Source organism: Haliotis rufescens, unplaced genomic scaffold (assembly GCF_023055435.1).
Source record: "Haliotis rufescens isolate VD_foot unplaced genomic scaffold, xgHalRufe1.0.p SCAF_14, whole genome shotgun sequence".
NCBI classification, from domain to species: domain Eukaryota; kingdom Metazoa; phylum Mollusca; class Gastropoda; order Lepetellida; family Haliotidae; genus Haliotis; species Haliotis rufescens.
The window spans coordinates 14,879,220-15,023,398 of NW_025963824.1; the positions used below are offsets into that span (position 1 = coordinate 14,879,220).

Sequence of the window (144,179 nt, forward strand, 5' to 3'; positions counted from 1 at the left end):
GTGACACTGGCGTGTATCTGTGGATGAGATATACCCTCTGATGGTACTGTGACAATGATGTGTAGATCTGTGGCTGAGATGTACTCTCTGATGGTACTGTGACACTGACGTGTATATCTCTGGCTGAAATGTACCTCCTGATGGTATCGTGAGCCCGAATCATGTCATGTATCTCCTACTAAGTTGTACCCTGTGACCCTGTGTAACTGTGACTATGATGTACCTGTGATGGTCGTGTGATAATGATCCGTGTGTCTACTATTAAGATGAACTATGTAATGGGCTGTGACACTGATGTGTGTATCTGTGGCTAAGATGTATCCGATGAGTGCTCCTGATATTTAAATGAGAGCAGTTTCGCATCAGTAAAACGCCACCACGGCCCATCTTTATGTCAGAGGTCAGCAACACGACATGAACGACAGTGATCCACTCAGGCAGTATTCGAAGCCATTGCGGTATGGTTTAGGGGGAACTGGCATCGCCCTTGAAGTCGTTAGCGTTATATGTAACAGCATCATCATCACAGCATTTGCTCGTGTGAAGGATTTACGAAAGACATGTAATGTGTTGATAATTAACATTGTACTAGGGGATTTGTTCACTTGTTTTGCTTGTGCTTTTGAGATTGTGTATTTATTTTGCACTGAAATGCATAACAACACAGGTTTCAATACGGCGAGAAGAGGGGTTGTATTGATGTCCACCTACCTCAACTTCCTCAACACTTCTGCAGTGGCATGTGAACGTTTCATTGCAATTCAGTTTCCCTATCGATACACTGCCCATGTTAATTACTCGCGATGTGTTGCAGTCGCAATTGGAATATGGATCTTCTCTGGGTTTGTGTCGGCCATACGAAAGTATATTAGCCCCCAGTATGTAGAAACACCGCTGACAGTAATCCTGCTGGTGCTGGTTGTGGTGATCTACGCCTGGATCTATATCGTCGCAAGAGGACACATTAAGCGTGACTTAGAACACGGCGTGAGGGTGAGACACAGCAAGGCAATGGCAGCTGTATGGACGGCTTCAGTGACCGGGCTGTGCTGGAGTCCAATTGTATGTTTGAGAATCGTGAAGTTGATGATTCAGATAGAAGCTCCCCTGGCCCTAATCACGGGTGCATGTCTACTACTTGGAACGTGTTTCAACCTTCTCATTTACACCTACAGAATGGAAGATTTCAGGAAGGGGATTAAACACATACTATGTAGGAAAAGTATTACTCCGGCAATAGACACACCATTGGCCATCATAAGATAAATATCCTATATTGGACAGACACTGCTGTGATTATATTCAAGTGTTTCCCCAACTGTAGGGATATTGGACAGACATTGCTGTGATTATATTCAAGTGATTCCCTAACTGTAGGGATATTGGACATACATTTCTGTGTTTATATTCAAGTGTTTTCCAAACTGTAGGGGGTATTGCACAGACATTGCTGTGGTTATATTCAAGTGTTTCCCCAACTGTAGGCATATTGGACAGACATTGGTGTGATTATGTTCAAGTGTTTCCTCAACTGTAGGGATATTGGACAGACATTGTTGTGATTGTATTCAAGTGTTTCCCCAACTGTAGGGATATTTGACAGATATTGCTCTGAGTATATTCAAGTGTTTCCTCAACTGTAGAGATAGTGGACAGACATTGCTGTGATTATATTCAAGTGTTTCCTCAACTTTAGGGATATTGGACAGACATTGGTGTGGTTATATTCAAGTGTTTCCCCAACTGTAGGGATATTGGACAGACATTGCTGTGATTATATTCAAGTGATTCCCTAACTGTAGGGATATTGGACATACATTTCTGTGTTTATATTCAAGTGTTTTCCAAACTGTAGGGGGTATTGCACAGACATTGCTGTGGTTATATTCAAGTGTTTCCCCAACTGTAGGCATATTGGACAGACATTGGTGTGATTATGTTCAAGTGTTTCCTCAACTGTAGGGATATTGGACAGACATTGTTGTGATTGTATTCAAGTGTTTCCCCAACTGTAGGGATATTTGACAGATATTGCTCTGAGTATATTCAAGTGTTTCCTCAACTGTAGAGATAGTGGACAGACATTGCTGTGATTATATTCAAGTGTTTCCTCAACTTTAGGGATATTGGACAGACATTGGTGTGATTATATTCAAGTGTTTCCTCAACTGTAGGGATATTGGACAGACATTGGTGTGATTATGTTCAAGTGTTTCCCTAACAGGAGGAATAATGAAGAGACATTTGTGTGATTATATTCAAGTGTTTCCTTAACAGGAGGAATATTGAAGAGACATTGCTGTGATTATATTCAAGTGTTTTCCCAACTGTTGGGATATTGGACAGACATTTGTGTGATTATATTCAAGTGTTTCCCTAACTGTAGGCATATTGGACAGACATTGGTGTGATTATGTTTAAGTGTTTCCTCAACTGAAGGGATATTGGACAGACATTGGTATGGTTATGTTTAAGTGTTTCCTCAACTGTAGGGATATTGGACAGACATTGCTGTGATTATATTCAAGTGTTTCCCTAACTGTAGGCATATTGGACAGACATTGGTGTGATTATGTTTAAGTGTTTCCTCAACTGAAGGGATATTGGACAGACATTGGTGTGGTTATATTCAAGTGTTTCCCCAACTGTAGGCATATTGGACAGACATTGGTGTGATTATGTTTAAGTGTTTCCTCAACTGAAGGGATATTGGACAGACATTGGTATGGTTATGTTCAAGTGTTTCCCCAACTGTAGGCATATTGGACAGACATTGGTGTGATTATGTTTAAGTGTTTCCTCAACTGAAGGGATATTGGACAGACATTGGTGTGGTTATATTCAAGTGTTTCCCCAACTGTAGGGAAATTGGACAGACTTTGGTGTGATTATGTTTAAGTGTTTCCTCAACCGTAGGAATATTGAAGAGACATTGCTGTGATTATATTCAAGTGTTTCCCCAACTGTAGGGATATTGGACAGACATTGGTGTGGTTATATTCAAGTGTTTCCCCAAAAGGAGGCATATTGGACAGACATTGGTGTGATTATGTTCAAGTGTTTCCCTAACAGGAGGAATAATGAAGAGACATTTGTGTGATTATATTCAAGTGTTTCCTTAACAGGAGGAATATTGAAGAGACATTGTTGTGATTATATTCAAGTGTTTCCTCAACTGTAGGGATATTGGACAGACATTGGTGTGGTTATATTCAAGTGTTTCCTTAACTGTAGGGATATTGGACAGACAGTGGTGTGGCTATGTTCAAGTGTTTCCCCAACTGTAGGCATATTGGACAGACATTGGTGTAATTATGTTTAAGTGTTTCCTCAACTCTAGGGATATTGGACAGACATTTGTGTGATTATATTCAAGTGTTTCCTTAACAGGAGGAATATTGAAGAGACATTGCTGTGATTATATTCAAGTGTTTCCTTAACTGTAGGGATATTGGACAGACAGTGGTGTGGCTATGTTCAAGTGTTTCCCCAACTGTAGGGATATTGGACAGACATTGGTGTGATTATGTTCAAGTGTTTCCCCAACTGTAGGGATATTGGACAGACATTGGTGTGATTATGTTCAAGTGTTTCCTCAACTGAAGGGATATTGGACAGACATTGGTGTGGTTATATTCAAGTGTTTCCTCAACTGTAGAGATATTGGACAGACATTTGTGTGATTATATTCAAGTGTTTCCTTAACAGGAGGAATATTGAAGAGACATTGCTGTGATTATGTTCAAGTGTTTCCCAACTGTAGGGATATTGGACAGACATTTGTGTGATTATATTCAAGTGTTTCCTTAACAGGAGGAATATTGAAGAGACATTGCTGTGGCTATGTTCAAGTGTTTCCCCAACTGTAGGGATATTGGACAGACATTGGTGTGGTTATATTCAAGTGTTTCCCCAACTGTTGGGATGTTGGACAGACATTGGTGTGATTATGTTCAAGTGTTTCCCAACTGTACGGATATTGGACAGACATTGGTGTGGTTATATTCAAGTGTTTCCCCAACTGTAGGGATATTGGACAGACATTGGTGTGATTATGTTCAAGTGTTTCCCAACTGTAGGGATATTGGACAGACATTGGTGTGATTATGTTCAAATGTTTCCCCAACTGTAGGGATATTGGACAGACTTTGGTGTGGTTATGTTCAAGTATTTCTCCAACTGTAGGGATATTGGACAGACATTGGTGTGGTTATATTCAAGTGTTTCCCCAACTGTTGGGATGTTGGACAGACATTGGTGTGATTATATTCAAGTGTTTCCCAACTGTACGGATATTGGACAGACATTGGTGTGGTTATGTTCAAGTGTTTCCCCAACTGTACGGATATTGGACAGACATTGGTGTGGTTATGTTCAAGTGTTTCCTCAACTGTAGGGATGTTGGACAGACATTGGTGTGATTATGTTCAAATGTTTCCCCAACTGTAGGGATATTGGACAGACTTTGGTGTGGTTATATTCAAGTGTTTCCCCAACTGTTGGGATGTTGGACAGACATTGGTGTGGTTATGTTCAAGTGTTTCCCCAACTGTTGGGATGTTGGACAGACATTGGTGTGATTATATTCAAGTGTTTCCCAACTGTACGGATATTGGACAGACATTGGTGTGGTTATGTTCAAGTGTTTCCCAACTGTTGGGATATTGGACAGACATTGGTGTGGTTATGTTCAAGTGTTTCCTCAACTGTAGAGATGTTGGACAGACATTGGTGTGATTATGTTCAAGTGTTTCCCAACTGTACGGATATTGGACAGACATTGGTGTGGTTATATTCAAGTGTTTCCCCAACTGTAGAGATGTTGGACAGACATTGGTGTGATTATGTTCAAGTGTTTTCACAACTGTAGGGATATTGGACAGACATTGCTGTGATCATATTCAAGTGTTTCCCCAAAAGGAGGCATATTGGACAGACATTGCTGTGATTATATTCAAGTGTTTCCCCAACTGTAGGGATATTGGACAGACATTGCTGTGATTATATTCAAGTCTGTCCCCAACTGTACGGATATTTGACAGACATTGGTGTGGTTATATTCAAGTGTTTCCCCAACTGCAGGGATACTATACAGACATTGATGTGATTATATTCAACTGTTTCCCCAACTGTAGGGATATTGGACAGACATTGCTGTGATTATATTCAAGTGTTTTCCCAACTGTAAGGATATTGGACAGACATTGTTGTGATTATATTCAAGTGTTTCCCCAACTGTAGGGATATTGGACAGACATTGTTGTGATTATATTCAAGTGTTTCCCCAACAGGAGGCATATTCCTGCATCAGCTTACTGAATTGTTTGTGTAACACAACCTTTAATTTACCTTCATGATAATAACTGCACGAAAATCGCCTGTATCGAAAGCTGATGAAAAAGGAGGAAACCATGTAGAATTAACAATGATATATTTACTGACATTAAGACGAATAGTTGATCCATTTATGAACGGATATATGTGTGATGTGTTTGGTATGTTATTCTGTATATTAAACGCACGTGTTACTTGGTAGCTTTTGGTTAAAAGTTTTTCTTGATCATGTGAACATATTTACTTGCCTTTGCCTGTGTTTGTGACGGGTGTCACCGGTAGGGCAAGATACTCTCACCTTTTCGCGAACACCTGGTATCATCACTATTTGATAGTGATTCATAAACACATGCTCATGATGTAGTCGGAATCATACAATCGACTCTGCTTTATGCAGAGATTTATATTGGATATGGAAAGGGTTTAGAACACGTAATCCATCTAAGACAACGCTTATGCTGCATACTGTCAACATTATTACAAAAGGGAATGTTGAAGAAACGGCGACACGTAAATATTACTGTCCGTTTTAGATCACATACACTCTCCAAAAAAAGAAACGCACAGGTAGATTATTAGTAATTTGTTTGTACCTAATACAGTCGATATATTTTTATTTGATATCACAGATGCAAATATGACATTTTGGAGCTCGATAGTTGTCGTTGTACAAAGGCATTGGGAATGTCTGCGGCGTGTTCTGGCCTTGACGTACACGTCGATCGAGTTTATCCAAGAGGTGTGCGATTGAGTTGAGATCTGGAGATCTCGACGGCCAGGGCAAGCCATTGATGTTGGCATTTTGGAGGTATAATTTGCTGTCAAATTCCTCTGAACAACAACCAAGTCAGATCTCGCGGTGTAGGATAGAGCCCCCCTTATCATGACACTACCGCTACCGAGATTGTCGAATTCACGTACTCAATGTGGGGCAAAACGCTTATTTCGACGAGGATAAACACATTGTCTTCCATCTCGTCGGTGAAGAAATTGTGATTCATCGCTAAACCACTCTCGTCTCCAGTTTCTCAAATTCCAAGGCTGTAAGGTATGGCACCAACGCAAGCGTCGCTGTCGATGGATCTGATGCAAAACAGGGATGATAGCTGGTCTTCTGGGTCAGATTCCACCTTCACGAATATGATTCCTGACAGTCTGGTCCCATATCCTCCTCAAACCAGGGATGCGTCCTGCAGTCTCAATATATCTGCGGCATTGCGATGACGTAGGTGGAACAGTCGAATGTAGCGATCCTGTGCAAGGGTGTTAACTCTAAGTCGGCCGGTTCTCGGGCGGTCTGCAGTGGAATTGAACTGTGTGTATCGGTCACAAAGACGGCAAATGGTGCTGTGGTGGACGTTGAAGTTGCGTGCAACAGAAGACTGCGATTCCCCTTTTTCGATACGTCCTATCGCGATGTTCCGAGTCATTTTACAAAATGAGTTACGAATGCCATAACTTGCACGTGCATTTTGCTTTACTGTTTTCCTCCATGACATTTTTGAACAAATGCGGTTTAAGACATTGCAAGTCGGAACCCAAATATATTTCATTATTGTTTGGTCCCAGTATTTGTAACAGTCATGACAGATATAATTACGGGAAGAGTTATGTTTTCTCGAGATGATGTAATCAGTCATGCGTGACGAAATCTCACGTGCCATGCATGGTATGCCCGTGCAGCATGCTATCCTCGAGTATCTCTAAAGGCAGTAATTCCAAACGTTAAAATTGCTCTCTTAAGCTCGGTTTTAAACAGTTATTCCGTGACATTGTGTGACCATGGCACGAAGGCGATTATCAAACGCCAGAAGATGGCAAATAATCGGCATGCATAACGCAGGAATGTCTTGCAATGCCATTGGTATGAATGTGGGGTATCATCACACTGTCGTAAGCCGTTTAGTCGAGAAACATGCTCAGACAGGTGATGTACAGGACCGTCACAGATCCGGAAGACCTCCTGTGACGGCACATCGCGAAGACAGGGACCTTCTTCGTCCAATACGAACCCTTTTTAACAAGTACTCGTCTGAAACAGCTGTGGTTGCCAAATCGTCGTTTCAGCACCAGAACCGTCAGGAACCGGCTTAAGCAGCAGGAGTGAGAGCTAGTTCATACAGCGTCCCTTGTTGCTAGATCCCCACAAAGCTTCTCGTTAAGCATGGTGTTTTGCGCGACAGGACTGGAATCTGAGAACCTGGAGACGGATCCATTGGTCAGACGAAAGTCGCTTTCTTCGCCACGTCACTGATGGAAGAACGAGAGTTTGGAGGCACCGGAACACGGCCAACAATCCCAGGAATATTAAACCGACTGTTGCATACGGCGGGTGCTCGGTAATGGTTTGTCGGTGTATCTCTCATGATAGCAGGTTGGATTTGGTCACACTAAGGGGCAACTTAACAGGGGCTCAGTACATCCAGGACGTTTTGAGACCAACCTCTTGCTACTCGACCACAGTACACGGATGATAATGCCAGACCTCATCGTACGCATGCAGTCGTGGATTACGAGGGCCAATACAATAACGACTCTACCCTGGCCAGCAATGAGTCCAGATTTGAACCCCCTTGAACATGTTTGGGATATTCTGGGGCGGCACATACAGGCACGAGATCCTCCTGTACAAGATTTACGCCAATTGGAAGCAGCATTGAATCAGGAGTGGTTGTTGTTGACCCATCAACAGATCCAACGTCTGACTGGAGGCATGAGACGTAGGTTGGAATGTGTCATCCGGTTATACCCGCTACTGATCTGTTTCACGTGGCATGTCAAGTAGAGACTTTAAGGAACATTTTCACTTGAAACATTAAACGTAACTCGTTTAATTAATCCGGCAGCTCAATACTTTTTGAGGTATCGTCTAAGCGCCAAAACAGTACCTGTGGTACCATTTTTGTCAGTAAACTTCAATCACAACTTACCAATATCTTGTTTATTTGATGTCAAATGTTTGTTCTATCCGATGACATTGGTAACGCCCAGCTCCTGTGGTCTGTCATCCAATGCCATGATTTTGGCCATTCGTCATGGTTCAGAAAGAGGGGTGTGCATAACTCTTCTTTTTCTTTGTGTATATATCCAATTTCTATACCAGATTATGTATGCAGTCAGGTACAATGAAGTACATACTACTTTTTGAAGAGTGTATAACCAACAAATACGTAAAGAAAAATCTGTAAAGTGCAATTGAATACCTTGCCCGCCATACAACTTATCTTTGTAGGTGGTGACCGTTGGTACATATTGCCAGAGACCATATACCGATAATTCGTCTCTGATATTGCTTGCAATTATAGAAGCAGGGAGGCTAATTGTATGCTAAATAATCAAATGACATTGTAACAAAATACTACATAGCATCCCGCGCGGTTAAGGTATAGTTTTAAATCAGCAAAGAGTAGTTACAAGGCGTAATGTCAATCGATTCTTGAACATTCCCCTTGCAGATACTGGGTGTACCACAGGCTATGTGCATACATGGCCTCGTGGAATGTGTACTTTCGTGCTGAAATTTGCCGTTCTATACATGCGAGCCTTTCGCTGGCACTTCACATCATCGTAACACATACCATCTGCATCTGTCCACCACTGTTTCTGATTAAATAATGCAATGGCAACGACGATAACTCAGCTAAAATCACTGGAAAACGTACAGATTTAGAAAAGGTTAAAGAATAAAAAAATACATATACGTTGAAAACAAATATTTGGAATTTCATACAATCTAGTGAATGATAAATCATTATCTTCTAAATATAATGAATAAATACGCTACGAAATATTGCACTTTTATTATAAGGGTTACGCTATTTTTCGGGGCATTATCATTTGCAGAAGCCCGAGGTCTTCCATTACTGCCCGACGAAGGAGGGCGTTGGAAAGCCCGAGGGATTCTTCAAATGATAATGCCCTGAAAAATAGCGTTACCGTTATTATTGCTAAAATGGATGGAATTTGTTATCAAATGAAAGAAACAACAATATCGGTTTTGAAACATTTACTGCAATCAACACGAATGTCATTGACCCACTTTTACAAATATGGAAACGTCAAAGAACAAACCAGATGACGTCACTATTGAACGTGACGTCACCTATCCCTATCCTATGAAGTCACCTTACAACGGGCGAGATAAAGACCCGTCGTCAAGCAATATGAGGGCATTATCAAGTTAGAGTGGCCCGCTCATTTTTGATAACATGCGGGCGGTTTAATGATAATTTATATCCATTTTAGCTATGATGTAATGTATTTACACTTGCAGCCTTGTACAACTTAATATACAGTGCGTCAGGTCATTAGAGTTCATTGCCACGACGCCAACATAGTAAACATGTTTGTCGAAGAAGAGTAACGATAACGATAATTAACACGTATATATAATTCTAGAGGCCAGATCCAAATGAATGGTTATTGTATTGCATCAGCCGCTCTTCTTAAGACAACACGTGTGACTGAGATGAAATGGAAATAAAACAAAGCATATCAAGAGCGCCACCCCCACCACCCTCACACGTAACACAAATAATGTAAGTCTCAACCTCACACTAATGAAACGACATGTGGGCGATGAGGTCAGGGAGCACTCCCAAAGTCTCTGTCTGTGACATAATTCCAACCCAAGACTGACATCCGGTCTCTGAAATGAATACATCTTACAGAAAAAAACAGTTCTAAAAGAATCCTTATCAAAATATAATAAAGGAGCACAGAGACATTTCTCATTTTCAGATACTGCAGTTTCCTAGACTTGCGAAACATTTTAGACTTGCCTGAGATTTATTGGATATATTCATATCAGGGTCTACAGGACAGACTATTCCCTTATTCCTAGGGTACCATATCTGTAGCAGGGACGGTGTGGGGGGGTGGGGGGGTGGGGGGGGGGGGGGGGGGGGGTGGGGGGGGTGTGGGTTGGGGGCGGGGTGATGCTTTAGGGTGGTATTGGTGGATGGGATGTAGTTTTCGATTTTTCTGAAAATAAGAACGAATCGTTCATGAATATGTGATGAATTAACTGGAATAGAAACTCATCGAAATCCACCTTTATAAATATGTGCAAAAAAACACAAAGCCATAAAATCACATTTTACCATAAGGGTAACAAAACGCTTGTTCATCTCACATCATGATGATCCATTCAAATTATTCCGTCAACTGCTTAAATGTTTTTCATACATTTATACATATGCGAGGGATCGACGTACGTTCTGTTATAACTACGAAGTGACACCATCAAGTCAGCAGTATGGCTTGGTTTTGTTTGGTTTTGGTTTGTTGTTTTACGACACACTCAGCAATATTCCAGCTATATGACGGCGGTCTGTAAATAATCAAGTCTCAACAAGACAATCCAGTGATTTACATCATGAACATCGATCCACGCAATTGGGATCGATGACATGCATCAACCAAGTCAGCGAGCCTGACCACCCGATCCCGTTAGTCGCCTTTTACGACAAGCATTGTCGCCTTTTACGGCAATCATGGGTTGCTGAAGACCTATTCTAGCCCGGATCTTCACGGGTCCGGCAGGTTGGGGTATATACAAGCAATACTATTTACATGTAGATATATACAAGGACCACTATGTGCCAGGTCAGCACATAATGAGGTAGTGGTGGTGTTGGTGCCCCTGGAGAACCTTGCCTAACCCAAGCCGGGTCAAGGATGAGAGCTCTTCACTTCTTGTTGTTGTTTTATGTGCAAAGGGAGGTCGCCTTCCGGTTGATCTGTCCTTCTTTGGTATTCATGGGAAGACATACTATCTATTGGGATTTTAGAATGGACTTGAATTTCGTGTTTCCATCTGCCGAGTATTTTGGCGTACCACTTTGTTAGCCAATGTTGGGGTATGAAGGCGCCACTCTTCACCTCTGTACCGCAGCTTATAAATATGAACAGCAATAATTGAGAAGTGACATAGTTGCATGTTTCTCGGACAATCCGGGACAAGCTGAATAGCGACTGGTAACCATTGTATCGTGAAGATAACGTGTTCAAGGATTTTATGTGCGTTTTACTAAGCCGTTCATCTCACGATGGCAATTTGCAGCGCTTTCAGCAAAGGTTCAGCAATATTTCGACAGAGCACAACAGGTATGTTTATTTGTGTTTTGTTTGTTGTTAAACGCCGCACCCAGCAATATTTCAGCTATTTGACCGCGGTCTGTAAATAACCGAGTCTCAAACAGACAATCCAGTGATAAACACCATGAGCTTTAATCCTCACAGTTGGGATACAATGACACGCATCAACCAAGTCTAGGAGTCAGACAACCCGATCCCGTTAGTCGCTTCTTACGAAAAGCCTAGTCGCCCATTACGGCAAATATGGGTTTCTGAAAACCTATTCTCTACCCGGATCTTCACAGGTCCACAGCAGCAGTGAAAACGATCCATATTTCCTATGTGTGAATTGTTTCGGAGTTCAACTTCCCTACCGTTTTTTTTCAAATTACAAAGAGATCACTTGAACTATGGAATCAAATCCGGTCGGTTGGAGAGTGGATCTACATTTGAAAAGAGTCACAGCATTTGTTAATCCGGATGGGGATTTTTGTCATAATAACCTGTTCCCGGAAATAAAATATATTTTGTCTTATGCGTATATCTGAAATAATCGATCACTGGCCATCCCCGCGAATATTAAATGCTTGTCCCTGAAAGCGACTAAAGCGACTGGTGGCCTTGACTGATAACGTGTCATTGTACACCGATGGCGTTGGGCGTTGGGTTATGTCCATCAAAGCATTGATTATTTACAGCCCGCCGTGGTAGTGGTGGAATATGGCTGACTGACATATTCTTTCCTTCCCTGCGGACATGTCTCGTGTAGCATAAGGGTGCAAAACAGACTGACTGATTTAGAAGGGGAGAAAGAAAGAGAGAGAGTGAGAGAGAGATAAGACGTCTATAAAGAGAGAAGGGGAAAAAGGAGAGAGAGAGGGGAGAGAGAGAGTGAGAGAGAGATAAGACGTCTATAAAGAGAGAAGGGGAAACAGGAGAGAGAGGGGAGAGAGAGTGAGAGAGATAATGAGAGAGAGATAAGACGTCTATAAAGAGAGAAGGGGAAACAGGAGAGAGAGGGGAGAGAGAGAGAGTGAGAGATATATAAGACGTCTATAAAGAGAGAAGGGAAACAGGAGAGAGAGAGGGGAGAGAGAGAGTGAGACAGAGATAAGACGAATATAAAGAGAGAAGGAGAAACAGGAGAGAGAGAGGGGAGAGAGAGAGTGAGAGAGAGATAGGACGTCTATAAAGAGAGAAGGGGAAACAGGAGGGAGAGAGGGGAGATAGAGAGAGAGAGTGAGAGAGAGATAAGACGACTATAAAGAGAGAAGGGGAAACAGGAGAGAGAGGGGAGAAAGAGAGAGTGAGAGATAAGACGTCTATAAAGAGAGAAGGGGAAACAGGAGAGAGAGAGGGGAGATAGAGAGAGAGAGAGTGAGAGAGAGATAAGACGATTATAAAGAGAGAAGGGGAAACAGCAGAGAGAGGGGAGAAAGAGAGAGTGAGAGATAAGACGTCTAAAAAGAGAGAAGGGGAAACAGGAGAGAGAGGGGAGAGAGAGAGAGTGAGAGAGAGATAAGACGTCTATAAAGAGAGAAGGGGAAACAGGAGAGAGAGGGGAGAAAGAGAGAGTGAGAGATAAGACGTCTATAAAGAGAGAAGGGGAAACAGGAGAGAGAGGGGGGAGAGAGAGAGAGTGAGAGAGAGATAAGACGACTATAAAGAGAGAAGGGGAAACAGGAGAGAGAGGGGGGGAGAGAGAAAAAAAAGACGTCAATAAAGAGAGAAGTGGAAGGGGGAGAGAGAGGGGCGAGAGAGAGAGGGGAGAGAGAGAAGGGAGAGAGAGAAAGAGGTATTTAAAGAGAGAAGGGGAAGGTGTGAGAGAGTGGAGAGAGAGACGGGCGAAGAGAGGGAGAGAAAGACGTCTATAAAGAGAGAAGGTGAAGTGGTGAGAAAGAGAAAAGAGACCAAGAGAAAGAGAGAAGACAGACAAGAGAGGGAAAAAGAAAAGCGACAAAGAGGGAAGTGAGAGAGATGCAGACAGAGACAGCGAAAGAGACGGATAGAGAGAGCGAGAGAGAGACACACACAGAGAGAGAGAGAGAGAGAGAGAGAGAGAGAGAGAGAGAGAGAGAGAGACGGGGTAGGAAGAGAAAGAGTCTGTGGAACATGTATCTGGTGTTCTTCAGGTATTGTTCACGTGGTGTTGTTGTCAAGGCAACGAAACACAATTCAGTGTTCAATGATTTATTCAACTCGATACAAAAAGGTAGAAAAGTAGAAAATAATCACATTTATACCAAGCATTCACTATAGTTACAAACTATTTACAATATTTGTCCACACTTTACATCATCACATCTATTCGATCCAATTTCGAAATCTACTTATCTTAAATTAAACCTAGAAATTGTAAATGATGACATTATCAGTTTAAGTGACATATTCATCCGTTTTGCTATTGGACAAAACAATACTTTGTGAAAGTGTAAACAATATTTTTACAAGTCCGATATATACAAAAGTTGAGATTTCTTGATATAAATACGACTGATAATACTTCGTGCTAACGAAATACATGTATTTACAATATACAAAAAGATGCACAAGTAATAATCATATTGACCAAGGCAATGCTTAACATCTATTGAGTAGTATAATTTGAGAGCTATATTTTCCTCTTCGCTTTCACCATTCATTCATTCTCGACCCATGAAGATCTGGGCTAGAATAGGTCTTCAGCAACCCATGCTTGCCGTAAAAGGCGACTTTTCTTGTCATAAGAGGCGACTAACGGATCGGGTGGTCAGGCTCGCTGACATGGCTGATGCATGTCATCGTACCCCAATGGCGTTGATGCTCATGATGTCCATCACTGTAATGTCTATTCCAAACTCGATTATTTACAGACCGCCATCAAATTGTTGGTCAAGCAGACGCTTCAGTTTACATTGTGTTGGTCAAGCAGATGCTTCAGTTCACCTTGTGTTGGTCCAGCAGGTGCTTCAGTTCACCTTGTGTTGGTCCAGCGTGTGCTTCAGTTCACCTTGTGTTGGTCAAGCAGGTGCTTCTGTTCACCTTCTGTTGGTCAAGCAGGTGCTTCTGTTCATCTTGTGTTGGTCAAGCAGGTGCTTCAGTTCACCTTGTTTTGGTCAAGCAGGTGCTTCAGTTCACCATGTGTTGGTCAAGCAGGTGCTTCAGTTCACATTGTGTTGGTCCAGCAGATGCTTCAGTTCACATTGTGTTGGTCAAGCAGATGCTTCAGTTCACCATGTGTTGGTCAAGCGGGTGCTTCAGTTCACCTTGTTTTGGTCACGCAGGTGCTTGAGTTCACTTTGTGTTGATCAAGTAGGTGTTTCAGTTCACCTTGTGTTGGTCAAGCAGATGCTTCAGTTCACCTTGTGTTGGTCAAGCAGGTGCTTCAGTTCACCTTGTGTTGGTCAAGCAGGTGCTTCATTTCACATTGTGTTGGTCAAGCAGGTGCTTCAGTTCACCCTGTGTTGGTAAAGCAGGTGCTTCAGTTCACCTTTTGTTGGTCAAGCAGGTGCTTCAGTTCATCTTGTGATGGTCACGCAGGTGCTTCAGTTCACATTGTGTTGGTCAAGCAGGTGCTTCAGTTCACCTTGTGTTGGTCAAGCAGGTGCTTCAGTTCACCTTGTGTTGGTCACGCAGGTGCTTCAGTTCACATTGTGTTGGTTACGCAGGTTCTTAGGTTCACTGTGTATGTCTGATGCCTAAACCTAACTTTTCAGAGATCTTCATACGCCAGTATGTTGGACAGAGGAAAACTACCCTCGTCACCATTCCACCCTCCCCCACTCCCGATGAATGATTAACGTCCCTGAGTTAAAAAAGGATTAATGAATCAAAACGCCTCACAATTTGAATTACAAGCTTCCAGAAATATTAAAATGTCAATCCACTACATTCAGGATACGCATTTCACACGTGAAGGACCGCCTCCGTGGTCGAATGGTAGAGCCTCCGCCCAGGGGTGGAAGGTTCGGGGTTCGATCCCCGGTCGCGTCTTACCACAAGGCGTTAAAAGGTGTCACTTGTTGTCTGGTGCTCGGCATTAAGGGCCTAAAACAAGAATCAGAATATTGTGTCTGAGTGGGGTATTCATGTTAAACTGCGGCATGGTATCTCAGTGGGCTAGCACTATTAATTGGCATCAGTCCAAACTAGTACAAGCACTCAAACACACACACACACACACACACACACACACACACGTGCATGCACATTGCTATATACATGCAATAATCTTGGACGCGACGTTAAACCCAAATTCACCTCACATCACACGTGAAGAAGAACATAAAATACAACAGTGGGTATCCACACATTGTAGGATTAGTTGAAAGGACATATTGTCCTCAAACAAATAAAACACCAACACCACCCTAACATACAAAGATTTAATAGACGGTCACCGAGACTTACACTGCAGTCTATATTTGCAGGGAGTGGAACATGATCAACTTTATGTACACAACTATAACGATACAAAGAATGCAATATTGGAGCATCTAGGAGACATTCTATATTTGCAGGGAGTGGAACATGATCAACTTGATGTACACAACTATAACGATACAAAGAATGCAATATTTGAGCATCTAGGAGACATTCTATATATGAAGGGAGTGGGACATGATCAACTTGATGCACACAACTATAACGATACAAAGAATGCAATATTGGAGCATCTAGGAGACATTCTGTATATGAAGGGAGTGGAACATGATCAACTTAATGTACACAACTATAACGATACAAAGAATGCAATATTGGAGCATCCAGGAGACATTCTTCAATTCCGTCCATAGATAACCCTGAATCCGTCCACTTGTGATAATACGGGGTAGAATTGGTCGACAGCAACTCATGTTTGAAGTGTGAGGTGACAATGCTTGTCGTAAGAGGCGATCGGGTGGTCAGGCTCGTTGTGTGTGGATCGCTGGCATGCTGTCAATCACTGGATTGTCTAGTCCAGGCTCGATTATTTACAGAGCACCGTCATGTAGCTGGAGTATTGCTGAGTGCGGCGTTAAACAACAAACAAACAAACAACAATGAAAGGAAGCAATCCCAATACTAGCCAGGTTAGAAGACTACATAGTGATGTTGGACATTCAATGCTTTACTTCAGGATAAACAATATGGAGACCTAAATAAAACAGTAAATATAGGTTAGTACATTAGGACTTGTTGTTTAATTGTTTCAGGAGTCCGAGGCACTATGAAATGGTTAGCAAGCGAGCGAGTATTACTTTATGCCGCTTTTAGCAATATTCCAGCAATATCACGGCCGGGGACACCAAAAATGGACGTCGTACATTGTACCCATGTCGGGAATCGAAACGGCGTGACGAGGGAACGGTTTAACCACTAGGCTACCCGACCGAGGCCGAAATGGTTCGTAAAAGGCTTTAGGATCTTACTATCCATTAAAACGATTAGACACCATGGTCCGAGTGCTCAAGCCAATATAAACCATGGCTAACAGTCAGAGAAACTCAGCACTTAACCATCAATAAAACAAAATAAAAGAAGATAAAATGAAAGAGACCGTTTCAAGTATATTGACAATATTGAGATCTCAGACATATTTTAAAAACAATTAAAAGAAATTACAAAACCGCGAACAAGATGAAAACAGTTGGAATGCTTATAATATCAAACACAGAAATTCGCACATTTTTAAAGGAGATTAATACATGCTTATATCGTTATCCTAGGGACATAAACGAAAACGATGTTTTATCCCGATAATGAGGGATTTAAATCTCAAAAACCTCCGGTGGTCAGTTTTTTATGTCACCCACAAACCAAAATGAAAAAAAACAACAACTTTTAGCAACACCTTCATGTTTCTTACACATATTCCGTGAAACGGACGTAAAATATCTCTAGCTTGCGTTCAGGCACATGACTTGGTCTCCCGAGCCTTCGTTTCCGTCATAAGGCTACAGATGTGAAGGTTGCATGTTCGATCCACTAAAATAAAAAAAATAAAAACATCGGTTTTTCCAGAGTTAAAATTTATAACATCCGTGATTTATGTTTATAATCACCGGAATTGCACAAGTTTGGGATTGATGAGGCACTAAGATGATAGTAGGATAGTAGGAAGTCACTGGAGCTTTATAAAATTAAATAATTTATCATTATCTTTGCACAAATCATAAAACAAAAGAGACAATTATTTCACCTTTGTTCAAATATTTGCACAAGTCAACGTTTTATCAAACCCAAGACAGTTGATGGAACTTTCATCTTAATTAAATTTCTCATTGTCTCAGCAACCTATATATCAGCCAAAAGTTGCAACGATCAAAGCAAATTCATGGCAAATGTAGGTGTTATGTTTGTAACTAAACTTGTTAGTATCACAACAATATCTGTCCAATATCCCTACAGTTGGGGAAACACTTGAATATAATCACACCAATGTCTGTCCAATATCCCTACAGTTAGGGAAACACTTGAATATAATCACACCAATGTCTGTCCAATATCCCTACAGTTTGGAAAACACTTGAATATAATCACAACAATGTCTGTCCAATATCCCTACATTTGGGAAAACACTTGAATACAATCACAGCAATGTCTGTCCAATATCCCTACAGTTGGGGAAACACTTGAATATAATCACAGCAATGTCTGTCCAATATCCCTACAGTTGGGAAAACACTTGAATACAATCACAGCAATGTCTGTCCGATATCCCTACAGTTGGGAAACACTTGAATATAATCACAGCAATGTCTGTCCAATATCCCTACAGTTGGGAAAACACTTGAATATAATCACAGCATGGTTGTCCAATATCCGTACAGTTGGGAAAGAACTTGAATATAATCACAGCAATGTCTGTCCAATTTCCCTACAGTTGGGAAACACTTGAATATAATCACAGCAATGTCTGTCCAATATCCCTACAGTTGGGAAAACACTTGAATATAATCACAGCATGGTTGTCCAATATCCGTACAGTTGGGAAAGAACTTGAATATAATCACAGCAATGTCTGTCCAATATCCCTACAGTTGGGAAACACTTGAATATAATCACAGCAATGTCTGTCCAATATCCCTACAGTTGGGAAAACACTTGAATATAATCACAGCAATGTCTGTCCAATATCCCTACAGTTGGGAAACACTTGAATATAATCACAGCAATGTATGTCCAATATCCCTACAGTTGGGAAAACACTTGAATACAATCACAACAATGTCTGTCCAATATCCCTACAGTTGGGGAAACACTTGAATATAATCACAGCAATGTCTGTCCAATATCCCTACAGTTGGGAAAACACTTGAATACAATCACAGCAATGTCTGTCCAATATCCCTACAGTTGGGAAACACTTGAATATAATCACAGCAATGTCTGTCCAATATCCCTACAGTTGGGAAAACACTTGAATATAATCACAGCATGGTTGTCCAATATCCGTACAGTTGGGAAAGAACTTGAATATAATCACAGCAATGTCTGTCCAATATCCCTACAGTTGGGAAACACTTGAATATAATCACAGCAGTGTCTGTCCAATATCCCTACAGTTGGGAACACACTTGAATATAATCACAGCATGGTTGTCCAATATCCGTACAGTTGGGAAAGAACTTGAATATAATCACAGCAATGTCTGTCCAATATCCCTACAGTTGGGAAAACACTTGAATATAATCACAGCATGGTTGTCCAATATCCCTACAGTTGGGAAAGAACTTGAATATAATCACAGCATGGTTGTCCAATGTCACTCCAGTATGGAAAGAACTTGAATATAATCACACCAATGTCTGTCCAATATCCCTACAGTTGGGAAAACACTTGAATACAATCACCCCAATGTCTTTCCAATGTCACTCCAGTTTGGGGACCACTTGAATACAATATTCGTGTAATACTTGCATACAATCAAAGACATTTGTCTTTTTGTAGGGTATTTATTTGATGATGGCCAATGTCGTGTAGTATGCGTTTAACCCTTTCCTGAAATCTTTCACTCTGTAGGTGTAAATGAGACGGGTGAAACAAGCCCCAGGTAGTAGAGACACATCTGTGACTAGGCTCAGAGGAACTCCTATTTCAAACATAAACTTCATACTCATTGAACAAACAACTTGTCACTGAAGCCGTTAATATCGCTGCCATTGCCTTGCTGTGCCTCACCCTCACATCGTGCTCTAAGTCACGCGCAATGTGTCTTCTGGTGACGCCATTAATCCGCCCATACATCACCAGCAGCAGCAGCAGCAGCAGCAGGGATCACCTAAACCACACTGCTTGTATCTGAATACAAGTTGTAATACGGTCGTTATCATAGAGTTTAAAGTCATCCATATGGCATTCTTCAAGAGACATTCTACACCACTATATGTACAGAAAGTATGTATACATAAATCTCCTTTAAAAATGTGCGAATTGCTGTGTTTGATATTATAAGCATTCCAACTGTTTTCATCTACAGAAATGGCCTCTAGGTGTAGGTAACACTTTAATCTGCCACGACTACATGACCAGGGCTACAGTGACATCAAAGTTCCTATAAATATGGAAATTATTCTAAATGTACAATAAGCTTCCTTACACAATGCTCTTGCACGTGTGGACATTATTATCAAATCAGTGCTATTGTTTATACATATTTACAGATCTGAACACAGCACTACCATAAAACACAATAAATTACTAAACATCCTAAAACTATCATACATGTCAACACACTTACCACTCTGTCCAGGAGAATCAGACATTGGTTAAATCTCACACACATCCTAACCAATACCGTATTCAACGTACACCTGTTTATATAATGTTATTTATGAAAAGATAGATTTATATATGTTTATGTATTTAATTGGAAACATACCTTGACTTTATAAAAATCTGTAACAGGTGCCCACGTGCTGTGGTCTGTCAGTGACTTGTCTTTGTAGTGACTGAGGTGCAAGTGAGGGTTAAAAGCATGCACAGCTGACCCTAATGAAAACAATAGGGTCAACCACTCAACCAGAACATTTACCCTGGCTGACACAAAGAAGCTGATAGTTATGCTTGGGTCAGTCACTCCCCTAAGTTAAAAGGTGTTGTATTAAATCTTCATTGAAATCCCTAAAACCCATACTGCAAACTAATACTAAATACTAATACTAAATACTAATACTAAATACTAATATTAAATACTAATACTAAATACTAATATTAATAATAAATACTAATACTACATACTGATATTAATAATAGTATTAATGCTAATACTAACTACACTATGTATTATATACACTATATACTACTGGTATATTACTGGTTTGTTGACAGTTAAACAAAACCTGTAACTGCCACACAATGATAGATGGAAAAATGAGTAGAACTGTGACGTAGGTACCAGTTTGAAAAGGGGCAAAATCCCCAATTCGAGAGAGCGGCTGGGGAGACTTCATCTTGACTGGTGCTCCGCTCTCGTCCAAAAAGCCTCCAAATCGAGAGAGCGGCTGGGGAGACTACATCAGGAGTGGTGCTGCGCTCTCGGCTTGTTGTCACGATCTTTCGAACCAGACACCAAACTCAGGAAGCGGCATTTTGACTGGGATTGAAGCTTTGCGGACGAAGTCGCGTATTTAAGTGACAAATAGAGTGGGTTGACCGGCAACACAAAGTGGGAATAAAAGCTGTTAAACGAAGATCACTCTTTGTGCTTGTTGGAGGAACTACGGTAAAAGGTCCAAGGCCCTCGGGTTCTGACATTGTACCTCTCGAATATCCCAGACTGTCAGCACCAAGAACGAGGGGATTGCCGTAGTTCAGGTGAAGAGGTACACGAATTGCTACCTTTAATTAATAATAATTACCATCAATTAACATCTTAAAATTACCTTGGATACAAGCACCAAACCCAGACTCGCGGCTACTCTGGGAAAGTGAGATTTTGATGCTGATTGGAACAGATTTCAGTTAATATCAGGGCTTGTGAAAATCCGTCTATTCAAACTGAACATAGATAAAAACGTAGGACTTGTGAAATAAAACAATAAAGGGTCCCTGAAAGGAGAAAGAAGGTCTCGGTTATTGCTCCTTGAAAAGCTGATATATTTGTTAAAGGTAGCTTACCATTGTTGATGAGCTGTGGTACCAACTGAAATCCAGGGCTGACATCTGACATCTATCCATGTGAAATTCGCTCTTCAACATGACTTAAGTCTACATGATGAATATTATGAGCTTATTAAACGTCGTTTGACATCCTTTGTGTGATCGGGATTAAAACTGTGAGTGGGTGTGTGAGTGAGTTTGGTATTGATTCTACGGCCTGTTACCACTTGCTGTTGGCGCTTGCATAGCCCATTGTACAGCCTGTTTTATTGTAAACCTAAACCTATGTGTCTAAATATAATTTAATGATTATTCATTGACCCTGTATGGTCAAAGACTAATTTCACAATTTAATCCTTTACGTTCCGATTTTGTGTTTAAAGTTAGAATTTACCATGATATCAGTCAGTTTGTGATTAAATATGTTCCAACTCTCAAATGAAACAACAAATTGAAATTATAGCCGAAAAAGGGTAGAAATGTTACTGGCTTTTCAACGCTGGCTTTTTCCAGGTACTCCACAGATCGATTTCATAACAACCAGCCATCGTGCGAGTGTCATTAAGAATCAATGAAGCGTACGGTGTGTCAGCCCCGCACTGACCGGCCTCAAGGTGGCAGTTCGTTTGTATGGAGTTTGTTCCGACCTGCCTGTGAAAAATGTGAAACCCGTTCTGATGCGGCTGCTGCTGATGATGATGACGATGATGGTGATGATAGGAATATATCCCCGAACTGGTCTTGTATTGTGTAGGTGGTGTTGGCTTATCGATCTCCGCACATCTCGAGACTAATTAATGTGAGTGAGAAACCTGAACTGTAATAGTAATTATTTCACATTGTTACTTCCTTCCACTGACACACCCTCCCCTTATATGGATGAAATAATCACATTTACATGCACTGTATATATTGTTTTGGCTCATTGCGTATTAGCGTGTGTGGGCTCAACATGTTCTAGAGGAACAACTTTTGTAGTTTCTTTACAACGAATGTATTCAAGTTCTATCCAAAAACACACCCTCAACCTCCCCAAACACCCCCACCCCAGCCCAGCCCACCCCAATTTCGTGATCAACGGGTGAGTGGACCATGATTTATATCTGGTAATTAAAATACCATAAACGAACAGAACATATGGATGAAATAATCACATTTATAGACATTGTATATATATTGTTTTGGCGCATTGGTAATGTCATGTTGACAGTCCCACTTCAAAATATACACCTCGAGATATACATTTCGTAAAACCAGACACAAATCTGCATTCTTCTACTGGCATTTAATAATTAACTTTTACTTTGTGTGAGTTTATTGGAATATGAACCTTTATAGAGTGAGGGACAATTCTATATATTTATATCGCTATTTCTTACTTCAAAGGATGTAGATCTATATCTATAGACAACTTTATTTAGTACGGGTGATTTCATGTTTACACTGACAGCCATACAACAACCAGCTATATCCCGGAATAAAATAGTTCGTCAAAAGGAGAGGTGGCATGAGCGCATGTGTGCTCAACATGTTCTAGAAGAACAACTTTTTTAGTTTCTTTATAACGAATGTATTCAAATAATACCCTGAATAAATTAGAGAGGTCTGTTAAGAACTACCTAAGTAAGTCAGTCACAATGACAGCGCGTTGCAATACATTTACATCAAGTCCGAGACGTCAAAATAGCCGACACGATACACGTGACGTAAGAGACTTTACGAAGTTGATAATGAATCTGAGGCTATAACAAGCGTCAATAAGAAAGGTGATTGTAAAGATGTGCCTAATTGAAAATAAGTGTTTACGTCATTTTAAGTATACAGTCTCGTGAAAAACGTATGAACGTCAAATATGTGCCGGTCATGTGACCGATCCCTCGCCCAATGGAAAAGCCGTATATCGTGTAAACTTAACATAAAAAATGGTTTAAAGTTAAATAGCTGAACAACCGATGCTATTCGCCCAAGTGGCGCGGTAAGAAGGTGACACTGTTAGTATGGGGCGCTGTTAGGTTTTCACGCTGTTAGTATGTGACACTTTTAGTAAGTGGCGCGGTAAGAAGGTGACACTGTTAGTATGGGGCGCTGTTAGGTTGTCACGTTGTAAAGTATGTGACACTTTTAGTAAGTGACACGGTAAGTATGTGACACTCTTAGTATGGGACGCTGTTAGGTTGTCACGCTGTTAGTATGTGACACGTTTAGTAAGTGACACGGTAAGTATGTGACACTGTTAGTACGGGACACTGTTAGGTTGTCACGCTGTTAGTATGTGACACGTTTCGTAAGTGACACGGTAAGTATGTGACACTGTTAGTACGGGACACTGTTAGGTTGTCACGCAGTTAGTATGTGACACGTTTAGTAAGTGACACGGTCAGTATGTGACACTGTTAGTACGGGACACTGTTAGGTTGTCACGCTGTTAGTATGTGACACGTTTCGTAAGTGACACGGTTAGTATGTGACGCTTTTAGTAAGTGGCCCTGTTTGTATGTAACACTATCAGGATGTAACATAGTATGTGACACTTTTTGTATTTGATCATGTTAGTGTGTGACGCTGCTAGTATGTGACGCTGTTAGGATGTGACACTGTGGGTGTGGTCATATGGACGAATGGCGTCAGCCCACCTACAGGATTTCAGGTGGTACCATTGCCTCGCCAACAACTGTACGCGCCCTGTAACAAATTGTTTACTTATTAAGGGACAATAACTGAGAGACCCTTCCTAGTTTAAATTTCATAATCTACTCTATGTAGCATCACAAAAAAGTAATAGATAAGATGTCATTTATGTCTATTTTAAAACACGTTTTTTCACAAGCCCTGATATGACCTGAAATATTTTCACAGAATAGTTAAATCTATAACCGAGATTCTAGGTTTGCTGCTTGGAGCAGTTCATCTTCGGCTGATGAAGACGGGAATAATGGTATGTATGTCTCTGGATAAACCTTCTTCAAACAAGTGCTTTGATACTCGATACGAATCAAAATTGAGCTGTAGACCATAACTTGAGCTCAATCTCATCACAGAAAACGTTGTGGCTTGTCCACCAATAACAGTACTTAGTCACCACAGCAATATTCCCTTCGTTAACCTTCTTGGTGAAAATGTCCTTTTTCAACTGTAAATTAAGATGTCAAACACTGATTACACACAATCAAATTTATAACCATCATCACCCTCATCATCTCAGCTCTACTATCGTGTAACTCATATGCTATACAGTGCTACGGATTGCGAAATATGGCGAGATTAGTAAAGTTGTTACCCCTGCTTCTCGACCTTGTTCTGCGTCATGCAAATGACGGCGATTTCTATTATAATATCAGACAGCCAATTTGAAAAAGAAATCTATCAGATTGGCCAGAATTTTACTGTTCCCCACTGTATAGTTACTGGCGTGAGACTACAAACGTTTAGTCCGCAACGGAAGTTTTTTGTTCAAATATTGCATATTATTGATCAATGTCGACATTTTGTGGTCACTTCATTTGTCGATGAATGTTGGCGAAAGGTTGTTCTTATGTGACCTACTCTGCCCTCACATCTTTGTTTGGCAGTTGCGAGAAGTAAGATCTGATTTACATGAGTGAGTGAGTGACTGAGTATGGTTTTACGTGGCTTTTAGCAATATTCCAGCAATATCACGGCGGGGTATACCAGAAATGGGCTTCAAATATTGTACCCATGTCGGGAATCGAACCAAGGTCTTCTGCGTGACGAGCCAACGATTTACTTTAGATTGATGGCCCTTTATGTCGAGCAATATACGAGCAGCTCGTGTGGATCGTGTCTAAGTTTCACTACTTCCGCTATACAATCAATCGTTTTGCACTTATGGATGGTAGTGTGCTTTATAAACACATGCTTATGATATATGATATGTGTATATACCACCTGAACCATGTCACCACAGGCCTGGTGACTTGGTTGATGAGGGGCAACAAGGATCATTGTTCATTATATGAATCACTGGTTTATCTACTCTGGAAATGATTATGTACAAGCCAGCGTAGAAAAGATGCAATGTGCGGCTTCAAACAACGAACACACAATCCTCTGTATTTTTTATAGAAACATATTCTTCTCTTGCTCGTTTTCATATATAGGTTTTATTTGATTTTTTATATATATAAAAGAAGATGCTGAAAATACCTTTGTACGGGTATTTTCTTTTCAATGTGATTTGAACATTTACTTTTGTTTAAAAAAATGCACAGAACTCTTTGTCTGGAAGCGTGAAATAATTTATTCATTGATTGTATATTTCTAGAATTTGACACATCCCACCGTCTTAACATGTGTCCAACGTGCCCTCGACACCCGATAGGTCCCTTTGCGGTATTTTTGTCATTGAAGTTTATGCTTATAGATTTAGGAGAGAAACAATATTTTCCAGGGGAATTTGGAACCAAACGAGCAGCGTAACCTCGACACAGAAAACACAGTATGTCTATGTTAAAAGTACTGAGGATATATAGTGAAGTGACATGGGCTTAATAGAAAGTTTGGAGTGGTTTGTCGATCTTCATTTAGGGATGACCGATAGAAGTCTTTTGCAAATGCATGACGCTCTACATGCTTAAACAAGGTTTACATTTTAATTCGCTCTCAGATTACGGGCATTGTATGTGCATTAGATGTGCCCAGCACAGCTACATCGTAGGCCAGTTTGACGAGGTTCAAAGCCCACCACTCAACTCTGAGGATTTGCAATTTTTACATCAAAACGCACGGTTATTCATATATCGGCATATTCGAAATGAATCAGCTTTCTCTACCTCAATGTCTGATTGCTGGTAAAGAAGTTCTAAGCCTTACTAGCTCTCAACTTTGTGCCATAAAAAAGTAAACTAGTCAATGTAGTACAGTGATTGAGTAGTTCATTGCAAGTGTATTTGAGGCTGTTTGAATATTAGTGACAGCCATTTGAACGTGATATGTGTCCAAATGGACAGTTATCAATTTTTTGCTTTTAGAGAAAAGTACTCTCCAAGAAATTCATGACAGCATGTCACAAGGGTATGGGGATCACTGCCCTAGCTATTCCACTGTTAAACGCTGGACAGTTGAATGATAGGAGAACAAGCCTTGATGATGACCCCAGGTTTGGACGTCCTTCAACTTCCATCAATGAAGATTCAATCAAGGAGAAAGACGTATTTACATTGCCGAACTTGAGGAAAACATAGGTCTAAACCATAGTTCCATTGAAACTATACACATGCACAAAAGTTAAGCGCCACCATATTCATAGTCTCTTGATTTCACGTGTGGGTTGAAGCTGTGGTCAATGTCCGTGGATCATACACACGTTACTGACGTTTCTGTCTTGCAGTAGACTCTGCACTCCCTAGGGTGTCTATGTGACACCTGATATGGTCTGCTGGTATCATCACAGTTACATGACAAAAAGAGTTTTTCAATGTTTTCTAATCCTTCAATTTCTGGTCTTTGGTAAAATTCCATTCTGCTTATATTCCTTGGAACACAAGATAAACTTGCCTTGGGACAACTTTTGCATCACATTAGGCTTATAACAGTTATAATAGTCATCATTAAGTGCCAAAGGTAACAGCTCACAAATATAGTGGGTGGCGCTTAACTTTTGTGCATGTGTACATTATTCATGAACATTTACAGATCGATAAGATACCGCTCGGGAAAAAGAGCGGACATTGCCAGAGATCATTAAGAGCTAATTGAGGAGGATTTCATTAAATTCAAAATTATTAATGGGTGATGACACATGAGTCTGCCATTTAAAAGTCAAAACGCTAATCCATGGGATGGCACCATTCCACTTCTCCGGCGCCAAAGAAATTCAAGTCTTCAAGATTCACCATTGTTTTGTTTCAGGTCTCCATGTTGCACTCGGTGGTGGCAGAGGACAACGGGCACTGAGGCTTTTCTCCAACTTGCCCTCATACAGAGCACACGGGGAGGAGATAACTCTTGTACACCGAAGATGTGTCCAACACCAACTCGGGTGGCATTAAGCAGCGCGAGTTCTTTCCCAAGCAAATAAGGGCATATGAGAACACCAAAAATCTTAAGTGATGCTGTGTGCGGTTACAAGAAAAGTACCAATCGTTAAAAAAAAAAATTATAATTAGAGCAGCAAAGATTGTCTCTATGATGTTCCGGATTTCATAACAAAACTGCAGACAGATGTTTTCTTTTTTTAGCCAAGTAGATTCGATAATGTGCACGTGTAACGTTTACTGTGGTGTTTGAGCGACATGTTTTAGAAATGTGTGAACAAGGCAAGTGAAAATTTCAAAACCAAATGACACTACTTCCTATACCAAATACTCGCATCCATATATGTAGATGATCCATGGCGTATTTCAACAATTTGGAAGCCGTTTTGGTGAAAGAAAAAAGATGAATTGTAATGCAATCGGTTGTGTGTTTTCTTTTTTAGATGAGTGTAGTTTAAACTTTCTGAAGGGAAAGCAGGTCATGATTCAGATTAGCAGTAACTAGATACGCTTTAAATAACCCCTACACAGTAAATATCTTTCATTGTGACAAGTGCTATGGCCACTGCATCAACCACCATATTCTTAGAAGCTGAAATTGATGAACAAAATATATGTGACAAAACAGGTGTTTTAGTGTATTAGCTTCACTTGAATTTAGTCCCTTAGCTGAAGGTTCTGGATACCAGGTTCGAATCCAGGTGTTCATGTATGTGTGTGATCTTAGTATTAGACCGGATGTAAAGAAAACCCGATCACCATACGTAACATTTTATTGGTTGTTATGCTTGGTGTGTATAACAGGTAGGAACTCTTCATTTCAGGACACAGTAGCACTCTCGGATATATGAAAACAGATGAGAACGGAAACTTCCAAAGCCAAAGATACGTCGGCACTGTCCAACCATATAGCCCCTTCAAATACAGCCGATGGAAAGCCATACAGCTAAATTGATGTCGCAGATATTTAATCAACTTATATTTCATTTGAAATGTGACATGGCTGAATATGTGTATCATCATCTTGGAGCCCTTCTCCTTGTGGTTATGGTGAGGTGAAATGGGGTTGAACGTCGCATCCAAGTGTGGTTATGGGAATGCCCTGGTCAATAAATATGTCTTTGCCATCCCCACTTTGAACCACACGGCACATACTACAGTCCATGTTCTGTTTGATAACATCATTGTTCACTGTGGCATTGTAATGTGAGAGTAATATGCCCAAATAGTTGTGCAGCACATTGGGCATACTGGGACCACTATGATGGGTAATGGACAATGCAAGCGGTTACGGACTCAGACGCTCAGTACACTGTAGAAGCAGCAAAGGGCAAAGAAGAACGATTACCTTCCTCACTTGTTGTATGGCTATAACTGTTCACTCACTGCTTACTCGTGTTTGCCAGACATCATAGGGTGTCTGTTGACGCTGCATTTGGTACACCACTGGCCAATATTTCATCATCAGCTAATAACCACATTTTTGCGGCTGCAGGAAGCAAGAAGCAAATTGGATACCGCACAATCGGTGGAAAGAGGAGTATTACTTGCTAGATTTTGAACTTCAAAATCTGCCTTATGTTTTGACTAGACGCCCAGTGGCTGGACATAACTTACCACGCCTGGCTACACATATCTTTTAAAATAGCCAAAAATGAGACAATCCATGCATTGTCAAAGAGTCCCCCATTACAAACCTTCTCTCTGTATATTGGTTTACAATAACCACAGCGAAATTGTACACTTGAAACCTCTACCTAACGGCGTTGGTTTAAAAAGAGTTTGTAGTCAATATGTATCATCAACACTGGGCGATATAACAAATAACAAACGTAACTGAATGGAATGGAAAATTGAATAATCTCGATAATAGATGATTTGTCAGTGAAATGGGAAACGTTGTTGGTCATAATGTAACCTCAAGGTATCACAATGGAATAGCCTATCACGGACCTAGAATTCGATTTCAAACTTATGCATGATACGAATAATCTCAAATGGATTTCTAATTCACGTGTGCAGTTCAACCCATTTCTCTGAAAACAGCAAGAACACGGGTAAACAGTGCACAGAATATGACATATTTTAATTAAAAAGCAAAGATGAAAGGGATGCCAAACTTTATACAAAAATTATTACATATCGTTCTTTCTTACATGTTTAAAATTCCTTCTGAATGTCTGGTTTCAAGGTCCGAGACTATTAGTGGACTGTTATATATAATCCTTTACTGTCAGGCCACACAGGAAACTACATCTTTTCACTGACACCCTCCCACGTACGGAGCAAGGTTCTGGATTCGAATGATTTCAATGTCAAAGGTTTCAGGTCCATGCAAGGTTTCTTCTATCGCCTCCATTTTCTGAGGGCCAACTGGCGCGAAGTGCATTAACTGAAATGTGACCAAAAAAGAACTCATCACAATTGCTACAACAAACTATAGTGGGTGAGATAATTCGGTGTAACACACCATTTAACATTATTTAGTAATAAGATTGGTGTGTCAGCCTGATGTATAGGAAAAGTCAGAAGTGATGCATGAAAAGACATTTACCATTTAGCACAAGGAATGATAAGACAAACCTAGAAACGAACTCATGGGATTAATGAAGTGTGCAAGAAGGTTTACCTCAACTGGAAGGCTTGCTAGAGTTCTGAAACATGCTGCCCGTTGACCTGCTTTCAGAATGCCCACGTCTCTCTTAAACATCTGTCTCATCTTCTCGTCAAACTCAACTGTTGTTAAATCTGAAATGTAAGCATGAATAGGATAAAATACATGAGTCTGGAATAGGAACTTTGGGATTTTATTAACAAAGCGTGCACAGGACTGTGCATTTTGATCCTTCGCGGGAGGCTGCCTAATTCCTAGTATATTTAACACCTTTGACTGTTCTTTACTTCAACCCTCGTGCCCGTCACCAGATGCTACAGCAAGTAAGTATTGGACATCCAGGAATGGCTTAGGAACTAATTAACATTCGATGCTTAGGTGCTTTGAAGATTCCTACCACAAAGTCCAGAATGTCAACTATTTTTTATTCTGGAGATAATCATGTAGTTAGGTTTATGGACTCTGACACGCTACGATTGTTTCAACCAGATGAATTTATGGTGATTTGAAACCTGACTGGTCAGAATAAAATCCACAGCTTTAATATCTCTTGGAAAAACAACACAAGTGTACACCTGTAAATGTTTATATATACTTCATGTGCTGACACGAATTTAAGAATTGAACGCTTTTAAATCGTTCACACTTCAACGAACCCATCCGAACTGACGTTCAATTCTTATAATTTCATATTTTGTAGTTTACTGGTCTCGCCGAATAATATCGAAACAATGTCTGCTTAAATTTGAAGTCCTCTGGTTTCGCTGAAGATCATTGCAACAATGTTGTTTTGTCGGTATTTGCCGGCTCTCGGTCACATGCGTTTCCCCACTCATACTCAGTTACGCAAAGAAAAATAGTTCTTTGAATATATACAACATAATCTAGAAATATGTCAACATAATTTCATTCTCTTAACAAATTAATAAACAACATTTAGGATAAATCAAATCTTAAAAACAGGTTACAGGAAGTTGAACAAAGATGTAAACATGACCTCGATGCACCGAAGCGAGGTCAACCTTCAAGCGCGGATTTATATTATAACGTCACATAAGTTTGCAAATAGGTGCATTTCGAGTCGAACGGGAGCATGAGGATGAAATGTATACTTACTGCTGTTGAAAATGACGTTTATGGAGCAGTTATGGAAAACTGCCCGACACGTGAACCCTCCCGTGGCCCTAGCAAATTGGGAATATCACCGATTTATAAATGCGTTGCTTGTGTTTGGATAATCGCAAACCAATTCGGACGATGCGGAATGGACTGGTGGGTATTGAACCGAGTGCTCTGAAACCTGTGTGTTTTGTGTTAATTTTCAACATCCGGGTGTGTTATGTTTGGAGTTTGGGATTTGCCGCGTGTGCTGTAATACTTTGCTTAGCTGGTGTTTCTTTTCAACTGAGATGGACCTACTGTTTGACCTGATGCCAGCTTCGTTTCTGTGCCCCGTCACTCCTCACGTGCCGCCGCTTCTCGGCCTAGAATGCACGGAGAAGGTCGGCCAACTCAGACACCGGAATAGTAGATTTCTAATTCCGTCCACGGATATTTTCTCGTCTCCGAGGACCAATCGATAAAACAGGTAGGCATGTTTTTTTGTTTTTTGTTGTTGTTTTTTTCAATTTAAGTTTCTTTCCTTACCTTTTTATGTTTTATGGTTTCTCAAAATCTTTGATTTTGTTCCCGATACGATAGTAAATCGGGTTTTAGTTTGGGATTGATCAGGAGCAGTCGCGTTTGCTCTGTGTCAGCGGCCACATCTGAGTAGGGTACGACATTGTTTTCATTGGTGCTAGAGTCCTCTCATTTCCGAACACAAGGCATCAAAGTCAGTATCGCTCAATAAATCAATTGCGCTGACCTCAGTAATGTTACAGAATTAATTTTCTTCATTCTCGTTATTAGTATTGAAACATAGCCACAGAATTAATTTTCTTCATTCTCGTTATTAGTATTGAAACATATTCAAATCACCGCAAGGACAATGCATTTTGTTTCATGTAGCAGCTCGACGACATCAATCACCAGAAAGCATTTATTTATTTATAAGTCAGATGAAATATTACAAAACCAGGCAAAAATACTAAATCAATTATATTGCTGATAAATGCAGGTATTAAAAAGAAAATACTAAAACGAGTTGATCGTAAACAGCGATCGAGGATTCGGGGAAACCCCGGAAAGAAGTTCCGAGAAAAGTTCACACGATTGATTTCACAAAAAAATTGTTCACATCGTGTGAACTTTTTTTTTGTCATTTTACAGGTGTGCGAACTCCAAATGTCAGATCACGTGACTACCCCTTCAGCCAATCAGCATGAAAGAAACAGTGGACATTTCAAAGTATGAAATTATAACTAAATGAACTACAACGCTCCCGAGATATTATTCCTGGACAAAGCTTATACTCGCTAGAAGACCTGCTGTGTTTATCCTACTTTTAAATCAACATGCACAGTAGCTGGACTTAGCCCATTTGATGCTGTATGTTTAGTGACTGTTACTTACTTGTAACTAGATGATATTACTAACTTGTAATTATATGATAATACTTACATGTAAAGATTCTTATGTAAGCGCTTAACTGCCAGACATACCTTTGACATGAAATATTTGCTTGCCAAGAAGTAAGTCCTCATCATCCTCGAGAGTCATATCATAAAAGTCTCTAGTTATATTGACCCCAAGTTCTCGGGCGTAGTCACTGCAGCGGTACACTGGGGTCGTCTTCACCTCATAGCCCTTTCGTGACAGAAAACTTGTCAACTGTGGCCAGCTGCAAGCTTTCTCAACATTAAGAACTGAAATTAACAGATATTTGTTTTCTCATTAAATAAACAAGTGGGAGAAACATGTTTTTTGACAAGAAAGGACAGATGTTCTATTTATTTTTTATTTCCTTACTAATATGATGAATATTAGTAAAGAAATAAAAAAAATACATAGAACAAAGAATAAATAAAAAGCCTTTGTGTCTTTGAAGCTGACTGCAGTTCCGGCATGAAGTTTTATTTCACTCAAGAGAGATACCATTTTTTCAGACAAATGCAATATTTCACCACTGACTACAAAATAATCGGCATGCGCTGACAAGGATACCTCATCTTTGGATGATGAAAGAAAAAAATCATATGTCCTTCATGATTGATATAGATTTACGTGGATTGGGCCTTGCCATATAGTTTCATAATATAGCAACATATTCTTTTTAGCGAGTACGTGTTGAGAAACAATAACGTGTGTCTTAGAGCAAGTTTGTTATGAAGAAACATACAACAAATAGTTCATAATCAGACTTACCAAAAAAAACCCTTGAGTTCCCGAGTTCCTGTTAAACATAGTGCAATTTATTAATATGTGCGACCGCTCAATCAAATAAAGACGTTTGATATATCAAGCATCATGGTTGTTCGTCTAAGATTAACAGAATGCTTTGTTGCAACCAATAAGAAAATATTGATGACAACGTGGCCAAGGGTATACACGGTCATGGCATGGTAACTTGCAATCAACAAAGCCACTGAGTCTGGCAACCCACAATAAGTCTCAACATTAAGTCGCCTATTAAAGCAAGCAAACCGTTATGAAAAGGTGATGCAACGTAAGTCTGTGCCGTACAAAACGGTGATGCAACCTGAGTCTTTGCAGTACCAAACGGCGATGCAACGTGGGTCTGTGCAGTACAAAACGGTGATCCAACGTGAGTCTGTGCAGTACAAAACGGTGATGCAACGTGAGTCTGTGCAATACAAAACGGTGATGCAAATTGAGTCTGTGCAGTACAAAACGGTGATGCAACGTGAGTCTGTGCAGTACAAAACGGTGATGCAACGTGAGCCTGTGCAGTACAAAACGGTGATGCAACGTGAGTCTGTGCAGTACAACACGGTGATGCAACGTGAGTCAGTGCAGTACAAAACGGTGATGCAACGTGAGTCTGTGCAGTACAAAATTGTGATGGAACGTGAGTCTGTGCAATACAAAACGGTGCTGCAACGTGAGTCTGTGCAGTACAAAACGGTTATGCAACGTGAGTTTGCAGTACAAAACGGTGATGCAACGTGAGTGTGCAGTACAACACGGTGATGCAATGTGAGTCTGGGCAGTACAAAACGGTGATGCAACGTGAGTGTGTGCAGTACAAAACGGTGATGAAACGTGAGTCTGTACAGTACAAAACGGCGATGCAACGTGAGCCTGTGCAGTACAAAACGGTGATGCAACGTGAGCCTGTGCAGTACAAAACGGTGATGCAACGTGAGCCTGTGCAGTACAAAACGGCGATGCAACTCGAGCCTGTGCAATACAAAACTGTGATGCAACGTGAGCCTGTGCAGTACAAAACGGTGATGTAACGTGAGTCTGTGCAGTACAAAACGGTGATGCAATGTGAGTCTGTGCAGTACAACACGGTGATGCAATGTGAGTCTGTGCAGTACAAAACGGTGATGCAACGTGAGTCTGTACAGTACAAACGGCGATGCAACGTGAGACTGTGCAGTACAAAACGGTGATGCAACGTGAGTCTGTGCAGTACAAAATTGTGATGTAACGTGAGTCTGTGCAGTACAAAACGGTGCTGCAACGTGAGTCTGTGCAGTACAAAACGGTGATGCAACGTGAGTGTGTGCAGTACTAAACGGTGATGAAACGTGAGTCTGTATAGTACAAAACGGCGATGCAACGTGAGCCTGTGCAGTACAAAAAGGTGATGCAACGTGAGCCTGTGCAGTACAAAACGGTGATGCAACGTGAGCCTGTGCAGTACAAAACAGTGATGTAACGTGAGTCTGTGCAGTACAAAACGGTGATGCAACGTGAGTCTGTGCAGTACAAAACGGTTATGCAACGTGAGTCTGTGCAGTACAAAACTGTGATGCAACGTGAGTGTGCAGTACAAAACGGTGATGCAACGTGAGTGTGTGCAGTACAACACGGTGATGCAACGTGAGTCTGTGCAGTACAACACGGTGATGCAACGTGAGTCTGTGCAGTACAAAAAGGTGATGTAACGTGAGTCTGTGCAGTACAAAACTGTGATGTAACGTGAGTCTGTGCAATACAAAAAGGTGATGTAACGTGAGTCTGTGCAGTACAAAACGGTGATGCAACGTGAGCCTGTGCAGTACAAAACGGTGATGCAACGTGAGTCTGTGCAGTACAAAACGGTGATGCAACGTGAGTCTGTTCAGTAAAAAAATGTTATGGAACGTGAGTCTATGCATTAAGAAAAGGGCGATGCAACGTGAGCCTGTGTAGTACAAAACGGTGATGCAACCTGAGCCTGTGTAGTACAAAACGGTGATGCAACCTGAGCCTGTGCAGTACAAAACGGTGATGCAACGTGAGTGTGTGCAGTACAACACGGTGATGCAACGTGAGTCTGTGCAGTACAAAACGGTGATGCAACGTGAGCCTGTGTAGTACAAAACGGTGATGCAACCTGAGCCTGTGTAGTACAAAACGGTGATGCAACCTGAGCCTGTGCAGTACAAAACGGTGATGCAACGTGAGTGTGTGCAGTACAACACGGTGATGTAACGTGAGTCTGTGCAGTACAACACGGTGATGAAACGTGAGTCTGTGCAATACAAAACGGTGATGCAACGTGAGTCTGTGCAATACAAAACGGTGATGCAGCGTGAGTCTGTGCAGTACAACACGGTGATGTAACGTGAGTGTGTGCAGTACAAAACGGTGATGCAACGTGAGTCTGTGCAGTACAAAACGGTGACGCAACGTGAGTGTGTGCAGTAGAAAACGGTGATGTAACGTGAGTGTGCAATACAAAACGGTGATGTAACGTGAGTCTGTGCAATACAAAACGGTGATGTAACGTGAGTCTGTGCAATACAAAACGGTGATGTAACGTGAGTGTGTGCAATACAAAACGGTGATGTAACGTGGGTCTGTGCAATACAAAACGGTGATGCAACGTGAGTCTGTACAGTACAAAACGGTGATGCAACGTGAGTCTGTGCAGTACAAAACGGTGATGCAACGTGAGTCTGTGCAGTACAAAATTGTGATGGAACGTGAGTCTGTGCAGTACAAAACGGTGATGCAACGTGAGTCTGTGCAGTACAAAACGGTTATGCAACGTGAGTTTGCAGTACAAAACGGTGATGCAACGTGAGTGTGCAGTACAACACGGTGATGCAACGTGAGTCTGGGCAGTACAAAACGGTGATGCAACGTGAGTGTGTGTAGTACGAAACGGTGATGCAACGTGAGTGTGTGCAGTACAAAACGGTGATGCAACGTGAGTGTGTGCAGTACAAAACGGTGATGCAACGTGAGCCTGTGCAGTACAAAACAGTGATGTAACGTGAGTCTGTGCAGTACAAAACGGTGATGCAACGTGAGTCTGTGCAGTACAAAACGGTGATGCAACGTGAGTCTGTGCAGTACAAAACGGTGATGCAACGTGAGTGTGCAGTACAAAACGGTGATGCAACGTGAGTCTGTGCAGTACAACACGGTGATGCAACGTGAGTCTGTGCAGTACAAAACGGTGATGCAACGTGAGTCTGTGCAGTAAAAAATTGTTATGGAACGTGAGTCTGTGCAGTAAGAAAAGGGCGATGCAACGTGAGCCTGTGTAGTACAAAACGGTGATGCAACCTGAGCCTGTGCAGTACAAAACGGTGATGCAACGTGAGTGTGTGCAGCACAAAACGGTGATGCAACGTGAGTGTGTGCAGCACAAAACTGTGATGCAACGTGAGTCTGTGCAGTACAAAACGGTGATGTATCGTGAGTCTGTGCAGTACAAAATGGTGATGCAACGTGAGTCTGTGCAGTACAAAACGGCGATGCAACGTGAGTCTGTGCAGTACAAAACGGTGATGCAACGTGAGTCTGTGCAGTACAAAAAGGCGATGTAACGTGAGTCTATGCAGTACAAAACGGTGATGCAACGTGAGTGTGCAGTACAACACGGTGATGCAACGTGAGTCTGTGCAGTACAAAACGGTGATGCAACGTGAGTCTGTGCAGTACAAAACGGTGATGCAACGTGAGTCTGTGCAGTACAAAACGGTGAGTAAACAATTTCGCTCACCTTAAATGAAAATAGGACTTTGATGTCAGTGAGACCCTCCACTGTTGTCTTAATCTGCAATATGTCTGCCGTCTCGTCCCTCCCCTCCTTAGGAGGAAGGGTGACGTCAACTCTGTACAGAAGGGCGTCTCTATCATCATAGCAGCCGAGAACCGACCGGGGGAGACACGACAGGGTGAGGAGACCAACGAGGAAAATGAACATTGTTGTAATCGTTCTGCCCTCAACTTCTGGCTACGGACAAATACAAGTTTGTTTTCTGATATCAGTGGGTTGCCTGCCCCAGACTTGATGATTTAAACAGCGGCGTCAAATAACTGGAATATTGCGGAGTGTGGTACAAAATACACAAACAGAAAAACACGGAGCCTTTGCGTTCGAATACTGCGAGGTTTGATTTCAAGTTACCAAGGACACAGAAGCTGCATGTGGACTTTTGGTCGAACATTATGTCAGGGATTATCTATGAGTGTTAATAAAATAAAATCACCAGGACTGGCCTTGACAATATATTGATTATTGAATACATCAACAGTTATTAGTCATCAGCTCACAACCATCCAACAGATGTGAATTGAGACGAGAATCAGTCAAGCAGCAACCAAGCTTACTCGGCTTACTGCTTGTGAATAATCTGAAACACGTTGTCAGTGACACTCGTGTGGTTAGGGTTGAATCTCCTAAACTGTTTCAGTGTATAAACTACCGAGATGTTTACATCACGTACAGATCGCGATGTTGTGGCCTTTGCATGTCCTTGTCGTCAGTAGGTGGTCACAGTTTGAACAGCATATTTATATCATGTCATATTCTGTACGTAAAGGAAACTTGACCAGTTCTAATATTTCAGCACGTCGTCACATTATAACATTATGCTATAGAATTACTGCAACCGACGCTAGGCCACTATACGGCCCCATACCGGTCTCTGCCACTCGCATGAGGTAGCAGCAGGACTACCACAGTCTACAATGAACGGAAACTGTAACATCCAAAGCAGAAGAGACGTCAACACTGTCCAACCATATAGCCCCTTCAAATACAGCCGATGGACAGCCATAGAGCTAAATTGATGTCGCAGATATTTAATCAACTTATATTTCATTTGAAATGTGACATGGCTGAATATGGGTATCATCATCTTGGAGCCCTTCTCCTGGTGGTTATGGTGAGGTGAAATGGGGTTGATCGTCGCATCCAAGTGTTCATATTTTGTAGTTTACTGGTCTCGCCGAATAATATCGTAACAATGTTTGCTTAAAATTGAAGTCCTCTGGTTTCGCCGAAGATCATTGGAACAATGTTATTTTGTCGGTATTTGCCGGCTCTCGGTCACGTGCGTTTCCCCACTCATACTCAGTTACGCAAAGAAAAATAGATATTTGAATATATACACCATAATCTAGAAATATGTCAACATAATTTTATTCTCTTAACAATTTTTTTTTTTTTTTTTCAATTTACACTGCAACCGACGCTAGGCCACTATACGGCCACAATACCGGTCTCTGTCACGTGCACGAGGTGGCAGCAGGACTACCACAGTCTACAATGAAAGGTATAAGAAACATTTGCTATGGGCTTTCAGAGTATTCTATGGAAACATTTGAACATGAACATGATGTCTTTCAAAAAAGATAAAGGTAAACATAGATTAAATCTGGGATACTGGTCGTTAGAGGCGACTAAATATTTCGTGTTCAGGCTCGTTGACTTGGTTGATTAAATGTCATAACCCATTTGCGTTGGTCGATGCTCATAGTGTCAATCATTAGATTATCTGGTCTAGATTCGACTATTTACAGACCTCCGTCATATAACTGGAATGTTTCTGATAGCAGCGTTAATAAAAAAAATAAAATTAAAAACAGACCTCATATCTTCCAGTCCCAGGTCGCCCACTAGGCATAAGGATGACGTGTCTATACTACTCCATATTAACGCTTTAAACGCGTTCACAGTCAAAGGAACAATGTGAATTGCCCGTTGTATTTCACATAATGACAGGTACCAGAGCATAATGCACAGGGGTAAAAAATGTCGACTGTGGACTTAATTGTTCTGTGTACTGCTAGACGCCTAGTTTCAAAGCCTAGTGTTACAGCCAGTTATGTAGTATCAAGTTAATATCTATGTATCAATCTGAACTGCAAGCTTTACTGGCAAAATGTAATCCTGTTTTCTCCGATCCTGACTCAGTGTTTCTCTTTTGTGAAGTCCAATAATTAAAATACATGCAATATGGAAATGATGTAAATATATCTCTCGGAAACAGAAATGGTGTTTGGGTAACCAGTCCAAGTATAGAGAATATTTTAAAATTGTCCATTGTTGATACTTTTATCTAAGATGATACCTCACGCTTAAGACTGCTACCATGAGGGAAATTTTCATTCGGTATGGAAAACCCGTTGTAATTTGTGGTATGTCCATAGGTGTGGTTACAGTGCTACACATCGTATATACTCTCCTATATATATATACTACTCTTTGCCAAAGCCTATGCATATACCTTTGTCTTAATTTTTATTGCATGGTCCTTCTAAAAAATAGAGTAAGGTCGTTTAAGGTTTTGATGTTATAAGACATCATCAGTCCTGTCAACGTAACGTACATACACTCCAATCACGTTTGTGACGTCTTCTGTGCTCTTTATGCCGTCTCACATTTGCTCTCTCTCTCTCTCTCTCTCTCTCTCTCTCCCTCTCTCGCTCTCTCTCTCTCTCTCCCTCTCTATCTCTCTCTTGGCTCTGTGGCGAACGTTTGATATCTTACCTTTTCAATGTCAGGAGTTGAATACTGGCTGGTAACTGCTGCCGAAGGTTTGACTACAGCTATATATATTCATATATATACGTGTCTCCCTGATTGAAACTCCAAGTGCGCATGTCAGCATAAGGCAGAATTCTATGTACATTTATGAGATAAGCTTACTCCTTTTGCAGAGCATGATTACCTGTAGATACCACAATAATACACATAGTTCAGTATGTGCTTTCTGTGAGACACACCTACTTTACTCCATACACACGTTTAGTATATTTGTACCTATGACACCATTACCTACAGATCCTGATCGACATAGTCAATAAGTGAGGTCGGTCAAGAACATTGACAGGAGCGGACCCACCATCATATACTATGTCTACCTTCACTCTATATCAACAATGACATAGCTGCAGTCGTCTTTACAGGCCGGAGTGTAAACTTATCAAGGGTTTCCAATTAGTCTCCCATTGGCTACACCTCAGCAATGTCGATTATCTGGTCATGACAGACAGAGCCATGAGAGCATGGCGCAGTAAAAGGTTATGCTGGAAAAACAAGAATCCAAATGTGTCTCAAAGTAAAACCTACATTTGCTCTACGAAGTGTAAAGAAAAAAGATTCATTTGATGAAAATATTTCAAATTTCGGTTACTCATGAATGAAGTGAACTAATTCCAATACAAAAGTAATATTCGCTTACATTTCTATGAAATTCTGTAAATTATATATAATATCGATAACAAATGTCATTTATGAAATGTTATCCCGATAACGATAACGACAACGATAACAAAGAAAAAGTAGCTTCAATTCCTAGTATGTCCTAAATACGGTTAATTTGATGGATTTATGTTATGATACAGTTTGGCATCAAGTTTGTGTCTGGTACCATTCCATACAAATTGATGTCTGCACGTGTGTCTCCCTGATGCCTGTCTCGTTCTCTCTCGATAAATCTCGTCAAAGAGACATCTCTTATAATGCACCTTTCCATGCTCGGAATTTTGCACATTGTCTTGACGCATATGCAATGTCCAATTTATTCCAATAGTTGGAGTCAATAAACATTGTTCTGACCCTGAAATGACCACATGCTGAAACAAAGCAAGTGTTCATTTGGGGGGTTGGGTTGGAGACGTATAGAGTGGTATTTTATTATAAGGGTCTTGAGAACTTTAGGTTATTATAGTATACAATACATAATCTTTAAAAAAGGAAACGCACATGTAGTATGAAGTTCACTGAACCGGACTACAATAAAATCAGGTATATAAATTGGATATACAGTATGTTATGGGAAAATGTTGGTGGCCTGATATGCGACAAACGGTGCGTCAAAACGCAGTCATCGTCGATTTGCAATGTCGTAAACAGCATTGTTTTCACACTTGTTCAAACATGTTCATGGAAGAAAACAGTAAAGCAAAATACACGTGCATGTTATGGCATTCGTAACTCGTGGTAGTGGCTATAAAAAGGCAAGCATAAGCCAATAATTTGTCATTATCACCATTTTTCAAGTTTGTAAATGCCGAGACGAAACATCGCCATAGGACGTATCCAAAGAGGGGAATCACAGTCTTCTGTTGCACGCCACTTCAACGTCAACCACAGCACCATTTGCCGCCTTTGTGACCAATACACACAGTTCAACGTCCACTGCAGACAGTCCGAGAACCGGCCGCTACATTCGACTGTTCCACCCACGTCATTGCAATGCCACAGCTACGGAGACTGCAGGACACATCCTTGGCTTGAGGAGGATATCAGACCAGACTGTCAGGAACCATTTTCGGAGGCTTTAATCCGACACAGGGCCTAGATTTTCGAAACGATCGTAGCCCTAAAATGATCGTGAAGTAATCGTAAGGAAATCGTAGACTATCGTAGCCTATTTTCGAAACTATCGTAGCCCTAAGATATCGTAAGTTTATTTTTATCTTCATCAGATGGTGGCATATTTTGCCAAACAACTAGTCTGCTTCACTTTCAAACATTGACATTTCATTTTGTCAAACTGTGTGATTCAAATTGTCACTTCGAAAACACGAAGAACGCATCAATGATTTCACGTCAGAAATGTTGTTAATCGCGATAGCGATCGATAGCTTAAGATATATTTCTATCCAAGTCCATGCTGAAGATGTGTGAAAGAACGTACCTTTTCGATAATTTAGGAAGGATAAAAATCGAAGGTGGCGGCAAGCTTGTGTAATGACCGTGACCTTATCGATAACTCTGCGGCAGCTAATCTTAGTTCATACTCTTGTCGAGAGTGGTTTCCCTTTGTTTTCGCCAGGGAGACTTTGTTCAATGTTACAATTTTCATAAAGCGCAGATTTCCGCTGTTATAGTTTCTGGAACGCATTTGTGTCAATTTTTTTAGAAAAAATCCATAAAGGTTTCGCATAAGTTTTTACATCTAAAATCGTGTTGGACGGGTGGTTTTAAGAAATTGAATTTTAACTTATACAGTGTAGTATTTATTGACTTAACAAGGAAATACATGTGATCAAATATTTGAAAACGATATTTAATATTTTTCTCGCAAAAGTAATTGTAATTTGTTTCGTTTGACATACAATACCAATGTTATCCATATCTTATTGAAAGACAAATATTTGTCTGTTGAACAGTTGCATTCTTGAAAAACAGGTGATTAACGGCATGAAGATGTATTCCATTAAATATAACAATTTATTGAAATTTTGACAGCAAAAGTTAAGCACAGATCTTCGTATCGACAAATCAAATATAAAATGGGGTTATACTGGTTCGGGTTTTAAATCTCGTCACCAAGTAGCATAGTTTGAACATTGTCCAACATTCACTTTCAAATATAGACTGAACAACAAAAGTTCCTGTGACCTTGAATAGGATTTAATGCAAAGTTATGTTTTTTACCAAATCTGAAACAATTTCGGTTTGCAACAGATAAAAGAATCCTATAAGTGTCCAAATGGTTCAATTAACCCTACTGACTTCAGAAAATGCGTGATTTCATTAAAAAAATATGAACATGCCAAAATGTCAATTTACAAATCAATAGCGTGTGTGTCCACCTCGAGTTGCGATGCCAGCAACACTTCTTCGTCTCATGGAATGAACCAGGCGTCGCACAAAGTCCTGTGGGATATCTGTCCATATCTGCTGGATCATGTTTCGAAGTTCCTGGAGTGTCTGTGGAACACGTGGTTGACGTCGAAGTCGTAGTTGCAATTGTAAATCCGTTAATTGATTCAGGGTATTATATCAGTAAAGGATTCATATTTTGGGGGATCGTACCCCGATCAAATTACCATCCTTCCTTTCACACGGATATATATTATTTGATAAGTGAGTATTCATAAATATCAATAGGGGCGGTGGTGTCGCCTAGAGGTGAAAGCGGTTCGCTCGTCACTAAATACCCGGGTTCGATTCCCGACATCGATACAATGTGTGAGGGCGATTTCTGGTGTCCCCGCCGTGATATTGCTGGAATATAGATAAAAGCAACGTAAAACCATACTCACTCACTCACTTTTCATAAATAATACAACATCTGAAAGATACGTGTGTGCTTATCGATAGTTTAGTTTGTTTGTGTTTTTTTGTTTAACGCCCCATACCACACTTTACTTCCACAAAAAATACACGTGTGTTTCATGCAATGGTCTTCACGATCGGGTCAGTGTGTTAGTACCACCATTCGACCAGGAGTTATGTCCTTATATGATAATTTGAGTCAAACACACACGGCTGGGTTGAAATTGCGTCCAAAGTTCAGAAGGTGTGTTTATTGGAAGATCTTCTTCCCAGTGGATAGCTATAGACTGCTCACAAACGTTATGTGTAGAATAACATGCATAATATCAGAGCTTTGTAAATGTGCATTCTTCAAGCAAGCGTGTCTAATATTAAATCCAATACAAGCTCTGGCTGTTTGGTAGTCATGGTACAGTAAACTACGGTTATAACGAACTCAAAGGGACCACACATTTTAGTTCGTTATAACCGTAGTTCGTTATAAGCATATATACAGCATAATACAGCAGATAGTCGGGACAAAAAAGTAAGTTCGTTATATCCGTCATTTCGTTATAAGCGTGTTCGTTATAACCGTAGTTTACTGTATTTTTATTTACACATGTCAAAGGATTTGGTTATAGTGAGAACCCACGGACGATGTGTAGAAGTGTTCTATATTTCATATTGATCATCCAACACGTTACTTAAAAAAAATACATGTGTGCTTCATGCAATGGTCTTCACGATCGGGTCAGTGTGTTTGCACAGCCATGCGACCAGGAGTTACGTCCTTATATGATAATTTGAGTCAAACACACACGGTTTGGTGTATCCAGTGGATAGACTGCTCACAGACAGGTATGTGTAGAATAACATGTATTACATTAGTGCTTTGTAAGTGTGCATTCTTCGAGCAAGCGTGTCTAATATTAAATCCAATACAAGCTCTTGCTATTCTTGTCAATGGATGCTTGCCAGACCGGCGATACAAGCGTTAATACACGTTTGAAGGGAGATGTACTTATACAATATACATCGAATAATATGTTTGATGTTAGATATGTTCGCGGAAGAATTTGTGTTTGGTAGTCATGTTATTTTTATTACCTCATATCAAAGGATTTGGTTATAGTGCTGGCATATATATACACGTAGTCTACCATTTGTGGAAATCCGGGTGAGAATTTGTCCTGAGCAACCCATGCTTGTCGTAAGAGACGACTAAAGTTTGTTTGTTTGTTGTTTAACGCTGCACTCAGCAATATTCCAGCTATATGACGGCGGTCTGTATTAAATAATCGAGTCTGGACCAGACAAACCAGTGACTGACATCATGAGCATCGATCCACGTAATTGGGATACGATGGCATGCATCATCCAAGTCAGCGAGCCTGACCACCCGATCCCGTTAGTCGCCTTTTACGACAAGCATAGTCACCTTTTACGGCAAGCATGGGTTGCGGAAGACATATTCTACCCCGGATCTTCACGAGTCAAACGACTAAGGAAACTGGGTGGTCAGGCTGACTTGGTTGATGCCTGTCATTGTACATGTATATTTCCGCTGTCTGGTCAAGATTCGATCATGTCGATAATTTACAAACAATATAGCTGGAATATTGCTAAGTGCGGCGTTAAACAACACACCAACTTTGTCCACCAAACTTACCAATGTTTAGTATGCGCATATCCTACTTAAACATGATAGCAATGCTAATACATGTATTCTATAGATCACGGTTAGCTATGATAGGATGTTAATATGTATGCGGCCGATTAAAATATATATATATTTGTATCTCTGATACTGTATGTGATACTAAATGTAATCTGGATTGTGATCTTGCTTCCGTTGGGAAGCATGTAGACACTGATTGTTTTCATGAACACTTGTCATGAACTTTGCAATGATTCGTGAATGTACATTCTTGAAATTTGGTGCTTTCAAACATAACTTGGATAAACTTATTTTCATTTTGACAGAGATGCGACTATAACCCTAGACCCGCAGGGCCTAACGTATTTAATATCCATGAGTTCGAGTATGGTTTTAAGACGCTTTTTAGAAATATACCAACAATCGTGACGGGGTCACTGGAAATGGGCTTCACACTTTGTGCTTATGCGAGAATCGATCTACGTCTTCAGTGTGACGAGTGGACGCTTTAACCACAAGGCTACCACACTGCCCCTTAATATACATGAAGCTGAACGACACAGTCTGCAATCATGCAACATCACTGCGGAGTGTCTGCATTTAATTTACCCAAGCCTTTCATTAGATGCAAAGAAAGTGATTAATAGGCTATATTCCACACATAAAATAAAAGCGTTAACATACATTTAGATATGATATGTCAGTTTTTATTAGCTACGATACAAATCCAATTACATTGCCACGTTACACAATATAATATGTACGTTAAATATAATATGCAATCGTGTTTATGATAAAAACAATAATCACTGGAACAGCTGTGGCTGCGTGACTCATGGTTGGTGCATAAGCTACACATATAATGCATCTGTAATATTTGGAAATATTACACAACGAGGTAGAATAATTGTGTGTAATAACTTTCCCATATTTGCACGTGTGCATCTTAGACATTATCTATGCGGTTTGGTCATTTGAAGCCACAGTCACAGTGATATGACGACATCCTTTGTTCATTACGTCGCAACTCGATTACATGATGTCATCTGAACAATAGGCTACCTTCAGTGAAGTCGCTCTGTGGGGTTAACATTTCATACGTTGTTTCCCCATTTTCTTCTCTGAAACATTAGAAATGTTGAAGCTGTTATAAACGTGTATGATATTCCTGTCACTTTATTTTTGTAATATGTTCATTGAAACTTTCAATATCTATATGTATTTGCATAACACCCCTGTCATCTTGATTTCATTATCATATATGCATTTATTTTATACTTTTCTCTGAGAATAAACAGAAAAACAAAAAAAATGGAAATTAGAAAAAAAGACGGTTTGAGGTAACCGGTGGAGACATGAGCTCAATGACGTCACATTATACCGACAGTTACGTAACAAACAGTAGATGACGTCATCTTCAATTATCTGCGACAGTGCGTAGAAATACTTACTATTATAATGCTCACTGAGAGCGCATCTTCCCTAAAGCAGGGGAGTTAACTGAAAAGTCTTGTTAACGATTAAAATGATCCAACTACTGATTGCAAAAAAATAAATACATTATTGTAGTGCCTAGACAAACCCACCCACAACTTTTCGGAGAATTCAAAGACTCCCCTACACTGAAGCCATCTGCAGATTGTCAGAAATGCTGTATTCCTGGTAGCAAACCCGTCAGTCAACAGATTGGGAGGTACCAAACCTAAGGCACCGAGAACAATGGGGAGTCGGACAGCGTGACATTTCGAAAGCGAGGTGTGCATATTTGCCATGTCTTTCCTCAATCTTGTCAATCACATTAGTGTCAAAAGGGACAGAACATTTAATGATAAAACTGATTTCAGTGGATTTATAAAAAAGAACAAGATCAGGTTTGTTGGCCTGGATATGTCTGAGACTGTATACGGGCCTATTCCAAAGGATTTTGTATTTATCATTTTCCATGACGCCAGCTACATATTCTGGGTCATACCATGGATGGACCTCTGTGTCAAAACCACATGCATGGCGAAGACGGTAATAAAATGATCGAGCTACACCATCATGTCGTTTAAGATACTGTGTTTGTGCCAAAGCTGGGCATCCACTGAGAGTGTGTTGGACAATCTCATTAAATTCACTACATACTCTAATTTCATATTTACATTTTGATGCAAAATCAAACGGTTTTGTAAGTTAAACAGAAAGCTTTCTGTTTCACTTTTCAGGCCAGACGACTTCATCCATGCAAAGGGCTTAATGTAGAAATCTTTACATTCAGGGTTACGTGTTAACTCTTAATGCAATTTCTTTTACATTAAGAGTAACAACCGGCAACCTTTAATGTAAAAATTATATTTTTTACATAAGAGGTTAATATCGTACGTATCGCCCCTTAATGTAAAACATTCTTATAAACAAAGTTTGATTGGAAATATGGTATACGTTTGTATTAGCATATGATTCTGGTGTATGCTTATCTACAACCTGGTCTTATCTGCAAGGGTTGAGTCCTCCTTTTCTGTCGTTACGGTATTAGGATAATTTACTTTGTAAAAGAGAAAGTTTGATAAAAATCAGTTAAAAGGGTTAGGGGTCATAAACACTTTTATGCAGCCTGAATATAACAACCAGGTGGTCATTGCAGAGAGGGAATCTAAAACGTATTAGTCATTTGCACATCTAGACAAAGTAACGATCAATCAAATCTGCGAAGTTTCATGATAGTTCAATAAGTATTATTTTCATAGTGATAACCCTTAATGTAAAAAAAATATTATCTATCACTTGAACCCTTAATGTAAAGAGTTGTAACAAGAGTGAACCCGCAACACTTAATGTAAAGATTTTTACATAAAGAGTATTTTTTACATTGTAACAGGAGTTAACCTGCAATCCTTAATGTAAAAAAAATTGCTTAAAAAAGTTCTAAAGTATTCAAATTTGCAAAGATGACACGTATAGTTTACTTACCCTTTGAGTCCCAAAAAGGAACAAAGGCGTTACCACACGTGGTTAGCTAAACACGTTAGGACATATATCACACATGCAAGGATTTCAACATCCAAAATATCGACATAAATATGTTTATGAAAATTGTGGAATATAGTTAATGGTGTCATCCCTTAATTACCCCGACCCTTTCCCACGTACATTTACATCAGATCTTCTGTTCTTTTACAATCTTTACATCAAACTCTTGGGGAAATATTATCACAATGCAAGTAAATGAAGCGTAAGTCAGAGGAGAAATGTCAATCGTTGCGATAACCATTTAAGTCCATAACTGATCAATCCCCTATTCTTCTTCGATAATGTCATTCAACCCTAACACATTAGGTACTTGATAATCTGAATATTGTATAACCTCTTTAATGAACTTAACCGTTTTCATTCTAATGAATTCCAAATAAGTTGAGGGTATTTAGGTATCAAAATATGTTTAAATGATCGGACAAGGATTAAACAGTTTTTTGACGGTGTAGTTACCAGTTAGACGTCTTCTTGGGAGAGGAAGTGCCTGCAACTAACATAAAGACAGATCATATAAGATTGCTTATTATTAGCTGCAACAAATATATGATCAGGTCATGACACATTTTGAAATATTTGTCTTGAATATCTAAACGATACACTGTATGGGGCCCAAGCTTCAATGGCTGCAGTAGGGAAACATTAATGTTTGGCTAACGAGAAAATCATACTGTAAGATTTGAACTTCTGTTTGGGGATATTAGTGCTTGAAATGGATGACGTAGTAGTCCCCTTCATATGCTCAAAATATGTTTTTTTTAGTATCCTGGTGTCTTCAGTGGAGATTTCGTAGGTTTTGAAATAGAATCATCGTTATTTCAAGACATGCTTGCAATTGAGGATAAGGGAAAAAAATGTTCCATGATGAATGAGGCAAGAATCAACAAGAATGTCAATCTACATAAATAATGAAGGCACACATTGAAAAGGAAACTGGACCAAATACATTCGATCTCTTGAAGAGAGACCTTAACTGTACAGAGATGAGATAGAAGGTGAATCGGGAAAGACAATTGCATGTTAGTAGTTGTGATCTGGAGGAATAGATTGAAACAACATTTGCGATATTCTGATAGTGAGGTACATGTGTAGGGAGTAAAGTAGATGTACGCCACAGAGTGTAGATATTGAAGTTTGTCTCGGGACTAAAGTAGGTGTACGCCACAGAGTGTAGATACTGAACTTTGTGCAGGGAGTAAAGTAGGTGTACGCCACAGAGTGTAGATACTGAACTTTGTGTCGGGACTAAAGTAGGTGTACGCCACAGAGTGTAGATACTGAACTTTGTGCAGGGAGTAAAGTAGGTGTACGCCACAGAGTGTAGATACTGAACTTTGTGTCGGGACTAAAGTAGGTGTACGCCACAGAGTGTAGATACTGAACTTTGTGCAGGGAGTAAAGTAGGTGTACGCCACAGTGTAGATACTGAACTTTGTGTAAGGAGTAAAGTAGATGTACGCCACAGAGTGTAGATACTGAACTTTGTGCAGGGAGTAAAGTAGGTCTACGGCACAGAGTGTAGATACTGAACTTTGTGCAGGGAGTAAAGTAGGTGTACGCCACAGAGTGTAGATACTGAACTTTGTGTAGGGAGTAAAGTAGATGTACGCCACAGAGTGTAGATACTGAACTTTGTGCAGGGAGTAAAGTAGATGTACGCCACAGAGTGTAGATACTAAACTTTGTGCAGGGAGTAAAGTAGGTGTACGCCACAGAGTGTAGATACTGAACTTTGTGCAGGGACTAAAGTAGATGTACGCCACAGAATGTAGATACTGAACCATGTGCAGGGAGTAAAGTAGGTCTACGGCACAGAGTGTAGATACTGAACTTTGTGCAGGGAGTAAAGTAGATGTACGCCACAGAGTGTAGATACTGAACTTTGTGTAGGGAGTAAAGTAGATGTACGCCACAGAGTGTAGATACTGAACTTTGTGCAGGGAGTAAAGTAGATGTACGCCACAGAGTGTAGATACTGAACTTTGTGCAGGGAGTAAAGTAGATGTACGTCACAGAGTGTAGATACTGAACTTTGTGCAGGGAGTAAAGTAGGTGTACGCCACAGAGTGTAGATACTGAACTTTGTGCAGGGACTAAAGTAGGTGTACGCCACAGAGTGTAGATACTGAACTTTGTGCAGGGAGTAAGTAGGTGTACGCCACAGAGTGTAGATACTGAACTTAGTGCAGGGAGTAAAGTAGATGTACGCCACAGAATGTAGATACTGAACTTTGTGCAGGGAGTAAAGTAATGTGTACGCAACAGAGTGTAGATATTGAACTTTGTGCAGGGACTAAAGTAGGTGTACGCCACAGAGTGTAGATACTGAACTTAGTGCAGGGAGTAAAGTAGGTGTACGCGGCGGAATGTTGATACTGAACGATGTGTGACATAGAATAGTTGTACACAAACATTCACACGATATCTACAGGTAACCAGGTTCTTCAATGCCAAGGTCACATTGTACAACCCAAAGCAACCTGGATAGAAAGAGGTGAAAAACCACGTATTTTTTTTATTGGAATTCGAATAAACACTCGAATTAACAAACTCCATAAAGGAATCTATTACCAGAATTATGAATAACAATGGCACAATTCACAGGAAAATATACAAAAAGAAGTTGTACATTTTTTATCAAAAACTGTTTGCAAAACATGAAGAACAGATATAAACTTGAACAAACTCCTTACAAATTATCAGGTCCCAATACTAAGCGGTGATATATCTTTAAAAATGGAAGGTGGTCTAGAATATGGGGAAGTTCTTGCCGCCCTGAAATGCTTGGAAAAATGACAAGAGTCCCGGCCCCGATGGTTTCACTGCTGAATTTCCTGAATTCTTTTGTATAGATATTTATAAAAATTGAATCAAATGACATATAACAAAGGTGAATTATCAATGTCACTGAAACGAGGTCTCATTACCTGCTTTCCTAAAGGGTGCAAACCATGAGAATATTTGGTGAATTGGCGACCTATTTCTCTTTTTATCGGTGTTCTATATCACTTACAATATCTCGAAGAATCAAACCAGTTCTTGATTTATTGATAGAAGAAGACCAAAAAGGTTTTAAGTCTGCAAGATATATTGGTGAGATCATGAGACAAATGTATGACTTGATGGAGCACAGCAAATCGCGGCGCCTTAGACGACTGGCCCACCCGTGCCCCCTGAATAATGATCAGAAATAATGCCGATATAAAAGGCCTACATTTGGGTAGTGTTGAATTCCTCACACAACAGTTTGCAGACGATTCAACTTGTATATTAAATTGAAATGAACGCTGTCTACATGCTGTACTGCGAGTACTTTGATTTTTTCCCACGTTTCTATGGGCTAAAAGTAAACACTGATAAGACATTGAAAAGGCTTATTTGGATAGGGTAAAAAAAGAATCAAGAATAACGTTATGTCTTCGTGGAAACTAAACTGGGCTCAAGGTCCCTTTGGCCTACTTGGGATATCCTATTGAATTGAGTTGATGATTTGAATTATATCAATGTCAATATAAGTTTAAACACTCTTATTTTGTCCAAATTAAACCATTTGTTTGCAGCTCTGCCGAACCATACGGACTCGAAGGTGGTCGATTTTCAAAGTAAATGTTTCTAGTTCATATTGGCCAGAAAATCAAATAAAGTAAAAAGAAGTCAGGTGATTTGTGATAAAAAGAACGGAGGTTTTAATGTTCCGAAAGTAGAAGAAATAATAATGGCCCAAAAACTATCAATTATTAGAAGATTCTTTAATAAGTAAATAACATGGGGTACTCTTTTTCAAATGAACTTACCGAAAGTTGGACAAGGTTCTAAATTTGAATACAACTGCCAATATCTGAGAAACACTATTGTCAAAACGATACGAAACGACTTTTACAAGGATCTCCTAACTTCTTGGTGGAATTTCATTTCATCTATTCATTCCACAGAACTATCAGAAATCGACAATACAAACAATAAAACAATACTGCAGGGCCTAGATTTTCGCAACGATCGTAGCCCTAAAATTATCGTAAATTTATCGGAAGGAAATTGTAGGCTATCGTAGCATATTTTCGAAACTATCGTAGGCCTAAGATATCTTAAGATTGTAGTAAATCTAAGATAGCCCCTTACCTGTCGTAAGCTTATCTTATCTTCATCCAAGATGGCGGCATACTTTTCCATAGATATTTTGCCAAATAATAAGTCTGCTTTACGTTCAAACATGGACATTTCATTTTGTAAAACTGTGTGATTCAAACTGACACTTCGAAAACACGAAGAACGCGTCAAGGATTTCACGTCAAAAATGTTCTTAATCGCGACAGCGATCCACATTACTGTGGAATCGATAGCTTACAATATATTTCTATCAGAGTCTATGCTGAAGAAGTGTGAAACAACATACCTTTTCGATATTTTGGGAAGGATAAAAACGGAAGGTGTCGGCAGGCTACAGTAATGACCGTGACCTCATTGATAACTCAGGGGGAGCTAATCTTAGTTCAAACTCTAGTTGAGAGTGGTTTCGCTTGGTATTCGCCCGGGACACCTTCCTTACTGTTACAGTTTTCATAAAGCGCAGAGTTCAGCTGTTATATTTTCTGGATCGCATTTGTGTCAATGCTTTAGTCTTTATTTTCGCATTGTATAAAATCATATCAATCTACATATGTAAAAAAAACCTTAAAGGTATCACATAATATTTTACATCTAAAATCATGTGGGATGGGTGGTTTTAATAATTGAATTTTAACTATACAGTGTAGTATTTATTGACTTAACAAGGAAATACATGTGATCAAATATTGGTATACAATATCTAATATTTTTCTTGCAAAAGTAATTGTAATTTGTGTCGTTTTAAATTCAATACCTATGTTATCTATACCTTCTTGAAAGACAAATATTTGAAAAAAAAAATGATTAAAAACTGTCTGTTGAACAATTGCATTCTTTAAAAACGTTGATTAAGGACATAAGGATGAATTCAATTAAATATAACAATTTACTGAAATTTTGACCGTAAAAGTTAAGCACAAATTTTGGTATCGACAAATCAAATAAAAAATGGGTTCCCATGCTCGTTCTGGTTCACGTCAAAATGTAGCACAGTTTGCAAATTCCAATATATGTTCGCAGAAAAAAATAATTATTGAATGAAGTTTACTGATCAATATAAAATTCACATTTTCAACACAATAATCTGTGCATTCAATAAACCGGTTTTAAAATGTTTTGGTGTTTTTTAATATTTAAGTCTACATCTTCCCGTTTTATGTTTAACAAATATATAGATATTCTTCAGACCATTCAAACAATAAAATCGTTGTCACGTTTAAGGTCAATGGACAAATACTAGTAAATGATCCTCAGCAACTTGTCAGACAAGCCAAACATCATTGAACTATGTTCAGGAATAGGTTTGACACCTTACAAAGTATTTCGCTCCTTAGCCAGATTTAAATGAAATCAGACAAATCAGTTTATTAGCTGTACTGAATTTAAAAGGATAGAAAATGACTACTTTATATGTGTGTTCACGTTAACTTGTGGTGTGTTCCATGAGACAACATAACTTGACAATTCCAAAATTATCTCTCTTTGCGAACGAAAATTAGTGTCACTTTTAAATTTTGAAAAGAATTATGGATCTAGATAGATAAACAAAAAAATTCATCATCTAAATACTTATAGCTTGATATTGTATTTAAGTCCTTGGTTAATTCGTGAAGTATTTTGGATACATAAACATAACAAAACAAACTTAACAAGCTTAGATTGTCATAAAATCTTGCTTGTGGGTGCGCTGCTTCCTGAACAATTTTTGTTTTGAGTGTTTCCACGTATAATGTTGGTATTCACACTAATATAAACTTGACTTTTGACATAAACACAAACATATACAGTATACATCACTTAACATCAGACTTGAACACGCATGTTGAATGCTGAACGCATATGCTGTTCGATCAAAGGTCTCGTCATTGTCATTTAGAATAACGTCCCTCACTTTCGTCCTTGAATTTTTACGCGATGTGTTTATATAATAAATTTCTGCGCGGTCACGAGAGGACCATTTGAAGGGAAAATAGTGAAGTATCTTTTGGCACATTATTTCCATTCTAATAGCTAAAGTGTGGTAACACTATACTTATTGGCTATAACATTTTTTGGCTTTGATAAATGCTATTGCATGGCACATGAATGCTTTTTGTGTTCGGTTAGTCATGGCATCTTTTATCATAAGAACAACACGTCTACATGTAGGACATATGTAGGATTGTACAGAATTTCACTCAAATATGTGCGTGTTAAACAATGTGACCTGACAATGTGATCATGAATTCCGTGTCATTTATCTATGTTGTTGTTATTGTCAGCAGCTGGGGAATCCCCGTGACGTCATCGGAAAACACCCGCTTTTTCAATCTCTAACACAAATGAGTTCTCTGTTAGAGTTACGATAGGTATCGTAGCACTGAACGATCTGCGACAGGTTTTCGATAGTGTCGAAAATCTATCTTATCTTAACCTTAAGATATCTTATCTTTGAACGTAAGTAGTTAAGATTTATCTTAGCTAAGATCGTTTCGAAAATCTAGGCCCAGAACTATAAGAATCAATCGGAAGAATTTGAGACCCCTCTGAAATCCCATTTGATCCTTTAATATGCAACACCTACAGAAATGTGGAAAAAGACACTACTTTAACAAACGTTTGGTTAAAAAAATATTTTTAAAAAATCAACGCTCCATGAAGCGGGAAATATTTTGAAAGTTGAAATATCTGAAGAGCACTGGACAAAATCTAACCGCAAACTCTTTACGTGCACTGTAAATACTAAGCTTCATTGTTTTCAATACAAAAGTCTACCCCCTTTCTACCTACTAATAATATATTATCCAAAATGGGATATATAGACAGCAATACATGTAGCCTTTGAGACTCACATAGAAAGGACTGAACTGTTTTGGGATTGCAGCTGAGTAAAATCGAACTGGGCAGCACTGGAACTTTGGCTAAACACCAGCTCTCAAATCAAAGGAAATATCCCCAAACGACATGTTTTGCTTGGATACAAATTCAGAAGTAATGCCTCATTCAAATGTATAATTACACATTTTATCATGTTAAGACACAAAGCATATTCCATTGTTCCAGATCTGCAAGAATGTACTGAAGCAGTATTTCTTCATCCCCAAATGTACAGGGGGAATTTAGTCACATCTATAAATAATGGTCATCATGCCATGCACTTTTCGTAACATGGAAATCACCGTTTTTCTGTTTTGTGAAAACAATATGAAATCCACAAAAAAATGTTTAAAAAAAGAAAAAAAGGTTCTGCATTGCCAACAAAGCAGGTTCATCTCCAAAATATGCATAGAAAATAGTTGAACACGGGTGCTACTTTATGCTGACATGCGCAGTGGGACTTTCAGTTGGGAACCCACGTATACCTATCGCTGCGGTTACCTTCGGAAGCAGTCACTAGCCAGTATTCAACGTCGTCACAGTCGGAAAGGTAAAGTATCGAAACGTCTCAATTTTGATTATATTTGTGATTATATAGAGTTCAGTCGTCATAAATAACCATTGGTGGTTCAATTCATTTATTAAATTGCAAAAAGAGAGACAGATAGGGGGAGGGAGTATAAGAGCAAATGTGCTATAGCATAAAGAGCGAAAAAGATGTTACAAGTGTCACCAATAATTTCTTTTATGTCTATATGTTATTGCCCAAAATTAACAGAACTGATGATGTAATGATATGAATACATCAACAGGCCATGTTTTATTTATGAAAGAAGTATGCATTAATAATGGCAAAGTAACATGCATATGCGTGTTGAGTACCAGTTGTATATTCATTGGAGATTAAAGCTGATATATGGCAGACATCCGGGCCTGAGGCATCAAAGATAAAAGTATCAATAATGGACAATTACATGTAGATATACCAAAAAATAATGGAAATAATACAAGCACAAAAAGTTTCAATGATGAGAGGATTCGATGCACCGACATCAGACAGACATAAACTACTCTCCAACAATCTACCAAAACTGTGATCTTAAAAAATGTTTGAATATAGAAAACTCAAAGATGTTGTCATCCGGCTTGTTTGTAATACGTTCTATATTGTGACCTTTTTTCAGCCTGTTTGGACTTTACTTCTAGATTAGAGAATGGCAAAAGTTAAAACAGTAATACAACTTCGCAAAATATCTGGAATAATATAAACATTCTATTTGGCAGAAAACTAATGTTTTGATACTTTTCACAATCTGCTTATAAATGAGAACAATGATATGGCAAAGTATATTTGTGTTCGTAGCCAGAAATTAACGGTGGAACTCAAATTAACCTGGACTTTCGGTTTGTGCGGAGAAATTACGATTTTACAACAATGTTCATGCTCCTCATTGGTCTCCTCACCCTGTCGTGTCTCCCCCGGTCGATTCTCGGCTGCTGTGATGATAGCAACGCCCTTCTGTACAGAGTTGACATCACCCTTCCTCCTAAGGTGGGGAGGGACGAGACGGCAGACATATTGCAGATTAAGGCAAAAGTGGAGGGTCTAACTGACATCAAAGTTATATTTTCATTTAAGGTTAGTGTAATTGTTGCATCGCCATTTTGTAAAGCGTAGACCACGTCACGTAGCTTGTCATAAGAGACGATTCAATTTGGATCAGGTTGCTCTGTGCCTTAGCTGATTGCATGTGATCTTGCCCCGATGGTGTTGATCCTTGCTCATCAGGTGTTTGTATTTTGGTTGCAACAAAGCATTCTGTTATTCTCAGAGAAACAACCATGTTGCTAATCACAACAGACTTTGATCGGACGTCGCCGTTTGTCAGTCCCTGAGTCTTTGCCCATAGATATTTACAGTCTGCTTGAATACTGTTTATCTTGCCTTAGAAATATTCACCCTTTCACTTACTCAAATTGTTGTTTTACAGGAAATCGGGAACCCAAAGGTATTGCTTGGTGAGTTCGATTATACAAATATGCTGAAGTTTCCCTTATAACAAAGTTACTTTTAGACATACTCTACTGTTGCTCAGCACATCTCCTATTAACGGAATATATAACTGTACTACGTAACTAGCTGGCATCGCCAAACCTGAACCAAACTTCATTAATCGTGAAGGACATTTGATTTTGTCCAATCATCGTCCACAGATGAAGTATGACACAATGGCTTTCAGTGTGGGGTTATGACGATCTTTCAGAAACTACATTATAGATAGAACAGCTATCCACTTATAGTCAATTGACATGTTTATCTCATATGTTTGTTTACACGACAAAGAAAGAAATATCTGTTAATTTCAGTTCTTAATGTTGAGAAAGCGTGCAGCTGGCCACAATTGACAAGCTTTCTGTCACGAAAGGGCTATGAGGTGAAGACGACCCCAGTGTACCGCTGTAGTGACTACGCCCGGTAACTTGGGGTCAATGTATCAAGAGACATTTATGATTTGTCTCTCGAGGATGATGAGCACTTACTTCTTTGCAAGCAAATATTTCATGTCAAAGGTATGTCTGGCAGTTAAGCGCTTACATATCGATCGTTTCATGTAAGTATTATCATATAGTTGCAAGTTAGCATTTTCATATAGTTACAAGTTAGTATTATCATATCGTTACAAAGTAGTTTTATCATATTGTTACAAGTATTATTATATAATTAAACGTATGTGGTTAGCGCATCAGTCACTATACATACAGCATCACATGGGTTAACTCACCAGCAGAAAACCTTTCCTAGCTACTGTGCGTGTTGGTTTAAAAGGGGGATAAACACAACAGCTCTTCTAGCGAGTATAAGCTTTGTCCAGGAATAATAACAAGGTAGCACTGTAGCTCATTTAGTTATACATTAAACTCTTTGATATATCAGCACAGGAAGTAATATAAACAGGTGTATAGTTGTGTGGTTTTTCAAAGAGATATCACAGCTGTGGATTTTATTCTGATCAGTCAGGTTTTAAATGACCATAAATTCATCTGGTTGAAACAATCGTTGCGTGTCAGAGTACATTAACCTAACTACATGATTATCTCCAAAATCAAAAATAGCTGACAATCTGGACTTTGTGGTAGGAATCTCCAAAGCACCTAAGCATTCCTGGATGTCCAATACTTACTTGCTGTAACATCTCCTTGTGACAAGGATGAGGGTTGAAGTAGAGAACAGTCAAAAGTGGCAAATATACTAGGAATTAGCTAGCTTCCAACAAAGGATCAAAATGCACAGCCATGTGCACGCTTTGTGAATAAAATCTCAAAGTTCCTCTTCCAGACTCATGTATGTTATCCAGTTCATACTTACATTTCAGATTTAACAACAGCTGAGTTTGACGAGAAGATGAGACAGATGTTTGAGAGAGACGTGGGGTTTCTGAAAGCAGGTCAAAGGGCGGCATGTTTCAGAACTCTAGCAAGCCTTCCAGTTGAGGTAAACCTTCTTGCACACTTCATTAATCCCATGAGTTCGTTTCTAGGTTTGTCTTATCATTCCTTGTGCTAAGTGGTAAATGTCTTTTCCTGCATCACTTCTGACTTTCCCCATGCATCAGGCTGACACACAATTCTTACAACTAAATAATGTTAAATGGTGTGTTACACCGAATTATTTCACCCAGGATAATTTGTTGTAGCAATTGTGATGGTTTTCGCATTTTAAGAACGCGCTTGCAATGACTTTTTTTTTGGTCACATTACAGTTAATGCACTTCGCGCCAGCTGGCCCTAAGAAAATGGAGGCGGTAGAAGATACCTTGCATGGACCCGATACCTTTGACCTTGAAATCATTCGAATCCAGAACCTTGCTCCGTATGTTGGAAGGTGTCAGTGAAAAGATGTAGTTTCCTATGTGGCCTGACAGTAAAGGATTATATATATCAGTCCACTAATAGTTTCAGAACTTGAAACCAGATATTCAGAAGGAATACATTTTAAACATGTTCACGGAAAGAATGATATGTAATTAGCTTTGAATAAAGTTTTGCATTCCTTTCATCTTTGCTTTCAATTCATAAATGTCGCATTCTGTGCACTGTTTATCCGTGTTCTTGCTCTTTTCTGAGAAATATGTTGAACTGCACACGTGAGTGAATGGTACTTCAGTCACGCTGAGAAATCCATTTGAGACTATTCGTATCCTGAATATGATTGAAATCGAATTCCAGTTCCGTGATAGGCTATTCCATGGTGATATCCTGAGGTCACATTATGACCAACAACTTTTCCCATTTCTCCGTGAACACTCAACAAGAAGAGAGCCACTGTGAAGACGCGTCACATTCTTAACTTCTCCACAAATATAAATTCCAGATACAGCTTTGGAAATGGCAAAGGGATTAAGTTTAATTGGTTGTTTATCAGCTGCTTCTATGACAACAAATCGGGCCCATGAATCTAAAACAGGAGATGACTTTTCGGTTTGATTAGTTTCATCAAGATCGACATATGGTCGGTTTGAACGGTTTGAACCAGGGTATGCGTGAGACATGATGAAAGAAAATAATTCAACACCCCTGCTCCCCACCCACTATTGAGTGCCATAAAGAGCGATGTTTTATTGCGCCGGATCTCCAACATGCAAACATCAGGGATACAGAGGTGATATACTCCAGTAAAAACAACATGAATAGCTGAATTTCTATACCAAATATAATGTCAGGCTGGTTCGGCCCATGACAGTTAATTGGAGACAGACAGAACTCAGAGGTTGATAGTACCCGATTGGCCCATGAGCCACCGCCTTCTGGCATTGGACTCTAGGCAAGTTTATATCATACATTAATAACATACATACACACCCAACATTCACATACACAGCGCATGGCGTGATCAGCCGATTGATAGAACCGGGCCCATTTTACCACCCGTCTAGGTTAAGTCAGGGTCTAAGTGGTGTTGTGAGCAAAAGGAACCCCAGTTCCAGGCTCCAGTGCCCTCAGCCACCAGAATACCGTCCTCCACCAACACAAGGGCACAACCCACGCCAGACAGGTTGCCCAATTTGATCGCCTTTTACGACCAGAAATGGGGTGCTGTGGACACATTCTGTCCCGGTTCCACACGGGGGAAGAGCTATTAGCATTACCCAGCACTCACCACGGGGAGGTTGCTCATCATGAGTACCCCAAAAATCATCAATTATTAGAAGATTTTTTAATAAGTAAATAAAATGGGGTACACTTTTTGACATGAACTTACCGAAAGTTGGACAAGAGTCCATATTGAATACAACTGCCAATATCTAAGAAACACTATTGTCATAACGATACGAAACGACTTTTACAAAGATCTCCTGACTTCATTGTGGAATTTCATTTCATCTATTCGTTCCACAGAACTATCAGATATTGGCCTATTTACGAATAATGCATGGTTAAATTAAAATATCTAGATTAATGGAAAAGGGGCAGTCTGCGAAAACAGGTACGGAAAACGCTTACGCTATGCACATGACTTGTTGGAAGAGAAAGGGTTTTGTTTTCCTTTGAATCTGCTGTTAAGAAATTTAATTTACAAACAAATTTCTTGACATTGATGATCATTATAAACACCATAACACAATACTGAAGAACTATATGAATCAATCGGAAGAACTTGAGACCCCTCTAAAATCCCATTTGATCCTTTAATATGCAAGACCTACAGAAATGTAGAAAAAAACACTACTTTAACAAACGTTTGGTTAAAAAATTATTGTTTAAAAAATCAACGCTCCATGAAGCGGGAAATATTTTGAAAGTTGAAATATCTTAAGAGGACTGGACAAACTCTTACTGCAAACTCTTTACGTGCACTGTAAATACTAAGCTTCAATGTTTTCAATACAAAGGTCTACCCCCTTTCTACCTACTAATAATATATTATCCAAAATGGGATATGTAGACAGCAATACATGTAGCCTTTGAGACTCACATAGAAAGGACTGAACTGTTTTGGGATTGCAGCTGAGTAAAATCGAACTGGACATCACTGGAACTTTGGCTAAACACCAGCTCTCAAATCAAAGGAATTATCCCCAAACGACAGGTTTTGCTTAGATACAAATTCAGAAGTAATGCCTCATTCAAATGTTTAATTACACATTTTATCATGTTAAGACACAAAGCATATTCCATTGTTCCAGATCTGCCAGAATGTACTGAAGCAGTATTTCTTCATCCCCAAATGTACAGGGGGAATTTAGTCACATCTTTAAATAATGGTCATCATGCCATGCACTTTTCGTAACATGGAAATCACCGTTTTTCTGTTTTGTGAAAACAATATGAAATGCCACAAAAAAATGTTTAAAAAAAGAAAAAAAGGTTCTGCATTGCCAACAAAGCACGTTCATCTCCAAAATATGCATAGAAAATAGTTGAACACGTGTGCTACTTTATGCTGACATGCGCAGTGGGACTTTCAGTTGGGAACCCACGTATACCTATCGCTGCAGTTACCTTCGGCAGCAGTCACTAGCCAGTATTCAACGTCGTCACAGTCGGAAAGGTAAAGTATCGAAACGTCTCAATTTTGATTATATGTGTGATTATATAGAGTTCAGTCGTCATAAATAACCATTGGTGGTTCAATTCATTTATTAAATTGCAAAAAGAGAGACAGATAGGGGGATGGAGGATAATAGCAAATGTGCGATAGCATAAAGAGCGAAGAAGATGTTACAAGTGTCACCAATAATTTCTTTTATGTCTATATGTTATTGCCCAAAATTAACAGAACTGATGATGTAATGATATGAATACATCAACAGGCCATGTTTTATTTATGAAAGAAGTATGCATTAATAATGGCAAAGTAACATGCATATGCGTGTTGAGTACCAGTTGTATATTCATTTGAGATTATAGCTGATATATGGCAGACACCCGGGCCTGAGGCATCAAAGATAAAAGTATCAATAATGGACAATTACATGTAGATATACCAAAAAATAATGGAAATAATACAAGCACAAAAAGTTTCAATGATGAGAGGATTCGATGCACCGACATCAGACAGACATAAACTACTCTCCAACAATCTACCAAAACTGTGATCTTAAAAAATGTTTGAATATAGAAAACTCAAAGATGTTGTCATCCGGCTTGTTTGTAATACGTTCTATATTGTGACCTTTTTTCAGCCTGTTTGGACTTTACTTCTAGATTAGAGAATGGCAAAAGTTAAAACAGTAATACAACTTCGCAAAATATCTGGAATAATATAAACATTCTATTTGGCAGAAAACTAATGTTTTGATACTTTTCACAATCTGCTTATAAATGAGAACAATGATATGGCAAAGTATATTTGTGTTCGTAGCCAGAAATTAACGGTGGAACTCAAATAAACCTGGACTTTCGGTTTGTGCGGAGAAATTACGATTTTACAACAATGTTCATGCTCCTCATTGGTCTCTTCACCCTGTCGTGTCTCCCCCGGTCGATTCTCGGCTGCTGTGATGATAGCAACGCCCTTCTGTACAGAGTTGACATCACCCTTCCTCCTAAGGTGGGGAGGGACGAGACGGCAGACATATTGCAGATTAAGGCAAAAGTGGAGGGTCTAACTGACATCAAAGTTATATTTTCATTTAAGGTTAGTGTAATTGTTGCATCGCCATTTTGTAAAGCGTAGACCACGTCACGTAGCTTGTCATAAGAGACGATTCAATTTGGATCAGGTTGCTCTGTGCCTTAGCTGATTGCATGTGATCTTGCCCCGATGGTGTTGATCCTTGCTCATCAGGTGTTTGTATTTTGGTTGCAACAAAGCATTCTGTTATTCTCAGAGAAACAACCATGTTGCTAATCACAACAGACTTTGATCGGACGTCGCCGTTTGTCAGTCCCTGAGTCTTTGCCCATAGATATTTACAGTCTGCTTGAATACTGTTTATCTTGCCTTAGAAATATTCACCCTTTCACTTACTCAAATTGTTGTTTTACAGGAAATCGGGAACCCAAAGGTATTGCTTGGTGAGTTCGATTATACAAAAATTGCTGAAGTTTCCCTTATAACAAAGTTACTTTTAGACATACTCTACTGTTGCTCAGCACATCTCCTATTAACGGAATATATAACTGTACTACGTAACTAGCTGGCATCGCCAAACCTGAACCAAACTTCATTAATCGTGAAGGACATTTGATTTTGTCCAATCATCGTCCACAGATGAAGTATGACACAATGGCTTTCAGCGTGGGGTTATGACGATCTTTCAGAAACTACATTATAGATAGAACAGCTATCCACTTATAGTCAATTGACATGTTTATCTCATATGTTTGTTTACACGACAAAGAAAGAAATATCTGTTAATTTCAGTTCTTAATGTTGAGAAAGCGTGCAGCTGGCCACAATTGACAAGCTTTCTGTCACGAAAGGGCTATGAGGTGAAGACGACCCCAGTGTACCGCTGTAGTGACTACGCCCGGTAACTTGGGGTCAATGTATCAAGAGACATTTATGATTTGTCTCTCGAGGATGATGAGCACTTACTTCTTGGCAAGCAAATATTTCATGTCAAAGGTATGTCTGGCAGTTAAGCGCTTACATATCGATCATTTCATGTAAGTATTATCATATAGTTGCAAGTTAGCATTTTCATATAGTTACAAGTTAGTATTATCATATCGTTACAAAGTAGTTTTATCATATTGTTACAAGTATTATTATATAATTAAACGTATGTGGTTAGCGCATCAGTCACTATACATACAGCATCACATGGGTTAACTCACCTGCAGAAAACCTTTCCTAGCTACTGTGCGTGTTGGTTTAAAAGGGGGATAAACACAACAGCTCCTTAGCGAGTATAAGCTTTGTCCAGGAATAATAACAAGGTAGCACTGTAGCTCATTTAGTTATACATTAAACTCTTTGATATATCAGCACAGGAAGTAATATAAACAGGTGTATAGTTGTGTGGTTTTTCAAAGAGATATCACAGCTGTGGATTTTATTCTGACCAGTCAGGTTTTAAATGACCATAAATTCATCTGGTTGAAACAATCGTTGCGTGTCAGAGTACATTAACCTAACTACATGATTATCTCCAAAATCAAAAATAGCTGACAATCTGGACTTTGTGGTAGGAATCTCCAAAGCACCTAAGCATTCCTGGATGTCCAATACTTACTTGCTGTAACATCTCCTGGTGACAAGGATGAGGGTTGAAGTAGAGAACAGTCAAAAGTGGCAAATATACTAGGAATTAACTAGCTTCCAACAAAGGATCAAAATGCACAGCCATGTGCACGCTTTGTGAATAAAATCTCAAAGTTCCTCTTCCAGACTCATGTATGTTATCCAGTTCATACTTACATTTCAGATTTAACAACAGCTGAGTTTGACGAGAAGATGAGACAGATGTTTGAGAGAGACGTGGGGTTTCTGAAAGCAGGTCAAAGGGCGGCATGTTTCAGAACTCTAGCAAGCCTTCCAGTTGAGGTAAACCTTCTTGCACACTTCATTAATCCCATGCATTCGTTTCTAGGTTTGTCTTATCATTCCTTGTGCTAAGTGGTAAATGTCTTTTCATGCATCACTTCTGACTTTCCCCATGCATCAGGCTGACACACCATTCTAATTACAAAATAATGTTAAATGGTGTGTTACACCGAATTATTTCACCCAGGATAATTTGTTGTAGCAATTGTGATGGTTTTCGCATTTTAAGAACGCGCTTGCAATGACTTTTTTTTTGGTCACATTACAGTTAATGCACTTCGCGCCAGCTGGCCCTAAGAAAATGGAGGCGGTAGAAGATAGCTTGCATGGACCCGATACCTTTGACCTTGAAATCATTCGAATCCAGAACCTTGCTCCGTACGTTGGAAGGTGTCAGTGAAAAGATGTAGTTTCCTATGTGGCCTGACAGTAAAGGATTATATATATCAGTCCACTAATAGTTTCAGAACTTGAAACCAGATATTCAGAAGGAATACATTTTAAACATGTTCACGGAAAGAATGATATGTAATTAGCTTTGAATAAAGTTTTGCATTCCTTTCATCTTTGCTTTCAATTCATAAATGTCGCATTCTGTGCACTGTTTATCCGTGTTCTTGCTCTTTTCTGAGAAATATGTTGAACTGCACACGTGAGTGAATGGTACTTCAGTCACGCTGAGAAATCCATTTGAGACTATTCGTATCCTGAATATGATTGAAATCGAATTCCAGTTCCGTGATAGGCTATTCCATGGTGATATCCTGAGGTCACATTATGACCAACAACTTTTCCCATTTCTCCGTGAACACTCAACAAGAAGAGAGCCACTGTGAAGACGCGTCACATTCTTAACTTCTCCACAAATATAAATTCCAGATACAGCTTTGGAAATGGCAAAGGGATTAAGTTTAATTGGTTGTTTATCAGCTGCTTCTATGACAACAAATCGGGCCCATGAATCTAAAACAGGAGATGACTTTTCGGTTTGATTAGTTTCATCAAGATCGACATATGGTCGGTTTGAACGGTTTGAACCAGGGTATGCGTGAGACATGATGAAAGAAAATAATTCAACACCCCTGCTCCCCACCCACTATTGAGTGCCATAAAGAGCGATGTTTTATTGCACCGGATCTCCAACATGCAAACATCAGGGATACAGAGGTGATATACTCCAGTAAAAACAACATGAATAGCTGAATTTCTATACCAAATATAATGTCAGGCTGGTTCGGCCCATGACAGTTAATTGGAGACAGACAGAACTCAGAGGTTGATAGTACCCGATTGGCCCATGAGCCACCGCCTTCTGGCATTGGACTCTAGGCAAGTTTATATCATACATTAATAACATACATACACACCCAACATTCACATACACAGCGCATGGCGTGATCAGCCGATTGATAGAACCGGGCCCATTTTACCACCCGTCTAGGTTAAGTCAGGGTCTAAGTGGTGTTGTGAGCAAAAGGAACCCCAGTTCCAGGCTCCAGTGCCCTCAGCCACCAGAATACCGTCCTCCACCAACACAAGGGCACAACCCACGCCAGACAGGTTGCCCAATTTGATCGCCTTTTACGACCAGCAATGGGGTGCTGTGGACACATTCTGTCCCGGTTCCACACGGGGGAAGAGCTATTAGCATTACCCAGCACTCACCACGGGGAGGTTGCTCATCATGAGTACCCCAAAAATCATCAATTATTAGAAGATTTTTTAATAAGTAAATAAAATGGGGTACACTTTTTGACATGAACTTACCGAAAGTTGGACAAGAGTCCATATTGAATACAACTGCCAATATCTAAGAAACACTATTGTCAAAACGATACGAAACGACTTTTACAAAGATCTCCTGACTTCATTGTGGAATTTCATTTCATCTATTCGTTCCACAGAACTATCAGATATTGGCCTATTTACGAATAATGCATGGTTAAATTAAAATATCTAGATTAATGGAAAAGGGGCAGTCTGCGAAAACAGGTACGGAAAACGCTTACGCTATGCACATGACTTGTTGGAAGAGAAAGGGTTTTGTTTTCCTTTGAATCTGCTGTTAAGAAATTTAATTTACAAACAAATTTCTTGACATTGATGATCATTATAAACACAATAACACAATACTGAAGAACTATATGAATCAATCGGAAGAACTTGAGACCCCTCTAAAATCCCATTTGATCCTTTAATATGCAACACCTACAGAAATGTAGAAAAAAACACTACTTTAACAAACGTTTGGTTAAAAAATTATTGTTTAAAAAATCAACGCTCCATGAAGCGGGAAATATTTTGAAAGTTGAAATATCTTAAGAGGACTGGAAAAACTCTTACTGCAAACTCTTTACGTGCACTGTAAATACTAAGCTTCAATGTTTTCAATACAAAGGTCTACCCCCTTTCTACCTACTAATAATATATTATCCAAAATGGGATATGTAGACAGCAATACATGTAGCCTTTGAGACTCACATAGAAAGGACTGAACTGTTTTGGGATTGCAGCTGAGTAAAATCGAACTGGACATCACTGGAACTTTGGCTAAACACCAGCTCTCAAATCAAAGGAATTATCCCCAAACGACAGGTTTTGCTTAGATACAAATTCAGAAGTAATGCCTCATTCAAATGTTTAATTACACATTTTATCATGTTAAGACACAAAGCATATTCCATTGTCCAGATCTGCCAGAATGTACTGAAGCAGTATTTCTTCATCCCCAAATGTACAGGGGGAATTTAGTCACATCTTTAAATAATGGTCATCATGCCATGCACTTTTCGTAACATGGAAATCACCGTTTTTCTGTTTTGTGAAAACAATATGAAATGCCACAAAAAAATGTTTAAAAAAAGAAAAAAAGGTTCTGCATTGCCAACAAAGCACGTTCATCTCCAAAATATGCATAGAAAATAGTTGAACACGTGTGCTACTTTATGCTGACATGCGCAGTGGGACTTTCAGTTGGGAACCCACGTATATAGATCGCTGCAGTTACCTTCGGCAGCAGTCACTAGCCAGTATTCAACGTCGTCACAGTCGGAAAGGTAAAGTATCGAAACGTCTCAATTTTGATTATATGTGTGATTATATAGAGTTCAGTCGTCATAAATAACCATTGGTGGTTCAATTCATTTATTAAATTGCAAAAAGAGAGACAGATAGGGGGATGGAGGATAATAGCAAATGTGCGATAGCATAAAGAGCGAAGAAGATGTTACAAGTGTCACCAATAATTTCTTTTATGTCTATATGTTATTGCCCAAAATTAACAGAACTGATGATGTAATGATATGAATACATCAACAGGCCATGTTTTATTTATGAAAGAAGTATGCATTAATAATGGCAAAGTAACATGCATATGCGTGTTGAGTACCAGTTGTATCACTGCAAAAAAAATCCATATATACAAGCTTGTATATCCTTTGGAAAGATGATATTTCCAAAGGATATACAAGATTAGGATGATATATACAAAATATACAAGTTTGTATATATGACATATACAAAATATACAAATTTGTATTTATGGTGCATCCAAATTTGTTTTGTTTGTATATATTGGTAAAGGGAGATAATTATTATGTATTTGTGTATAATTATGATATATGTGCAAATTGAAGTGTTTTAAGTTGAGCACTGTGTTTCTTTGTATATGTTGGTAAAGGAGGATAATTGCTATGTATTGCTCTATAAATGTTTTGTATGTGCAAAATAGTATCAGCAAGTTACAAAAAACTGATTTAGTGGCGGGTAACATTACTGGAAGGTTTAATTAGTACTCCACACTGTTAGCGGGAGTACATACTGTCCTTGCAGTGATATTGACGGGTGGGCGGTTGAGGCGTCTGGTACTTTTCCTGGCGCGGTGCTTGGTATGTGAGTAGACTTTATGGTCAAATGCACAGAGGGGATTAGCTGTCGGGGGCGATTGCTTTGGCGGTAACTTCTGTATTGAAAGTGTTTGAGCTTGGATTTGTTTTACGGGGAGGCCGCGATGTGTTTTGTAACATGCTCTCGTGCACATATGCCAACAGAGTGGATTGCACAGAGGATGAAAACTATTTTATCACTACTTAAAAGTGTTGAATTTGGTTTGTTCTGAGCTGTCGGTTTCATTGTAGATATACATTGTTATAATGTGAAATCTCGGCGGAAACCCGGAAAATCGCGTTTTGTAAAACGGTAGTCCTTGGGGAAAATTGTATTATGAGCAACCGGATGCGTAAATAACGTGTGTAATATATTCCCGTATTATATTTTATAATACTTGTTCTTTAAATATTGTTATCAATGCGAGAACGAATATTACCTTGAAAAAACACAACAGCATGCATATGTTCTAGCAAAAGGAAACTTGATATATATTCATTTGGCTTAATTTCTACTTTGGAAAACTTAGTTGGCGCTCTAAAAGCTTGACGCTGTATAATTTGGCACGCGCATGGTTGGGTGCAAACCATATGTACATCAATAATAATAGTAAAAATAATAATAATAATACATCATGATGGCAGTTTCAATGTAAAGATTAAGTATTTTTAAAGATATGGAAAATAAATCTTGATAACTGCTTTAATCTTTGATCTTTGGGAAAATAATAATGGAATTGGTTGAGTGACTAACGTATTCTACTTTAAAAGTGACAGGAACGTGATTTACATAATTAAAATATAGAATAATATACAAATTATAAGAGAGGGTTTGTGATTTATTTTGGGATGAAGTCAGTATTTAACTTGCGCTTTCCGACATTATGCGTATTTCGCACACGGTTAAGAAAAAAAATGCAATTCATTTATTTATAAAAAGTACGACTGCATCAATCCTACATCACAGGACCATGTACATAATTTGTTGAATGTTATTTCGTGAATACACGAATTGCATAACACATTCCCTGAGGACAAACCCAAATTGCCCGTCCCTTTGTGACAGGTGTTAATTAGAGAATGTATTGCCACCATATTATGTCCCGGCACTTTTATGACATGTAATGAACCTAGTCAATCCCTGGGTCTGTAACAACAACATGGGTCTAATAAAATCAAAGTAACATAAATGTTACGTAATTCGAATTAAAAAAGAGACTGAAAAAATGTAACATGAATATAATTGCCCTTTTGAGGGTAATATAATTTTGGGAAAATATACGTTTTCTTGTATTTATGGACGACTTCACACAAGCTGAAAAATTAAACATATGTTTATATAGCTATATTTACATACATGGCATTAACATGTAATAATAATATTGATCATGTTTGTTAATTTGTACATTTCGTTGTTATTGGTATCCTGAGTATGTTGTAATAATGCATGTGTTCTGATCTTATTTGACGTAGATTACATGAACTAGTAGAGTGACTTTCTTTCATCAGCGTGGAAGGATTACCCACACATATACCCTTAATCCTTTGTCAAACAGAAAGAAGTCATATAGATATCATATCTAACTGGTACTAAAAGTTCACTATCAATCTCCTCTGATAACAAACTTACATTTAATATCCCCAAGCTACAATACCAAGCATGCTCATGGAGTAATTATGAGAAACCCGAATGATATCCTGTCTACGTGGTCACACCCGGTGATTGTTAAGACATTCAGACAATATGGCAGTCTGTATTCATTTCTTATATCCCAAAAGTCCCCACCAAGCTTCCTTTTATTAACATTGGGATGAGGGGAGATATACATATTGTATTAAATAATACATCAATACATCAAAACAGAACAAAAAAGATAGGTCAACAGTGCGGTTGATGGAAAGGGGTTTCCTAAGAAAAGTTATTTAACTCTTTAATACTTAATACGTGTCTCAAAGTATGTATTAAGTCTTACTACTAGTTATTATATATGTGCAAATCCACCCGAACGTCGGATGTACATGGCCGATTTCAAAATAGCTAAATTAGGCACTGTTCAAATTGTTTCCAATAAACCACTGATTAGAAACTCACTTAACCTTTAGAATAGAATCGTTTCTAAATATATTGTAGTTGGGGCATGTGTAAAAATTAATGCAGTGTACCATTGTGACAGCCACAAGAGCATGCATGATGTGTTATCTGAGATGTGTTTTTTAAGCCGATGGAAGTTTAAAGTGACAAAATCTGGTATCATGGCTTAACTGAATATAACATTGTCTAAGTTTAATAATCCTCTTTTTCCGGTGACTATTCCAATTATTAATGGTATCAGGTAGGAATGACTTGCATTCAGTTCTACAACGTATAGCCTGTGAATTGGTTAGATTTCTTTATATGTAATCACTAACAGCAAAGATGTTTTCCATCTTGTAAAAAGGTGTAATGGCTACGTTGGTCTCACTCTACATTTTCACGTGGCTTGTACCTCTTATTGGCCCACAAATAGTCCGTAATCAGTGAGTGGGCGAGGTAAAAATTAACGTCTCATCGGCATTATTTCAGCGTCCGTAATGAATTAATGTGTAGACATTCTAGGATTAATTCTTTTTCTTTGGTACAATTATCCAAAACATGGGAGCAAAATATTGGCAATATATATATGCTTGTTCATGACTTATGTAAAAGGGGTTATTTATCTGAGTGATTGAGTATGGTTCACGGCGGTGGACACCAGAAAGGTATTTAAGACAATTAATCATAGGGCTTACCTCGTTAACTCGCCAATATCATAATCTGACTGAAATATTAATACCAAAGTCCTTTCATTTTAAGATTAGGTTTTGCACTTGGGCACACTTTGACGTGATATTGAACAGTTTTCTTTTTCCCTGGATTAAGTTTTACTTGCATTCATTCATTTGGTAATTTTCTCCAAATTGGCATTAATATTTTATGCAGTAGTATTTGGAACTGTCCATTTTGGGAATAGGGTTGACCCCACCGCAAGCACAGTAAACAGAAATTCCAAGGTGAATAATATGTACTATAGTTTGTTGGCTCGACATGCAAGACTCCATAATTTTAGCAATAAATTCATAGTAATATTAAATTAATTTTTTTTATAAAGAATTCATTGATGTATTTGACATGAGACGTAGCGACACTCATGTATTTTATAATAATGTACAATTTCAATGCCTTAAATCTGTTGCATTAAACAAATTCTTTGATTTGATGTTGTCATATTGTGACTCAATTTGTGTCTAGTCTTCCAAATGTTCTATTGCGAATACATATAGTGTCAGCGCTCATGATCGCCATATCTATGAATGGATGAAAATATCATCATTAATAAACTTACCTGAGCTCAATATGTGTTCTGAAGACAAATCGCTGTAAAGCATCTTGCACGGCTTCGTTCACGTTCACCCTCAAATGTACGAAAGGAAAATCTGCAACTGTGCGTGTTCAATGTTCGTTTGCATTTTTGTGACAGGCGGTCGTTTTCATTAAGATTCCACAAATTCATAAATCACAACTGCCTTGGTTAACTGGAGTCAGGATATAACATTTACAAACTCTGTTCTAATTATGCTAATCGAGGAAGTGCATTATACTGGATGACAAACTTATTAATCCTTTCACACTAATCCTTGTTTACAATGAACGCATGTCAAATGACTAAATAAACATCCTTTTTTATTTTCTTAAGTAGAAGTATCACAATGGGCGGTGAACACAACTGTTTGTAGAATGATAGTTTCAGAAAGGAATACAAATACAAATATACAGAAAGGGGTTTAAAATGGTTTCTTTCTTTGCATCCACGCATTGTTGTTGTGGATGCGGTTATTTGCTGTCGGAATTGTTTTTGCAATTCAATTAGTTAATTACATGTCACATGACAACTGCATGTCACGGGGGCCTGGACATAAATCACGTGGTGCACTATTAGGCCTATAATAACCCCAACCTTGATTCTGCATCAATTCTGTCTTGAGGCGACTAGACAGAATACAATACAAAGCCCTAATACTGGCCACAGGCGCAGCGACAGGCACCTCACGAGAAGCACTACAAGTAGAAACGGGAGAACTCCCATTGAAACTAAGACGAGAGCAGGCAATATTATCGTTCTGGGGACGAACATCAAACCCTTTGGTTAAAAAGATATGGCAAGACAAAAACGCTCGAGATGAGGCCCTAGCTCGAAAAAATCCCTCACTAAAGCCATCTGGGATATTAGTACGTGAACTCATTCGAAGTCACAATTGCGATGACATTCAGCCTCCAGAAAGTCACTACAAAGGGTTACACCCTCCCTGGACTTTACAAACTCCCAAAGTTGACACTGCTTTAACATCAGAAGTCACTAAAAGAGAAAACCCAACCCTACTACGTTCAGTAGCTATCACTAAAATTCAAACTACCTGGGACAGCTGGGCCCATATATACACTGATGGATCCAAGAATCCTATCAACAACAGTGCTGGTTACGGGATCCATATCCACAGCTCCAAACCCCAAGCACATTCAGTTCGCTTGCCCGATGGTCAGTCAGTATTCACGGCTGAATTGGAGGCAATTCATCATGCACTCAAACTCATACCGGAACTCCCGGAAGCAAAGGCAGTCGTCCTATCAGACTCGCTAAGTGCACTTCAGGCCATCAGTGGAAGAAACTCAAACTCCAGGCCAAACACAGTCAACAATATTCTATACGAATATACAAAACTATCGGACCAAGGGCAACAGGTGGAGCTGTGTTGGATCCCCTCTCACATAGATATTCATGGAAATGAAAAAGCAGACTCACTGGCGAAGCTAGCTCTAGACAAAGCGGATATACAGCCTATTCCCTTTAGTAAACTAGAGATAAAAAGCAAAATCAAAGCCTCCATAGCAAAAAGATGGCAAACCCAATGGGACGCAAGTAAGATCGGCAGATGGCTATACAAAATTCAACCCAAGGTCCAACAAAAGCCAAACTCATACTCAAATGAAAGGAAAATTGAAACTGCTATCTCACGCCTCAGACTTGGTCACAAAAAGCACTATGACAAGGTTTGTTCATCTTGCAATCAGGCTGAAACCATTGACCACCTGTTACTAGAATGTCAAGACCATGCCCCGGCCCGGGCTAGGTTAAAACAAGAATTGCAGTTAGATCCGCTATCTGTCATAGATCTCCTAAAGCCAAGAGATGCAATAGCGAAGGCCAAACTAACTCTATTTCTGAGAGATGGACAGCTGCTCGAACGTATATAAACAGAGCAGCCAAGGATAAAAATGAAATCATATCAATATAAGAAAATAGAAATCATATCAATGCAAAAACAGAAATTATGTGAACACCGAACTCACAATAGATATGTGAACCCTTCTCACACACAGGAGTCCCAAAGAGGGACAGGTCAGCCGAAATTGCCTAGGCAGAAGGCGACCTCTTAAACACCTAATGCAACAACACATCTGCATCAATTCAAAAAACTCCTGAATCCTCATTGACTCCTGAACACTTAGATTTTGACGTTGTCATCTTGATCATCAGAACCATCAAAGGCGGCAAAATACAGTAAGCAACTTTTCTCCTACTTTTCAATTCAGATGTAGACAAGTACAACACGTTTAGTAATGATTTAAAAAATTGTACAAGTTTCTTAGTGTCAATAATTAGTAGAACAGACGTAAAACAGACATACGAATGGACACGTTATAGACAACAATCCTATATATTTTAGTAACAATGATTAGTTGGAGTGACCAGTATATATTTGCAAAAAATAGATTCACCCATCAAATAGAGCTGCATGTGTCAGGGACCCAATCTAGATAGCGCCAACATCTAGAACCGCTGCGCCGGAAGTAGGTAACGTTTCTAGCTCTTACGTCGAGTAAAATCAGAAATGATTCGCGTGATACATATATGATGTACATATATGTGAACAGCCTCTCGTTATTAATGCCCTTTAATTGTAGTCATCTTACTATTTGATCGTTTGTGTCACACAAAGCTATAAGTTCCGTAATAAAAATACGGAAAAATGAACAGATTAATCTCATGGACATATATTCAAAAATGGTAGCATAACGAATGAAGTAATGTCTTAATTTCCGTTCCCATAATACTGTTTAGATGAAACACCGTTAGCAACTTGAATGGGAATAAACAGTGGTAGCTGTCACTAGCCAAAGGATACTAGACTATACAAGAACAGTTTTAGCATCTCACACCGTCCCGACAGGCGCCAACCTCTCAAATATTGCACAACATATATTGATGGCGTAGTATGATATTAATATTACATTGTTTCTTGAATACTGTGCGAAGAATATTTTGTACGATGGCAAGATTCAAAACAAGTATCATTATCTTCTTTGCGAGGAATTTAGAAGTTGGAGTATTGAGAGAGGATAAGATCTGTGGATGAACAACATCACTTGCTTGATAATGGTGTTACAACATACACCTAAGCGTCGCTCCTAACTGTAATAAAGACGTTGTTCATCAATATATATTATCTCTACTCAGTTTTCATTATCGCTAAAATTAGACAAAACTGTAAAAATGGTTTAACATGTGTGGTAGCACAGCTAGTCCCTGTAAAATTTTCATTTAAAAAAAATAAATAAAAAATCACAGCGCACAGGGAAATTGAGCGAGGCTCAATTCGAACGGTATTCCCATGTTATGTTATGTTTTTCTGAAAATGTACATGAAGCGGATTGGTCAAGAAGTTTATATGAAGACCACACCGGAATACAATGATTCAAAAATGCATACATGATATTGTAAATATATCTAGATTTTTAGACAGGATAATGCATAGATAATATTCCAACAGTCAGATTAACCAGATTTAACAGATTCCTCTACGCTGGGCAAACACTGGTCTATGTAGGATCATATCGTTATCTGGGACTACGGGTTGACGAGCATCTAGATATGTGAAACTGTGAAAGAGTTGTACAATTCTGCCAGCCATGCTTTGTCTTATTCTGTTGGGTGTATGTCTTATGATGTTTTTTATGAAACTGTATGAAAGTCTTGTTGAGCCGGTAATGATCTATGGCTCTGGTATATGAGGATAAAACATTAATCTAATCCACAATAGAGCCCGTAATTATTTCTTGGTGTTAGTAACGGTACCTCCAGTATAGCCACTAATGGAGACATGGGTCTCTCCTCCCCGTTTGTTACATTACATGCTAATGTTTTTAGACTACCCCAAGATTTAATAACAGTACTTGTAACGCTTTGATGAAGAAAATGGTTACTATGTAAAAGTTCATGGAGTTGTTAAAATTGCCTGTAATCTTAATATTTATGATGTTATGAATAATATGACTGCTCCAATGTCCCGAAAGAAGAAAATTGCCCATATTAAAAACGTTCTCGTAAACAAAGATGAACTGAGCTGGAGAACAGAGCTTTGGAACGATAAACATAACGTTAAGGGCAATACATTAAGAACTTTCATGATCGTAACGTTGTTGCTCCTTATGTTTTAAATACAGGGACCACCGTCGCATTTTAGCTAGTTTTAGATCTGGATCGAAACAGGACGATTTACAACCCCCCAAACCTTTTAGAAAATAGAATCTGCCCGCACTGTTTTAAAATTGTTCATAAAAGTTTGTCGAAAATGAATTTCACTTTATTAAATGTTATGTCCTTTATGATCTTAGAAGTATTTTACTTAGATAATGGTCATCTCTTTTGAAACACGTGACGCATTCATAAAATAACTTCCTCTGTAAGGTTCACACCCAATTGTCAGACATCCCATTTGGCAGGTGACCGAATCATCAGACAGACCAGTCAAGTGTGACCAGTGTATTCGCCTGGTCTAAACTACTAATTACTGTGCTGCTCTCGACTGTGGGCAGAGTAAGCTATTCACCACTCGTTAAGTGATACAGATGAACCAGATTCCTCTACGCTGGGCAAACACTGGTCTATGTAGAATCATATCGTTATCTGGGACTACGGGTTGACGAGCATCTAGATATGTGAAACTGTGAAAGAGTTGTACAATTCTGCCAGCCATGCTTTGTCTTATTCTGTTGGGTGTATGTCTTATGTTTTTTATGAAACTGTATGAAAGTCTTGTTGAGCCGGTAATGTTCTATGGCTCTGGTATATGAGGATAAAACGTTAATCTAATCCAAAATAGAGCCGGTAAATTATTTCTTGGTGTTAGTAACGGTACCTCCATGTATAGCCACTAATGGAGACATGGGTCTCTCCTCCCCGTTTGTTACATTACATGCTAATGTTTTTAGACTACCCCAAGATTTAATAACAGTACTTGTAACGCTTTGATGAAGAAAATGGTTACTATGTAAAAGTTCATGGAGTACTAAAGTTGTTAAAATTGCCTGTAATCTTAATATTTATGATGTTATGAATATTATGACTGCTCCAATGTCCCGAAAGAAGAAAATTGCCCATATTAAAAACGTTCTCGTAAACAAAGATGAACTGAGCTGGAGAACAGAGCTTTGGAACGATAAACATCAATGTTTAAAACTACTTTCAACTACTTGTTGCTGGCGTACGCATTTTATATTGATCAAACTGTTATTAAGATCTGTAAAACATAACGAAATACAAATTATTTCATAACATCATATAGTTGTCATAATGAAAATAGTATTAAAGCATTATTGTCACATGCAATAATTATACTGTTCGGTATCATTAGTAAACTTTGCAACCACATATTATGTGAAACATTCTATAAGAGGTGAGGAAATTGAATGAAGCAGTGGTAAAATCTAACCATATATACAAAATTGTATATTTTGGAAATACCAACTATACAAAATTGTATATTTTGGAAATATCAAATATACAAAATTGTATATTTTGTATATATGGGTATTTTTTCTTGTGTATATTCATTTGAGATTATAGCTGATATATGGCAGACAGCCGGGCCTGAGGCATAGAAGATAAAATTATCAATAATGGACAATTACATGTAGATATACAAAAATATAATGGAAATAATACAAGCACAAAAAGTTTCAATGATGCGAGGATTCGATGCACCGACATCAGACAGACATAAACTACTCTCCAACAATCTACCAAAACTGTGATCTTAAAAATTATTTGAATATAGAAAACTGAAAGATGTTGTCATCCGGCTTGTTTGTAAAACGTTCTATATTGTGACTTTACTTCTAGATTTAGAGAATGGCAAAAGTTAAAACAGTAATATAACTTCGCAAAATATCTGGAATAATATAAACATTCTATTTGGCAGAAAACTAATGTTTTGATACTTTTCACAATCTGCTTATAAATGAGAACAATGATATGGCAAAGTATATTTGTGTTCGTAGCCATAAATTAACGGTGGAACTCAAATAAACCTGGACCTTCGGTTTGTGGGGAGAAATTACGATTTTACAACAATGTTCATGCTCCTCATTGGTCTCCTCACCCTGTCGTGTCTCCCCCGGTCGGTTCTCGGCTGCTGTGATGATAGCAACGCCCTTCTGTACAGAGTTGACATCACCCTTCCTCCTAAGGTGGGGAGGGACGAGACGGCAGACATATTGCAGATTAAGGCAAAAGTGGAGGGTCTAACTGACATCAAAGTTATATTTTCATTTAAGGTTAGTGTAATTGTTGCATCGCCATTTTGTAACGCGTAGACCACGTCACGTAGCTTGTCATAAGAGACGATTCAATTTGGATCAGGTGGCTCTATGCCTTAGCTGATTGCATGTGATCTTGCCCCGATGGTGTTGATCCTTGCTCATCACGTGTTTGTATTTTGGTTGCAACAAAGCATTCTGTTATTCTCAGAGAAACAACCATGTTGCTAATCACAACAGACTTTGATCGGACGTCGCCGTTTGTCAGTCCCTGAGTCTTTGCCCATAGATATTTACAGTCTGCTTGAATACTGTTTATCTTGCCATAGAAATATTCACCCTTTCACTTACTCAAATTGTTGTTTTACAGGAAATCGGGAACCCAAAGGTATTGCTTGGTTAGTTCGATTATACAAAAATTGCTGAAGTTTCCCTTATAACAAAGTTACTTTTAGACATACTCTACTGTTGCTCAGCACATCTCCTATTAACGGAATATATAACTGTACTACGTAACTAGCTGGCATCGCCAAACCTGAATCAAACTTCATTAATCGTGAAGGACATTTGATTTTGTCCAATCATCGTCCACAGATGAAGTATGACACAATGGCTTTCAGCGTGGGGTTATGACGATCTTTCAGAAACTACATTATAGATAGAACAGCTATCCACTTATAGTCAATTGACATGTTTATCTCATATGTTTGTTTACACGACAAAGAAAGAAATATCTGTTAATTTCAGTTCTTAATGTTGAGAAAGCGTGCAGCTGGCCACAATTGACAAGCTTTCTGTCACGAAAGGGCTATGAGGTGAAGACGACCCCAGTGTACCGCTGCAGTGACTACGCCCGGTAACTTGGGGTCAATGTATCAAGAGACATTTATGATTTGTCTCTCAAGGATGATGAGCACTTACTTCTTGGCAAGCAAATATTTCATGTCAAAGGTATGTCTGGCAGTTAAGCGCTTACATATCGATCGTTTCAGGTAAGTATTATCATATAGTTGCAAGTTAGCATTTTCATATAGTTACAAGTTAGTAGTTTTATCAAATTGTTACAAGTATTATTATATAATTAAACGTATGTGGTTAGCGCATCAGTCACCATACATACAGCATCACATGGGTTAACTCACCTGCAGAAAACCTTTCCTAGCTACTGTGCGTGTTGGTTTAAAAGGGGGATAAACACAACAGCTCTTCTAGCGAGTATAAGCTTTGTCCAGGAATAATAACAAGGTAGCACTGTAGCTCATTTAGTTATACATTAAACTCTTTGATATATCAGCACAGGAAGTAATATAAACAGGTGTATAGTTGTGTGGTTTTTCAAAGAGATATCACAGCTGTGGATTTTATTCTGACCAGTCAGGTTTTAAATGACCATAAATTCATCTGGTTGAAACAATCGTTGCGTGTCAGAGTACATTAACCTAACTACATGATTATCTCCAAAATAAAAAAAAGCTGACAATCTGGACTTTGTGGTAGGAATCTCCAAAGCACTTAAACATTCCTGGATGTCCAATACTTACTTGCTGTAACATCTCCTGGTGACAAGGATGAGGGTTGAGGTAGAGAACAGTCAAAAGTGGCAAATATACTAGGAATTAGGTAGCTTCCCACAAATGATCAAAATGCACAGCCATGTGCACCTTTTGTGAATAAAATCGCAAAGTTCCTATTCCAGACTCATGTATGCTATCCAATTCATACTTACATTTCAGATTTAACAACAGCTGAGTTTGACGAGAAGATGAGACAGATGTTTGAGAGAGACATTGGCCTTCTTAACGCAGATCAACCGGCAGCATGTTTCAGAACTCTAGCAAGCCTTCCAGTTGAGGTAAACCTTCTTGCACACTTCATTAATCCCCTGATTTGGTTTCTAGATTTGTCTTATCATTCCTTGTGCTAAGTGGTATGTCTTTTCCTGCATCACTTCTGACTTCCCCTACATCAGGCTGACACACCATTCATATAACTAAATAATGTTAAATGGTGTGATACACTGAATTATAGTTTGTTGTAGCAATTGTGATGGTTATCGTCCTTAAGAACGTGCTTGCAATGACCTTTTTTTGGTCACATTTCAGTTAATGCACTTCGCGCCAGTTGGCCCTCAGAAAATGGAGGCGGTAGAAGATATCTTGCATGGACCCGATACCTTTGACCTTGAAATCATTCGAATCCAGAACCTTGCTCCATACGGGGGAGGGTGTCAGTGAAAAGATGTAGTTTCCTATGTGGCCTGACAGTTAAGGATTATATATAACAGTCCACTAATAGTTTCAGACCTTGAAACCAGATATTCAGAAGGAATACATTTTAAACATGTTGACGGAAAGAATGATATGTAATTAGCTTTGAATAAAGTTTTGCATTCCTTTTATCTTTTAATTCATAAATGTCGCATTCTGTGCACTGTTTTTTTTATTGCTCTTTTCAGAGAAATATGCTGAGAAATCCATGTGAGACTATTCGTATCGTATCGTGTATATGATTGAATTAGCGTCCGTGATAGGCTATTCCATGGTGATATCCTGAGGTCACATGATGACCAACAACTTTTCCCATTTCAATGACAAATCCTCTATCATCGAGATAATTAATGATCCATGCTATAAATGGTTACGTTTGTTGTTTTCCTCCAATATTGTTGATACATATTGACTGCAAGCTCATTTAGGTGGAGGTTTCAAGTGTACAATTTCGGTGTGGTCACTGTAAACAACTATACAGAGAGAAGGGTTGTAATGGGGGACTCTTTGACAATGCATGGATTGTCTCATTTTTGGCTATTTTAAAAGATATGTGTAGCCAGGCGTGGTATGTTATGCCCAGCCACTGGGCGTCTAGTCAAAACATGAGGCAGATTTTGAAGTTCAGAATATGTCATGTAATACTCCTCTTTCGACAGATTATGCAGTATGCAATTTCCTCACTAGAGCCGCAAAAAGTGGTTATTAGCTGATGAAATATTGGTCAGTGCTGTACCAAATGCAGAGTCAACAGACAGCCTATGATGTCGGCCAAACACGAGTAAGTAGGGAGTGAACAGTTCTAGGCATACAATACGTGAGAAAGATGATCTTTCTTCTTTGCCGTGTGCTGTTTCTCCCGAGTACTGAGCATCTGAGTCAGTAAACCGCTTGCATTGTCCATTACCCATCATGCTATATAGTAGTCCCAGTATGCCCAATATGCTGCACAACTGTCTGGGGATATCACCTTCAGGTGCCAGCCTTGATCAGAGTGCGAAATCTCTGGAATGCTGCAGTGATCAAACAGTACTTGGACTGTAGTATGTGCCGTTTTGTTGCCAGTGGTGATGGCAAAGGCATATTTTGTGAAATGAGCTGTAATGAACAGGGAATTCCGATAACCACACTTGGACGCGATACTCAACGCCATTTCACCGAACCACAACCACAAGAGAAGGGTCCCAAGCTGAGTCAGGCGATGAACACCATCTCCATAGGTTTAGTGGTTTCGATGCTAACTAAAGGTGCATGCTCAATTCAGGAATATACCTCTGGCAGCAGCTAATATTTTTCCCCGCCAGTAAAACCATGTCTTAAATAAAGCCATGGTCTTGTCACTAATACGATGTCCAACATATGCTATATATATGTCCACTAATATGCTGTCATATATAAATTTATCATATCTTCCAGACTCGGTTGACAGTAGGATGCTACAACATATGTAAGTTTTTGCCTTGGAAGACGGTCATCTTTGATAGTGAGCGAGTCCTACTGGCGGAGAATAGATGCAGATCCAGATCCGATGTTAGAACCTCCAGGGTGGACGTGTATATACAATTCTAACAAATTGAGGGATCTTGTCAGGAGGTGCCATACCATCAACTGCCAACATGCAAATTATCACCTCCCCAGTTAGGGAAAGTGAGGTGAGATGGGGTGGTATTTATCCCGCACTTCTCGCACTTCTATAGTGATGTGCATGCACGTGTGTGTGGAGGGCTACTTGTACAAGCCTGGACTGATGCAGATTTATAGTTCTAGCCCACTGAGATACCATGCCGCAGTTTTACGTGATTACCCTACTCAGACACACTATACTGACTTAGAGCTGACCTGTCTTTGTTTTTAGCCCCTTTATGCTGAGCGGCGGACAAGGCAACAATAACCATCTTTTAACGTCTTTTGGTATGACGCAGCCGGGGATCGAACTCCTGGCCTCCGCTCTCTGGGGGACGCTCTACCATGATACAACTAGGTGGTCTAGTTAGGGATAGTGTCCCCACAGCACTTGATGAGATTTAAATTACTTTACATTCTCCATCGTCACTCCTACATACTCAAGCGAGAAGTCATAGGTGGCAAGTTATGCATGCCAGTGATGCCCGTTTGCATCAAACTTAGTGGAACTGAGGGCATAAGTGAGAGTAGTGTTGCCAGTCTTTTCAGTGAATGAGTTGCCGTACAAGTAGTCATAAAAATTATTGATGACATACAAAACGTCTTAAGTATCAAGAGAATCCATGAAAGCAATTGACATCATCGACATCAGGTTCTGTTTTGATACCCGACCCTGAGATCGCGTTACCTAGGTATATGACAATATAAGTTCGACATTGGTAAAACGTCTTTCTCCTTGATTGAATCTTAATTGATGGAAGTTGAAGGACGTCCAGACCTCGGGTCATTGTCAAGACCATCCTTCAACACAGCTGTACAACGTCAAACAGTGAAATGGCTAGGGCACTTATTCCCATACACTTGTGACATGCTCTCATGAATACCTTGGAGAACACGTTTCTCTACAGTCAGAAACTTGATGACTGTACGGTACTCGTTCTTTTCCGTTTCTCTGTCCATTTGGACCCATATCACGTTCAACTGACTGTCACTAATATACAAACGTGCAATGAACTACTCAATCAGTGTACTACATTGACATGTTTACTTGTTATGGCCCAAAGTTGAGAGTTAGTTAGGCTTAGAACCTTTTTACCAGCAATCATACACTGAGGTAGAGAAAGCTATGTTTCGTTCTTGATATGCCGATATAAGAATAACCATGCGTTTTAAATTAAATCTGTCAAACAAAATAATTCTTAGACCGAGGGAATTGTTTAGTCATAAAGAAATTGTCTTTATTTGGGTCAAGGTCTGGAAGTAATGTTGTAAGAACTTAAGGCGGTCAAGCTTTGAGGAAATGAGTTCTTCGGCAGCCCATGCTTGTCAGAAGAGGCGACTATGCTTGTCGTAAGAGGCGACTAAAGGGATCGGGTGGTCAGGCGTGATGCATGTCATCGTATTCCCATTGCGGAGATCGAGGCTCGTGATGATTTGTGGTTTGTGTGGTCCAGACTCCAGATATTTACCAACCGATGTCATATACCTGGAATATTGCTGAGTGCGGCGTCAAACAAGACACACACAAACCACTTTGAGGAAATGGCAACGATGGGGCTGTTGATGGCATTATTTGCAAATAGCCCAGTTTCATCCGGAAAACAGATGTTAGTTAATATTATGCAGTGACTTCGGAAAACCAAATGCAATGTCAGTTTTTATTTGGATTCTTGCCAGTTATTGAATGTGTATATTTCCCAGCCGGAACAAAGGTATGCATATAGATTAGCTCAGACAAAATTTATTTGATGGAAGAGCATATCTTTCCATATTTTACCCGCTTTACATGAGGCTGTAAATCCATGTGATATCTTGGGATTATAAAAATGAAAAACTGTTCATGAAATTAATTGAAAACAATATTTGGCTTGGTTAAACTAACAAAGTAGTTCGCTGGATATGTTGGATGTCTTGATGTAAATATGTTTAATATGCCTGGCTCTACCTGCAGCAGAAAATATGCGGCATATGTTGTCGCTAAAACAATACGTCCGTCCCCATCCACAACAATCACCCTCCCATCTCCACCATAACCACTTCCATCCACACCAAACCCACAACCATAACCTCACACCCAACAACCTCACACTCACAAGCACACCTACAACCACACCCACAACCTCAGACCCACAACCTCACACCCAACAACCTCACACCCACAAGCATACTTACAACCACACCCACAACCTCACAGCCACTACCACAACCACACCCACAACCTCACACCCACAACCTCACCCGTAACCTCACACCCACAACCACACCCACAACATCTCACGCACAACCTCACCCACAACCTCACACCCACAACAACATCCACAACCTCACACCCACAACCACACCCACAACCTCACATCCACACCCACAACCTCACAAACGCAACCTCACACCCACAACCACACCCACAACCTCACTCCCACAACCACACCCAGCCCTTCCCAGAAACAAAGTTCGACTCGTTCTTTATTCAAAGAGGAAGTGGTTTTCTAAAACAAATTGCAGTATCGACCACAGTACAATACAACATGTCACGTTAATAATTGAGTTATTTATTATGTACTTGATCAACAACTCATTTACTGACTCTGTGAGTGCACCACGACAATATGGGTCCACATATCGAAACATGATCATTGCATTCAAATTTGTGGAGCATATTATGTCAGGAAGAAAACAATCCTATCTGAGTCTTCAAAGACAACATGTGTCTACATATAGACAGACTGACAGACAGACAGACAGACAGATTTATTTGTATAAGGCCATTTGACCCATTGTACAAAATACATTTACATTTTATTTATCTAAGAGTTACCTAATTGATACTTTTTTGTGTGTGTGTGTTGAGAACACGTACATTAGAAATTTTGCAAAATTTATCATTGCATCGTTTTCGGATACTTGACAGAGTCTTTCTAAACAAAAATAATTATGATTAACTGTCTTTGGGATATACATTTCCCGCCGACTTGCATAAAGAGGACAGTTGTATATAACATGAAGTTCATCCTCAATTACATGACAGTGTTTACATAAGACGGCATCCTCCTCAATATTAGCAACACCCCTACGTATAAGTTGAATACCAAGATGATCATTTCAAGTGGATCATTTCAAATTAGTAGAACACATACTGTCAGGATGAAGATGGTCCAACTCACGTGGCTGTACCGGGGCCACACACATGCTTCCTCCACAGTTGGTGCCGCAGCACAACGTTCCTGTGGGAGAACAGAAAAAAGTCGGAACATCATCGGATAAACGACAGCAGGGAGGTAGTTCATTGGCTGCATCATACTCAATATACAGGGTAATGTGGATCTGCCATACAACAGCAAGGTAGACTGACAGCATCAGCTCGTGAATAACACTGACGTTTTCAACACTGTAACTGCGAGACTGATAATACCTGTACAACACTGTCACTGCGAGACTGATACTACCTGTACAACACTGTCACTGCGAGACTGATACTACCTGTACAACACTGTCACTGCGAGGCTGATACTACCTGTACAACACTGTCACTGCGAGGCTGATACTATCTGTACAACACTGTCACTGCGAGACTGATACTACCTGTACAACACTGTCACTGCAAGGCTGATAATACATGTACAACACTGCCACTGCGAGGCTGATGATACCTGTACAACACTGTCACTGCGAGGCTGACACTACCTGTACAGCACTGACACTGCGAGGCTGATAATACCTGTACAACACTGTCGCTGCGAGGCTGATAATACCTGTACAACACTGTCACTGTGAGGCTGACAATACTTGTACAGCACTGACACTGCGAGGCAGACAATACCTGTACAACACTGTCACTGCGAGGCTGATACTACCTGTACAACACTGTCACTGCGAGGCTGACACTACCTGTACAACACTGTCACTGCGAGGCTGACACTACCTGTACAACACTGTCACTACGAGGCTGATACTACCTGTACAACACTGTCACTACGAGGCTGATACTACCTGTACAACACTGTCACTGCGAGGCTGATAATACCTGTACAACACTGTCACTGCGAGGCAGATACTACCTGTACAACACTGTCACTGCGAGGCTGATACTTCCTGTACAACACTGTCACTGCGAGGCAGATACTATCTGTACAACACTGTCACTACGAGGCTGATACTTCCTGCACAACACTGTCACTGCGAGGCAGATACTATCTGTACAACACTGTCACTGCGAGACTGATACTACCTGTACAACACTGTCACTGCGAGGCTGATACTTCCTGTACAACACTGTCACTGCGAGGCAGATACTATCTGTACAACACTGTCACTGCGAGGCTGATACTTCCTGTACAACACTGTCACTGCGAGGCAGATACTTCCTGTACAACACTGTCACTGCGAGGCTGATACTACCTGTACAACACTGACACTGCGAGGCTGATACTTCCTGTACAACACTGTCACTGCGAGGCAGATACTATCTGTACAACACTGTCACTGCGAGGCTGATAATACCTGTACAACACTGTCACTGCGAGGCAGATACTACCTGTACAACACTGTCACTGCGAGGCAGATACTTCCTGTACAACACTGACACTGCGAGGCTGATAATACCTGTACAACACTGTCACTGCGAGGCTGACACTACCTGTACAACACTGTCACTGCGAGGCAGATACTACCTGTACAACACTGTCACTGCGAGGCAGATACTTCCTGTACAACACTGACACTGCGAGGCTGATAATACCTGTACAACACTGTCACTGCGAGGCTGACACTACCTGTACAACACTGTCACTGCGAGGCTGATAATACCTGTACAACACTGTCACTGCGAGGCAGATACTACCTGTACTACACTGTCACTGCGAGGCTGACACTACCTGTACAACACTGTCACTGCGAGGCTGATACTACCTGTACAACACTGTCACTACGAGGCTGATACTACCTGTACAACACTGTCACTGCGAGGCTGATAATACATGTACAACACTGTCGTGACAATACATGTACGACACTTTCACAAAAGCATCACTGCCACTACAGGACTGGCAATGTCTGTACAATAGTACGAGGTATACATCACTATCACTGCAAGAGACGCGTGAAAATCCGGGGTAGAGTCGGTTTTCAGCAACCCATGTTTGCTATGCGACTGTGCTTGTCATAAGAGGCGATCAGGTGGTCAGGCTCGCTGACTTGTTTTATACTTGTCATCGTATCCCAATTGCGTGGATCGATACTGACCATGTCAATCACTGGATTGTCAGGTCCAGACACGATTATTTACAGACCAACGTCATATTGCTGCAATATTGCTGAGTGCGGCGTTAAACACCAAACAAACAAACACTGCCGCCACAAGACTCACAACACACGGCTGCACACACGCAGACACTAATACCAAGCTGATCTAGTAGCCATCACCTTCAGGGCAGCCAGGTCCGTCATCACCTCCACACATCACGGGGCAGATTCCGGAATATGGCGAGCGGATCGGGAAGGGACACCCTGCGGAACAGTGAGTGAGAACAGGTGATATGGACAGCAGTTACAACAGATAGAAGATTTTAATTTATTATCTAAATAGGTCAAGATAAGCTAGCTGAAATAATTCATATGAAGAATATTGTAAGAATGTCCCGCCCCCTACAATGTTCCAAACGTAATGTTATTGCAACAGGAAGCATCATCCGACCTTACCACAATTAGTCGAACTGACTAACGAAATTACTTACATTAAAAAAGGCACTTATTATTGCATTCCATGCATGGGATTTCTTTTGCATATGCCAAATTGATGTTACACATCGTAAGAAATATCGACACTTACATAGGAGGAGTTAAAAGCCATAGCGGGCAATGTTTGAGCTGATCGTTTCTGCCACATGAAATTAATTGTAAATTATAAATTCTACAATTCACTTCCCCAGCTTATAAATTACACAGCACAATTGTTCATGACATGTTGAGATACATGTATGTATATTCATATTACAATTTCGACTGACTGGAAAACGTATCAGTGGAAAACAACATACTAGAAGTAAGACACTGTTAGATAGCGGATGTGGTCTACACATGTTAAGGTCTGCTCATTGAGCCCAAGGACCGGGTTCGAATCCCTATATTGGTGTCCCTCATCGTGACGTTGCAGGGAAAGTGCTTGAAGGTGTAAAAACCCAGCTTACGTAACATTGTGTGTCCGCCCAGAGAGCAGAAGGTCCGGGGTTCGATCCCCACCGCGTCATACCAAAAGACGTTAAAAGATGGTCCTTGTTGTTACCCTGTCTGGCGCTCGGCATTAAGGGGCTAAAGCAAGGACTAGTCGGCTCGGAGTCAGTTTACTGTGTCTGAGTGGGGTATTCATGTTAAACTGCGGCATGGTATCCCAGTGAGCTAGCACTATAAATCGGCATCAGTCCGGACTAGTACAAGCAACCACACAAACACACACACGTACATGCATGTCGCTATATAAGTGCAATAATCTTAGACGCGACGTTTAACCCCAGTTCACCTCACCTCACATACAGACGCTTCATAACCAGCCAATCAACAACGCCCTTGTTTCAGCGAATTGGACACCAGTGAGTACTCAGGCCAATGAGCGCCCAGCTTATATCGCATTACGGCATCGTTCTCTAGAGATTGCTTCAGTGAGTTGGGTTTAACACCGTTTGAACATTATTCTAGCTATATCACATCGTTTCATCGTGGTTGAGGGCTAAGCCCAAAGTGATGCGGGGCTCTGACGTTTATCACTTTGATGAAACTCAGGACCATAGCCTAGAAATTATCGGGGCGAACCGGGATTCCAACGGACAATCATTCGTTTCCAAGGGATGCAACTCTGCACAGCTAATTGCGCTGCCTTTGACGACAGAGCCACCCGTGCCCCCTTTGCTCCGGCGTCCGTTTCCGCACCGAGTTAGACACAATTGACCTCCGGGACTTATACACGGCCATAATTCAGTAACTGACACACTACACACACATCATCACTTCACGGCAAAGCGGGCGTATATATTCACGGGGGATGGACGACCGTAGCCCATAGATACCCGTGCCGTATTGACGATGCCCCATAGCTTAAAAAAGTAATACATTAAAGAGTTTAAGTCAGATCTCTTCTGGAAGACACGGGGACACGGGTGGCCCAATCGTCAAAGGCACCGCAATTAGCTGTGCAGAGTTGCGTCCCTTGGAAACGATTGATTGTCTATTGGAATCCCGGTTGGCCCCGATAATGTCTAGGCTTGTGGTCCCTTGGGCACGCCAGAGACCTATGATTGTGGGTTCGAATCCCGGTTCGCCCCGATTATGTTTCTAGGTTTGTCAGCACCATAGTCATGCTCGTGGGTTTCACCGAAGTGGTAAACGTCTGAGACCTGCATCACTTCGGGCTTTCCTCCAACATTAAGCTGACACGCTGTGATATAAGTCGTAAACTGTTAAAAGCGGCGTTAAACCCAACTCACTCACACACTCAGGGAGATACGGTGCTTATGGTGGGGGTGGGATGGTGAGGGTGGGGTGAGGGGAAGGGGGTTGGGGTTGGGGTATGAACAAAGGCCAGCGTGAGAGGTTTTGTCGCCTAAAATACTGAGGGTGGGGAGGGGGGTGCGGGGAGGGGTGGGGGATGAAAACATGTTTCATAAAATGGAGAGCAGCAAAATATTATACAGTCTTAAGCCCAATCCCACAAGTTTCCATAAATTTCATCGACAATCGACTCAAACCATTGGCTTCCATCCATACGGCCTCACGCATATGTCTTAGGATACTAATACCAAGGAGGTCGGGTTTCATTGTATCATGGTAGAATGTAATAGAAAATTAATGAAAAGCAGTTTTTGACTGAGTTTTCAGTGTAGCGCTGCACGTTCGGGTCCAAAATTAAATAAAACTTTAATTTGAAACACAGAATGTCCGTCTCCTCAATCACCACTCATGTTAGGTTAGAATGATTTCGTCATAGCAAAAGTTCGTTACATCCAACTTCGTTATATACAGAGTATACTTACTGCAGTGTAGTCGAAGATGAATTTGTTATCCCCTGTCTTTGAGCCAACAGTGAAATTCGAGATGATGGCGGACCTTTTGTTGTCAGCGTCATAGTACACCAGGCTGTGGTCCTGTGGTGTAAAACACTCATTATATAGTCTCTTTGCTTTACGATAAAAAAAACTAAAAATCAAAATACTGTGGATGCCAAAATTAATCAATGTGAAGAAAGCCTTTCCGAAATCGTAAGAAAGACACGTTCGTAAGATAAAAACCTCAACAATAGTAATTATCAAATGTCATGTCAACTATGTGCTACCTCGGACTGTAGTGGGTCGGTCGGGTAGCCTAGTGGTTAAAGCGTTGGCTCGTCACGCCGAAGCCTCGGGTTCGATTCCCGACATGGGTAAAATGTGTGAAGCCCATTTCTGGTGTCCCCCGCCGTGATATTGCTGGAATATTGCTAAAAGCGGCCTAAAACCATACTCACTCACTCACTCGGACTGTAGTGCTAGATCCAACACATGTACAGTAAACTACGGTTATAACGAACACGCTTATAACGAACTGGCGGATATAACCAACTGTTTTTTTAGGTCCCTGCCATTTGCTGTATGTATGCTGTATATAAGCTGATAACGAATTACGGTTAGAACGAACTGGTCCCTTTGAGTTCGATATAACCGTAGTTTACTCTAAACACATTGGTGAACTACAACAATACCCATAATGAAAAGTCAAACTCTGCCACATGAGGCTGTAGTGCAAGATAACGTGTCATGCATCGGACACTTGACTCACACAACTTTCTGTTTACACTAACGTGTAGTACTGGCTGGTTTAGTTTAACATGGGTATGTTTATGGTTGTGATTGTGAGGACTTGGTAAGAAGGCTGCTGACATTACGATGACGACCATTCGTTGCAATTCAAAGTGCAGACCTGAGCCCTCTAGTTGTGCCAGGATCCGATGAAAGTTGATTTGAACCCCAGCTGTCAACACCTCTTTCTCGTAGGTTTCACCAAAGTAGTCAACGTCCGAGATATTCGTTGATTTCGGTGTTCATCCAACATTAGAATGATATAACTGTGACATGCATGCACGTGTGTGCGTGCGGACAGGCGTGCGTGCGTGCGTGCGTGCGTGCGTTCGAGTGCGTGCGTGCGAGTGTGCTGCTTATACCCCACTCTGGCACACTACCGACTCCAACGCCCAACGTCATGATCAGGCAGGGTAACAAAAAGATTCTGGTACGACGCGCCCGGAATCGGACCACCGACCTTGCGCTCTCCGGGTGCAAACATTGGATGTCAGGTAGAAAGACATACAATGACGCTCGAGTGTATTATTTCCACATGTACTCGCTTTCAAGTCTTTCTCTGATATCATTAATTCAAGACTTAGGGAAGCATGGTAAGAACGCAACCTATAGCTCCTTCTTTCAAAGGGCGGTTCCATGCAACAGTTAAGGTTGATTTGTGTGGACGTTCGGAATGGTCTAACACTGTTTTAATGTCGTGGTATTTGTTCCATGTGTATTAGTACCTGGAGTGAGTGAGTGAGTTGGGTTTAACGCCGCTTTTAACAGTATTCCAGTTATATCACGGTTAATGTGGGAGGAAAGCCCGAAGTGATGCAGGTCTCAGACGTTTACCCCTTCGGTGAAACCCACGAGCACGGGTATGGTGCTGACAAACCTAGAAACATAATCGGAGCGAACCGGGATTCGAACCCTTGCCTGAGGGACGCAACTCTGCACAGCGAATCGCGGCGCCTTAGACGATTGGGCCATCCGTGTCCCCTAGTACCTGGAATATCACATAGAGAACAGTGCGATGACGTTTATATGACGATAATTACCCCTTCCTTTCGCGGCTGGTACACGTTGTCAACTTTGGGAAGATACAAGCCAAGGAATACTTCTTCTGCACGCCATGACTTGGGTGGGCACCGCTTCTCCGCGACAGAACAACCGACCACAGCGACGACACAAATCAACTTCAACATCGTGACGGGCCTCTAAACGCTCTAGTGACGTTATCAACAAAATGTTGGTCCACGAACAACTGTCGACATCCCTAACTTATATACCAATTTAAAGTACCAACCACATGACCCTTCGAGTTTTATTAATCTAAATTAATTTATTTAATAATTACAATGGTTTGAATAGGGAAAACTGGTATCATTGTAAAATATTAATTTCATTTTTTCGAAAATACACTTATAGTGTCAGGATACATATGAACATAGGACAATACATTTTTAGGCGTATATTAAAATAAGGAGAAGAAAATAGAGGAGCTGCAAAACAATTCGTTATTCATGAGAAATATTCATTATCCATTGCACGATTCCAACTATATCATGAACATGTGTTCATGAATCACTATCAAATAGTGATGACACCAGGTGTTCGCTAATTCGATTTTATTAACAGGATAATATTTTCTTTTCAGGTGTAATCAACTTGAAAATATTCAGATAATTGACTGGAAATTGTCCGTGGTCTTGAATAAGGGCATCCCACGATATCATTCCAGCGCGAACAATCAGCAATCGGCGTACATTAATAACACAATTTGGACCATGTGTTGACGTCATAAGCAGACGGACCCACGTTCACACATGAAGCCGAACCGATTCACGGGTTTAATTTGTGCGTAGCGATTCTGTCCCGTCTGTTTTTTGTGTTGCATGGCGCGTGACTTGTTTGCTTGTTTCGAGATGAATGTGTGACGAATAGATATTATGATAACTAGAGAGTGTGTTTCTGTGTCGTAAACATGTAAGGAATATAAAAATGCATTATATGAGTCTTTTACGTCACGAACATACTATAATAGTATGTTTATCATACACTGTTATTTTTAAAATGATATATTTAAGAGGTAAGTTCACTGTACTGGGGGTCACGGGTGGCCTAGTCGTCTAAGGCGCCGCGATTCGCTGTGCAGAGTTGCGTCCCTTGGGCACGCCAGAAACCTATGATTGTGGGTTCGAATCCCGGCTCGCCCCCATTATGTTTCTGGGTTTGTCAGCACCATACCCGTGCTCGTGGGTTTCACTGAAGTAGTAAACGTCTGAGACCTGCATCACTTCGGGCTTTCCTCCCACATTAAGCTGACACGCCGTGATATAACTGGAATACTGTTAAAAGCGGCGTTAAACCCAACTCACTCACTAACTCACTGTTTATTGGGGAAGAAGGAATCAAGTTTGCACATTGATCGGATCGAGACCCCGCGTTTATCGGATTGGTTTATTCAGACCGATGTGTTACCACTCTGTCAAACCCACGAGCATAGGGGCACCACTAGAACATTATCAAGGCTACTCTCAAACCACGAGCATGGGTACACCACTACAAACATAATCAGGGCTAATTTCAAACCACGAGCATGGGTACAACACTACAAACATTATCAGGGCTAATCTCAAACCACGAGCATGGGTACACCACTACAAACATTATCAGGGCTAATCTCAAACCACGAGCATGGGTACACCACTACAAACATTATCGGGGCTAATCTCAAACCACGAGCATGGGTACACCACTACAAACATTATCAGGGCTAATCTCAAACCACGAGCATGGGTACACCACTACAAACATTATCGGGGCTAATCTCAAACCACGAGCATGGGTACACCACTACAAACATTATCAGGGCTAATCTCAAACCACGAGCATGGGTACACCACAATAAACATTATCAGGGCTAATCTTAAACCACGAGCATGGGTACACCACTACAAACATTATCAGGGCCAATCTCAAACCACGAGCATGGGTACACCACTACAAACATTATCAGGGCTTATCTCAAACCACGAGCATGGGTACACCACTACAAACATTATCGTGGCTAATCTCAAACCACGAGCATGGGTACACCACTACAAACATTATCAGGGCTAATCTCAAACCACGAGCATGGGTACACCACTACAAACATTATCAGGGCTAATCTCAAACCACGAGCATGGGTACACCACAATAAACATTATCAGGGCTAATCTTAAACCACGAGCATGGGTACAACACTACAAACATTATCAGGGCTAATCTCAAACCACGAGCATGGGTACACCACTACAAACATTATCAGGGCTAATCTCAAACCACGAGCATGGGTACACCACAATAAACATTATCAGGGCTAATCTTAAACCACGAGCATGGGTACACCACTACAAACATTATCAGGGCCAATCTCAAACCACGAGCATGGGTACACCACTACAAACATTATCAGGGCTAATCTCAAACCACGAGCATGGGTACACCACAATAAACATTATCAGGGCTAATCTTAAACCACGAGCATGGGTACACCACTACAAACATTATCAGGGCTAATCTCAAACCACGAGCATGGGTACACCACTACAAACATTATCGGGGCTAATCTCAAACCATGAGCATGGGTACACCACTACAAACATTATCAGGGCTAATCTCAAACCACGAGCATGGGTACACCACAATAAACATTATCAGGGCTAATCTTAAACCACGAGCATGGGTACAACACTACAAACATTATCAGGGCTAATCTCAAACCACGAGCATGGGTACACCACTACAAACATTATCAGGGCTAATCTCAAACCACGAGCATGGGTACACCACAATAAACATTATCAGGGCTAATCTTAAACCACGAGCATGGGTACACCACTACAAACATTATCAGGGCCAATCTCAAACCACGAGCATGGGTACACCACTACAAACATTATCAGGGCTAATCTCAAACCACGAGCATGGGTACACCACAATAAACATTATCAGGGCTAATCTTAAACCACGAGCATGGGTACACCACTACAAACATTATCAGGGCTAATCTCAAACCACGAGCATGGGTACACCACAATAAACATAATCAGGGCTAATCTTAAACCACGAGCATGGGTACACCACAAGAGCACTATCAGGGCTAATCTCAAACCAAGAGCATGGGTACACCACTACAAACATTATCAGGGCTAATATCAAACCACGAGCATGGGTACACCACTAGTCACATCATCAGGGCCAGTCTTGGATGCGAATCCAAACAAGCATTGGTGTCTGGACGCTATTGCTGAAATAGAGGGTGTTAGTAGTTCCTATTGCAAGTGTCAAATTTAATATTTAGGAGGGAAAAAAATTGTGCGTATTGATATTAAGGCCGTATTTAACTTTTTTGGACATGGGGGGGGGGGGGGGGGGGGGATTTGTACAAGTAACACTTGTCCCCAACGTGTATTTTCATGATTACAGCATACCGCTAAAGTAATTTTAGTTCATACCTCCAACAACATGTCAATATCCTACAATGTCATAAACACTTGATTATTCCGTAGGATTAGGTACAGAACACGACTAAAAATATGTAGAAGCATTTTTGAAATAATCCTTCCAGGTTTGAAATGTTATTGTTTTAATTTACACAGCTTGCGTTAGACATTTGGTTCTATGCATCTTCCCACAGTAGGCGTGTTTTGATTCTTCCAGTTTCCTCACTATACTTGCCACAGATGTCAAACAACAAAAAAAGATGACCCGATTATCTATTCAAAGTTATCCTTTATCTTCTAACCTGTGATGTTATTGCCCATGTGTGTGTGTCTGTTTGCACTAGACCGGACTAATGCCGATTTTATAGTGCTAGCCCACTGATATACCATGCCACGAGCCTGTCAGAGCAGCTATTGTTCAAGTGCTGGGTGATCTGAGGCTACAGTGTGAGAAGCTACATGCGCGGACATGGGACCCCTGTCAGAGCAGCTATTGTTCAAGTGCTGGGTGATCTGAGGCTACAGTGTGCGAGGCTACATGCGCGGACATGGGACCCCTGTCAGAGCAGCTATTGTTTAAGTGCTGGGTGATCTGAGGCTACAGCGTGTGAAGCTACATGCGCGGACATGGGACCCCTGTCAGAGCAGATATTGTTCAATTGCTGGGTGATCTGAGGCTACAGCGTGTGAAGCTACATTCGCGGACATGGGACCCCTGTCAGAGGAGCTATTGTTCAAGTGCTGGGTGATCTGAGGCTACAGTGTGTGAAGCTACATTCGCGGACATGGGACCCCTGTCAGAGCAGCTATTGTACAAGTGTTGGGTGATCTGAGGCTACAGTGTGTGAAGCTACATGCGCGGACATCGGACCCCTGTCAGAGCAGCTATTGTTCAAGTGCTGGGTGATCTGAGGCTACAGTGTGAGAAGCTACATGCGCGGACATGGGACCCCTGTCAGAGCAGCTATTGTTCAAGTGCTGGGTGATCTGAGGCTACAGTGTGAGAAGCTACATGCGCGGACATGGGACCCCTGTCAGAGCAGCTATTGTTCAAGTGCTGGGTGATCTGAGGCTACAGTGTGCGAGGCTACATGCGCGGACATGGGACCCCTGTCAGAGCAGCTATTGTTCAAGTGCTGGGTGATCTGAGGCTACAGCGTGTGAAGCTACATGCGCGGACATGGGACCCCTGTCAGAGCAGCTATTGTTCAAGTGCTGGGTGATCTGAGGCTACAGTGTGCGAGGCTACATGCGCGGACATGGGAACCCTGTCAGAGCAGCTATTGTTCAAGTGCTGGGTGATCTGAGGCTACAGCGTGTGAAGCTACATGCGCGGACATGGGACCCCTGTCAGAGCAGCTATTGTTCAAGTGCTGGGTGATCTGAGGTTACAGTGTGCGAAGCTACATGCGCGGACATGGGGCCCCTGTCAGAGCAGCTATTGTTCAAGTGCTGGGTGATCTGAGGCTACAGTGTGCGAGGCTACATGCGCGGACATGGGACCCCTGTCAGAGCAGCTATTGTTCAAGTGCTGGGTGATCTTAGGCTACAGTGTGCGAGGCTACATGCGCGGACATGGGACCCCTGTCAGAGCAGCTATTGTTCAAGTGCTGGGTGATCTGAGGCTACAGTGTGCGAAGCTACATGCGCGGACATGGAGCCCCTGTCAGAGCAGCTATTGTTCAAGTGCTGGGTGATCTGAGGCTTCAGTGTGCGAGGCTACATGCGCGGACATGGGACCCCTGTCAGAGCAGCTATTGTTCAAGTGCTGGGTGATCTGAGGCTACAGTGTGTGAAGCTACATGCGCGGACATGGGACCCCTGTCAGAGCAGCTATTGTTCAATCGCTGGGTGATCTGAGGTTATGAAATGAAATGGGGCTGAACGCCGCATTCAAGATACAGTAAACTACGTTTATAACGAACACGCTTATAACGAACTGATGGATATAACACACATTTTTTGTCCCGGTCATTTGCTGTATATATGCTTATAACGAACTACGGTTATGTCGAACTGATATCAGTGGACACTTTGAGTTCGTTATAACCGTAGTTTACTGTATTTACAATGATTTACGCCAGGCAGGGTAACAACAATCACCATTTTTGACGTACGGTATTTCAACAATGTTTGAAATCTGTGTAAAAGTGGTATAATTTCGACACGACATTGCTTTTGAGTTATATGACTGAGATCAGCTATAGTCCTATGGTGGTATCGATGAAACCAAACACGGAGTGGGAATTAAAATTAGGTCAGGTCAAATGTTAGGTCAAAGGGCATGACAGATTATGTTGACAACCAACATCATGAATCATGTTTTTACAAGGTATGAGGCATGAGATATGTTTTTTATTTGTTTCCACAATGACGCATGTACATTCACATGATAGTGGAATATACTTGTTGAAATTTGTTGAAATTAAACACGAAGGAGAGATTATGGACGTCAAGGTGAGGTGAATTGGGGTTTAACGTCGCGTCCAAGATTATTGCACTTATATATATATATATATATATACGTGTACCTGTGTGTGTGTGGCTGCTTGTACTAGTCCGGACTGATGCCGATTTATAGTGCTAGCTCACTGAGATACTATGTCGCAGTTTAACATGAATACCCCACTCAGACACAGTATATTGGCTCCGAGCGCCAGACAGGGTAACAACAAGTACCATATTTTAATGTCTGGTATGACGCGGTCGGGGATTGAACCCCGGACCTTCTGCTCTCAAGGCGGACGCTCTACCACTAGACCACGGAGGCGGTCTGGATATTTAGGGGCGATGCATGGGATTAGTTTTAACAAAATAATTTGTTCCAGAAAATACTAAAAACAATATTTTGCCCAAAAAACTTGTTCACACGATGTCCTTAAAACAACTGCTCTGCTAAAAAATAGTCGACTCCTCATTTCGGAGTCCACAAATGGTCCTCTTGCAACAATTAGGCCGTCCTAACAGAAGACACCACCCGAAGGGGGACGCATGGTCGTTCCCTGTGCAGACTTCAGAAGTTGTTATTTGTTTGTTTGTTTGTTTAAGTTGTTTGTTTTCAAGAACATTTCACTGAATAAGGGTGAAAGCATGAGTATCACCCGTGAAGATCGATATCCGGGTTAGCATTTGTTTTCAATAACCGACGCTTGTCAGAAGGGCGAATAACGGGACAGGGGGGTCAGAGTCGGTGACTCGGTTGAGTGCGTGTCATCGCAGCTAGGGGCGTGGTTCGGTTCCCACAGCATAGATTACTGGGTTGTCGGGTCCAGACTCGACTATTTACAACCCGCCCTCGTGGTCTAGTAAATAGAATGTCTGTGAGTCGAGGCCCCGTCAGCGTCATTCAAAATGACGTTAAATGATGGTACTTGTTGTTACCCTGTGCTCGGGATAAAATAAGCAATTGCATGTTACCAGTCAGGATTAACGCCGGTCTTATTGTGCTCAACCACTGAGATACGATGCAACAGCTTAACATAGATACCTCAGGATCAGTCTGACACATTTTATTGACTCCGAGCCGACCAGTCCTTGATTTAACCCTTAATGCTGAGTGCCAGACAGGGTAACAACAAGTTCCATACTTAAGCGTCTTTTGGTGTTCGTTTGTTGTTTAACGCCGCACCGAGCAATATTCAAGCTATATGACTGCGGTCTGTGTAAATACTCGAGTCTGGACAAATGATTGACATCATTAGCACGAGCCACGCAATTGGGATTCGAAGCATAGTCGCCTTTTACAACAAGCACGTGTTGCTGAAGACCTATTCTACCCCGGATCTTCACGGGTCTCTTTTGGTATGACGCAGCCGGGTTCGAACCTCTAATTTCTCGCTCTACGAGCAGATTCAAGAGGAGTCGACTGTTTAGGGAGTTGATAATTTTGTGTTTTGATATTTGCTTCGTTCACAGATGGCGCCCCCGGCAAAAGTATATCTGCAATATATCCCTGTGGCGGCCACAGCGGTGTTTACGGCGCTGGTATACTACTTCATCGACTACATTCTCTGGTGCATAGTGACAGGCTGCGTTCTCTACGCTGCGGGGGTGTATTTCCTCAAATCCGAGGCTCCAAGTCAAATCGATCCCACAGGAAAGGCCATTCTCATCACAGGGTGTGATGCAGGTCAGATTATATCATAATAATAATAATATATTCATGCACGGAAAACATCAAACTCATTTTTGGCATTGCGCGAATGTGATCTCCCACTGGTATAAGTGCAGAATCTGCCTGGCAAAAGAAAGTCCACAATTAAAAAAGTGGACTTGACATACGCTTTTACAAAAATAAATTCGTTATTACGAAAGAAAGTTCCTTCATTGCGAAAATAAATTCGTTATAACGGAACGAGGATTCGTTATTACAGAAACAATTTCGTTATTACAAATACGGAAAAAGATTCGTAATTTCGTAAAAAAAAATCGATATAACGAAATAAGTTCCGTTGTACCGAATCTTTTCCGTAATAACGAATTTATTTACGTAATAACGAATCAGTTTTTCCGTTATAACGAAATTATTTCCGTACAAACGAATTTTTTTTCCGTTATAACGAATTTCTTTTCATTTATTTTCCATATTTCACTTGACCCCGATAGGCTTTCGTAGATTAGGCAACGTTGCAGCCGTGTTCTGGTACAAGTCTAAGTTCTGCATCACTTCTTCGTGCTCCCGAACTGACACGCTGACAAATACTGTTCAAAGAGGCATAAAAAGCCAATTCATCCTGCAATCACTTTATTTGTAATATTGTCTTGTTTTGTCCTGAGAGGGCTGGGAAATGAGCTGGCGACCCGCGCACACAAACTCGGCTTCACGGTGTTTGCCGGCTGTCTGAACGACAACACGGAGGGTCCCCGGGCCCTACAGGCCACCTTTGGGGAGAGGATGCACGTCCTGTAGATGGATGTCACAAAGGATGGCGAGGTGACGGAGGCTCTCAAGTATGTCCAGGAGCGATGCAGAAGCACGGGTGGGAATACTTGCTGTTGTGTTTGTTTGTTTATTTGTTTGTTGTCGATGTCCCGTCAGCGTCATTCCGAATAACGTTAAATGAGGGTACTTGTTGTTACCCTGTGCTCAGTCAGGATTAACGCTGGTCTTATAGTGCTTGACCACTGAGATACCACGCCACATGGATACCTCATGATCACTCTGACACAGTATACCCACTCCGAGCCAACCAGCCCTGTGCCCTGTTCCACAAAGTGCTCTTAACCCTACGACTACCGTAGGCCTGTGTTAAAGTATGGGAGTTACGATCATCTTAACGCTAAGATCGCTTTGTGGAACAGGGCCCTGGTTTTATCACCTTAATGCTGAGCGCAAGGCAGGGTAACAACAAGTACCATAGTTAAGCTTCTCTTGGTATCTTTGTTTGTTTGTTTGTTGTTTAACGCCGCACTCGGCAATATTCCAGCTATATGACTGCGGTCTGTAAATATTTGAGTCTGGACCAGACACTCCAGGGATTGACAAAATGAGCCTGACCACCCGATCCCGTTTGCCACCTCTTACGACAAGCATAGTCGCCGTTTACAGCAAGCATGGGTTGCTGAAGACCTATTCTATGCCGGATCTCCAGGCCACTTGCTGTTGTGCATTTTGTTTGCAGGGACTGACGCGCTACCTACTGCGCAAACGAGGCCGCTTGTTCTACTGATCAAATAAAGAGAATCTCTCGAACGCGAATGAGACGCGAAGATGATGGCAACAGCAATGTATCAGCTATGAGCAGCGAGCGTCCCACGATCGCGACAGTAACGCGAAATTTTCGCGTCCCATTCGCGATCAAGAGATTATTATTATTATTATTATTATTATTATTATTATTATTATTATATTATTATTATGATAAGTTGTGCACATTAGAAAATAGTTGTACGAAATATTCCGTAGCGAATATTTTTGTTAAGTTAAGCTTGTGTATAAAAACCTCATCGCTGTGAGATTAACGTTTGTATCTTGTAAATCCTAATGCGTCGTCAAATTAATGCGACTGGTGGCCCCTAGCCAAAAGGGACAATGAGGCCGTCTTATTGTTGATAGTCATTTTGGAGACAATGTGAAGTTTCATATATGCGAACAAAGGCCACTCGCATTTTTCGCATTTAATTCACGCTCGCGTTAATTTCAAGATTTAGAGTATATCATTTCTTAAACGTACAATGAATATTCAATAACAATAACAAAAAAAAATGGGCCACGATTGAGAAAACGTCAGGTAAATACGAGAAAAGAAAGTACTTGACGGCGGGGGTCCGGTCGAGCTGTGCAGCATAAAGTTCTACAAGGAAGTGTGCGAGGTCAACCTGTTCGGGGCTATCAGAGTGTCCAAAGCGTTCCTGCCGCTAGTGAGGCAGGCTAAAGGTGACGAAACAATAGGTATAGCGTGGTCAGAAGATGCTAATTCTGATGACCGCCGGGATGAACCGGTCGCCGCAATCTCATTAAAATCAGATCTTAGTTCCCATTACGGGTCACGTCAGACCGACCAATGGAATTACTGACACGAAGTCGACATTAGCCAAATCAGAAAGCAGCTTTTTCGTGCTTTACGGCACTTATTTCAAATTCTCGCTTAAAAAAATTGAAACCTGAACAAAAGAACGTTCTAGAATGGCTAATATTTGGTCTAGATTGTACAGATTCGGTCGTAAAGCCCGTAACTATCGTTCGGAATACACCGTTTTAACGTTTTCGAATTAGAAATCACATTCCGACTGTCACTTTCATGATCTGGTAAGGCGGCCGTCACATAGTTGTAATATTGCTGAGTGCGGCGTTAATCAGCATCTGCCAACAAAGCTTTATTTTGATTTGTTTTTTTTGTGTATGAAAGATCGCTTCCTTCAACATTAAACTGTTGAAACCGAGAAGTTAGGTCTTATTTAGTTTACATTTAATCAAATTGTATTTTGCAGTGTACTGACGTTGATAGATTGCACTGTTTCAGGCCGGGTAATTAACGTGTCAAGTGAAAGAGGCCGTCTGGCAAGGGGAGGTAACGCGACGTACTGCATTTCCAAGTACAGTTTAGAAGCCTTCTCCGATGCTTTACGTCACGAGATGAGGAGGTTTGGGGTCCAGGTCAGTCTGATTGAACCGGCGCATTTCGGAGGAGCAACAGCCATTCTTCTGGAACACAACGTAAGTTCTTATCCAACAACCTATGCTATGCATGTTTTCGTTTCGAAATGTGTCATATAAATCTCACACGATTAACTTCCAAACATTTCACCCATCAATTAAATATAGAATACTCAACGAGCTCCCGTGTAACACCAATTTTATGAAACGAGTGAATAGTTGTGGTATCTGACGACCGAAATTAGTTTTACACGTCAGCGAGTTTAGCATTTTATCTATTACTTTAATTATAGGGGTAACGCTATTTTTCAGGGCATTATCATTTGCAGGAGCCCGAGGTCTTCCATTAACTGCAAATGATTATGCCCTGAAAAATAGCGTTACCGTTATTATAGCTAAAATGGATGGAATTTGTTATCAAATAAAAAGAAACAACAATATCCGTTTTAAAACATTCCCTGCAACCGACACCAATGTCACTGACCCACTTTTACAAATATGGAAACGTCATAGAACAAACCAGATGACGTCACTGTTGAATATGACGTCACCTATCCCTATCCTATGACGTCACATAACAACGGGCGTGATAATGGCCCGTCGTCAAGCAATATGTTGGCATTATCAAGTTACAGTGGCCCGCTCATTTTTGATAACATGCGGGCGGTTTAATGATAATTCTATCCATTTTAGCTATAATGTTGAGTATGAATAGGCTGACACCTACACGATCCACAGCATAGTCCACTTGAGCTTAACAGAATAATACTTCAAACACGTCAAAAGTTGAAACGTATGAATTTAATACCCTAGAAAGGTTCACCTTTAGTATTCACAAAATTATCGTAGGGCTAAGACTATCGCAACTCACATACTTTAACTTAGACTAATGACTGTCGTTGCGCTACAATACGATCGCCTTGTAAACGGGCCTTGCACCTCAAAGTTTACAATAACGTCACATTGTAGCACGGGTAGCGAGCGGTATCTCAGATCTTACCCATGCTGTATCATGGTGAGGTGAGGTGAAATGGGTTTAACGTCGCGTCCAAGATTATTGCACTTATATAGCGACGTGCATGTACGTGTGTGTGTTTGTGTGGCTGCTTGTACTAGTCCGGACTGATGCCGATTTATAGTGCTAGCTCACTGAGATACCATGCCGCAGTTTAACATGAATACCCCACTCAGACACAGTATACTGACTCCGAGCCGACCAGTCTTTGTTTCAACCCCTTAATGCCGAGCGCCAGAAAGGGTAACAACAAGTACCATCTTTTAACGTCTTTTGGTATGACGCAGCCGGGGATCGAACCCCGGACCTTCCGCTCTCCGGGCGGACGCTCTACCACAAGACCACGGAGGCGGTCCTGTATCATGGTAGTAAGAGCACGGTTTGTTAAAGATTATTACCATTGGCTGATGCCAAGATCAGCAAGCCTCGCCTACTAACTTGAGAAATTTCAAACTTACAATGTTTCTTTAGTGTTGTACACAGTGTTCAAGAGTAATAACGTAAATAAACAACAACAAACAATAGAAATGTTTATAACTTAATTAAAAGATTACAATGTAACTGTCAAACATAAAAACAACTGGACACAGAACGCATTTTGCTAAATTCGGAAAATTAATAGTTGACATTTCTAATGTGCCTTTGAAAATTCCCAAATTTAACAATTAGATTAAAAGTTAAACGTTAACGTTAAAAGTTAACGTCATATTATACGTCACTAAATTTTACGCAAACTCGCGCAATTTTGGATTGACCGTCGCAACCCGTGCTACAAGTCACTTACAACACACCAAGACGAGTTGTACCTAATTTGTGGAATTTTGTTGCAAGATCCATCGGCGAAACAATGCCATGTGACGTCAGCCTAGCAACAAGTTTGCTGGGGTCACCGAGTGTGCATAAGCTCCTCTCAGTGATCTATCAACTCCACGCGCAATTTCGTTGAATAAGCCAAGGGATGTTGAGAGCAAAGCCTCGTTATAATCGTGACAGATTAATCACTCGTGTGTAGATATTTCGTCAACAACCGAACACAGTGGTTAATCCTCTATATGTTTATTAAACGGGTGATCTCTTCACGGGCATTTAATAAAAGGAAGTCCTTGTTGGTTGTTTGAGGCGACTAATAGATCAGGATCGCTGATGGTCGATGGGGTGTAATCGTACCCTGACGTCGTGGCTTTTGCACGTTGACGGTGACGTACACCGGTTGTGTCTGGTTTCAGTATTTGGAACGGTCGGGTGCAGGTGTAGTCTGTGTTTTGTATCGTTTGAAATCTTGGAAACTCAAAAAACAATTATGCCAGACTTGAAAATGTCAGGCAGCATGTCTTTTTGGGGCGTCTTTTGGTGTAACGTTGCCATTTTTGAAAGACCTGGCAAATAAATAGAAATATATAAATATTCACTGTGAATAGATTTTTAATTTCGTGAATGTTTGTGATGCTCTTAGATCTGTGTATAAAAAACAAGGTCAAGGTCACAGCGATCGGACGGGTTCGATTCCCGACATGGGTACAATGTGTGAAGTGCATTTCTGGTGTCCCCCGCCGTGATATTGCTGGAATATTTCCAAAAGCGACGTAAAACCATACTCACTCACTCACAGCGATCGGATTTGTAATCTAGTCTGAGATTCAAGGTTTTATTTTGCATAATTCATAACTGCTTAGTAAATTAAACGCACCACATGTTGGTATCATCTGGAGAGGTAAATGAAGTTTAGCATCGCGTCCAAGATTATTGCACTTATATAGACTCGTGCATGCACATGTGTGTATGTGACTGCTTGTACTAGACCAGACACATATCTGAAGACATCTCATAACATGGCACGACCTTTCGCGAACTTTGAGTGAGTGAGTGAGTTTGGTTTAACGTCGCTTTTAACAGTATTCAAGTTATATCGCGGCGTGTCAGCTCAATGTGGGAGGAAAGCCCGAAGTGATGCAGGTCTCAGACGTTTACCACTTGGGTGAAACCCACGAGCACGGGTATGGTGCTGACAAACCTAGAAACATAATCGGGGCAAACCGGGATTCGAACCCACAATCATAGGTTTCTGGCGTGCCCAAGGGACGCAACTCTGTACAGCGAATCGCGGCGCCTTAGACGACTGGGACACCCGTGCCACCTTGCGAACTTTGACCTACCATTGAAATGACATTAGCTGATCAAAAAGTAGCTTCATCGCGCTTTACTGCACTCAAATTGGAACTTTGAAAAATATCGATTCATTCTTTGAAACCTGAACAAAAGAAAACTCTTGAATGTCTAATAGATTGTATGACAGTACTTCCCATGGGATATCGGAGGTATCTCCTGTTTCAAATGTCCTTCTGAAGAGCGATAGACGACTATTTTGACGGACTCAGTCGTAACGACCCGTGCTGACCTTTTCGAGGTTGCATGATTTTAAAACACATTCCGACTGTCATTCTCCCGATCTGGATTTTCTTTATTTCTGTTTATGCAGTTTGAAATGTTTAGAAAGAGACTATTTGATGGATTCAACTCAGCCAGTGATGACGTCAGGAAGGCCTACCCACAGGAAGTGGCAGAACAGGCTGTCAAGGACAAATACATCTCTGTGAAACACTCACCTAAGTCATGTGACATCGTCCTTGACGTCATGGAACGTCAGTTGATAGAGGTCAAGGTCAGCCCGAGATATCTAATCGGGGGAACGACTTCAATGGTTGACCTCCGTGTGGTAGGTGTGAGCGTCTCAGCGATTTGCCGGTCCCATCGTAGTTACTTATTTATAATCTACGCGTTTAATGGCAAAATATGGAGATTACATATTCCGAATTTTCTTGTGTTGTCGGTTATTGGCGCGAAATACTAAATATATGAAACCTGCGGCTACTGCCGTCGTTTCCAAATGAACGTTTATCGAAATTGTCGAAATGAAACATTATGGAGAATTTTCGCCATACGAGTACTTCACGCATGTATACTATGAAGTCACGAAACGACGTCACATGGGTCCATAGAAAATGAATCCGGGGTAGAATGGGTCTTCAGCAACCCATACTTGCCGTAAAAGGCGACTGTGCTTGTCGTAAAAGGCGACTAACGGGATCGGGTGGTCAGGCTCGCTGACTTGGTTGATGCATGTCATCGATCCCAATTGCGTGGATCGATGCTCATGATATTAATCACTGGATTGTCTGGCCCAGATTCGATTATATACACACCGCCGTCATATAGCTGGAATATTGATGAGTGCGGCGTTAAACAACAAACCAAACAACCAACCAACCATAGCAAATGAACACGTTGGTTAACGGATGCAAAGAATGTTCCATTAATGGCGAAAAATAATGAACTAAATACCTCAATCTTGCCGCCATCTCGAATGTCACTGCTCTTCAAAGCGGGTATATGTGAATTTGAAATAAGGAACTCTAAATGAAAAATTAGTTGTTTGAGTTGTACATGTAGATATGTTCTACCGTTAATGGTAGGCACTAGGATTGATGGAATTCTGAAACCACGTTATTTGACATTGAGACCAAAATTTCTCCTTGCCAACAAATCTTCTTAACATGTATATTTCATTGAGAATACAAGAAGGGCTGTCACCCCGGTTCTGACAGGTTAGATATGTATGTACAACTAATGTCTCCCCTTCCATAGTTTTATTACTTATTCAGTTCTACCTTTTTTCAGGTTTACATATTTCTGAAATCGTTTCTGCCGGACCAGGTGATGGATTACCTGCTGGAGAAAATACCAGTTTGAGATTTGGAATAGCGTCGTTTATTCGTATTATTTAGCACTGAATACATGTGTTGTTTTGTTTGTTTATTTGTTGTTTAACGCCGCACTCAGCAATATTCCAGCTATATGACCGTTGTCTGTAAATAAGCGAGTCTGGACCAGACAATCCAGTGATTGACATCATAAGCATCGATCCATGCCACTGGGATACGATGACATGCATTAACGAAGACTGCGAGCATGACCACCCGATCCCGTTAGTCGCTTCTTACGACAAGCATGGTCGCCTTTACGGAAGTGAGGCAACGTTACTGTTACATTGTTCTGCAGAAAGACTCTTGTATTTGAAAATAGTTATCCAAATTATGGCTATTTTTCAAGAGTAAGCTAAGTCAAAATATGTTTACAAATAATAGTTGGTCACACATCAAATTGATATATCCCTCATATATGTGTTATGAGTGAGTGAGAGTGAGTGAGTGAGTTTGATTTTACGCCGCTTTTAGCAATATTCCAGCAATATTCCAGCAATATTACGGCAGGGAACACCAGAAATGGGCTTCACACATTGTACCCATGTCGGGAATCGAACCCGGGTCTTCGGCGTGACGAGCGAACGCTTTAACCACTAGGCTACCCGTCCGACCCATATGTGTTATGATAGTTCAATTACCCAGTTACCCCAAAGTTTAATCAAATACGGGGCGGTGGGGTAGCCTAGTGGTTAAAGCGTTCGCTCGTCACGCCGAAGGCCAGGGTTTGATTCCCCACATGGGTACAAGCCCATTTCTGGTGTCCCCCGCCGTGATGTTGCTGGAACGTTGCTAAACGCGGCGTAAAACCATACTCGCTCGTTCAATCATATACATGATGCATGCAAGTATATTCCAAAGACGTTTATAACTTACCCAAATATTAATTTGTTTGCATACTTATGTCAACTTCAAATATTACTTTATTACAAAATATTGCATTGTACATACATCATGCATTGTTAGTTAGAAGAAACACCCATACCTTGTAAATACGTTGAACTATGGGCCTATGGCAGGCCTTTCAGTTTGCAATGAATAAAACAATTTGGCATTCAGGGGACATGCGTCATTAAGGGAGCAGATGTTTAATGTCGAAAAAACCTTCATAAGCTTTGAGCAGTTATTTATTGACTTGAACTTTAAACATGAGGATTGATTTCATTACAGTTAAAACTAAAACATTCTCATCCTCATTCAAAGCTTTAGGAACAAGATCTCTATCCACCTTTTTTACTGCTCTCTTTAATTTTATTGACAAAAATATTGTGTGTGTAGTCAATTTTTATGATCAGTTTTACAGAAACCCATATGTTTTTGTATTTCTGACATGCGCATTTGTCACTATTGCAATATGGTAATTTAAAATTTTAATTCTCATATGTCAATTCTATAAACATCAGATGCTGTCAGTGATGTTGCAGTAATCATATCTCTGTCAGAACTGAGTTATGAGAATACATCTGCATTTCTACAGAGGCAAAACATGAACGCTTGATTAATCTATTGAGGGAGTTTATTACATATATCGTATATCATATATATGTGATGATTGTTTCGTGTAACGTATTTGTAGTGAGTCATACTTCACACAAAGACTTCACGGAGTCTTAGTGTCGAAACATAATTATACTTGGCTTTGTACCATGACAGTATGATGAAATGAACTGTACGTTTATCATGGTATTCGTTTGCATATTAAACATTTCATATTTCTCGTGAAATAAATGTATAGAACCTGTTTGGTTCGAATACCACTTGACGTTTTGTTGTCATGGACTCTTTACATACATAGTACATTTGTACGAAGCATTTAATTTCACGCGTTACGGGGAAATAATCGAGTTTCTCTTTTTACAATAAATTACTACACACCCATGGCTTTTTTTTCAGTAAAGGATAGGAGCAAGGATTATTAAACCAGAACAAATAACGAATTACATATAGAATCTCATCCTCGTGACTTTTGATATCAAATATATCAACAGGAGTTGATAAATGTGGAAAATTATATCAACACAAGTTGAAAAAAGGTGATTCCACTTTTATCAACCCGTGTTGATATATTTGATATCAAAAGACACGAGGGTGAAATTTTTGTTTATCATACAACATCATTCTTCGAACTTTTTCAGTTTGTAGACAGTAATAAGCAGTGTCTTAAATGTAGAACGTACTGCTAACAGCTTCAACAGCACAGCCATTAGTGATGTCATTTGATTGTGACGCCATGGTAACCAATGGCGTCACAATGGTCTGCAAATAATTGTGATGCAATTTCATTGCAGCGATATCTACAGTGTAGATATAGAGATTACTACGCGAGTGTCTGTCAGATACCATTGATCTTACAACGAGTTGTTTCAAAACTTATCTAACGAGCATGATGCCGGGTTAAAAAAAATAAACTTCAAATAAATTACCAAATATGTACAACAACGTTTATTCCAATATTCCAGCTGTATAACGGCGGTCTGTAAATAATCGAGTCTGGACCAGATAATCCAGTAATTGACAACATGAGCATCGATCCACGCAATTGGGATATGATGACATGCATCAACCAAGTCAGCGAGCCTGACCACCCGATCCCGTTAGTCGCATCTTACGACAAGCACAGTCGCCTTTTACGGGTCTGACAAATGGGATGTCTGACAAATTGGCCGTCTGACGAATTGTGTGTCTGACAAATGGGATGTCTGACAAATTGGGTGTCTGACAAATGGGATGTCTGACAAATTGGGTTTCTGACAAATGGGATGTCTGACGAAATGGGTGTCTGACAAATGGGATGTCTGACAAATCGGGTGTCTGACAAATGGGATGTCTAACTAATCGGGTGTCTGACAAATTGGATGTCTGACAAATTGGGTGTCTGACAAATGGGATGTCTGACAAATTGGGTGTCTGACAAATGGGATGTCTGACGAAATGGGTGTCTGACAAATGGGATGTCTGACAAATTGGGTGTCTGACAAATGGGTGTCTGACAAATGGGATGTCTAACTAATTGGGTGTCTGACAAAAGGGATGTCTAACTAATTGGGTGTCTGACAAATGGGATGTCGGACAAATTGGGTGTCTGACAAATGGGTGTCTGACAAATGGGATGTCAGACAAACGGGTGTCTGACGAATTGGGTGTCTGACGAATTGGGTGTCTGACAAATGGGATGTCGGACAAATTGGGTGTCTGACAAATTGGGTGTCTGACAAATTGGGTGTCTGACAAATGGGATGTCTGACGAAATGGGTGTCGGACAAATGGGATGTCGGACAAATGGGTGTCTGACAAATGGGTGTCTGACAAATGGGTGTCTGACAGATGGGTGTCTGACAAATGGATGCGGACACATGGGATGTCTGACAAATGGGTGTGGCTGACAAATGGGTGTCTGACAAGTGGGATGTCTGAGAAATTGGTGTCTGACAAATGGGTGTCTGACAAATTGGGTGTCTGACAAATTGGGTGTCTGACAAATTGGATGTCTCACAAGTGGGGTGGCTGACAAATGGATGTCTGACAAATGGATGTCTGACAAGTGGGTGTCTGACAAACGGGATGTCTGACAAGTGGGATGTCTGACAAATGGGGTGGCTGACAAACGGGATGTCTGACAAACGGGAGACGTCCCAGACTCACAGGAGCGGTGGATATATCAGTCTGGTGGGAGTGAGGAAGTTCATGTTGTTATCACTGTGTGACCATCCTGATTAGGATGTCTCTCCATATGTGAGGTCCACCCAAGTACACACATCAACTGTGATAACTTATTGACACTCAAGTACACACATCAACTGTGATAACATCATTGACACCCAAGTACATACATCAACTGTGACGACATCATTGACACCCGAGTACACACATCAACTGTGATAACATCATTGACACCCAAGTACACACATCAACTGTGATAACATCATTGACACTCAAGTACACACATCAACTGTGATAACACCATTGACACCCAAGTACACACATCAACTGTGATAACATCATTGACACCCGAGTACACACATCAACTGTGATAACATCATTGACACTCAAGTACACACATCAACTGTGATAACATCATTGACACTCAAGTACACACATCAACTGTGATAACATCATTGACACTCAAGTACACACATCAACTGTGATAACATCATTGACACCCGAGTACACACATCAACTGTGATAACATCATTGACACTCAAGTACACACATCAACTGTGATAACATCATTGACACCCGAGTACACACATCAACTGTGATAACATCATTGACACCCAAGTACACACATCAACTCTGATAACATCATTGACACCCGAGTACACACATCAACTGTGATAACATCATTGACACTCAAGTACACACATCAACTGTGATAACATCATTGACACCCGAGTACACACATCAACTGTGATAACATCATTGACACTCAAGTACACACATCAACTGTGATAACATCATTGACACCCGAGTACACACATCAACTGTGATAACATCATTGACACCCGAGTACACACATCAACTGTGATAACATCATTGACACTCAAGTACACACATCAACTGTGATAACATCATTGACACCCAAGTACACACATCAACTGTGACAACATCATTGGCACCCGAGTACACACATCAACTCTGATAACATCATTGACACCCGAGTACACACATCAACTCTGATAACATCATTGACACCCGAGTACACACATCAACTGTGATAACATCATTGACACTCAAGTACACACATCAACTGTGATAACATCATTGACACCCAAGTACATACATCAACTGTGACAACATCATTGGCACCCGAGTACACACATCAACTGTGATAACATCATTGACACCCGAGTACACACATCAACTCTGATAACATCATTGACACTCAAGTACACACATCAACTGTGATAACATCATTGACACTCAAGTACACACATCAACTGTGATAACATCATTGACACCCGAGTACACACATCAACTGTGATAACATCATTGACACCCAAGTACATATATGCGTCAGCATTATATGAGAGGAAAGCCCGGAGCGATGCAAGTCTTAGACGTTTGGTAAAACCCGCGAAAGCGGGTATGGGTAAGGCATGGGTAGAAACAGGGTAGAAATGGGTAGAAACATAATACGGGAAAACACGGATTCAAATCCATGAACATATGTTCCTGGCGTCCCCAAGGGAAGCAACTCTCCACAGCAAATTGCAGCGTCCGAACCAGTGGACAAAAATTCATCGATCGCCACCTGTTTTGTTATATATTGTTTATTAACATTTATAATTTTCAAACTTGAATTACATTTCCAGAAAGTTGACGCTAGATTATTGTGACCCAAAAACTTTCGCTTTCATTGTGACGTCATAATATTCACGTCATAACATTTGTGGACATTGCTTCCGGATATTGTCATCTATGCCTTTTCTTTCGGATTATCCAGGTTATGACTTACACAAGGAGGAAAAATATTGTTTTATATATGTTGTTTAATCAAACGAAAGGATCCGCTGATTCGAATCCAAGAGAACAGGTGACAATTCGTGTAAGAATAAATCTTCAGCAACCCATATCGACGTAAGGGACGACTGCTTGTGGTAAGAGGGAACGGGTAGTCAGGTTCGCTGACTTGATCCATTCATGTCTTCGTATCCCAATTGCGTTGATCGATGCTCGTGATGTCAGTCACTGGATTGTCTGGTCCAGACTCGATTATTTACAGACTGCTGCCATGTAGCTGGAATATTGCTGAGTGCGGCGTCACACAGCCAACAAAGGAATCCCATCATTGACATGGTGCACAAGGACTTTGTTATTTTACATAGAAACAACAGCTGTGCCAAGCCAATAGCTTGGGGTGAGTTTTTAATCCAAAAAATTTGTTATTGGAAATATAATTTGGTTTGTCATACTGGTTGTTGATACAATTCAACGTGTTTACCTAATTCTTCATTTGGTTAACACGTTTTTCTGCGTATTTATTGAGAACACAAGGAGGATATATGAAAGTCGGTTATAACATGACATGAATATGTTTGTTGGGGGCTTTCTCAAAACTAATGCACATGGAATACTTTTCGAGGAAATTACATCTGATTCATTCTACCGTTTACATATTCAAATGTACACATATTCTTCCTGACGCCCGACATTATTGGTCTAAAACAAGGACTGATCGGCTCGGAGTCTGCATATTGTGTCTGAGTGGGTTATCCATGTTAAACTGCATATCTCAGTGGGCTTCACGAGTGGCCAAGTCGTCTGAGGCGCCGCGATTCGCTGCGCAGAGTTGCGTCCCTTGGGCACGCCAGAAACCTATGATTGTGGGTTCGCCCCGATTATTTTTTTAGGTTTGTCAGCACCATACCCGTGCTCGTGGGTTTCACCGAAGTGGTAAACGTCTGACACCTGCATCACATCGGGCCTTCCTACCACATTAAGCTGACACGGCGCGATATAACTGGAATACTGTTAAAAGCGACGTTAAACCCAACTCACTCACTCACTCTACATGCGGTATCAGTCCGGATGAGTACAAATAGTCAGAAACACACGTGCATGCACGTCGTGATGTAAATGCAATAATCCTGAACGCGACTTTAAACTTTAAGCCAATCAGCGTCTAATTATCAATAAATTTGACCTTCGAGCCCCGTAAAAAATCCGGGTTCAGATACCGCATCCGAAAAGAGGCGACTATGTTTGTCGTGAGAGGCGACTATGTTTGTCGTGAGAGGCGACTATGCTTGTCGTGAGAGGCGACTAACGGGATCGGGTGGTCAGGCTCGCTGTCATCGTATCCCAAATGCATGGATCGATGCTCATGACATCAATCACTGGATTGTCTAGTCCAGACTCGATTATTTACAGACCCCGTCATTTAGCTGGAATATTGCTGAGTGCGGCGTAAAACAACAAACCTAAAAATGGCATGAAATGCCGACAGAGTTTTTGAGACACCCCCGACCAAGTGTTCTGGTTTAAAAGCATTTGATCGCTAGTTCTGTCCATGATCCCCCGAGGCAACCAACGATGTTGCAGCTCGTGTGTGTACCTGTTTGCTGTGCTCCTGACTGAATCAGCCGCTTACAAATGTTGCCCTCCTCAGAGATGGAAAGCCAAAACGTTCTTCACCAGTCTAGAACTAAACAACAACTGGCCAAACTTTCTTTGGGTAAGATTGTATTTATCATCCTAAACTGGCTGCTACAGGAGATATCGCTTGTGCGAGATCAAGCGATATCTTCTACATTGTAGATATCGCTGCAATTTAATTGCATGACAATGCTTTTCAGACCATTGTGACGTCATTGTTACCATGACGTCATAATTAAATGACATCACTAATGGCTCTGCTACTGAAGCTGTTAGCAGTACTTTTTACACTTAGACACTGCTTATTACTGTATACAAACTGAAAAAAACACTCGTTGATCAAAGTGGAAAAACTCCTCGGCAGGTCTCGGATTTTTTCCACTTTTATCATCGAGTGTTGATATATTTGACATCAAAAGACACGAGGGTGAGATTCTGTTTATATTTTATAACTGTTGGGCGGTTGGGTAAAGCGTTCGCTCGTCACACCTAAGATCCGTGTTCGATTCCCAACGATGTTTCCGGAATATTACAAAATGAGGACTCAGACCAGGGATTTTGATACTTTCTCTCTCATTTTCTTTACAGCAAAATGGAGAATTCTACCAAGACGCTACCAATGAGAGAAGTGTTGAGGCTTTCGAAAACCGATACTATGGAAAAGAAAGTATACACCAATGTTTGATGGTGGCTAAACATGAAACAAACAAGACATGCATGGTTATACGATGGCGATTTATTTGATATATCATAAACTATTTAGTTGTGTTTTGGACCTTTGAAGTGTTTCGGCGACTTTTTTCCAACTAGTAACCTTTTGACAACGTTTGTAATTTTTTGGACAAAACCAAGTTTCAGGTGTATATTTTCTTTTGCCCGGCAGACCGCATAGACATTGCCAGAAGTGGGGTAGGTGTTTGGACACGTATCTTAACTCTCTCTCTCTCTCTCTCTCTCTCTCTCTCTCTCTCTCTCTCTCTCTCTCTCTCTCTCTCTCCCTCTCTCTCTCTCTCTCTCTCTCTGGGGGGCACCGGTGGCCCAGTCGTCTAAGGCGCCGCAATTCGCTGTGCAGAGTTCCATCCCTTGGGCAAGCCATAAATCTATGTTTGTGGGTTCGAATCCAGGTTCGCCCCGATTACGTTTCTAGGTTTGTCAGAACCATACCGGTGCTCGTGGGTTTCACCGAAGTGGTCTGAGACCTGAGACTTGCATCATTTCTGGATTTCCTCCCACATTAAGCTGACACGCCGGGATATAACTGGAAAACTGTTAATAGCGGCGTTAAACCCATCTCTCTCTCTCTCTCTCTCACTCTCTTTCTCTCTTTCTTTCTCTCTCTCTCTTTCTTTCTCTCTCTTTCTTTCTCTCTCTCTCTCTTTCTTTCTCTCTCTCTTTCTTTCTTTTCTTTCTCTCTATCTCTCTCTCCCTCTCTCTTTCTTTCTCTCTCTCTCTCGTTCTCTCTCTTTCTTTCTCTCTCTCTCTCTCTCTCTCTCTCTCTCTCTCCGTGGAAGAGCGAAAAGGTCCGGGGCGCGTCATATCAACTGACGTTAAAAAGATGGTACTTGTTGTTACACACACAGGTCGCTTTTTTAGTGAAATGAGTTGACATTGGCTTCATTGTCGCATTCAAGATTATTTCAGTTATCTAACGACGCGCATGCACATGTGTGTTTAGCGGTTGTATTATTCCAGATTTATGTCAGTTTTCTGATGCTAGACCACTGAGACACCTTGCTGCATTTTAACACGATTACCACTCTCAGACACCGTATACTGACTTCGACCCATGTCCTAGTTTTACCACCTATTGGCGAGGCAGGCAGGGTAACAACAAGTCCCACCCGTTAACGTCTTTTGGTATGACGCGGCAAGGGGATCGAACCACCGACATTCCGATCTCCGGGCAGGAGCTATATCCAAATACATCACAAAAACGTGGTTGGTGCATTTATTAAATTAATCTTTCATGTGTCATTTTTCAGAAGCTAAGGTACAGAGTCAACTCAGACAAGAACATATGTTCTGTGGAATATAACAACGACCCATTGCATACCTACTGTATACCAGGTATGTGTGTGTCGTTCAGTTCTAATTAGTGAGTGTGTAATTAAGTGTTGCTAAACGTTTCGGTCCAAAATATTCAAACTGATTCACGGCATGTTTATGTTTCCTTTTTTGTTGTTGTTGTTGTTGTAGTTGTTGTTTTACGCCGCACTCGGCAATTGGAATATGATGACATACATCAACCAAGCCTGTCAATTATTTGATTGTCTGATCCAAACTGGATTATTAACAGCCCGCCGTAATATAGCTGGAATATTGTGGAGGGCGGCGTTAAACAACAAACAAACAAAACTAACGTGAATCAGTGTTTAGCAACTACATGTAACAAAGCTGTTTCCATAGTCATGTTTTAATCAATGTCATTTAGTCAATGATTTAAATATTTAATTTGTCACTTTAATACCGAATGTGGCCGCCCCGTGGCTCCTTCATTCATGCAGAGTTGCGTCCCTTTGACACGCCAGAAACCTATGATTGTGGGTTCGAATCCCGGTTCGCCCCGATTATGTTTCTAGGTTTGTCAGCACCATACCCGTCCTCGTGGGTTTCACCGAAGTGGTAAACGTCAGAGACCTGCATCACTTCGGGCTTTCCTCCCATATTAAGCTGACACGCCGTGCTATAACTGAATACTGTTAAAAACGGCGTTAAACCAAACTCACTCCTCCATACATGGAACGACTCTGCGTCGGACGGAAAACGTCAAACGTCTGATGAGGTCACATGGCAAGCGTCGTTAAACAACAAACAGACAAACAAACAAACAAATCTATCATTCGTCTTTCAGACACTGCCACGAAAAGGTTTCAGGTTAAACTGGGTTTTGGAGAGAACTCCCTAGAAGCAACTGCTTATTATGATGAAAGCAACCTTCAGAATGGCAAATACCAAACAGGGGCATGGTACCTCGTCAATGAAGCATGCATTCCTCTTCAAGATGACAAAATTGGTCTGGGCAAGGGTGAGTATTTGGTGGCGTATTTATCTGGAAAGAACTGCATTTTGTCAATTAAATGAACATATTCCAAGAAGTAAACATAACCGATATGGATTTATTAATAACTGCATTTTAATCTTATTATGATAAGAAAGTGAGTTGAATTGTATGAAATTTAAGTGTGGCATTCAAGATTTTTGCACTCATAGCGATGGGCCTGCACGTACGTGTGTGTGTGTGTGTGTGTGTGTGTGTGTGTGTGTGTGTGTGTGTGCTTGTACTAGTCCGGACTAGTTCCCGTTTATAAAATGCTAGCCAACTGCGATACCACATTTAAACATGAATATCCCACTTAAGGTCAAACGCAGTACACTGTCTCCGAACACAAGGCAAGGCAACAACAAATATCATCTTTAAACGTCTTCTCAAACCGCCGACCTACCAAGAAGGACTGATTTTATAGCTTTACAAACAAACAAAATGGCTTTACAAATTCAAAATGTACCTTCACAGCAAAAAAAATGTAGGTTTCCGTCTTCTGGATACCTTCCCATTTTGGATCCGGCCCGGATACCTTCCGGAAACCTTCCGGAAACCTTCCCCCCAAAAAAGTCAAAAATTTTGGGGTGGATTTTGTTCACTTAAGTGTGAAACACATAAAAAATTTATCTTGAAAATACCAAGAAATTTGGAGGTTGGTGAAGGCATCTGGAAGGTTTCCGGAAGGTATCCGGGCCGGATCCAAAAAGGGAAGATATCCGGAAGGTTTCCGGAAGGTTTCCGGAAGACGGAAACCTACACTTTTTTGGCTGTGCTTGTAATTAGGGTTTGTAAAAAACACAAAAACTAAAAGGTAGTATTTGAGGTTTGTACAAATATTACAAAAATTTACGCCTCCAAACAAAAAGAATGAGCTTTGAATTATGAGCTTCTGAAAGATACGACTAAAGCGTTCCCCTTAGGCTATACTTTACACTTATTCATTGGTTTCTTTACAGAGTCGTTTCTCGACACCAAGATCATCGCATCAATCACTACCGGCTTTGATGACTCAATCTTCGATATTCCATCGATCTGCCCCACCGTTGTCCCTCCGATGGTACGGATTGATTTTTTATATTGTTTGTTTGTTGTTTTACACCGCATTTAGCAATTTTCCAGCTATATACATGTATATCGAGTAAATAATCGAGTCTTGACCAGACAATCCAGTGGTCAGCATCCTGAGCATCCATCCATGCAATTGTTTGTTTGTTTGTTTGTTGTTTAACGCCGCACTCAGCAATATTCCAGCTATATGACGGTGGCTTGTAAATAATCGAGTCTTGACCAGACAATCCAGTGGTCAGCATCTTGAACATCCGTCCATGCAATTGTTTGTTTGTTTGTTTGTTGTTTAACGCCGCACTCAGCAATATTCCAGCTATATGACGGTGGCTTGTAAATAATCGAGTCTTGACCAGACAATCCAGTGGTCAGCATCCTGAGCATCCATCCATGCAATTGTTTGTTTGTTTGTTTGTTGCTTAACGCCGCGCTCAGCAATATTCCAGCTATATGACGGCGGCGAGCCTGACCACCCGATCCCGTTATTCGCCTTTTACAGCAAGCACGGATTAGTAATCTTCACGGGTTTCGTCAATCAAATAGTTGCCAAACCTGAATGTACAAATACTGAACCGCAAAAGAAACGTCACCATGGATAGATACATGAGAAACCTTATTTGTCCAAACACTGTAAACATATTTTGAGACATATGAAATAGATCTAGATGAAACTTGGCAAAACTGATCATCAAGGTTGAAATTAAAGTGTCAAATGTTCTTAAAGTGAAACACAACTCAAGTCTCTGGGAAAATGGCATCACAAGTCAGTATCACGTGTGTCCGCCATGTGCATTGATGACTGCCGTGCAACGTCGATACATGGAATGGATGAGGCGGTTGATGAAGGCCATAGGCACTTGAGCCCACACTCTGAGGAACGCCTGACGTAGTTCAGCTGCAGTTGTCGGCCTTGGTCGGACGTCATTCGGCCGTCTTTGAATCTCTTCCCACAGGTGCTCATTTGGATTTAAATCGGGACTGCAGGCAGGCCACTGCATGGTTCTGATGCCATTCTGCTGGAGGAAGTCTCTTGTTGCTCTCGCAGTGTGGGCACGGGCGTTATCATGCTGAAACTCGTGGTTGCGGCGACGTGCCAAATGAGGTATGGCGTGTGGTCTCAAGACTTGATCAATGTACCGAGCTGCTGTGACCCCATTGCCTCTCCCTGGACCGATGTTCTGGAAGACCACAGGGCCCACCCCATGCAAGCACCATGATGCTCGGACCACCCCACGAGTCTCTCTCAACAACACAAGCATCCGAATAATGTTTCCCACGGCGTCGCCAGACTCTCTCTCTCTGCCATCTGCTGATGAGATACAGTAACGGCTCTCGTCTGAGAAGAGGACTCTTCTCCACTGCTGGTGGCGCCAATGCTGGTGCTGTGTTGCCCACTGAAGACGGTCCCGGCGATGAAGTGGTGTCAGAATGGCTCCTCAGTGTGGCCTGTGATAGTGGAGGTGTCTGCTCGTCAATCATCGACGCACGGTGTCCGCACTAATGTGTCGCTGGTGTGTCCCCATGGTCTGTCGAGCAATTTCCGCAGCAGTAACAAAGCGATCTTGAAGATGCTGTCGCACAATCTGACGAACCTGACGTCGGTTGGTGAGTCTTGGTCTTCCACTACGTGGTCGGTCATCTGTAGTGTTGGTGGTCTAGTACCGTTGCTGGGACCTGTATATGGTCTTTGCGTGTACTTGAAATGCATTGGCTACTTGCAGGGTGGTATGTCCAGCTTGCAATCGTCCAAGAGCTTGGTGTCGCTGATTTCTTGTCAATCTTGGCACGTGGTAGCAATTCAATAACGAATTAATGTTATCCGATCTGGGTGGATTTTTATGGGGCAAGAAATGGGGGAACGCATGTGCATTTCAATTTGCACGGAACTCACGTGCATCGGCATCGGGTTACAGTGGCTGTTGCCGTGATGCGTTTGGGTGGTCGGTTTTATTGTCATCATTACAAGGTAATGTTAAATTTTAGAAACTTTGACAAAAATTACCCAGATATTTAAATGACAACTTTTCATGCTATGTTACTTGGGGTGACGTTTCTTTTGCGGTTAGGTATATTAACGTGACAGTGTTTCCTTCAACCCTTTGCCAGTGGAATTAAAATATCCCAAACTATTTTCCAGATTTAGAAATCTTCTGTATTAATAATAGTGAGTGAGTAGGGTTTAAGGCCGCATTTATCAGTATTCCAGTTATATCACGGCGTGATAGCTTAACGTGGGAGGAAAGCCCGAAGTGATGCAGGTCTCAGACGTTTACCACTTCGGTGAAACCCACACGCACGGGTATGGTGCTGACAAACCTAGAAACATAATCGGGGCGAACAGGGATTCGAACCCACAATTATAGGTTTCTGGCGTGCCCAAGGGACGCAAATCTGCACAGCGAATCGCGGCGCCTTAGACTACTGGGCCACCCGTGCCCCGTATTAATCATAACGTAGCACTCAGCAATATTCCAGCTACATGTCGGCGGGACCCGTGAAGATCCGGGGTAGAATAGGTCTTCAGCAGCCCATGCTTGTCGTCAGAGGCGACTAACGGGATTGGGTTGTCAGGCTCGCTGATACATATCATCACATCCAAATTGCATAAATCGATGCTCATGACATCCATCACTGGATTGTCTGGTTAAGGTTAATAATTTAGCGACCGCCGTCATATAGCTGGAATACTGCTGAGTGCGGCGTTAAACAACAACAATCGTAAATAATCAGACAATACACCAGGTCAGTGAGCTTGACCACTGGATCCATTTGGTCGCGATACGGCAATTCTGCAGGGGTACATAACCGAGTACTGTTCATGTTTTTTTTCGTATCTATTAATCAGTTATTACATGCCATCCAGGTTTCCGGAATAAAGTTTTTTTCACTGTATTACAATGCAACTCTCGTAAATGCATGAACAGTTGTGTTGCTATCTATTTCAGGAAAGGAAGTCGACGAACTTCTTTCATGTCATCCGTTACAAGGCCGCCATTGAGAAGCTGTAACAAAACACTTTTGTAAGCGTCACAGCCGATATGGAGAAATGTGTTGATTGGTGCACGTGATTCTCTCATCTTCCCGAGGCAAGGGAATTAACTGACTATAACAGTCCAGTTTCCACCCTTGCCGAAATAGTCTGGAAATTCTAGGCTCGATCGTAGCGCCACCAGTGGTTATTACGAGTTTTGTCCCTTCTATGCCCCTCCTATTGACCAATCAGATTCCGCCTCTTGTATCACGTGCATTTGCATCAAACAAAATGGCGTCGCCCAGCAAAGACGATCTGATCAATAATAAAGATCTATATTGTGATAAAGCGGGTCTTACATCGCGAAGTGCATCAAAGCACGTGAGCACCTTGATTAAAAACATGAAAAGATTTGGAAAATATCTGTTGACGCACATACTTTGCAAATCCTGCAATCGACCGAAATTGAATGGCAGTTTACGAGCCGGATTTCGATTGCCTTACCGCCATTTTGATTTTGAACTATGCATAGACTCGTTAACTTCATAATACCAGCCTAGTTCGGCAAGTGTGGAAACTGGACTGTTAAAGGCAGTTAACTCTCTTGTCTCGGGAGGATGGATTCTCCATACAGGTTGTGATCTGGCCGGCTGCCAATGCCGCCATTCCCGTCTGTCCCTTGCTGTAATACATAACACACGTCAACGCTGAATAAACTGTTAACCTTTGTCGACATCACATCGACCTTGTTGTTATTGTTTACAATGAATAAACCTCTTTCGTTTGTTGAAAAACGCAGCAATATTTCAGCTCTGTGGCGGCGGTCTGTATATAATCGAGTCTGGACCAGACAGTCAAGTGATTGACATCATAATCATCGATCTACGCAACTGGAATACGATGACAAGCATCTACCAAGCCACCAAGCTTGACTACCCGATTGTAAATGTAATATAGCATGAGTGAGTTAAATATCCCATAGCATCGGCAATATCTCAGCCACATGGTGACGGGAGCAACGTACGCATTCAGTGGAGGACCGCCTCCGTGGTTTAATGGTTGAGCGTCCGCCCAGAGTGCAATCGCCAACCGCGTCATACCAAAAAACGGTAAAGGATGGTACTTGCTGTTACCCTGCCTGGCGCTCGGCATTAAGGGGTTAAAACAAGGACTGGTCGGCTCGGAGTCAGTATACTGTGTCTGAGTGGGGTATTCATGTTAACTGCGGCATGGTATCTCAGTGGGCTAGCGCTATAAATCGGCATCAGTTCGGACTAGTACAAGCAGTCACACACACACGTGCATGCACGTCGCTATATAAGTGCAATAATCTAAGACGCGACGTTAAACCCCATTTCACCTCACCTCACCTTCATCACCTCATGAAAGGAGTTTATGTCAGACTAAAGAACATCTTTTGTTCAAGACCGGGGTATTATAAATGAATAAGTATCATTTTAACATGACATCGCTATCAAACACTAACGTATTAGGATAACTATTTTATGAATTTATGAATATATAAAATTCTCATATTGCAGGGTCGGCAATATACCATCGACCTCAAGAAGAATACGTGCACCGTCAGAACGTTGAACCTTCCATATGCCAAATTCTGTATTCAAGGTTTGTTTGTTTGTTTGTTTGTTGTTTAACGCCGCACTCAGCAATATTCCAGCTAAATGACGGCGGTCTGTAAAATAATCGAGTCTGGACCAGACAATCCAGTGATTAACATCACGAGCATCGATCCACGCAATTGGGATCGATGACATATGTTATCAACCAAGTCAGCGAGCCTTACCACCCGATCCCACTAGTCGCCTTTTACGACAGGCATAGTCGCCTTTTACGGCAAGTATGGGTTGCTGAAGACCTATTCTACGCTGGAATCTTCACGGGCCATGTATTCAAGGTAAATTCAAGGTAAATATATCAGATAGATATATAACGATGGAACTGTAAATGTATATTTAGACTTCACATTAGATTATATGCCGGAATTAACATAATTATCATTCTTCAGAGGCGAGTGAGGCAGAGTGTTGGATTGTGATGCCACTTCTAACATAATTCCAGTTATATCACGGCGTGACAGTATAATGTGGGAGGAAAGCTCGAAGTGATGCAGGTCTCAGACTTTTACAACCTCAAATGGTGAAAGCTCGACATAGACCTCAAAACCTAGAAACATAATCGGGCCGGGAAGATCTGGGGTAGAATAATGTCTTCAGCAACCCAAACTTGCCGTATGAGGCGACCAGTCAGATCGTGTGGTCAGGCTCGCTGCCAAAAGACGTCAAGATATGGTACTTGCTGTTACCCTGTCTGTCGCTCGGCATGAAGAGGAGAAACGTTGGTTGGTTTGTTGTTTTAAGCAATAGTCCATCTATATGCCGGCGGTCTGTAAATAATCGAGTCTGGACCAGACAATCCAGTGATTAATATCATGAGCATCGATCCACACAATTGGGATACGATGACATGTATCAACCAAGTCGCCTCTCATGACCACCCGATCCCGTTAGTCGCCTTTAACGACAAGCATAGTTGCCTTTTACGGCAAGCATAGGTTGTTGAAGACCTATTCTACCCCGGATCTTCCCGGGTCAGAGAAGGACAAGAGCTGGTCACTATACTATGTCTGAATGGGAAATCCAGGTTAAACTTCAGCATGGTATCACAGTGGGCTAGTACCATAACTAACAAATCAATTTGCAACATTTTTTGTTGTTGGTGTTTTACGCAGCAATCAGCAACATTCCAGTTTTATGAAGGCGGTCTGAAATAACCCAGTCTGGACCAGACAATCCCTCGGTTGATACCATGAGCATCTAGCGACAAACATGGGTTGCTGAAGACCTATTCTACCCGGAATGTTCATGGGTCCAATTTGCAACTAATGTATTTTACCATAAAATAATTTGTTTGCAATAAATGTATTTGTTCCATAATATTAATTATTATATTTTTTATATAAAAGTAATCATCATATTCTTCACAACTTGTAATGCACTTTATACACATCTCTATCATGTGTCAGTCAACGACTTCTCAATAAGTTATTGAGTTTTCCTTTTTCAGATTTATACAAAAAATCATTTGACATTACGCTTGGATTCGGGGATAACTCCTTGTCAGGAGAAGTCTACACTGAAGATTACAGCGGCATTGGTCCTGATCCCAACAGCAAGATAGGCACCGCGGTGCTCGTCACGAAAGAATGCATTCCTGTTCAGACAGATATATACGGACTTAATGGTTGTAAGTTGCACTTGGCTCACGTGAGAGTTTCTTGACTTTCATGTGAATTGTTAGTTCATTTCTTCCCTGAAGCGACATATACGGTCTAAATAAATGTAAGTTGCACTTGGCTCACGTGAGGGTTTCTTGACTTTCATGTGAATTGTTAGTTCATTTCTTCCCTAAAGCGACATATACGGTCTAAATAAATGTAAGTTGCACTTGGCTCACGTGAGAGTTTCTTGACTTTCATGTGAATTGTTAGTTCATTTCTTCCCTAAAGCGACATATACGGTCTAAATAAATGTAAGTTGCACTTGGCTCACGTGAGAGTTTCTTGACTTTCATGTGAATTGTTAGTTCATTTCTTCCCTAAAGCGACATATACGGTCTAAATAAATGTAAGTTGCACTTGGCTCACGTGAGAGTTTCTTGACTTTCATGTGAATTGTTAGTTCATTTCTTCCCTAAAGCGACATATACGGTCTAAATAAATGTAAGTTGCACTTGGCTCACGTGAGAGTTTCTTGACTTTCATGTGAATTGTTAGTTCATTTCTTCCCTAAAGCGACATATACGGTCTAAATAAATGTAAGTTGCACTTGGCTCACGTGAGAGTTTCTTGACTTTCATGTGAATTGTTAGTTCATTTCTTCCCTAAAGCGACATATACGGTCTAAATAAATGTAAGTTGCACTTGGCTCACGTGAGAGTTTCTTGACTTTCATGTGAATTGTTAGTTCATTTCTTCCCTAAAGCGACATATACGGTCTAAATAAATGAAGGTTGCACTTGGCTCACGTGAGAGTTTCTTGACTTTCATGTGAATTGTTAGTTCATTTCTTCCCTAAAGCGACATATACGGTCTAAATAAATGTAAGTTGCACTTGGCTCACGTGAGAGTTTCTTGACTTTCATGTGAATTGTTAGTTCATTTTTTCCCTAAAGCGACATATACGGTCTAAATAAATGTAAGTTGCACTTGGCTCACGTGAGAGTTTCTTGACTTTCATGTGAATTATTAGTTCATTTCTTCCCTAAAGCGACATATACGGTCTAAATAAATGTAAGTTGCACTTGGCTCACGTGAGAGTTTCTTGACTTTCATGTGAATTGTTAGTTCATTTTTTCCCTAAAGCGACATATACGGTCTAAATAAATGTAAGTTGCACTTGGCTCACGTGAGAGTTTCTTGACTTTCATGTGAATTGTTAGTTCATTTCTTCCCTAAAGCGACATATACGGTCTAAATAAATGTAAGTTGCACTTGGCTCACGTGAGAGTTTCTTGACTTTCATGTGAATTGTTAGTTCATTTCTTCCCTAAAGCGACATATACGGTCTAAATAAATGTAAGTTGCACTTGGCTCACGTGAGAGTTTCTTGACTTTCATGTGAATTGTTAGTTCATTTCTTCCCTAAAGCGACATATACGGTCTAAATAAATGTAAGTTGCACTTGGCTCACGTGAGAGTTTCTTGACTTTCATGTGAATTGTTAGTTCATTTCTTCCCTAAAGCGACATATACGGTCTAAATAAATGTAAGTTGCACTTGGCTCACGTGAGAGTTTCTTGACTTCATGTAAATTGTTAGTTCATTAGTTCATGACTAAATTTGTTGGCGTCCGTCATCAAGTGGATAGAACGTCTCCCTGGAGAGAGAAAGATCTCGATGGTTCGACCACTGAACGCATCACACTAAAAGACGCTAAACGGTTACCTTGCCAGGCGCTCGGCACCAAGTTGATAAACCAAGGACTGGTCGGCTCTTAGTCAGTATCTATGTAAAACTGTGGTTTGGCATCTGGTGGGCTAGTGTCATAAACCGGCATTAGTCCAGAGTAGTACAAGCAAGCACACACAAGCGCGCGCGCGCGCGCACGCACACACACACACACACACACACACACACACACACACACACACACACACACACACACGTGCGTTGGTTTGAAGTCCAATATTCTTGAACGACGTGAAACCAAATTTCACCTCACAATAACAAAATATAAAAAGTAGCAATATCAAATAAGATATTTAAGTTGTCAGTTGAAATTTGTTTGATACTAATTTATTTTTTATCCTTTTCAGACAACTTGCTTCAATCAACTGGTTTTGGCACCTCCACCACAGACATCGACGACTCCATCTTCGACATCCCAAGTATCTGTCCCGGCCGTACAGAGGCAAGCAACACCGCTTTATAGACCCGTGACGATTCGGGGGGGGGGGGGGGGGGGGGGGGGGGGGGGGGGGGGATAGGTCATCAGCAACCCATGCATGCTGGCCGTAAGAGGCGACTAACGGGATCGGGTGGTCAGGCTCGCTGGCTTGGTTGATGCATGTCATCGTATCCCATTTGCGTAGACCGATGCGCATAATATCAATCACTGGATTGTTCTGGTCCAGACTCGATTATTTACAGACCGCAGTCATATAGCTGGAATATTGCTGAGTGAGGCATTAAACAACAAATACAAAGCTTTAAAAAACTGCATCGTTCCCCCAAAATGAAAATCTAGTGAGTTGGTAATTTCAATAACTCCCTTTTTCGTATAATTTACATGAAAAAAACATATTTGTCAGAAAATGCAAACATCAAAATCAAACTTGGCACTGCACCTCTACTATTAGAAATCGTTCCTTAAATTTGAAAGGTTTGTTTGTTTGTTGTTTAACGCCGCGCTCAGCAATATCGTAGCTATATGACGGCGGTCTGTAAATAATCGAATCTGGGCCAGACAATCCAGTTGTTAATATCATGAGCATCGATCCACGCAATTGGGATCGATGACATGTATCAACCAAGTCAGCGCGCCTGTCCACCCGGTCTCGTTAGTCGCCTCTTACAAGACAAGCATAGTCGCCTTTTACGGCAAAAACATGGGTTACTGAAGACCTATTCTACCCCGGATATTCACGGGTCGTCACTTACAGTGAGCATCGATCCTAGCAATTGGGATACGACGACATGTATCAACCAAGTCAGCAAGTCTGTCCACCCGGTCTCGTTAGTCGCCTCTTACAAGACATGCATAGTCGCCTTTTACGGCAAAAACATGGGTTGCTGAAGACGTATTCTACAAGGATCGTCACGGGTATAAATGGATCCATGAGGTAGTTCTCAAGTTATAGATCGCACAAATGTTGAAGTAAAAAAAACATTCCAAGTTCAAAACGTAAAAAGAAATCATATTGTTCTTTTACAGTCTACGGCGACTGACGTTCCCTCCTTTGACGAGATTCGCCAGCAGTGGGCAAAGTATGTGAAGGTGTAGCCAGGATGCTTCCGGATGCAGCCACAGAGATAAATATTCAGTGTGACCTCCTGGTATCAATGTAGATCATAACGTGGCATCAGTGAGTGTCAAATATGTCAGTATGTCAAAGATGTATGTAAAGATGTCTAGATCTGCTGACAGATATGCTCCAATGCTCCCTGCTGTATCGTGTATCGGTAATGCTTTACCGGAATAGGTTCAAACTATCGTCAATGAGATGAGCTGAAAATCGCAGACTGAAAGTCAAATTTCAAAATGTTGGTGTTTATTATTAAACAAGGGAGTGAATTGTTTACCATTTACGACAGACCTTGTACTGCGTACGGTGAAAGTGAATGCGAGCAGCGGTGCAAAATTCCCACCACATTATGATGTCGTGAGTGGAATCTCGCTATGTTAGAAACTTATATCCGTTCCGAACGTGGAACGCTTACATAGACATTGCCCTGATTTCCTGTATTATCTATAATAGGTTAAAGAATGAAACATTTTTTAAAGTATGATCATAAGAGTAGAATAAACTGACCGACTTTCTCTTTCAATTTGAAAGATAGCTTACATTGTCCGATTTAAAAAAAAATATTTATCTAAAAAAAGTCACTAGCGGAGATCCTAAAGAACTATCACCGGAAGAAACGGTGAATATTTGTGACTGTGGCCAATGTGGTGTGTGAATAATGATGCCTGTTTTCGCCCCTTGCTGTAGTGTGTGACACATATCGAAGCCGAAATAAATAATTTGTTGTTTTGCATGGACACTTTCATGTTGGAGTTATTGTTTCATATTTAGCATCCACAAATGTGAATACTAACGGCTCTATAGTATGCCTTTCCTACACAATCCATATTGTTTGTTTCTTGAATAACGCCGCACACACCGACATTCTCACTGTGTGACGTCGGTCTGTAAATAATCAGACAATCCAGTGATTGATAAATGTGCTCAACGATCCACGCCGTCGTGGTTCTGTGACGCCAATGATCCAAGTCCTAGCATGACTTTGCAGCTGAATACCACGTAGATGTTACGAGGTGATTTTCGATCCGGAGTGGTCTTCAGCAACCTATGCTTGTCGTAAGAAGCAACTAACGGGATCTGGTGGTCAGACTCGCAGACTTGTTTGATGCAGGTCATCGTATCCCAACGGCTCGGATCGATGCTCATGGTGTCAATCACTAGATTGTCTGGTCCACTCGATTTTTTTTACAGACCGCCGTTATATAGCTGCATCATTTCTGAGTGCGGCGTTGAAAAACAAACAACCACCTCAAAACACCATTTTCTGCATTCTCTAACTAAGCAGCATAATGCGTAGTAATACAAGTGCCTGGAGAATTCTTGCGCGCGACAAAAATATCCTAGTGATTGAGTTGGGTTTAACGCCAGCCCGAAGTGATGCAGGTCTCAGACGTTTACCACTTCGGTGAAACCCGAGAGCACGGGTATGGTGCTGACAAACTTAGAAACATAACCGGAGCGAACCGGGATTCGAACCCACAATCAAAGGTTTCTGGCGTGCCCAAGGGGTCGCGGCGCCTGAGACGACTGAGCCACCCGTGTCCCCGTGAAAGCCAAAATGGTGACGACATATATGCACATGCACAAAAGTTAAGCGCCACCATATGCATAGTCTCTTGATTTCACGTGTGGGAATCAGAAATACGAAATATGATGATGTATGACTGAATTAGGCTTCTATAGTTTCATGAACCCAAATGTGTCCAGATACCACAAGGAAAACGTGCTTTACGTGTTGCTGCAGTTCCCCTACCCTATTAAAAAAGAAATTCAAGTTTCAGACACGTGGTTGCATTTTGCTCCTGTGTGAGATTACCCTTCCAATAGAGGTTTGAAATCAGCCATGGTGAGGAGAAAGTTAACGAATGCTGAAAGATGGCAAGTGATAGGCATGAACAATGCTGGCATGTCATGCAGGGCCAGTGCAAATGGGTCGTCATCACAGTGTTATAACTCGTTTGATTGCCAAACGTGGTCAAACCAATGATGTCAATGACAGTCATAGGTCTGGTAGGCCAAGAAAGACCTCTAACAGAGAGGATAGACGTCTTTTCAGGATAGTCAGACTTCACTTCAACAGATTTAAGACTGCAGTGGATTACCCATCAGAGACTCTCGACGATGACCGTAAGGCGTCGCCTCAGAGCGCGGCTGGTTATAACGCCAGAAGACCAGTAAAACGTCCTCAACTGCCTGAGAGGCACATGCGGAATCGTCTGATATGGTGTCTTGCCCATAGTCGATGGAACTTGGCCAACTGGAGAAGGATCCATCGGTCTGACGTGTGTCGAATGCTGCTACGAACTATTGATGGTCGAATACGTGTTTGGAGGCAACGTAACACTCGTTTTGCACCAAGGAACATCAAGAAGACCTTAGCATGTGGCGGGGGGTCTGTCATGATATGGGGTTGTGTTTCCTTCGGCTGCAAACTTCTGCTGGTGACAATTCGTGGAAATCTTAATGGCCAACAATACCAAGATGCCGTTCTTCGTCCAGTGGTAGTCCCTCATTTTGACAACCATTCTCTTCAGACAAGACCTGTTTACTTGGACGACAATGCTAGACCACACAGATCTCGGGCGGTTTTGGCTTCTTTGCGTCAAGAAGCTGTTGCCACTCTTCCTTGGCCGGCCTGTAGTCCGGATCTTAATCCGATTGAGCATCTCTGGGACATTCTTGGCTGGAAAATCAGACATCGTCCACCAGTTCAAAATCTCGCTGGACTTGAAGCCGACCTTCATGAAGAATGGATCCGTTTGCCTCAGAGAAGCATTCAACGACTTGTAATGAGTATGAGGCATAGGGTTCAAGCTGTGGTCAATGTCCGTGGATCATACACACGTTACTTACGCTTCTGTCTTGCAATAGACTCTGCACTCCCTAGGGTGTCTATGTGACACCTGATATGGTCTGCTGATATCATGACAGTTACTTGACAAAAAAAAGGTTTTCAATGTTTTCTGATCCTTCAATTTCTGGTCTTCAGTAAAATTCCTTTCTGCTCATATTCTTTTGGAACACAAGATAAACTTGCTTTGGGACAACTTTTGCATCACATGATGTTTACATATACGGTTCATAACAATCTCGTTATAATAGTCATTATTAAGTGCCAAAAGAAAGAGCTCACAAATATGGTGGGTGGCGCTTAACTTTTGTGCATGTGTATATATGAACATATTACTGAAAATCAGTAGTGATATAAGGTGTGCCATGCCCCCCGAAAAATACCCTCGATAATTGTATTAAAATAAAAACGATAATAACATTTTGAAGTAAAGTGTTCATTTCCATAAGTCCACACAATCATACAGTATTTTAAGTACATGTACTTAAAAATCTATCGCCCGTTATCGGGTAACGGTCTCTCCAGCTCAGTCGATAACAGGTCGTCACAGAGTGGCGCGCACGTTTGAATGATATATAACGAGAAAAAAGATGATATGACAACTATATGAACTAGAGCCACTTGCCGAATCTTGTCGAAGACGTAACTCGCTGTAAGTCCATGCGAATAGGAACTCTTCCACTGTCTAGACGCAGCGGTAGCCAGCGTGTGCTCGGGGCTGACACTTCTTCTTCGGGCCGCATCTGTGGTCCGAACAGGCCCCAGCAAGAACCTGAAACATGTCGTTGGAGGTGAGGTGAAATGGGGTTTAACGTCGCGTCTAAGATTATTGCACTTGTATAGCGATGTGCATGTACGTGTGTGTGTTTGTTTGGCTGCTTGTACTAGTCCGGACTGATGCCGATTTATAGTGCTAGCTCACTGAGATACCATAACGCAGTTTAACATGAATACCCTACTCAGACACAGTATACTGACTCCGAGCCGACCAGTCCTTGTTTTAGCCCCTTAATGCCGAGCGCCAGACAGGGTAACAACAAATACCATCTTTTAACGTCTTTGGTATGAGGCGGCCGGGGATCGAACCCCGGACCTTCCGCTCTCCGGGCGGACGCTCTACCACTAGACCACGGAGGCTGTCACATGTCATTGGAGTTATTTTTCAATATTACATAGGGGCACATGAGGCCAGACTTCTCGAGCCCGCTATTCGCTGTGCAGAGTTGCGTCCAGAGGCGTGTAGAAAACCCATGTTGATGGGTCCGAATACAAAACCGATCTTTTGAACATTGGGCGGTAGGTTTGTCAGCACCAAACGCGTAAAAAGCCGTGGGTTTCTCCAAGGTTGGTTAGTTGGTTCGTGTGTTGTTTAACGCCGCACTCAGCAATATTCCAGCTATATGACAGGAGTCTCCAAGGTGGTAATAGTCTTAATATCTCCATCATGAGCACTCGTGCTTTCTTGATTAAGGCTCAAAATTAGCATATTTTTCAGACTGTAGGGATCATAACGATAAATCAGAGCTTAAATTCCTTTCGCAGTGTGATTCTAATTTTCGATTATTATTTTGTAATATTTCTTTTTCTCATACTTCAATGCACCAACATATTGAGGGGGAAACGGGTGTCCGAGTCGTCTAAGGCGCCGTAATTCGCTGTGCAGAGTTGCGACTCTTTGGCGTTCATAAAGCTATAATTATGGGTGTGAATCCCGGTTCGCCCAGATTTGTTCTAGGTTTGTCAGCACCATACCCGTGGTCGAGGGTTTTACCAAAGTGGTAAACGTCTGAAACCAGCATCACTTCGGGCGTTAACTGAAAAACTGTTCGAAGCTGCGTTACACCAAATAAACGCATTCACTCGATGATCTGCTTCACCGAAGACAGACATTCGAAAAACTACTGTTGTTTAAATATTATCCGTATATAAATTGACATATGTTGACGTGCTTCACTCATCTCTGGACACCCGTGGGGATTATTACATCCCGCCACGATGTGGGTGGTGGGAATATTGGATCGTCCGTTCACCGAAGACAGCCATTAACATTATTAATTAATGTTAAACTGTTATTTTAAAACAAGTATACGTATATGAATGGACATATGTTGACGTTCGTCACTCATACCTCTACAACCCTGGAGATTATTATCTCCCGTCACGAACTTGTTTGTTTGTTTGTCTGACCATCCGATCCCTTTAGTCGCCTTTTACGACGAGCATAGTCGCCTTTTTACTGTAATCATGGGTTGCTGCAGACCTATTCTAAAGCCAGAGAAATGATGTTACTGGTCATGATCTCAAATGAGTTGGAAACTCGGTGTCGTAAATTCATTTTTTACTGACTTATGGCCCTTGCTCCGTGATTTTCAACTGCGTGCAAACTGCGTGAAATAGTGCAATTTTTCTCAGAAACAACCAAAGTGACATGAAAAAAGTTTGCATGCTCCTCTAAGAGATGCTTGTCATGACCAAGTGAAACTTGATTCCATAAAAATGTTATTTTTTTTGGCAGACTTACAGCCCTTGGTCCATGTTATTTAACTTAATGTATAGTGTGTGCAATGGGAACATGTTTTAATTGAACTTCAGTAGTTTCAGAGAAAACATGTCCCCATTGCAGACAAGATGCAGTATGTAGAATTGCACGGACCATTTATGGCAGCAGTGTCGCAGTTTTAGCTCGCTCACGTAACATTCTTTTTTCTATTTCAAGTTGACAGTCTAGAAATCCATATCCCTTCCAATGCGTCCTTAAACATTTTGGACAAGCAGAACGAGTATGCTTTACCCAGTTTTTAGCAATGTTCCAGCAATATTACGGCGGGTGACACCAGAAATGGGCTTCACACATTGTACCCATGTCGGGAATCGAACCCGGGTCTTTGGCGTGACGAGCGAACGCTTTGACCACTAGCACAGCAAAAAAAGTGTAGGTTTCCGTCTTCCGGAAACCTTCCGGAAACCTACCCATTTGGGATCCGGCCCGGATACCTTCCGGAAACCTTCCAAAACAAATGTCAAAATTTGGGGGGTGCATTTTGTTCACTTAAGTGTGAAACACATAAAAAATTAACTTGAAAATACCAAGCAATTTGAAGGTTGCTGAAGGCATCTGGAAGGTTTCTGGAAGGTTTCCGGAAGGTATCGGGATGCAGATTTTCTTCATGACTTGCTTCTGGTAAAAAATGTTAGCCTGTGCATTACAGGTAGCTGTTGTAATATTCTGGGTTACTTTAATGGTAAATATCCTCCTAAAACATTTTTGGAGAAGACAATTGTTCAATTTCATATATTGTCCTTTTCAGATGTTAATGCTATTTAATGAACAAACATCAGTTCTCGTATAATGATATCCTTAAATTTCATGTCCAGACTTCCAGTTTGTACTGAGAAAAAGAAAAAGTCATTGACAATGTGCTCACTTGGGCCTTTAGTCCTAGTGAGATGATAATAAGACTATTTGTAACGGTACATGTACTTGTTATATCCAAAATACTAACTTCATTGAAATTTGCCTAACCCTAGTTTTATGGTACTACAGTAAGCTCTTCCTCAGTTACTGTGAATTCTTTTATTAAAAGGGATTGAGAGTTAATTTGACACTGGAGTTGTAACCACTGCACATATATGTGTATTCAAATAATATAACAACTATGTGCTTAATACTTCACAAATATCTCCAGAAATAGGCATTTTAGTTATAATTGCAGAAATACTTTATGAATGACCCCTTCACTATTGCCTTGATCTTACACTTAAACCCTTCAAGAGTTATCACTTTTGAGTGTGAATTTGACCTTCAATATCAGTGATAAATATTTCAAAAACATTTCAAAGAGCTATCCAGCACATAAACCAAATATGCAGTCCTTTGGTAGAATTCAACATATCATTGACCAAAATATGGAAGTAATGTAACCAGTATATGTATAAGAGTTACTAAGACTTCTGCAGAAAAGGCAATTTAGGGGAAAATGTAGTATATATAGATCACACACGACCTTTTTCCTACTTCGACCCCTGTCCAAAGGAAGAGTTAGACCACAAACAAACTTTTTGTCTGGTTGTGACTTTGACCTTTGACATAACAGATCAATGTGTCATCAGACGTTTTCAGAGCAAAGGAAACATGTTTACATGTTATTTATCTTGAGATGCCCAAGCAATGCATGGTTTCATAAGATAAGTGTGGCTATTAAACTGAGGCAAAATCATGAAACATTCCAATTTACACAGCTGGCAAATGAAACATAAGCAACAATCAAATTATCAATTTCTTTTATTCATATGCCTATAGTATATCACACATTGAACAGTGTTCACATGATGGTTCCTGATGCAGTATGCAATTTCATCCTATTCTTCAATACTCATAACAGAGTGTGATAACTGTTCGCTTGACAGTACCTACGGATTATGTTCACCAGTTCAGAGAACTTACTTTCCCTCAATCCTCCTTTTCTTTCTATATTGCCATGGATGAACAGGAACCAGGATGAGGGGATACCAGTTAGACTCTATCTCTGCTGCATTGTGTTAGTAGAATTGTGAACTTTCCATTTGGTGTTTGGGTCCACATTTAAAGACAATAAGTCCCATTTATCATTCCTTTCAAGTGTTTACCATATGGCTAAAGACAAGAATTTCCTGAATGTCCTGGAAGAATTCCACTCCAGCTTGGCATTGGTTGGTCTTCTCACATTAGCCAGACCAGCCTTTGTGTGTCCCAGTACCATTTGGCATACAACTTCTCGGTCGGCCTCCATTGAAATAACAGGACCCTCGTCATCGCTGTCTGCAAATCATCTCTGATATCTGAAGGGGTGCAGCCTCTGTTTATGACTCCCTTGTCTGGTCCTTCCAGACTGTCAACCTGGAGTACTCATCCAGGGATCTCAAGCAGGACTTCAGTTTCTGCAGCATTATGTAAAAAGATTTTAGCAATCAAAAAGAATTGTTGCCACATGTACTTACAGATAGAAGGCAGCAAAATCACTTAAGTTGTCATATGTGAGTCTTGTTATATGCTAAACATTTAAGATAATCACATCTCAAATCTCAACCAGACAAACCAGTGACTAATGTTATGAATTCGGTCCAGACAAACCGATGATAACTATTATGGACAATATCCCACATCACCGTGGTATGATTACATGCGATCAATGAGCCTACTCAATCACTATCTTATCTATTAATTAGGCTTGGAATGCTGGGAGAGGCTTTTTAAGAGATGTCATTTAGTGATTGTTTCAACTCATCAACATGGAACAATATATATTTACAATCCGTGTCATATAGCCAAACTATTGCTGGATGCAGTGTTAAATAAATGAGTTGGCTTTAACACTGCTTTGAACAGTATTCCAGATATATCACCGCATGTTAGCTTGGTGTGGGAAGAAAGCCCTAAGTGAGGCAGGTCTTTGATGAATCCCACGAGCATTTGTATAATGCTGACAAACCTAGCAACATAATCGGGGAGAACCAGGATTTGAACCCATGACTATAGGTTTCTGCTAAGCCCAAGAGATGCAACTCTGCACAGAAAATTGTAGTGCCTTAGATAATAGGACATCCGTGCCCACAGCGATAAGGAACAAACTGAATAATTTCAAAAAAACTGCAAAATAACCATATGAACCAAACAGAATAATTTAAAAATATTTACCACTCACTGTTGCTCTTCTATGGTCTTTCTTTGTATTGATGCTGCACAGATGAATGTCTCTTTTATTCATCCGGACATTCTACAAAAATAAGTAGCATTCACATCACAGAAATGTCCAAACTGTACATGTTGTACATTTGATTCAAATGAAAAGACCCCGGTTGTGATTCCGACTTAGAACTACCCTAATCATAATAATTCATGTCAAACATTCAGAGGTGACATTTATCCCCATATTTAACAAATGTCAAAACAATATTTTGACAACAAAGTCAGGGTCATTCAACACATACATTTCATAGGAAATAACTTGTTCGACAATGCAGAGAGATCCTCACCGAGGTGAATATCATTCCATGAATTATTGCCAAATTTTCTTGAAATGCAGATTAATGCAATGCAGTATTTACTTTTATTTCTAGGCTATTTGTTTGGCTTTTCCATGGCACTGTTTTGACAGAGATCTAACCTTGATATGACACTTTGTTCAGAAATGATATAAATAAGAGAATACTTTATTATTCCCGAGAAAATTTGAGTTACATTGTAAAAGCACAGAGGAACAAGTATAAGATTCATGATTTAAGTTAAATACACCGACCCGTGAAGATTCCGGGGTAGAATAGGTCTTCAGCAACCCATGCTTGCCGTAAAAGGCCATTATGCTTGTCGTAAAAGGCGACTAACGGGATCGGGTGTGCAGGCTCGCTGACTTGGTTGATGCATGTCATTGATCTCAATTCCGTGGCTCGATGCTCATGATATCAATCACTGGGTTGTCTGGTCCAGACTCGATTATTTACAGACCGCCGTCATATAGCTGGAATATTGCTGAATGCGGCGTTAAACAACAAACCAACCTAAATACACTCATACATACACACATAAACACAACATCCAAACACCAGGGTTAGAAATTGGCACTAGTCATTTTGACATTTTAAAGGTTTTGCTATATACTATCATTTTAGGACTAGTGGACTGAAAGTGTTTGTTTCTACCGCTGCAAACACTAATCAACTAATGAATTGGGTGGTCAGACTAGGTTGTCATCATACTCTGAGGGCATGGATCTTTGCTGATAATAACAATCACTAGATTGCCCGGTCCATGTTCAATTATTTACAGGCTGCCATCACAGAGCTGGACTATTGTGAGTGTGATGTTTCACATTGCATTGAATATACCATGATGAATACATGTAGTTTGTATTTATCACAAACAAAAATACTCACTTAATACTTGGTATCTTCCCTGAGGATGTCTGTGAACCTCCCCACAAACCCTGAACATGCTGAAACAGAAAACAACTAACTTGTCTTTGTCCTTTCAATGTTTCAGTGTGAATTTGTTAAAGATTGATAAGCTGTCATTATTCATTGTAATCCATATCTCACTTTCAGGTGGTTCAGGTGGCAACACATGATTGGAATTGAATGCCACGTTTTGTTTGTCATGCACTTTGCCAGATTTATACCCTTGGTAACTAACCCTCATCATCAAATCCCAGCGTTATGTTGAGAATAAGGACACGACCCTTAAAAGTCCTGCACATGTAGCTCTTATGCATGCCCAAATAGAAATACCATGTCACAACAAACACTTGATCATAATAATAACAAAGGGTTTCCGAAAACAACAAAACTAAAAGGCCCTTGACGTTTACAGTAGTAACATGGAGATCAGGAAAATGTCTAAATCAATCCATTTCATAAGATCTCTGTATAGAAATCATGGAACATTATGTCTCGAAGCCCTGCTACGTACCTGGCATCCGCAAGCTGCTCTTCCTTCCTTCGGCTGTCAATCGAGTTTTCGAAATACTTGACGTCCTCGTTGTGGATGGCTCAGGTGGATTTCGACCGGGATTTCCGTGTTAGAGGTGATTGAGAACAATGTATCGATACACGAGGTAGGCATATTGCAATCAAGCATCACGGTGTACATCGATTACACGAGGTTTGAGGGCAACAATGCAGTTTACCGGGCGCAGCCCGAGCTCTACCATCCGCTCAATTACCGCGTTATAGTGCCACCGCTGTCTCGTTATACCGTTACCGTGCCTCACGCTCTGGTGACTCTCGCTTCACGATCCAACACCCGTTTTCGGTCTTAGGGAAACTTACACATCTTTCCAGCAAACACCCGTTCTCGGTCTTAGGGAAACTTACACATCTTTACGATCAAACACCCGTTTTTCGGTCTTAGGGAAACTTACACGTCTTTACGATCCAACACCCGTTTTCGGTCTTAGGGAAACTTACACGTCTTTACGATCAAAAACCCCTTTTCGGTCATTAGGGTCAACTGGCTTTGGGCAAGGGTTAGCCATGAATTCTTACCTTTTCAAGCGTTAATCCAGTTAATCCCATTGGTCGGTCATGTTGACATAAACAATTGCGGGTGTGGTTTCAAGAAAAGATGAATGGGAGAGCGGGCAGTGACGTCACACGCATGCGCAATTCATTGTTTACTGAATGAGCGTCTGTGGGCCAGTGGTAGAGCGTCGGCTAATTAACGCATTAATTAGCATTAATTAGCAGAGCCGGTGAGCCGGCGAAGCGCGTTCGAGCCCCCACAGCGCTAATTGGATCTGAAAAAGTGCGCCCGGTAAAGTGCACTACTCCCGGTTTGAGTGTTTGTTTACATTTGTGTTCCAAAATGGCGCCCTCGGCCATACAGGGAATTATGGGTAGACTTGCTTGTCCCGGAATAACACTAGTTGGTCACGAATGACGAGCGGTCATTTCTGCAGCAGTTACGGAAAGAGACGAGGTTGGCCGATTACAGTTCATACAGGCCATATTGGGAGCCGCGGGGATTTCGACAGTGTGTATTAGGAAGTATATCTATGTGGTGTATGGAATATGCGTTTGCCTACCATGCCAGGCAGTGTCACAAGGGATATCCCAGCGGATGTAATATTCCTACCGCAGAAATGTTTCACAACCTCGATTGCAGGGAGCTGAAGACGTGACATATTCAGACAGAGACCATAATACATAGACTGTTACATGGTCTCTGATTCAGGTAAGGAATATGTTAATAATATTGATCACGTATTAAAGTTATTTATCTTCTGTAAGCCACTTATTCTGTTTTATATATGTTAGTAAATGTGTGATTTAATTTTTGTAGGATAAGCAATCTACCTAACTTATGTTAGTCCTTGCTAATGTATATGATGTAGAAATATGTTTGCTTACTTATATTCCTTTATCTAGATACTCTAAAGTGACTCATTTTTTTAGTTCATACCGTACCGACTAAACTTACTTTTGCAGGTGTGAAGAATCAAGAACAAATTAAATGACAGGAGTTTTGCAACAGTGAACATTGTGAAGTGGAAGATAAGACATTTGAAAGTTATGGATATTTTCACTTGAACTTGTTGAAGAATACCATGATGACAACTTTATCATGTTGGGAATTTTGGCGGTGGGGTAGCCTAGTGGTTGAAGTGCTGAAGACCCAGGTTCGATTCTTGTCATGGGTACAATGTGTGAAGTCTATGCTGTGGTATTGCTAAAAACAGCGTAAAACCATACCCACTCATGTGGGGATTCCGGGTTGGAAGTGGTCCCCATCAACCTATGCTAGTTGTAAGAGAGGGTTATACTATAAAGGGAAATAGCACCTCGCCTACTATTGCCTGGTGAAAACAGTCTTTGTTATTTTTACCTTGGGTCTGAATATGCCCGAATACATGAAATGAAACTTGTATGGTCACTTGTAAACACAAATAACTGAGAAATGTTCAAAAAGGTTTACATTTAAAACTAGCATCTACTCACCGACTCTGATTTGGAGATGCAACTAAACTTATTGTGAAAATATAATATGCTTTGATTTCTTTGAAGTAAAATAAATGCAATTAAACTTGCAAACACAAATAATTGTTAAATGTTAATCACCTAAAAATAGTTTACATTAGAAATTAGCCTCTGCTCAAATTTACTCATGATTCTGATTGGGAGGTGCAACTAAACTTATCATTGAAAGATCACATGCTTTGAAGTTTTAAGTAGCTTTACTCAGATTACCTCAATGTCAAGCTGAAACTGAGTCTGGCGAAAATGTCAAGAAATTGGACAACAGGTATACTATATATGTCATATTTATTTTAGTAAGTAGGAAATAAATAGTAATTTTATAGAAATTTCATTTATATATCTTTCGGCCAGGAATCAACATGTCTCTTCAGATAACAGACAACAATTAGTAGTCCTTTTTGCCAAAACAAGGTGCTGTTTTCGTCCGAGAAATCAGTGACATTTTGCTGAGGTGCCGTTTTAGCCTCACCCATAAGAGATAACCTAATAGATCGGGTGATCAGGCTCGGTGACCTGGTTCATGGCATCTGACAGTGACCATCTGACAGCGTGGATTGTTGTTCACAATATCAATCACTGGATTGTCTAGAATCTTGGGCCTACCTTTAGAATACAGTACCACAAACCTTTCAAACAGGTCACAATACCCTCTGATGTAATTTGTAGTATTTTGTTGCCTGACACACTGGCAAAATAATGCTTTGTGATGTCAGGGGTCATTGGGTGTACATATATATGCTCTTTTCAGTGGTCTATCGTCTCCACACGCTATGTTTTTGCAAAAGCCCAGCCATGTTGACAGTTTTAATTATTTGTTTACTAAATATTGCCTGCGGCTGCGCATTTTATATCAAGTGCCTGTTTACGAAAGCACCTTTGTTTTCTATATGTTTTTTTATTTCATTTTTTTACTTATTCCAGTAATATGCAATAAGCGGGTTATAGCTAAAACGTCACCGATTGGCAAAACCCTTGCCGAAAGCGAAAACAGCGATTATTACTTGGCGAAAATGGCACCTTATTTTTTTTTACCTTGGTAAAATAAATGAAATTAAACTTGGATTGATAACTTGCAAAGACCAATAATTGTGAAATGTTAAAACAAGTTTACATTAGAAATTAGCCTCTACTCCAACGTATCCTATACGCGACTCAATTTATTGTGATAACATGCTTTGAAGTAAAATATATGGAATTAAACACACATCGTCTCATACAAACACAAATAGTTGTGAAACGTTAAAACAAGTTTACCTTAGAAATTAGCTCCCTACTCCAATTTACTCGCCGACTCTGATTGGCAGACGCAGCTAAGTTATTGTGAATATATTATAAGATTTGAAGTTTAAAGTACTCAATGTCAAGCTGAAACTGTATTTAAAAATCCTAACATGGTGCTGTCAGATCACAATTATTCACAGTGGCTTTTCGATGTATCATTTGAACATGTTGAAAGGTTTTACAAGAGATTTTTGTCAGTAATAACTGATGCTATTTCTGCCCTTACATGACAACAAATAAATCAACCAATATGGAACTATTTTATTGATATGTGGCAACAAACATACTTCAGGCTGTAAATTTTCCAAATGGGTCAATATCTATGTCATCTTGTTTCTCCTAATGTCTGTGCAGGTGCTCGCTACAATTTTGGAACTTCTTTACAGCTACAAACAGAAAATACCAGAACAGTTTACTACTACAAATCAAATACTGTATGGGTTTCACTGAAAGTGTTGCTACAACTGAAAATCTTCAAATACCTGTATTTGGCTATAAATTTGACTATGGTTTCTGTCAAATTATCTATTCCTGCCTCAGGTAAGGATGCAGTGATTTATTTAAGTGCACACATGTATCACAGATATACTCCTGAAGTCTATGAAAGTTATTTACAAGTGATACACATAAGGACTTAAAGGAGGAAATGTATTGATGTCAACTTCTTTATTATGAGGATCACAAAATTTCTGAGTATATACTTACTCCTTCATTAGGTTAATATTCACGATTCTGCTCCAATTGCTTAGATCAATGCCCACATTGTCAATCACTGGGTCGTCTGGTACAGACTCAATTATTTACAGATCACTGTCATATGGCTGGGATATTGCTGAGTGTGGCGTTAAACAACAAACACAACATGTTTCTACTCCCTGCCGTTGTGGATACCATTTTGAGAATCCTACACATTACATCTTTTCATGTCATAACTATTGCCATCTTCTAAATAATATGTACTACTACATGTGTTTTGAACATATTTATTTCAAAATGTAATGGATTTGCAAACAATCTGATTGCCTATATATATGCTTATCAAATACACAAAAAGTATTAATTACAATAAAGTTCAATACTATCAGTTAAGCAATAATGTAGTTATTAAATTGTAAGTAGATAATTCAAGTATGAAACCATATTGATTAAATCTAACAGATTCTGACAAAAATGCATGTATCTATGAATTCTTTCAATGTTTTCCTGTACATAATTTTCAACATTACCATATTAAGCCATTTTCATGTGTATAATAATACATATTATTTCTAATAATCGCGTAATTTGGACACACAAATATAAAGCAACCCAATACTTGCCGTAACAGGCGACTATGCTTGTCTAAAGAGTTGACTAACGGGATAGTGTGGCGGTCAGGCTTGGTGACTTGGTTGAAGCATGTCATTGATCCAAATTGTGTGGGTCGATGCTCATGATGTCAATCACTGGACTGTCTGGTCAAGACTCGATTATTTACATATAGCCGGAATATCGCTGAGCGCGGCATAAAACAACAAACCAAACCAAATCATAAAAAGCGCCATAAGTCGGGATGGGTCATTTGAGATTAGCTAGTTTTATGTGAACTTAAATCATTACAACCTGATCTGAGTCATGAAAAGATATGACTTTGATTCATGATAGTTTCAACTGTAGGCACAGTTAATCTAAACAGTTAATCTGATTTTTGTACAGTTTATGTTTATTAATTGTTAAATGTCTTTGTGTTCAAATAAGCTTTGCCTCTTCACCAACCCTATTCCTCTTTTGGAATAAATAGTGTCTAATTCAAATACCATCACTACTAATCATCCTAGTGAACAAAACAAAGAAATGCACATCAAAACTGTCATTATTATACTTACTTACTTACTTATATTAGGAGATTTTACGTGCGCTTTCCGACTGGAGCGTATTTCGCACACGGGCCCGGCCGGGCCATTTAGTGGTATAAAAGTGGTAGCGAGAGGAGTGCAACCAAGGAGGGGGGTTTAGTGGTTGCTTATATAAAGTTTTGAAATTTTGAGATTTGGAATACATGCCTTGGGGGAGTGGTTGGGACTAAGGGAGTGTGTGGGGGTGAGTTGATGTTTTTTGGATGTTTAGTGTTGGTGGTTTAGTGAAGTTTTAAATACGGTTAATTAGTTCTGTTTTGGTTAGGTAAATGCCTAGGGCTTTGAAGTTTTCTATTTTATTTTGGGGGTTAAGGATTGCTTCTAAGGTAAGAGCGTTATTTGGATTTAGGTTGGTTTGTAATGTTGTACGTTGTGTGAGGTAGTGGGTGCAATGTAGTAGTACGTGGTCTATTGTTTCTGGGTGAGTGCAGTGTGGGCACTTCCCGTTTGCGTGTTTTTTTAGTTTTAGAAGGTGGTTATTTAGTTTGGTGTGTCCTGTTTGGAGTTTGGTGATTATTCTATCGATTTTTTTGGAGGGATGGAGGATTTTTGGTTTGGTGAGGGGTTTTTTGAGGGTTTTTAGGATTTGGGTTTTTGTGTTTTGATAGAGGTTATGCCATTTTTGGGTGATTTTACGTTTGTTTATACTTTTGATTTCTGCTTTAGATATTGGTAGCTTAAGGCTTATGTCTGGTATTTTTAGGGATTGTTTTGCGGCTCTGTCTGCGTTTTCATTCCCGTAAATTCCTACGTGAGCTGGTATCCAGATAAGTTGTATGTTTTTGCCTGCCTCTGTTAGTTTGTTTACGCTTTTGAGAATTTGGTTT

General features: G+C 40.5%; 6 protein-coding genes and 5 long non-coding RNA genes across 16 annotated transcripts; 6 read left to right on the forward strand and 5 right to left on the reverse strand.

Annotated features, from left to right (window-relative positions):
• Positions 1-16,679: 16,679 nt before the first annotated feature.
• On the reverse strand, positions 16,680-20,315 carry LOC124117935. The gene is made up of 3 exons (XR_007220647.1): positions 20,255-20,315; positions 19,555-19,674; positions 16,680-17,358 (listed from the first exon to the last, which is right to left on the reverse strand). It is a non-coding gene; the product is annotated as an uncharacterized LOC124117935 (long non-coding RNA).
• A 9,255-nt stretch (positions 20,316-29,570) lies between these two features.
• LOC124117929 lies at positions 29,571-39,973 on the reverse strand. The gene is made up of 6 exons (XM_046479942.2): positions 39,926-39,973; positions 37,151-37,384; positions 33,388-33,415; positions 32,685-32,888; positions 30,097-30,215; positions 29,571-29,859 (listed from the first exon to the last, which is right to left on the reverse strand). The coding sequence occupies exons 2-6, from the start codon at positions 37,352-37,354 to the stop codon at positions 29,728-29,730; spliced, it is 687 nt and encodes a 228-aa protein (XP_046335898.1). The 5' UTR covers positions 37,355-37,384; positions 39,926-39,973; the 3' UTR covers positions 29,571-29,727.
• Positions 39,974-56,461: 16,488 nt separating this feature from the next.
• LOC124117931 lies at positions 56,462-57,595 on the forward strand. 2 transcript variants are annotated; one of them, XM_048395522.1, is made up of 3 exons: positions 56,462-56,700; positions 57,053-57,080; positions 57,429-57,595. In XM_048395522.1, exons 1-3 carry the CDS (start codon positions 56,497-56,499, stop codon positions 57,539-57,541), a joined length of 345 nt encoding a protein of 114 aa, XP_048251479.1. In that variant the 5' UTR covers positions 56,462-56,496; the 3' UTR covers positions 57,542-57,595. The 2 variants fall into 2 exon arrangements, with proteins under 2 accessions (XP_048251479.1, XP_048251480.1); XM_048395523.1 differs by having other exon boundaries at positions 57,447-57,595.
• A 15-nt stretch (positions 57,596-57,610) lies between these two features.
• Positions 57,611-58,905, forward strand: LOC125379259. Its single transcript, XR_007220648.1, has 3 exons — positions 57,611-57,632; positions 58,436-58,554; positions 58,823-58,905. It is a non-coding gene; the product is annotated as an uncharacterized LOC125379259 (long non-coding RNA).
• A 3,646-nt stretch (positions 58,906-62,551) lies between these two features.
• On the forward strand, positions 62,552-80,444 carry LOC124117922. Of its 4 annotated transcripts, none has more exons than XR_007220649.1 (5): positions 62,552-62,700; positions 63,053-63,080; positions 63,430-63,633; positions 64,436-64,554; positions 80,154-80,444. It is a non-coding gene; the product is annotated as an uncharacterized LOC124117922 (long non-coding RNA). The 4 variants fall into 4 exon arrangements; XR_007220652.1 differs by having other exon boundaries at positions 63,448-63,633; XR_007220651.1 differs by lacking the exon at positions 80,154-80,444 and adding an exon at positions 64,823-65,116.
• Positions 80,445-84,674: 4,230 nt separating this feature from the next.
• Positions 84,675-87,479, reverse strand: LOC125379260. Its single transcript, XR_007220653.1, has 2 exons — positions 87,360-87,479; positions 84,675-85,162 (listed from the first exon to the last, which is right to left on the reverse strand). It is a non-coding gene; the product is annotated as an uncharacterized LOC125379260 (long non-coding RNA).
• Positions 87,480-88,933: 1,454 nt separating this feature from the next.
• LOC124117917 lies at positions 88,934-91,994 on the reverse strand. Its single transcript, XM_048395425.1, has 3 exons — positions 91,801-91,994; positions 89,960-90,070; positions 88,934-89,023 (listed from the first exon to the last, which is right to left on the reverse strand). Exons 1-3 carry the CDS (start codon positions 91,945-91,947, stop codon positions 88,934-88,936), a joined length of 348 nt encoding a protein of 115 aa, XP_048251382.1. The 5' UTR covers positions 91,948-91,994.
• Positions 91,995-99,111: 7,117 nt separating this feature from the next.
• On the forward strand, positions 99,112-100,141 carry LOC125379261 (17-beta-hydroxysteroid dehydrogenase type 2-like). Its single transcript, XM_048395524.1, has 2 exons — positions 99,112-99,361; positions 100,011-100,141. The coding sequence occupies exons 1-2, from the start codon at positions 99,148-99,150 to the stop codon at positions 100,139-100,141; spliced, it is 345 nt and encodes a 114-aa protein (XP_048251481.1). The 5' UTR covers positions 99,112-99,147.
• LOC125379200 (D-beta-hydroxybutyrate dehydrogenase, mitochondrial-like) lies at positions 100,142-103,183 on the forward strand. Its single transcript, XM_048395426.1, has 4 exons — positions 100,142-100,211; positions 101,474-101,608; positions 102,195-102,388; positions 103,178-103,183. Exons 1-4 carry the CDS (start codon positions 100,142-100,144, stop codon positions 103,181-103,183), a joined length of 405 nt encoding a protein of 134 aa, XP_048251383.1.
• Positions 103,184-105,721: 2,538 nt separating this feature from the next.
• On the forward strand, positions 105,722-107,145 carry LOC125379262. The gene is made up of 2 exons (XM_048395525.1): positions 105,722-106,056; positions 107,019-107,145. Exons 1-2 carry the CDS (start codon positions 105,814-105,816, stop codon positions 107,088-107,090), a joined length of 315 nt encoding a protein of 104 aa, XP_048251482.1. The 5' UTR covers positions 105,722-105,813; the 3' UTR covers positions 107,091-107,145.
• Positions 107,146-134,966: 27,821 nt separating this feature from the next.
• Positions 134,967-138,289, reverse strand: LOC125379355. 2 transcript variants are annotated; one of them, XR_007220714.1, is made up of 4 exons: positions 138,111-138,289; positions 137,579-137,637; positions 136,344-136,422; positions 134,967-135,586 (listed from the first exon to the last, which is right to left on the reverse strand). It is a non-coding gene; the product is annotated as an uncharacterized LOC125379355 (long non-coding RNA). The 2 variants fall into 2 exon arrangements; XR_007220715.1 differs by having other exon boundaries at positions 136,351-136,422; positions 138,111-138,288.
• Positions 138,290-144,179: the final 5,890 nt, after the last annotated feature.

What these genes read in the sequence shown, in the direction of transcription:
- LOC124117931 (XM_048395522.1), top strand. Translation starts at nt 56,497, where the DNA reads ATGTTCATGCTCCTCATTGGTCTCCTCACCCTGTCGTGTCTCCCCCGG. An exon ending in AAGTTATATTTTCATTTAAG is followed by an intron (nt 56,701 to 57,052) that starts GTTAGTGTAATT and finishes GTTGTTTTACAG; the next exon opens with GAAATCGGGAACCCAAAGGT. An exon ending in GAACCCAAAGGTATTGCTTG is followed by an intron (nt 57,081 to 57,428) that starts GTGAGTTCGATT and finishes TGTTAATTTCAG; the next exon opens with TTCTTAATGTTGAGAAAGCG.
- LOC124117929 (XM_046479942.2), bottom strand. Translation starts at nt 37,354, where the DNA reads ATGTTCATTTTCCTCGTTGGTCTCCTCACCCTGTCGTGTCTCCCCCGG. An exon ending in GCAAATATTTCATGTCAAAG is followed by an intron (nt 30,216 to 32,684) that starts GTATGTCTGGCA and finishes CTTACATTTCAG; the next exon opens with ATTTAACAACAGTTGAGTTT. An exon ending in TAGCAAGCCTTCCAGTTGAG is followed by an intron (nt 29,860 to 30,096) that starts GTAAACCTTCTT and finishes GTCACATTTCAG; the next exon opens with TTAATGCACTTCGCGCCAGT.
- LOC125379261 (XM_048395524.1), top strand. Translation starts at nt 99,148, where the DNA reads ATGGCGCCCCCGGCAAAAGTATATCTGCAATATATCCCTGTGGCGGCC. An exon ending in CATCACAGGGTGTGATGCAG is followed by an intron (nt 99,362 to 100,010) that starts GTCAGATTATAT and finishes TTGTCCTGAGAG; the next exon opens with GGCTGGGAAATGAGCTGGCG.
- LOC124117917 (XM_048395425.1), bottom strand. Translation starts at nt 91,947, where the DNA reads ATGTTGAAGTTGATTTGTGTCGTCGCTGTGGTCGGTTGTTCTGTCGCG. An exon ending in ACCAGCCGCGAAAGGAAGGG is followed by an intron (nt 90,071 to 91,800) that starts GTAATTATCGTC and finishes TTTACACCACAG; the next exon opens with GACCACAGCCTGGTGTACTA. An exon ending in TCATCTTCGACTACACTGCA is followed by an intron (nt 89,024 to 89,959) that starts GTAAGTATACTC and finishes TACTTTTTTAAG; the next exon opens with CTATGGGGCATCGTCAATAC.
- LOC125379200 (XM_048395426.1), top strand. Translation starts at nt 100,142, where the DNA reads ATGGATGTCACAAAGGATGGCGAGGTGACGGAGGCTCTCAAGTATGTC. An exon ending in GGAGCGATGCAGAAGCACGG is followed by an intron (nt 100,212 to 101,473) that starts GTGGGAATACTT and finishes GGTAAATACGAG; the next exon opens with AAAAGAAAGTACTTGACGGC. An exon ending in GCTAGTGAGGCAGGCTAAAG is followed by an intron (nt 101,609 to 102,194) that starts GTGACGAAACAA and finishes GCACTGTTTCAG; the next exon opens with GCCGGGTAATTAACGTGTCA.
- LOC125379262 (XM_048395525.1), top strand. Translation starts at nt 105,814, where the DNA reads ATGCAGTTTGAAATGTTTAGAAAGAGACTATTTGATGGATTCAACTCA. An exon ending in CAATGGTTGACCTCCGTGTG is followed by an intron (nt 106,057 to 107,018) that starts GTAGGTGTGAGC and finishes ACCTTTTTTCAG; the next exon opens with GTTTACATATTTCTGAAATC.